Below are 144,179 nucleotides of genomic sequence, written 5' to 3'. Positions count from 1 at the left end.
AAAACATGTTACAACTCCAATTTTCTAGCTTTGCATAGTTTTCCTAAGAAATCATGACTCACTTATTTCTTTCCTTAGAGATGAAGACCCCTGTATCTAGCCGCACAGTGGACCTCTCTTCTATGTCTGAATTTCAACATATAAAACTACCAACTTAACCCCCAACATGATTCTTATGCATTTCCTCTGTCTTAGAAAGGACATCATCTACTAAATTTGTAGGCCAAAAATTTATGGGTTACTTTGATGTTTCTTGTTTTCTTACTTCCACATTCAATCTAGTGCCTCCTAATACCTACCAAATACCTCTTTAATATTTTCTCCTTTTACTAGCACCACTGCCTCAGTACCAGTTACCATGACCTAGGAGAAACCAAAAAACGGCCTTCTGAGTGATTGCTTGCTTTATCTTCAGACCCTCTCCAATTCCTGCGCAGCCTGCAGCCAGAGCTATCTCTCTGAAATGCAAACTATATTGTCGTTCTCCCATTTGACATTCTCCAATGATTTTCAATTATTTTAAAGTTTAAAAAGAAAATATTAAACACAGATTATGAGATCCCGAGTGGTCTGGCCCATCTCTCTCTTTAACCTTCCCTGAGCCCACTCTCATTTCTTTAGCATCAGTCCTTCACATATAACACGCCCCCTCCCTCCTATGAACAGACCTTTGGACTCCTCTTTTCCAATCGGGAAACTCTTCTGTCTACTTACCACTGAATAACCTGGTAATCTTCCTTCCTCAGCTTAGCCATAAAACCTCTGACCATGACCATTTGCCCAGTCTCAAGCACCATGCAACTCTCTTTTATTGCACTAATCATAATTCAAAGTTTAAATTTGTTGAATTAGTGAGCAGTGTCCTTTGCTGAACTGTAAGCTCTTCAAGGGCAGGGATCACATCTTGTTTTGTTCGTCTATGTGTCCAGAACCTAGCATATTCCTCAACATGTACTGTATTATCAGTGGTAATGGGCGTTAGCATGTACTGACATCACAGATCATTATTTTTTGTTTAATAGTTAATATTCAAAAGGAGAAAATCTGTTTTTAACATAATGACACTAAATAGATCTGTCTTAGATACTACTATTGATGACAGAGGGGGTGTCAATCTACTTCTTGCATTCTTAAAAACAGCTGAGCAGATGTTACACATTTGGATTATTTGGCTTATGTTAAGACATGTTAGGCTTGGAATATGTTTTGTCTACCTCAAAATATTGTACATTTTTAGTTTCTCAGACTAAGAAGATCTTTTTCAGAAGTATCAGTCACTGGGCACAATGGATTCATTCCATGGAGTCAGTGCAACATATTGGAATGAACTTGAGATTTAGAACCACACCTATTTGGCTTTGAATTCTGGTTCTGCTATTTCTCAAATGCATAAACTTGGAAACATGACTTCATTTCTCTGAGTATTAGTTACATCATCGGTAAAAGGGGTTTTCTGATATTTATCTCATGGGACCATTGTATGGGTTACTAAAGTGAATATACGTAATTATAATTCTTTCTATTTAATAGGTACTAAATAAAAGGCTTCATTATTCTTGCTCTCGATACTTTCCTCCCAGGTAATCTGCATGTTTAAGAAGACATACAAATTTGATTTTTATCTCTTCTGCATGTTCCATCTGCATGGAGAATGTTCTTTAAAACTGAACTTTAACTTAAAGGGAGCTAGAGAAAAAGGATGGAAGGAGGACTCAATATGTCAATGAATCACCATGGGGCACCCAGGCCTTTTAAACAGACAGAGGGAAAAAAAGGGTAAGGGCCATTAGGCTTTAATATAGTGGTTACTTGATTTCAGGTCATTTTTAGTTTACTTAAGTTATTCATTTAAAAACCCTCTCTTTTGGGAGAAACTGGTTTTGCTTATCTGCTTCTATGAGGGAAGGATGTATTGATGTTTCATGTCGTAAGTGCTTTCAGTGTGCTCTTTTAATATGACTTAGTTTAAAATGAAAAGATAAAGTGGATATTGCAAACCTAGTAATCAAGTTAACTCCGACTTTAGTTCAAAATTACAAATATGGCTAATGACTGCATAAGGGTGCTGTTACATAGTGAAGAGACAGATAAGCTTGAGGCCCCTAATTTTATTAACAAATCATGTGGCTAAAAATACTACTATAATCAATTACTTGGCTACTTTTACCTTCAGAGAAGACTGTGCTTGGACCACCTTAGCAGAAAGATTGTCCGGTTCATTGCTTCTAAAATACTGTATGGGCTGAGTGTGGTGGCTCAGGCCTGTAATCCCAACACTTTGAGAGGCCAAAGTGTGTGGATCACTTGAGGTGAGGAGTTCAAGACCAGTCTGTCCAACATAGTGACACCCTGTCTCTACTAAAAATACAAAAATTAGCTGGGCATGGTGGCATGTGCCTGTAGTCCCAGCTACTTAGGAGGCTGAGGCAGGAAAATCACTTGAACCTGGGAGGCGGAGGTTGCAGTGAGCTGAGATCGTGCCACTATACTCCAGCCTGGGTGACAGAGAAGGACTCCATCTCAAAAATAAAAATAAAATCCTGTATTTCAAAGACAGTTCTGTTGATCCAAGCCTGGTAAGCTTTGCCCTTTTGGTCTTCCTTTTCCTTCAGAGATAGTCATTTTGTCTGGATGCCCACTTTTTAACAGGTAATCTGAAATATTGTAGATGAATGTTTTAGTAAAGAGAGCATAGGAGCATTCACTAACAAATCAAGGGTGTTATAAGAATTAATGGCATAGTACACATCTGCCTTCAGAGGAGAGATAAATATGAAGTCAGTATATGATGAAGGCATTATTTTTTGACCTCTTGTTGCTCATTGAACATTTTTATTTTTGCACAAAATTAAAGAATAGGTGTAATTTCCACATAAAAATAAATACATGTATGCACTGTATAGATGCTTTAATGGGCTATAAAAATCTCTCTTCATAGGCATTAATCTCTACAAATCCTTTCTTGATTAATATGCTACAATAATAATAATTTATATGGCTAACAACTATTTAGTGCTCATCATGTGTTCAATGCTGTGATAATTATTTTATATACCTAATTCTCATAATATTTTGTTGAGGTAGGTATTTATAAGTCATGTTTACTACATGAGGAAAGTAAATCTTGGAGAGGTTAGGTAACCTTCCTATGATCTCTGGAGCCTAGTGTGTGATGGAGGTGTTTTGAGCTCAAGTTGCTCGATTCTAAAGCCTTTGATTTTTGTCATTAGTTAGAAGTCAGCAGATGGAAACTGATGGGAGGTCAGTGCATTTTTTTTTGTAATGTGATTATTTTATATATTTATGTGAGCATTTGATTAACACAAGCAACATGAATTTAGGAAGTTATTTTTACCTCTGTATTCTCTGAAAAAGCTTCTGGGTATGATCCTTTCTGCTAGTGAGGGCAATTGGATGTGAGTAATAGCCTATGAGATTACTCAAGTACTTTGTTGCCATGGAGTTAATAAAAATGCCAAGACTAAGAGAAATTGCCATGTGCAAAAACTGATGCTGCTACATCAATTAAATCATTCATTAATCCAACAAAGCATTAGGAAGCTATTATATGCAGAGTAAGATTTCAGGTTTAAAAAGCACAAAAAATGAACAGCATACACTCTAGGTCCTTCATAAGCACATATTCTAGTGTGTGTGGCAAGATAGGAATTGATAATTAATAAATGAAATAATGACATACATTTAGTAGTAAAGGCATAGAGAATGACTCTTAGCACACATACAAGGAGTGCCCATAAAAGAGAGTGTTTGGCCAGGCGCGGTGGCTCAAGCCTGTAATCCCAGCACTTTGGGAGGCCGAGGTGGGTGGATCACGAGGTCAAGAGATCGAGACCATCCTGGTCAACATGGTGAAACCCCGTCTCTACTAAAAATACAAAAATTTAGCTGGGCATGGTGGTGCGTGCCTGTAATCCCAGTTACTCAGGAGGCTGAGGCAGGAGAATTGCCTGAACTCAGGGGGCGGAGGTTGCGGTGAGCCGAGATCGCGCACTCCAGCCTGGGTAACAAGAACGAAATTCCGTCTCAAAAAAAAAAAAGAGTGTTTAACTGGTTGGTGTTTCAAGGAATCATTCTAGAGAAAGTTAATAGTTTCTCTAGTGTGTGAGATGTAGTTCTTCATATGAATAGGGAGAAGTACAAGTGATTGCCATTCCAGAAAGAGAAAACAATGCAAAAGCAACCAGGACTGTGAGTAGTTTGATGTGTCTGCAATGGAAGCACCATGTGTAGGCAGGTGACAGACAAAGTTGGAAGGGTGAATTGAGAAAAGTGTATGAGAAACGTTAAAGGTTTCTATCTATATTTGATGAAGAACAATTAAGGGATTCTAGGTAGAATAGTGACATCATCAGAGTTATATTTTTAAAAGATCATTCCAGATTGAGCATCACTATACATAGCAAATCTGTGTTTGTAAGGGCTGCAGACCACACAATTCCCTCTAGCCAGTTTAAGGAGAATGACACTTATTGACAAACACAAGGCTTACATAATTTCATTGTACTCATCCTGGAAAACATGTCCGGGAACTATGAAGCCAAAAAAATTCCACTCTGTACATCTTGGACTATTCTAGCAGAAACACCACACCTACTTTAACCTGCTTGGATCACTGATGTCCTGGAATGGGCAGCAAAAGCTCTGCCACATCCATTTAACTAGTCAAAGTTCTCCAGAAAAAATAAAATCATCTATCCATCTGTCTATCCATCCATCCATCCATCCATCCATCCATCCATCCGTCTATCATGTGTCTGTCTGTCTGTCTTCTGTCCATCTATTTCTTTTTTAAGGAGTTGGCTCATGTGATTGTGTAATTGTGGGAGCTGGCAAGTCTGAAATCTGTGGGACAAGTTATCAGGTCATTCGTTATGTTGCATTCTTGACATAGATTTGTTTCTTCTTTGAGAAACCTCAGTCTTTGCCTGTGAGAAACACACTCAAGCGCCCAAACTTGAAGAATGGACACAGAGACATGAACAGTGGAAGGGAGAGTTTCAATGGCGGTCTTGCAAGAGTGTGTGTCTGGTAGGCCGGCACACTTGGAGCAGTTACCACAGGTAATTTATCTCCTAGCAGGCAAGTTCCTCCCCCAGTTCCTCATTGGTCGAGTACTGTGGGGTTACAATCTTCCTGGAGGTTGCCTACGGTTCATTATCCCCCTTATAAGGTTATAGCCCAGTCGCCTTCCCTGCTTAAGTTTCTATTTTGCAATAATGAAACTTTCTTCCCTTTTATGGGCTCACCCCTCCTCTGCATTTTGTTTGCTTATTACGACTTTTTAGGTGCATGAGCTGTGCGGTTTGTCACGTCTGGAGGCTGGCTGCCAGTACTTAGATTTATCATGCCTGGAAATGGACCATTTAAAATGCTTTCTCATATTGCCTTCAAGACTTCCAAATGATTGGACGAAGCTCACCCACATTATGGAGAGTAATCTGCTTTACTCAAAATGTACTGATTGTATATTCTTAACAGTATTTCACAGCACCATCTATACTAATGTTTGACCACACTGGCCAGCATAGCCTAACCAAGCTGACACATAAAATTAACCATGACGGTGGTGCGTGCCTGTAATCCCAGCTACTCAGGAGGCTGAGGCAGGAGAATTGCCTGAACCCAGGAGGCAGAGGTTGTGGTGAGCCGAGATGGCGCCATTGCACTCCAGCCTGGGTAACAAGAGCGAAACTCCGTCTCAAAAAAAAACCAAAAAAACAAAAAAACAAAAAAAAATTAACATGACACCCGCCAAGGAAGAACCAGTTTCTTTCTCCTTCATGTATTATTTTTTCCTCTTGCTTATAATGAACTTAAGTCTTACGTAGATACAGAGCAGAGATCACTTTCTTGCACCCCAAATACAAGTGAGTCTAAGAAACAGAATCTTTAACTTTTCAGCCTTTAGAAAACCAGGAAGACAAACTAGAAGTGAGCTCGAATGGGCATTGAATGAGTCAACTGAATACTCCTTTAACTATCCAACATCCATTCAGACCTTATTCTCATACCTTCAAGCAAGAACAAGTAAAAGTAAAAATAATATAACAGAATTCAATTACCCTTTGCTCAAATGAAAACTCACTTATTCTTCTCTCAAAAGGGAGGTCTGCAATCTCCTCTATTTCTGCATTCTTTTCTGGATAATGTTCATAATGTTCATTTTTATTCTATTACAGACACATATCTTGGTATTTTTTAAGTTGTGGAATAAATTATAAAGTTCCTAGCAAAGACTTCATCCTATATAAATTGGGAGAAGAAAGATACAGGAAAAATAGAAACATTCTCTGTCTCTCCCCGACCTCCAACCCTGTTCTCTCTCTCTCAGAGTAGATATAAGGTAGCTTATATAGCTAATGGCTGAAACTTTGATGAGCCTTTAGTTAATATTAGTAACTAGTGATAAGTTTTTAGTTATTATTTGTAATGTCCTGCACCACTAGCCATTTGTTTTTGTTTTGTGCTGCTCTAACAGAATACCTGAGACTGGCTAGTTTATAAAAGACAGAGACTTATTTCTTACAATTCTGGAGGCTGAGAAGTTAAGGTTGAGGATCCCACCTTTGATGAGGGCTTTCTTGCTGTATCATCCTTTAGAGGAAGGTGGAAGGGCAAAAGGGAGAGAGAGAGAGAGAGAGAGAGAGAGAAAGAGAGAGAGTGAGAGAGAGAGAGTGAGAGAGTGAGTGAGAGAGAGAGTGAGAGAGAGAGTGAGAGAGTGAGTGAGAGAGAGAGAGAGTGAGAGAGAGAGAGAGAGTGAAAGGGAGAGAAACAGAGAGCACAAGTGACCAAGGGGAACAGAACTCACTTTTAAAACAAGCTCACTCTTGAGATAACTAACCCACTCCCACGATAATGGCATTAATCTATTCATGAAAGCAAAGTCCTCATGGCCTAATCATCTCGAAAAGATCTCACCTCTCAACACGGTTGCATTGGGGTTAAGTTTCCAGCACAAGAATTTTGGAAAACATGTTTAAACCATAGCACCGTTCTTAAGTTAGATTACTACTCATAAATCTGTGGCCTTTTCTTCTTTTCTAATATAAGCATTTTAATCTATAACATCTTTTTAATAGTACTTTTTTGGATTATGTAAGTTTTGATATACAACATTTACATTATTGTTTATCTTGTAGTAGTTTCAAATTTCCATGAACATTTCTGACATGTAGGGTATTTAGAAATGATTTTTGAAATTTTTTAAGTATGTGGATTTTCATTTGTCTTTTTGGTATTGATTGATTAATTGCATTGTGTTCAGATAATATGGTTGATACTATATTAGGTTTTTGAAATTTTTTTGCAAACTTTTTATATTACTTGACAAAAATGTATGTTTTCTAGTTCTTACTTGCACGATTCCACACGTTTTTAAAGATTGTGTTTGGTAATTGTGCAATTGAAATGTTCTTCCCTGAGTTGCTGTTTGTTTATCCTGTTGAAAATCGAGAGGAGCATGTTGAAAACTTTCACTATGGCCATGAATCTGCCACATTTTCTTATAGTTGACCCAACTTTTGATTTACATATTTGAAGTCACTCTCCTTTGGATTGTTATATCTTCTTAGTAAATTTAAACTATTATTATTATCCTAGTGATTTTCTGACGTTTTGCCTTCCCATCACCCTTTCTGCATGCTTTTGGTAACAGAATATTTCTTGTGGGAAATTCATTCCATGTGATTCAAGTGGGGCAGCCTAAGTCTCACAATTCTTAGGGCTGGCTTGCATTTTCTGCTTAGATTCTTAAAACATGTTCCTGTACTCTTAAATATACATGTTTGATTTAGTGTATTTATTGATGTATATTTATTTCTACTTTTTCCTTCGTGTGTTCTGAAGTTTGTAGAGTTGAGGCTATGCCATTTTTTCTTACTTATCACACAAATCTTAAGATTTTCCTTCAGCTTTGATATAAAATTAATATTTGTCCTACAATTTTCTGTGCCAATTTAGGACTCATACCTACTTACTTTGGCAGAAACCTTCAAGTTTCCTGCCATTTTTCCCAATGTAGAATGCAGTCCTGAACCTTAGCATCTATGGAGAAAATCAGGACCAAATCTAGATTTATCTTATTTCATCACCTCTTCAAAAAAAAAAAAAAAAAAAAAAAAAACAAAACCTTTCACTTGCCCACAATTCAGTGAAGGGAAAATAAATATTAACAAGGTGACATTAATATATCTTATTCATGGAATTAATGGGGAGAAGGATGGAGCAGGGAGACATCTTATTTGGAGATCTTTGTGTACTGGTATTCCACTTCTCATAACCTGATTTTCACTCACCAGAAGTTAATTTCTGATAAGACTTTCTTAAACTCATTTTTTTCTTTTTAAATTGTCTTTTATCTTGAACTTTCTCCTATTTAATAAAAGTCAATATGATAGACCCTTGTAGATTTTGTGTCTTAATGGAGACATATGTAATAAAATTGTTTATGTTGTTGAGTAAGAAAAAAAAATTATTGGGGGTCTGCCATGGTCATATGTCTGAATTTGACATAAACCTTCTCATCTGCTTTGCTACAAATGGTTGCAAGTGTGGCTTAAATGTTTTTTGTTTTTAGCTGGGCGGGGTGGCTCACGCCTGTAATCCCAGCACTTTGGAAGGGCAAGATGGGCGGATCAACTCAGGTCAGGAGTTCCAGACCAGTCTGGTCAACATGGTGAAACCCTGTCTCTCTAAAAAGACCAAAAATTAGCTGGGCGTGGTGGTGGATGCCTGTAATCCCAGCTACTCAGGAGGCGGAGGCAGGAGAATTGCTTGAACCCAGGAGATGGAGGTAGCAGTGAACCGAGATCGTGCCACACAGCACTCTAGCCTGGGCAACAAGATCTCCAAAAAAAAAAACAACAAAAAACACTGTTTTTAATTTTTTAATTTTTGTAGGGTATACTCTATTTGGTTCCTTTCTTTGTTATTTATATCTTTTTTTTCTTTGAGAGGAGGTAAGGTTAGGAGTTTTTGAGTCATACAGATCTTTCTGGCTGTCCTTTTCAAAGATTTTGGCCTGGGTTTGTACCTGTTTATTCAGAGTTTGGGCTGATACATTAGCTTCCTCTTTGTAGGATTTGTTGTGGCTATCAGTTTCCTAAGTTTTGGGGAGATGGAAAATTTTCTATCCAACCCACGTTCCTTCTTACCCTGATATTGTTCATAGTTTTAAAATATAGGATGTTTTAGATATTTACCTCAATTAAGTACTACTACCAATATGGCGTAACATCAACTAGTCATTTATCTAAAGTATGCAAGATATATTTCCATTTGGTTGTGCAGACAAGGAGATAAGCCTGAAGTAATGATCTGTGGCTTTGTTTCCCAATAGTACTAGGATGCTTCTGGGAACAAATTGCATAGCTGAGTAAAAGGACAATTTATCAACACTCAACGTTAACCTTTGCCTTAAGAGAAACACACATAGATTTATCATTTCATTTTAATGAGCATAAGTAACTGAAAGAAAAAAATAGTTACATGATGTTATGCTAAAATATCAGGAAAAATGTAATCTGAGGATTTTCAGCAATGTCTAGCCAGCATGACTATAGAGATGCTCAAGCGCCCCAGGAAGAGTCAAGTTTTTATCAAATTATGCATAATAAAAATAAGAGGAAGGAAGCATGCAGAAAGTTTTGAGAAGACTCTAACTAGAAAAGCTAGAGCTGATTTTTTCTAGTTGATCGATTCATCATGCATAAATTACAGTTCTGCTTGTGAGTCATAATTTATTTCTCATTCCTGCCCATACATATAGTACACTTCTCTTATTCAAAGCTTTATAAGGTTCCATTCCATTTGATAAAGGAAATGAAAACAAGAACTAAGGTAATTGTGCACTGCATGCCTGTATCAAACATGTCATATACTCCATAAATATATACACTTATTATGTACCCACACAAATTAAAAATTAAAATAAGTAAGTGAAAGGGCAAAAGAAATATAAAATAAATAGATACAAGAAATTTTTTAAGGTCTCAGATCTAAAAATAATTTATTTTTAATATTCTAAAAGTAAAGTCTTAAAAATATAATAAACATGGAAAAATTTAAATGGAAAATTATTTGCAGCAAAGAAAAATGCATGACAATAATTCAGACTATTAAAGTTTGTCCTTTGGTTTCTTATGTTCTGATTTCTACTGATTCTCTGACATTTGCTTTCCCAGTCTCCTCTATCCAATCCTCCCTGTTCTTAGGAAAGGTAGGTTGGTGAGAGAGAAAAAAGAGTGAAAGGATTTTTAATCCTTAATAGTGTCCGGTGAAGTAAATCCCTATATCCTGTATCTGTCTCTAAGAACCCCACAAAGTCATGCCTCATGAGGAACTCACTGCCCCTTCATACTCTGTCCCTCTCCTATATCAGATACCAACATACTGTAAATTCTCCATGCCATCTGGTATTCTGGCCACTTCACACTGTGTGTTATATTTTTGTCTCTCCCATCCTCACTGATTTATTTAAATTATGAAATGTAATACAGTAAACATTAAAGGCAGCACAGAGATAATGAAGCAAGGAACATAATTTCATAAAATATCAATATGCTTTATACCCTTGTGGCTCCCACTCAACAGAAACAGCTCAGACTTCCCAGAGCCTTAATGCTGCAAGCCTTGTTCATCTTCTTATGACTCACAGTTCCACCCCTCCCAAACTCAGCCCTCCAAATCCTCGCACTGTGTGATTTGCAACACGTGGTCTGTCATTAGGTAAATCCCCTTTACCCTTAGCCTCTTTTCAGAACGTTCCCTTCAACTGCATGCTACAGCAGAACCTTCCAGTTTCCTGAGGATACTCTTTCCTTGCAACCTTTTCACCCAGTGTTCTTTTAGGAGATGATGGATCCAGTGCAGCCACAAGAGGGGCACGAGAGACCCAGGAAAATGAGGTTTATTATACTTGCAGATCCTCAGGAGACAACGTGTTTGTACATCAAGAGGTCACAGGAAGGAGCGCCAAGGAAGTGGGCTCAACCAAGCAGGCAGGAACCTGAGAGGCAGTGAGGACCTGTGGGAAAGTGCCTTCAATGGTGTTCAAGCCAGAGGATACAGCAAAAGGCTGGAGAGCATTTCACTGGTGCTTTTGAATGTCAGTCAGTCACAGTCATGGGAGGTCAAGAAGGGAAAACTGTGGCAGGTCTTATCACATTGGTGCACCTGTGCTGGATGCACAGCCTATGTGGTGACGTCAGGGAAACAGGAAAACATAAAATTTCCAATTATACAATACATAAATGACTGTTTTCTCTTATGCTGTCCCATAACTAAAAGCAAGATAGTTGTTGTTTCTTGTCATGACTTGCAGGTCATGATTCCTTTTACCACCTAAAGAATCCCAACTTCCTTAAGCACATATCAATAAACGCCAGAAGCTTCACTTGACCAGATGTCCCTCTCCGGCTTCTGCCCCATACGTTGTTTTCATTCATTGAAAATCTCTTGGAAACTCTTGTTCACATTCTTACTTCTACTACCTTACTTCCTGCTCGGAGGAATCCCTCACAGTGACATGTTCACTATGAAACCAGACTTTCAAAGTCAGCATTTCACTGAAACTGCTCTGTCAAATGGTCCCTGATGACTTGATGTGGCCAAATGAGTAGTCAGGTCTAATTTCTCATTTGTTCTACTTTCTGCTGAATTTAACACAATTAAACATTCCCTCTTTCTTGAAACCTTTTCTTCACTTAGCTTATACAGGACACTTTCCTACTTCTCACTCTATCTCTCTGAATCATCTTTTTCAATCTCTTTTCTAGCTCCTGTTCTCTTCCTGAATTCTAGGTGTTGGAGTCCCCATGGTTTGGAATTTTTCTCTGTCTATATTAATTGCCTAGTTGATCACATCCAGACACCTATCTTTGAACACCTTTTTCCAGCTGGTCCTTTCCTCTGAACTTTTGAATTCATATTTTTAACTGTCTACTCCATGTTAACTCAACATCTCAAAAACAGAACTCTCTTGAGTCTTTCCAAAAGACTTTCCATCTCTGCAATTGTCATGTCTCTTCTTGTATTTTCTTAGGTCTCTTCTACATCTCTTCTGGTCTATCAGCAAGTCCTATTGGCTCTACCTTCAAACTGTATTGTGGATCCTGTCACTTAGCACTACCTCCATGATTACTACATTCCTCAAGCAATTATCATTTCTCTCCTGGACTACTGAAATGAGTTCCTCACTTCTCTCCTTTTGACTTTGTCATTCTGATTTCTTTCTTCCACATAGGAGCCAGAGTGATAGTTCTAAAATGTAAATCAGATGATGTTACTGTGAATCTTCAGTGCTTACAGCACTGGTTCCGGCACATGGTTAGCATTCAGTGTTGGTTGGATGAATTAAACAGGAGTGTTCTTTAAAGAAAGGGGTTAAATATAATAGTTTTCCCCAGTCCTAGTTTCGAGGAATTTAAATTTTAACTGTACATATGTGTTAGCTCCTCGGTAGCCCAGCCTCATTATCAACCACAAATTACTCTCCTAAATTTTGGGAAAGTTATGCATCCTCTATTATTCTCTTTTACTAGCCAACAGCTTACTACCCCCAAATGTGATACTGAGAGTAAACCTGTGGCTTTCCATTGGGAAATCCTGACATTGGGTATTACTGTCCTCCTTGCTCTCTACCATCCAATAAGAGAAGTTATTGACAGGAACTATGACATTAATTTAAGAGGCTTATATCCTTATGATACTTAAAATTGTTTATCAGGAAACAGCATAGTTGAGCTCTACCTCAAAGTGTCAGGTAAGTAGAGGTTATAATCTAAATCTAATAGATAGGGTCAGAGAACATTGATGGAGGGGATTGGTAGACTAGCGGAGAAAACGTGTATTATCTCTCAAATCATGCAATGCATGTAGCATAGCATCAGTCTTAACTCTGACATTCGTTATTCAGAAACGCAGATATTTTAGGAGGTTAGCATTTAGATTGGGTACAGTAGTTTTTAAAAAGTTTTTTCTTAATAACATATATGACAAAATATGAAAATCCAGAAAGGCTATTTTCTTTCTGTCTTTATTCTGGTATAACTAAACATCTTATAATCAATATACCGACTGATTAATTAACAAGAGCTGGATTAAACTCCCAGGACATGAAGCATTTGATTTGCCTTGGGATCCTAATCTATTTAAATGCTGAGTCTCTATGGAGAGACACTATCTTGCTACATTTTGCTCTTGGTAAACTGTTTGGAGTTAGAATAATGAAAGCCCAGAAAGAATAAGTGGCTTTTGGCACAAGCAGCCCTTTGGCAAGATTGCACTGTATACATACCCTTGTCAATCTCAATTAATTAACTAGGAAAAAGAAAGATTTAATAAAAAGCAATTTATATCCAAAAGTCAGCTTTTATATGTAGCCTAAGACAATCCAAATTGGTAGCAACACCAGTACAAGTTACTTTTGACATTTTGTTGTGACCTTGTTGGAACAAATGGAAAAAAAAAATAATAGAAAGCTGCTGCCTTTTCACTAAATCCATTTTAAGATCATGAACTTCAGTACTTAAGAAAAAAGTGAAACACTTTTCACTGTGAAATAATGGGTGCCAAGATTTTATGGCTCCAGGGTCAATATCCTGAAGATATTCAGTCACAAAAAGAGCAGAAAATTTAAAGTCCATAATTATCCCTCTTTCCACTATTTTTGGCTTTGCCCGATGCCAGGAGACCCATGGTTTACAATTGCTTCCATTAAATAGCCTCAGGATATTTCGTTTGGGATGCTAACTTTAAATGTTGCTGAACTTGGCACCTATCTAGTAATATTTAAAAGGTTTTGTTTCAATACCTTCTCCCTTCCTTGAGTCACAGTAAAAGATGACACATTTGCGTATTAGGTGAAGGTGAATGGCAGTTCATGCCAGTTAGGAATTTATTTAGAGAATGTACAGTCTTTCAATATCTAATTATTTTTTTCTTAAGGAGATTCATTTTCCATCTAGTGTCAGAAGTCATGAATACAATCAATTATTGAAAAGGAAAAGCAGCATGTTGCTGAAAAATGAACAGAGAAATAATAAAATATGGAAAGGGCTCTGACAAGGTAAAGGGCTATTTCCAGGGCCTTGACTCAGCTCTGGAAGAGGTTTTTATCAGTAAGTGGGAGATAAGGCCAAAGGCTATTTGCTCACAGTCTGGGAGAGATGGAGAAAGAGGAGACTAGGGCAAGAGAAACAGGACGAGAGATAGTGGACTGGGTTTAGTAAGGCAACTTGTAGATGAATGTTAAGCTATATACCTGTTAGTGCAGAAAGTAAAGCACAGGTCAAAGATTCGGAAACAAACTTACTATTTTGATACAAACAGAAACTTAATGTTGGATTTGTTCTTGACAAGTGCAAGATTGCAGGAAGACAGCTCAAAAACAGACCAAAATATACAATTATATTAAAAGAAGTAAACATGGGGTCCTTTCTTTGAACTCACACCCTGTACATGCCAAAAAAATGATCTCCTAAATTCTGTGCCTCTTATTGAAAAAGGGTTGCATTTGTATTTTGGCTCTGATTCTGCAATGAATCTTTCTTTTAAGTAAAGAAAAGCAAACTAGCTCTCAAAGAGCCTTTTGTTTGTTTCCTGAAGTATGTTAAAGATTCCAGGTAGATGAATGGTTTTTATTTCTTTCAGTGAGTCAGAACACCTCCACCAGTTTTTGCACCTGGGCCTCTGAATCAGGCAACAATCATATGACATTCATCTTTCACATGGAAAATCTCTGATCACGAGACATAATGGGCCTCTGAACATCAACAATTGTTTCATATTTATGCCACTACAGTGATTTACTGATACAAGAAGTTTGAAGTTAGAGTCTTGTTAGCTAGGCATGTGGTACCTAACATATTGTTTATAAATGTAAATGATGATATAATTAGGTCTTTTGTTGGACATATGTCTTGAAAGGCTGAAATTGGAATTAATTTCAGTATTGAAAAGAATCTTTAATTTTTTTCATAGCTTTATCCCAAATAGCTGTTAGCATAGATGTTACGAATTTCATGGAGTCTTCACCATGAATAAGTGATGATCTTCTTCTGGCTTAGAAGAAAGGTATAATTTTCTGGATACATCTATAAGTGGAGGTTTGCTTAAGAGTATGTTGATGTACATTCCAGAAGCTTATGAGTATACTGAGAAAATACACTCACGTTAAGAACATTAGGTCAGAACTGAAGAAACTGAAGCTATACTATATCCACAAGTTGACTAAAAGTTTTAGTCAATCTTTGCTTTGGATACTTTTCTAGTTAGTAATTTTGGTGATAATGACCCCAGGTAGATGGTACCTTCCCTTTCCCCACCTCCAAACTGCAAACGCACCTGTGACCATTGTTAAGTGTGTTATTTTAGGCACATTAAGGTGTCTTGGTTTCCTCACCCCTAAGCAAGGATAATACCACTTATCTCAGAGTGTTGCCATGAGAATTAAAAGAGACAATACAGTAGTCTCCCCATTATGAATGGTTTTGCTTTCCATGGTTTCAGCTGTCTGTGGTCATCTGTGATCCAAAAGTAGGTGAATATAGTACAATAAGATATTGCGGGGTGTGGGGGTGTGGGAGGGGAGACCACATTCACTAACTTTTATTACAGTATTGTTACATAATTGCTCTTTTTTATTAATTAGTTATTGTTCTTAATCTCATTATGCCTGATTTATAAATTAAACTTTATTATGGATATAGAGGAAAAAACAGAGTATATGTAGAATTCAGCACTATCTGTGGTTTCAGACATTCATCGGTGTCTTGCAATGTATCCCCTGAGGATAAAGGGGGACTACCATATACATGTAGCAGGGACTGAAGCTGAGACCCACGTGGGCTTTTGTTTGCTTCACCAGCACTATTTAATCACTCCACCTGAGAGCTTCTTGCATTCGATATAGTCAGCCTACTGAAACAGCTTGAAAATGTCTCAGACTGCTGATAAAGAACTGAAAACTGATCCCTTGGTGTAATTTGTCCTTGGCTATGTGTAGACAATTAATTTACTCATAGAGGATAAAGAATGATATCTAGATAGCTGACCGTGATAACAAGGCCCTTATAGAAGGTCATCATAAATGAAGAAGAAATATGACGGCTCAAGAATCTGCAGGTGGACTGAGCAAGCTCCACCTTGGTTCCTGAGAAAGCCTTAGGAAGTGGGCAGAAAGATGTGGACGCTTAATGTTTTAAAGGTTGTCAGTGTATGAGGGAATGCACCACAGGCAGCTGCAATGAGCTTAGAGGTTCATCTGAGTGATGTGGGAAGAGGGTCTGCAATTCCAAGGGTACATTGGATTCACCAGTGAGCAAATACCAACTTGTGGAAAGTCTCTATCTTCTAGAGGATTCTGGCAGCAGATATGGCTACAGAGAGTGTTGCAAAAGGTTGAAAAGGACAGAAATGAGTGAGACCTGCAAGCATCATTCACCTTCCCTCCTTGAGGACTCTAGAAGGGATGTAAACATAGGGGGTGGCCTTTTATAAAAAACACCAAAAATTGCAAATGTTGGTGAGGATGTGGGGAAAGGAGAGCTCTTATACACTGTTAGTAGGGATGTCAGTACAGCCACTATGGAAAACAGTATGGAACTCCCTCAAAAGATTAAAAATAGAACTACTCTATGGCCCAGCAATTCCACTGCTAGATATATAGCCAAATGAAAAGAAATCAATATCTCAAAGAGATATCACAATATGTTTATTATAGCACTATTCACAATAGACAAGATATGGAATTAACCTAAGTGTCCTTAAACAGATGAGTAGATAAGGAAAATGTGGTATATATACACACTGGAATACTGTTCAGCCTTAAAAGGAATGAAATACTGTCATTTGCAAAAACATGCATGAGCTTGAAGGACATCCTAAGTGAAATACGCCAGGCTCATAAAGACAAATACCTCATGATCCCTTCCATTTATGGAGTCTCAAAAAGTTGATCTCTTGGAATTAGAGACTATCAGAGGCTGGGAAAAGGAGGGGAGTGTTGGTCAAGGGGTACAAAGTTCCAGCTGGATAGGTTGAGTAAGTTCTAGTCTTCGATTGCACAGTAGAGTAACTATGGTTAATAATAATATATGGTATATTTTAAAATAGCTGGAAGAGAGAATTTTGAATGTTCTCACCATGAAGAAATGATACATTTTTAGGTGATGGATATGCTAATTACCCTAATTTGATTTTACACATTGTATATGTATACTGATGTATCACACTGTCTGTAAAAATTATGTACAATTATTATGTTCATTTTATAAAATCAGATTTTTAAAAAAGAATGAGGAGTAGCAGTTGGAAAGTATTATTAATAGACCTAGGGTGAACTACTTAAAATGACTGGGCCCAGAATCTCATGCTAGATCACATTTAGACTAGCTATTCAAGGGCCACTGGGAATTCTAGGTGATAAATGAAAAAAGGAAGTCTTGGAAAAAGTCTAGAATTCTTTTGGTATCATGACCTGGTGTTTTCTTATCAATGTGACCCTATTTGTTTTGTTGTTTTGTTTTGTTTGAGATGAAGTCTCACTCTGTCACCCAGGCTAGAGTGCAGTGGTGTGATTTTGGCTCACTGTAACCTCCATCTCCAGGGTTCAAGTGATTCTCCTGCTTCAGCCTCCCAAGTCGTTGGGACTACAGGTGTATCCCACTACACCTGGCTAATTTTTGTAATTTTAGGAGAGATGGGTTTTCACCATATTGGCCAGGCTGGTCTCAAACTCCTGACCTAAGGTGATCCACCCACTTTGGCCTCCCAAAGTGCTGGGATTACAGATGTGATCCACCATACCTGATATACACATTTGATGCATATAAAACACATAGCAGAGAGTACAGCATACAAGAAGCAGTTAAGAAATGGTTGTTGCTGTTTAATATTGCTGTTGTTGTCAATATCAATCCATTAACCCCACTGAAGCTAGTATCTGCTATTTCTATCAGCATAGTAGAAAATCAATTAAAACATGTTAGATAAATGAAAAAATGCATCTCTCTGAGATCTGTATAGCTTTTCTGCAGAAGTCTGAAGTTATAAATTTATAAAATAGTTCAGAATCAATGAAAGATACAGATATGAATATTTATCATTCTATTTTAGGATTTGTCTGTCCTTAACATTTGCTACCACTATGCTAATGCAACCGTTATTTTTTCTGCTATTATTGCCAATGACATTCTGTTATTTTAACCACCAAAAGTATTGTCCTGGTGCTGCTTCTCTACTGATCATGGGAGCACTTTGCTGAGCTGCTGCAGGGATGTAGATTGAGAAATGGTCCCTCTCCTTATCATTCCTAGGGAATCTGTGCTTCCGGTCTGCTTTGAGTAATTAGAGGTCCTGGTTCTAACCAGGAGCAATAATAAAAGTTCCACCAAACTCAAAGCATTGGCTTACACCAGTTTATTTAGGTTCCCTCATTCTAGTAAACCATCAGGCAAAGAAATTAGATACTCTACAGGAAGGAATAATTGAGCCAAATTATCATTAGGAGATAAGGATGCCGCTACATAATGAAGTTTTATGGAGACTCCTGATGCTTTTATGCATAGTGATAACAGTGAACAGATTATTCTAGAAACTACAGCCCTGACATGGGTTTCATATTTAAGGGCTTAGACACCTCAGTGGTGAAGCAGGTTGACCTTATCTTATGGAGCCAGTGACCTAGACCAAAGGGCTGGCTCAATTTGATTACAAACTAAAATAGGTGGTAGAGGAGAAAGAAAGTATCAGTATGGCCTGAACAAATTGCATCCACGCAACTGGGAATATAGTTTATACCATGAATCTTCCTATCGTCTTTTTTATTTTTTTAAAAAAAGAAATTGTGAATACTTATCAATTTTAAATATCTGTGATAGGACTGAGGTCTGAGTAAACATAATTTGGATCATGAGTTGGGTCACAAGGGAGGAGGGCCTGTAGCAGAGGCTGTCAATTGACCACCAGTATCTCCTTGGCATTAACTCTATCTATACAACTTGATTGCTTCTTACTGCAAATACTTGGCAATTTTCTGTCTGAATACTTTCCCTATTTGTAGGAATGAGCTTGGCTTGTGTTCCTGACTTGCTGGAAATGACTACAAGTTAATTTTCTGAGAGCAACCCTGAACCTATTATGGATGGAAGCGATGAAGTAATAGCATAGTGTCTCATACCTCTGGTGGGATGACTCTGAGGGGCATTCTACATGGTCTCCCAGAGGTCCCAAAAAGAACATTTCAATTTCCCACAATGGCAAACTCTTCATTAATGTACCCTCTATTGGCTTGGTTGTCTTCTCTGTCTTACTTCCCCATTTTCTTACTTGTGCTTCTTGAAATGACATCCCAAATAAGATACTTGCACATACATCTTTGTCTCAAGGAACCCAACCTAAAAGTGGCAAACAAGTCAGAGTCCTGACCTCCCTCTATTTATAGACTAGTAAAAGAGAATGACATTAATCAGATAATTACATTATAATTGTAAAATTGCAACTTTGATGAGTACCAAAGAAGCCATATTGTGTATAAAAGGACTAGAAGGTGATTTGATGTGTGTATGCATGTTGGAGTCAGGGACGGTCTCTCCTTAGGAAGTGATGCTTTAGCTGAGAATTGGAAGACAATGAAGAGAGATAGAGCAGGGCTCTGCACAGAAGAGCAATCTGTGCCAAGAGCATGTGGGAGAAAGCAGTGTGGGATGTAGAGAGACTCAAGAAAAACCATTGAGGCTGAAGTAGAGGATGATGGGAAGTTCAGTGGGAAGCAAGACCAGAAGGTAGGCAGGACTCAGACAGTGCTGGGCTTTCTAATGTCATATTTTTGTGAAGCACTATGGGAAGCCACTGGGAGAGCTTAACCAGGGGTTCATATTATCAGGTTTACATTTTACAAAGGTCACTTTGTATGTGGTATGGAAAGAGGGAGTCAGCTGAAAGATATTTGATCTTAGCTGATATAGGAGTCCAGGTGAAGAATTTTTCTACTGTCATTACATGGACCTGATTGGACCCCAGGATTCCTACCATGGCTCTGTCACTTTCAAAATGATCTTTGGCAAGTGACTTGATTTTCCTGGGCTGCAGTTGCCTTATGGGTAAAATAATTATAACTATATATTGCAATACTGATTAGAATAGTGCCTGACACATAGTAAGCACAATCCATATGTTAGTGGTTATTAACATTATTATTGTCTTCTGACATGACATAGTTGAAAGTGGATTGACTTTAAGGTGGGTTATTGTCCAGGGGCTCTAGTTTTGATTTTGGTGCATGTATCTTCTGCTTTAACAACTAGTGTAGTGGGAAGTGAAGTGGAAGAGGGTCTAGAATCAAATACAGGCATGGGTGCTTACCAGCTGAACAAACTTGAGCAAGTTACATCACTCCTGCTTCCTTCTCTCTACTATGAGGAGGGGCCTAATAATGGTACCTACTTCTTTGGATTATTGTGTGAAACAAATGAACTTACTATCAAATACTGGCAGATAAATGACACATAAGCTTCATATCCATTGCAACTATTGTGGTGAGAATTAGGAATTGTCTCTTCTAGTTGCCATTCTACTAGTTTATTCTTCTTCCAGTGTGATCCTGTTATAATCTTTAAATAAGAATCTAAGATACCATTATGGAATATTTTTTACCTTGTAAAAGCACCCGGACAATAACCCACCTTAAAATCAAGCCCTTAGTACAGACAATCTCACAAAAATATAGATACATTCACCACATTTCATTCATAGTTACATTCATTCACTCTTAAAGGAGGATGCATTCTCCTTTACATTTTACATTTATACCATTTTAATGTCTTTGTATTATGAACATCACACATCTACTGCTATATTATTATTGCAATAAGGTCCTCATCAAAATGACTCCAACCTTGTATCTCTGTGAGTGAAGTAACCACTCTGATCTGAACGATTATCTAAACAAATTTCTAGGAACCTTCCAGGTGTCATACCACATTCCTTTTGGCTTCAATAATTTCATCATAATTATTATAGAAAAACATGTCACATATTATGCTCATAAGCATGAAATCTTGTGTTCTTAACACAATTTTCTCTCAGGGCTGAATTATAATGTTTTATGAAATAGAATAAAAACATGTTTTTTACTTGAAAACTATGTGAAGTAGAAAACAACCATCTATGAATATGAATACATTTTTTTATTGAAGGACATTAAGCACATTAACTTTTTTTGGTAAACATTGTCTATTTATTGAATGTGGCCTTTAAAAATATTTTTAGCATGATATAGAGATATTGAGAAACAATCTCCTTTCTTGGATAGAATTATATTAGTCTTTTCCATTTTATGTTTTTGGCACATTTTTCTGTATATATACTTACACTCTCTTTCTACATAGGTTATTAACTTTCTTTAACTAATGTTTGGGTTTAATTAATTTTATGAGATTTAAATATGTGATATCCGAAGTTGAAGATTGTTTCTTAATTGATTTTTGTGCTGCTAAACAACTGTGCACATTTAATAGTTACAAGATTATCAAATTTAATCCAGATAGCAATATACATTGTTAATACACTCTAACATTATTTCCCTTCATGTTACAAAATATTATTAATATATTTTGGGTAAGAAATTTTCCTATTGTTCTTGATTCAAATTCGTAGCATTAAAGGAAGATTTCTAAAATTAACTCATTCCACGTTTGATGTTTCTATAGTTATAGTTTCTATAAGCTCTTTTGAGTCTATTTTCTAAGGTGCTTTACTGAAAATACCTTGAAAATGGCACTGTTCATTTTCTATTCACATCAGCAGGTGTGCATAGTGATTACTTTAGTTTTCATACCTTGTTTCTGACATGTTACTCAAGTTTTCAATGGCTGAATTACTGTAAAAGGTATAGTAACAACTCTTGAAAACTTTAAATAATCTTTAAGCTTCAATCTGGCAGTAGCAACTTTTGTGCAAGGAACATTTTCAAAGATGAAACATTAAGTTCCATTTCAGATCAGCATTAACAAATGAACATTTGCAATTTTTCTGAGGATTGGAAACACTGACTTGAGTCCCGATTAAGCAAAATGCTATTTCTTCCAAAATAATCACTTACTTTTTATTAATTTACTTGTATTATGAGAAAATTGTACTTAACTATTTTCTTTTTTTTTTTTTTTTGGGGGGGGAGGAAGGCAAGAAGGGAGGGAAGAAGGACGGTAGGGAGGAAGGAAGGGAGGACGCGGGGAGGGAGGGAAGAAGGATGGTAGGGAGGAAGGAAGGGATGAAGGAAGGAAGGAAGGAAGGGAGGGAGCGGGGAGGGAGGGAGGGAGGGAAGGGAAGGAAGGAAATCAAGCAATGAGAGAGACATTGCCGACCTGGATCTAGAGGTTTACAAGTTGATTTCTTTTTTTTTGAGAGAAGGAAAGAAAAAAAAATAAGTAAAGGAGAGGAAGAAAGAGGAAGAGAAAGAGGGAGAGTAAATGGAAATATTGCTTTATTTTGAAAAAAATTGAGTATTAATAATGGCCAATCAATGTTTCATTTAAACTTATGGGTAGGTGTGATGTGGTATTGACAAGAATGTATATTTTGTGTATTTGAAGTGGAGAGCTCTATGAATATTTATTAAGTTTACTTGTTCCGGATCTGAGTTCGAGTCCTTGATATCCTTATTAATTTTCTGTCTCATTGAATCTAAGTCTTGTATCTGGGTGTTAGGATCGTTAGCTCTTGTTGTTGCATTGATCCTTTTACCACTATATCTTTGTTGCTTTAAAATCTATTTTATCTGATACGAGAATTGCAACTCCTGTTTTTTATTTATTTATTATTTATTTTTGCTCTCCATTTGGTTGGTAAATCTTTCTCCATCCCTTTGTTTTGAGTCTTTGTGTATCCTTGCATGTGAAACAGGTCTGGATGTAAAATGCCATTGGGTTTTGGCTGTGTCTTTTGATTGGGGGATTTAGTCAATTTAAATTTAGGGTTGCTGCCATTTGATGTTGACTGGCTGTTTTATCCATTCGTTGGTGTAAATTCTTCTTTATGTTGGTGCTCTTTACTTTTTGGTGTATTTTTAGAAAGGCTAATACAGGTTGTTTCTTTCTGTGTGTAATGCTTCTTTCAGAAGGTCTTGTAAAGCAGGCCTGGTGGTAATAAAATCTCTGAGTTCTTGCTTGTTGATAAAAGATTTTATTTTTCCTTCAGTTGTGAAGCTTAGTTTGGCTGGATATGAAATTCTGGGCTGAATATTCAACATTCTCAAAGAACTATTTTCATATATTAAATTCTGTCAATAAACATTTTTCAATTTTTTTTTGTTTCGAAAATGCCCGCATTATATCTTTGAATTTGCCACCTGTCCTGCAAAGCCTAAAGTACTTGTTTTACGGTCCTCTAGAGAAACAAAGACTGACTTCTGCTTTCAGGAAATGGTCTTCGTTTTAGCAGGAAGAATGGATTGTGGGACGCGAGGTGTCTGGTTAGGGTGCTATTTGCAGAAGTGCAGGTGAGAGCGGATGGAGTCAGGAACTGAGCAGGAGTGTTGAGTGGCCCCTGACTAACAGGAGAGTGCTGAGCCTTTTCTACGCTCCCTTGGCAGGGGTTGGGAAGGGGTGGGAGTTTCTAACGACCACTAACAGAAATTTGGGCTGATAATAGACAAGATATATTGATTGCATTTTTTATGAGAAATAACTTACTTGATTTTCATAGTAACCCTATGGTAGGAGATACTATTATCTCCATTTTGTAGATGAGTTATCTGAGGTACAGAGAAATTTAAAAACAAGCCTAGTGTCACAGGAGCAGTGAACGGAGGCACTGTGGCTTGCATTGAGCAGTGTGGCTCAAGCGCTCAGTCTCTGAGTCATGACTACACTGTCATTTCCATAAAGAAGGGAGGCAGCTATCTCCTATCTTGGATGGATGTCTGCTGAGGTGGTGTGCTTGTGGTTCTGTCCCCATGGCCTACTAGAACAGGAGGAAGGAGCAGGGAAGAGATGACGGGGTGAATACATAGGAGACGTTATGAAAGAAATGTACATTCCCAATGTGTGGTGTGTCATGGGTGTGTGGACCAGGTAGACGGACCCTGTGAAAAGAAGCAAGACTTCATCTGTCTCAAGAGGACCTTATGGCAGAGAGCTGCTTGCTGAGGTAGGAATCCAAAAAGCAAGAGGTGAGAGGAGAGAGAGCTGGGGATTTAAACTGGAAAGTCTCTCTCACATTAGCAAAGGACACTGAAATTTCTTTGATGTTTTCTGAGGAACCCACTAGGCCACCTGCCACATAGAGTAAAATGACAGCCAGGCTGGATGTGGTGGCTCATGCCTGTAATTCCAGCACTTTAGGAGGCTGAGATAGGAGTACCACTTGAGGGCAAAGGTTTGAGACCACCCTGGGCAACACAGTGAGACTCCATTTCTACAAAAGTATTTAAAGATTAGCTAGGCATGGTGGTGTGGTCCTATAATCCCAGCTATTTGGGAGGTAGGAGGCTCAGATGGGAGGATTACCTGAGCCCAGGAGTTTGAGGTTGCAGTGAGCTGTAATCACACCATTGCACTCCAGCCTTGGCAAGAGTGAGAAAAAAAATGACAGCCAAGAGAAGAAAAGGAAAAGACAGCCAGAGAGGTCTTCAGCAGTAAGAGGCATTTGGAAAAACGAGTACCCTTTTCTCTGTTTCCTGCTCTACCCTACCCTACTCCAATGTTGAAGAAGATGTAATGAAAGCCAAATTGTGTGGGTGTGTGAAAGGAGGTGGGGGGTGGTGGCAGACTGGTGGGGTGCGGGAGCAGGGACAGAATGAGGGCAAGAGGAGATGGGAAAGATAAGACCAGCATCCTACTCCAGTTTCTTCACACTGACTCTGAATCTGCTCAAGCTGAGATAAAATTAAAATTTCTTTCCTACAAAGTTTTCATGTACTCAGAGAATATGAACAAATCTGACTGTCCATAATGCCAATAAATAGATCTGATTATACACAGATGCTGCAAAGTATTTCATAAGACAAGTTGGGGCAGTATATGTTTTACAGTAGTATTGACCATACGCCATAGTGTATAGATTCTCTTTGCAAATGAATTTACTGTGATTTTTAAAGAAAACTGGTGTCTGTATTGACTGTCTACAGCATCATTCCCCATCTCCAGCCTCAGTTTCAGTCTGTGCTGAACCCAAGTGATGCAGACAAAGGCAGAAGGAAGTGCAACAGGCCGACCTGTGAGAAACAGCTATTTGTCTTGGAATTTAAAAGATCTTTCTGTATTTGTGTAAAACCCAAATCATGCTGCTGCTGCTGATGTTGACATCATGTAAATTAACTGCCGAAGCAAAATGAGGAGAACTGGAGTTACACTTCTAATATTCAAATAGCCAAAGTGGCTGGGTGCGGTGCTCACACTTGTAATGAGGGTGAGGTAGGAGGATCACTTGAGCCCAGGAGTTTGAGACCATCCTGGGCAACAAAGTGAGATGACAGCTGTATGTACCAGAAAAATACCAAAATTAGCCAGATGTGGTGGCAGGTGGAGACTGAGGAGAGAGGATTGCTTGAAACCCTGAGACCAGGAGGTTAAGCCTGCAGTGAGCCTACTGTTCATTTGGCTGCGCAACGGAGTGAGGCTGTCTCAAAAAAAAAAAAAACAAAAGAAAAAAAAAAAAAAAAGAAATGCCAGATGCAGGTGAGGGAGGAGGATGGAGACAGCAAACCACCATAAGATGTGTGTACCTAGGCAACAGTCCTGCAAGATCTACACACGTACCTCAGAACTTAAAGTACAATAAAAAAAGAAAGGAAAAAAGGGGACAGTTAAATAAGAAAGTCAAATTCCCTCATCCACAAATTTTACCCATTAAAAAATTTTTTTTAATGTTATAAAGGCTGCATTAATTCCGTTATTCAACAAAATTTTACTAATCATCTATTATGTACCAGTCTGTGTTTTAAGCATGGAAGATTCAGCAGTGAAAAAAAAAACATAATTCCTTTTTCTCACATAGCTTAGAATGCATGTGGATGTGGGTTTATTGGAGATGGGAAAATAGAGAAGAGACAGACAATAAAGAGATTATACATATAATTATATAATATGCTAGAAGGTGTTCTTTGTTATGGAGGAAGAAAGAAAGAGGCGATTGGAATTAGGGGATATGTGGAAAAGTGGTTTGCAATTATAAATAGGAGTTTCTGGGTAACATATATGAGATACTTTGCACATGGAAAACGTCATGCAAAAGCTAATTGCTTTTATTGGTTGGGGGAATCACAATATAGGCATCTGTTTTTCAGGGCAGGTACATGCAATTTTGTAATAAAGAATGTGCAAAGTCACAGATTGGCAGAGTATTTTATTTATTAGACCTTATGTACTTATTAAGCTTCTCTGCACCCTGATCCCTAAATGTCTTCTAATATAGCTGTAAAACTACTTCACTGGGAGTGGATGCCCTTATGGTGCTTATGAAAGATTTAAGGAAAGATTTAAAATGAAAGCCTTAGGGCAGGCATACTTATCTCTGTACTGGTTTCCCAATATCAAGTCATCCATTGACCTATCTATCCGTCACCTAGTATTTACCCAGGATGCATGATATCCAGGGCATCTTGAGTAAGTGCTGAAACAGTTAAAAAAGTGCTCATGGTCTAGGGTGAGAATGGAGCTAATAGGGTTATTTAGGAATTATGCTCTGGAGATTTAATTTGGTGCTAACTATACTATTTCAGGATAAAAATCTCATTTGACGTCAAAGCAAAAATGTAAAATGACCCTTTGAAAAGTGGAGTCATATATCTTCATATATATAGCATGCAGATCTTCAGTTTAATGGTAGAGGTGATGAACCAGCATAGACTTCTATAGAAAGTTTCACAGTATGGGAAGCATTGTAAAAATCAAATTGAAATGAAAAGTAAAAGGAATTAGCTGTTGAAATATTCTTTAAATAGTATTAATATTAAAAATTTCAATTATTAATCTAATAAAAGCTGTATTTAAATAGAAACATTTATGTCATTTAGGATAATTTTAAAGATGGCCCTGACAGCCTTGTATTACTGTACCTTTTTCCAATTCCTGTGTTTACAATCTTTGTGATCTCTTTGAGATTGACTACAATTATAGAAATATTAAATAAATAATGTTTATTATAAATATTCAAATAATTCAGATAAAGAATGCTATGGTTTGAATATTTGTTCCTTTGAAATTTAATCCCCAATGTGGCAGTATTCAGAGGCTGGGTCTTTAAGAGGTGTTGGGTCATGAGGGTTTTTCCCTCTTGAATGGATTAATTTATTCATGGATTAATGGTCAATGAATTAATGAATTACTGGGTTATCATGGGAGTGAGACAGGTGGCTTTATAAGACGATGAAGAGAGACCTGATCTAGCATGCTCAGCCCCCTCACTGTTATGTTCTGTGCCACCTTGGGACTCTGCAGAGTCTCGACTAGCAAGAAGGTCCCCAGATGCAGCCCCTCAACCTTGAACTTCTCAGCTTCCATAACTATAAGAAATTATTTTATTTATAAATTACCCAGGTTTTGTCATTCTGTTATAAGCAACAGAAAATGTACTAAGACAAAGTACACGTTCCATTTACCTTATTCCTATTCCCAGCTACCCCCAGGAAACGTCCACCATTATTAGTTTAACATTTTGTATAACATAATTAAATAAGAGTTTATTACATATGAGTATGTACGAATATATAGTTTTATTTTGTGTAACTAGTCTTTAAATTAAATGGGACTATAATGCATTTTTACCTGATAGTACACACCTTGGAGATCTTTCCACATGTGTAAATACCGATATCTTGTTCTTTCCACGAGCAGTCCATTATATGACCTTCCATGATCATTATTTTATTCATGGATATTTTGGTGTTTTCAACTTTTTACTGTAACAGACAATGTCACAGTGAATGCCATGTATGCTTTCTTCTACACACAAATATTTATTTCATGAATATATTGAACTGTACAATTGCTGGGTGATAGAGTAGTCATGTTTTAACTTCTAAGAGCGCCAACAAATTATTCCTTAGAAATAGTGTGCCAGTTTACACCCCTACCAGTAATATACAACAATACCAAACTTCCGAAAATCTCATCGACACATAGCAGTATCAAAGTTTAAAGTGTTTTTTATAATTTCCTATTATTTCTCATTGATTTGTATGAAGTCTGTATCTCTTCTTGGAAGTCATCATCTCCCCATCACAAAGATTGAAAATGTACTCTTCCTAGCTGAAGTTTATCTATTCTGAATGCTGATCATTTGTTGTTATGTAGGTGGACAATACTTTCTCCCAATCTGTAGTTTTCTTTCTGATTTTTAAAGTTCTTAATTTTGGTGTAGTAAAAATTATGACTCTTGAGTATTTTATTTGTGGCTTCTGTGTTTTATATGTTGTTTTAAAAAGTCTCTTTTATCCCAAAGTTGTAAACAAAGTTTCTTTTGATTGTGTGTTTGCAGTTTTGATTTTCACCTTTACATCTTTAATCCATATGGAATTTGTTTCTTTGCATATGGTGTAAATAGAGATTCAAACTAATTGTTTTCTCTCATTTTACTGACTACTCTACACCCTCCCCATTGAGTTGTTCCACTATCCTTATCAATTATTGCATATTTATCCATACATAGGCTCATTTCTGGACTCTATCCTGTCATAATAATCCATTTGTCTCTTTATGCATCGATACTATCATGTTTTAATTCTTACTTCCTTTTGACTTTACATTGCCTGCCACCCTGCATGTTAATATTAGCAAACTAAATATCATGTTTCCAAGAAAGGATCCTGACATAGGGTAGAAGTTAAATTGACATCTATTGAATTTTCTTTTTAACTCTGAGTCACCTGCAGCTGACTGAAAAAATAGTGTATTTAACAAAAAGATAAATTGGACTCTATTTTTTTTCTATTTTCCAGGCTCACATATTCCAAACTTTGGGATTGAAACAAACTCATTTTATTAACTCCCAAAGCCCACCCCACTGCCAAGAGGAGAAGCTAGCATAGCCATCTGAATTCTGCATTTATAAATAGCTCTGTGTGCAAAAAAACGCCGTGGACTGGAGCTTCCAGTAGCTCCTGTCAATCAAGAAAAGAAAGACCAGAAGTAAAGCAGTAAGACAAGGCATTTATTGGGGTCTTAGGAACTGGAATTCAGGAGACACAGGTTCAGCTAGAAGCCAAATTGTGTTCCAAAAGAGGAAGGGGAGTAGTGATTTTTGAGAGGACACTGAGGGTGATTACACAAATTGTTTTAAAATAATTATTATTAGTGAGGCAGCTAGTTTAGTAAGAGTCTATCATTCGTTGGTTGTTGCTGCTTGAGAGCTGCACGGCTGGCAACATTCAGCTATTTTCTAGGACGTTGTGGTTGTGGTGGTTTGACCCAGTTTACTTGTGGCTTCTTGACTTACAATGGCTTCTTGACTCCATTTTAGAGCTCTGAACCGAAGGAATGCCATTTTGTTGATCACATATTACACCCCTATGGTTGAGGGTTTAAGGAAACTGCAGTCCTTTTTTTAGATTGTTGCCACGTATCTTTAAAGAAAACAACATTATTTTGACATGTTAACTGAGAAAAACTGAGAAAGATCATTCCATAAGCATTGCTTTCAAAATATTTTATTGATGACCTAAAAATTTTAAAGCAAATAGCAACAAAACAGTAGAATACACACCATGAAATAATGTAAATTAAAATAATTTAAAACTTTTGCTTTCTGTTAATAGGGCTGATGATATTAATAAGAATATTGTAAAAAGAAGCCCCCAAAATGGTAGAAAATAAAATAAAGTTAACAAGGGTGGCAAAAATAAAATAACCGCAAAGCATAACAGAAGACTGTTACGCTGTTAGGCAATTAATTCATTTCTCATTGCGAGGAGATAAGTAACTTAATTTTGCTCTTAACATTAATTATAATCCCTTTTCACAGTCATTTGGATTTATGTCAGAAAAAAGGGCAATATACTTTTACGTGTTTCTAAAAAATACATTATGTGGTTTCTGGTTCAGCATATTAATAGCTTAGAAGTCGCCACTCCATTCTAACAAGGAAAAAGCTGAACGAACTGAAAAAGCAACAACTCTTCTTAAACTGGTAAAAGAAGCGAGGTCACAGGGCCAACTCCTATCTCCAAAATTGGAGAAATCAACAGACTAATACAGAGAATCTCATTTTCACAGAACAGAAATCCAGGAGCTGAAACCTCTGTGGGAACTAGTACCAGGATAGGAAAACCTGAACTGTGGTTGATAGATTTCTGGAGGCTTAGTGTGGAGAAGTCAGATATAAAACCTCCAGGAGGACCCAGTTATTGGGAGTCTCCACACTTTTGCAAGTTTTATCTCCAAGAGCTTGACCTGGTTCTTAATGTTCACAGTGAATAGATAAGAAACATCCCCTCCTGCTTCAGGCAGAGGGCAGGGAAAGGAACCCTTTTGAAAGCCAGAGCACTGTGTATTTAGCAAGGCTGGCCACCTGGAGCAACTATTTAATCAGAGCCTCACCTGCTGGTCTTTATCAGAACCGAACTGACCTGGGAGAAAGGAGATATCCTACTCCAGCTGGTTCTAGTCTTCCAAAGGAGAAACGAAATGCCCAACTCTAGTCCAATTTAGCCTTCCTGTTCCACCAAAGGCAGGGGGTGCTTATGGGATATGGGGAACCGAGAAGCCCTTGTGAAGTTCCTAGTCCAGTGGCACATTCTCAGCCCTCCTCAGAAGGCAGAGCCCTCACCAGTGCTGTCAGTGCCTTTATAAAAGGGGCTCAGGGGAGTGCTTTTGTCTTTCTACTACGAGACGATACAGTGAAAAGACTGCCGTGGGTGTGCCAGGAAGCAGGCCCCCACCAGACACCAAATCTGCCAGGGTCTTGATCTTTGACTTCTCAGCTTACATGACTGTGAAAAATAAACAGATTGTCTATAAGCCACCCAGTCTATGGTATTTTGTTATAGCAGCCCAAACAGACTAGGAGAACTGGAGAAAACACAAATACCAGCCACACACATAGTGCAAGTCCTTTATTATAAATCATGAATTTATATAAACCATAAATATGGTTTATTAGTTAATTAAAATTTAATTTGTTTCAGTTCCTCTTATTCTGGTTACCTTTAAATGAGCTGATTATGGTCTTTTTGAACTTTCAAAGAGGTGAGCCCTTCTTCAAGTGCATTGCTCCTTCATGAAGCCTTCACTGAGTGGTAAACCATCTAATTTCTCACGTTAAAACATGAATTTTTCCCCTGTAAACCTGAACTGAAATGTTCTTTGTTTATTCATGTATTGAACATCTTTTAGAAAATACTGTTGTAGGCATTGAATATACAGCAATGAACAAAATTAACAAAGTCTTTGCATTCATAAATCTTATGTGCTATTGCGATGCTAATAATATATATTCTTAGATGTAAGAGTCCTTGAAAAACTTTTAGTTCAATTTCCTTATTGTAATAATCAGAAAGTGAACTCTTTTAAAGATGAGATCCCCTGCCCTAGGCCAGATAGTTAATGGTAAAGCTAGGGTTTAAAGCTGTTTTCTCATTGGTTGTCAAGAAAAGGGGAAGGTGATAACAAAGCCAAATTTGTGTTTCCATTGACTGCTGTGTAGTATTGGTAGAGAGGAATGAGGGCAAAATACACTTGTGAAGATTACCAAGGGGGATGACAGACCAGGATGGAAATATTTATTCACATAATTTCCTCATTACTCTGTTTTCAGTAAAACATTGCCAGAACATCTAGAAGACAAACTAGGAGGCTATATTTTAAACCACATAGACATAATATACAATCAAATAATGAAGAGAAACCAAAGTGGAAAAAAAAGCATTAGCCAGGTAAGTGGAGATATTTAGTCAATTATAAAAATTTTGTTTAGTGTTGCTATTGGTGTTGTTGCTTAAATAACAAAACAACAATTTAGCATGGGAAAGGAAGTGTTTAAAATATAGACTCAACTAATACAATTATTTTGGCATTAGGGCAATTATCTCATAACTGTTTGACTTAAGAAACAATTCAATAAATCATGTATTTACAGGGCTGTAAACCTAACTCAACATTTTCTGTGTGTTTCCCCACCGTCCCTGGCAAAGTAGCAAAAAGTATGGTTTTGAAGCCTAGGTCCTGGATGTACATGCTGCTTCTACCTATTACTTATGAGTGACTTTGGCCAAGACACCAGCCTTTCCAAGCCTCTGTCTTCTCTTCCTTAAAATGTGGTGAAAAATTTCTTTCCTCACAGATCTGCTGAGAGGATAAAATAGATCTTTGCATAAAACACACTGTAAGTTAGGGGAAGTATATATTAAACTGGTCAAACAAATCCTAGGCATTCATCATACACAAGGCCCTATAAAGTCTATGAAGAAATTCACTTAGTTCAAAACATTCTCTGACCTATAGTAGCATTTCACCTGCTTCTTTTTTTAAAATATACTTTTATTGCACTTTAGATTCTAGGGTACATGTACAGATCATGCAGAATTGTTATATAGGTACATACATGGCAATGTGGTTTAGTGCCTCATCCCCCTGTTACCTATATCTGGCATTTCTCCCCATGTTAACCTTCCCCAACCTACCTACTCCCCACCATTCCTCCCCTAGGCCCCCCGAACAGACCCCAGTATGTGATGCTACCCTCCATGGGTCCATGTGTTTTCTTTGTTCAACACCTACCTATGAGTGAGAACATGCGGTATTTGATTTTCCGTACTTGTGTCAGTTTGCTGAGAATAATGGTTTCCAGATTCATCCATGTCCCTACAAAGGACAGGAACTCATCATTTTTTATGGCTGCATAACATTCCATGGTGTATATGTGCCATATTTTCCTTTTCCAGTCTATCATCGATGGGCATTTGGGTTGGTTCCAGGTCTTTGCTATTGTAAACAGTGCCATGATGAACATACATGTGCATGTGTCTTTATAATACAACAATTTATAATCCTTTGGAAATATACCCAGTAATGGGATTGCTGGGTCAAATGGAATTTCTGTTTCTAGGTCTTTGAGGAATTGCCACACTGCCTTCCACAATGATTGAACTAATTTACACTCCCAACAGTGTAAAAGTGTTCCCATTTCTCCACATCCTCTCCAGCATCTGTTGTCTCCAGATTTTTTAATGATCACCATTCTAACTGGAGTGAGATGGTATCTCAATGGGGTTTTGATTTGCATTTCTCTAATGACCAGTGATGATCAGCATTTTTTCATGTTTATAGGCCTCTTAAATGTCTTCTTTTGAAAACTGTCTGTTCCTGTCCTTTGCCCACTTTTTAATGGGTTTGTTTGTTTTTTTCTTATAAATCTGTTTTAGTTCTTTGTAGTTTATGGATGTTAGCCCTGTATCAGAAGAGTAGATTGCAAAAATTTTTTCCCATTATGTTGGCTGTCGGTTGACTCTAATGTTTGTTTCTTTTGCTCTAAAGAAGCTCTGGAGTTTAATTAAATCCCATTTGTCTATTTTGGCTTTTGTTCCTAATGCTTTTGGTGTTTTAGTCATGAAGTTCTTGCCTATGACTATGTCCTGAATGGTTTCGTCTGCTTTTCTTCTAGGGTTTTTATGCTGTCAGGTCTTATGTTTAAGTCTTTAAGCCATCTGGAGTTAAATTTAGTGTAAGGTGTCAGATAGGGGTCCAGTTTCCGTTTTCTGCACATGGCTAGCCAGTTATCCCATTCATTAAACAGGGAATCCTTTCCCCATTGCTTGTTTTTGTCAGGTTTGTGAAAGATCAGAGGTTTGTACATGTATGGCATTGCCTCCAAGGCCTCTGTTCTGTTCCATTGGTCTATATCTCTGTTTTGGTACCGGTACCAAGCTGTTTTGATTACTGTAGCCTTGTAGTATAGTTTGAAGTCAGGTAGCATGATGCCTCCAGCTTCGTTTTTTTGTTTAGATTTATCTTGGCTATGCCAGCTCTCTTTTGGTTCCATATGAAGTTTAATACTTTCTTCTCAGCACCACATCACATCTACTCTAAAATTGATGCCATATTTGGAAGTAAATCATTCCTCAGCAAATGCAAAAGAATGGAAATCATAACAAACAGTCTTTCAGACCACAATGCCTCAAATTAAAATTCAGGATTAAGAGACTAACTCAGAACTACATAGCTTCGTGGAAACTGAACAACTGACTCTTGAATGTTGACTGGATAAACAATGAAATGAAGGCAGACAAAAAGATGTTCTTCGAAATCAATGAGAATGAATATGCAATGTATCTGAGTCTCTGGGACATATTTAAAGCAGTGTCCAGAGGAAAATTTATAGCAATAAATGTCCATGTGAGAAGCAAGGAAAGAGCTAAAATTGACACCCTATCATCAAAATTGAAAGAGCTAGAGGAGCAAGATAAAAAAAACTCAGAAGCTAGCAGAAGACAAGAAATAACTAAGATCAGAGCAGAACTGAAGGAGATAGAGACACAAAAAAAATCCTTCAAACAAATCAATAAATCCAGGAGCCAGTTTTTTGAAAAGATCAACAAAATAGGCCACTAACCAGATTAATAAAAAAGAAAAGAGCAAAGAATCAAATAGACAAAATGAAAAAGGATAAAGGGGATAACACCACCGACTCCACAGAAGTGCAAACTACAATCAGAGATTACTACAAACAACTCTATGCACATAAATCAGTAAACCAAGAAGAAATGGATAATTCCTAGACACGTGTACCTCCCAAACCTAAACCAGGAAGAAGTGGAAGCCCTGAATAGACCAATAACAAGGGCTGAAGTTGAGGCAGCAATTAATAGCCTCCCATACAAAAAAAGCCAAGATCCAGATGGGTTCACAGCTGAATTCTACCGGACATACAAAGTGGAGCTGGTACCTCTCCTTCTGAAACTATTGCAAACAATCCAAAAAGAGGAAATCCTTCCCAAATCATTTTATGAGGAATCCTTCATTTATCATTTATGGGAATCCTTCTCAACATCATCCTGATATCAAAACTCTGCAGAGACTCAACAAAAAAAGAAAACTTTAGGCCAATATCCATGATGAACATAGATGCAAAATCTTCATGTTCTTCTTAGTGGACTCCTATCAGACATCTCCCTCTTATTATATTAGAACTAAGCAACCTCTGGTTAAACTTGTGAGGTCAGAGAAGTTTGTATTTATTCTTGCCCAAACCCTTTTCCAATTCATTTTTCCTTTTTCAGATTCTATACAAGGAACATTAAGACATAGGACTTCCTGCTTAAGGTAATTACAAGGATGTCATGAGAAATACGTAATAAAAAGTGCTTCAGATATACAAAGAGGTATTATTATTCTTTATTTCAGTTTCTATCATTTGTGCAGATGAAAGTTAAACACCTACATTCGATAAATGCTGCACAGTAATTTTAGATTGTCTCCCACCTCCTACCGACAGAAGGCTGGAAACCAATTTGCCTTATTTTGTTTGCCTGCTAATGAACCTCTTATCCAGTAGGCTTTCCATATTTTCTTTGGTTTATAATGTGAAGTGTTTTTAGATTCTCCTGTGGTTTTTACAAATTATTATTATTACTGGAGCTTTCTGATGCAGGCAGTTTCTGATTTTCCCTTACATATAATTCATCTCAGTACTACCAGAGCTTAAATGATATACAGATTCAGATTAAACAGAACTACAAATTAAGTAAGGTCAGATACAATTTTACATTATACATTTACAGAGAAAGTTTCCATTTAATTTCTGCTTCTTTTGTACAGTCTGAAAATAGTTTAAACCCTGAAAACTCTTCTTGACACCTGAATGGTTCACCAATTTCAAATTTCAGTTCTCTATACCACGTGATAAGTCAGGTAATAATAATTTAAAAAATAAATAGAAATGATTGTGTTATGCCACTCTACTCCCTTTTCTGTTATACCAATTTATACTAATTCTTCAAACACGCACCAATTGAATGCTCAGAATGCTCCAAAAGATATAAGTTTTAAAGGTTGGATGCCTGGGTAGGGAATTATGCCTCATACTTTGTATTAAGCATATTATATATGCCTAGTAGTCACCCAGTGAATTCTTGTTGATTTTAAGTGAACAGAAAAAAAATGGGAAAGGCTTTAGTAATTGGGGATGGGTGAGCATACCAGAAATAAAAGTAATGAGCATATCTGAAAGTAAATCTTTAAAAACCAGAGATGTATGAGCCATGTGAAGAGGCTCAAAATACAACGTTGAATGAGTCAAAGTTCAGACTATTTAATCAATGCTGTATTCCTTGGGGAAATTGGATCTGAGAGTTTTGCTCAGCAAAGCTATTTGAGTTCATGGATTGGCAGAAGCAGAATCTAGCATTCTCAAGCAGCGTTAGATGGACTTTCTTCTAAAGAAGGCTGAGATAATCTTCAGAGAAGGGTACAGTGAGAGAATCCTAACAACAAGGACATTCATTGGGCGAGTGAGAAGGAAGTCTGAATATTGTTACAGGGATAAGTAATACATAGCAGGAGGAAACATGATGGTGAATTGTATGCGTCAGAGGGAAGGGCAGAGGTTAGTCTTGTAGCCTCTCTTCTGTACTTCCTATTTGGACATCTGAAAGGTCAGAGGCATCTGTGTTGTAGAACGGATTCTAATGGTCAAGATGGAGGAAGCCATGCTGTAGGGGCATAGTGCCAGAGAAGGACATAGATAACTGAGGCTGGAACTGGAATACAAATTTTGGAACTAAATGTCAGCCTTAGGAGAGGCACAAATAGTTTAAGGCATGTAAAATTATTTAAGAAAGATGTTGTATGCTTTCCAAAACTGTTAAGTCTTTCCAGAGGTAAATCATTTAACATTATATAAGACCCCACATGACATATATTATTAAAGACAGTCTCTATGATAAAAATAATATACTTTTGTTCCAAAGTAGTTACTATTATTTTCATCGAAAATAGAATATTTCTATATTCTAAAACTCATAGAGAGGAAGTATTGGACCACATATAAAGAAGAGTATTTCTGCATTTAAAAGAAGTATAAGCAATTCAGAGTTACAGAAAGGCTGTTACATATAACAGCCAGTGGCAGGTCACAGCCAATTAGAAAGTGAGTTGGAGAGCAAGCAAATGGGAGGTGTTTGATCTAAAACTTCACAGTATTGCAAATATGGCATCAGAGATACAATTATATATTGGGACACTAGGGAAATAATGTAATTTACTCTACTGACATTTTGTGATTTCTAGCTTCTAGAACTAGATATTAAGGATTGTTTTTCAGTATCAGAGCCCATTCTTTTAGTCACTGTTTTTCTGATAATTCATTTAGATGAATATCATGTATATAAGCTCTGCTGTAGATATATAGCCCTTGTCTGAACAGATCAAGAAAGGGAAGGTACTGCTGATATTTCATTTTTGATACAAATTTTCCAATAATAATAGCACTTACATATCTTTAAAAGCATTGCTTATTGCAAGCATAAAAAATGTAATTGGGTTTCTTTAGCACCAGAAATATGAATTTAACTTATAACTTATGGTTATAAGTTTCTGAACATCAGAAATAATAGTTGATACTATAATGTAATACAATTATATTTTTGTTATAATGGAAGACATTTTGATTACTACAAGATACAATTACTTAAGTTATTAGGCATCTAATAAGGTCAACTCATGCTTTTAAATACAAAGCAGCTTAAATGTCTAGCAGGCATTAAATGTCTGACATGCATTTCATTACATGGTCTCCCCCAAAATGAATGCACAAATTCACTCTTAATGGAACATTGTACCAACTAGAATAAAACCAAGTTACTTTCTTGCATCCTCTATATGCTATTACCATTGTTCTGAAGACTCCTCAGAAAGAATAATATAAATCTGAACTGTTATGAGTCATTTGTATTTGTCTATGCTAACACACTGTAAGGAATACATAACTTACATTTTCTATATTAAAACCCATATCTAATCCAATTTATCAATTTGTATCATGAATTTAGCCAGAAGGTATAATTCTAATGATAGTGAAACAATCAAATTTTGTGAGAAGATAAAAACTTGATTAAATATTTAGATGATTTTAGTGTTTTGTTTCAAATATTTTCTTCTAGAAAAAATATACATTTTTTAGCATAGACATTTTTGATCTTTTTGTTTTCTTATGTGAGACACCCACAGTTAGCCCTCTGATTATGATTAAAGTGAAAAAACCCCACTCTTTCTTCTGTTAAATGTACAATCATCTATGTGAAAAGCATTTAGAAAAAAGACCAAATGAGGCATCAAAATACAATCAAAGCAGAGTAAAATTTCATAACCTTCAATTAAACTATGGGCTTTTTCACTGACAAAAAATTAACTAGGACAGTAAAGATTGATTGATTGATTTAACAACCCTGAATGAATTTCCTGTGTGGGTCTGGGGATCCCCAAACGAACAAGGTGGACATAGACTGAAGGGAGCTCACAATACAGTGGTGATTACATCATGCAAAAATTTATAACAGTTATTAGTTTTAGAAAAAGTTGTGATTGAAAAATGCTAAGGGCAGCAAAAGAGAAAGGTCAGGTTACCCACAAAGGGAAGTCCATCGACTCACAGTGGATCTCTCCGCAGAAACCCTACAAGCCAGAATACAGTGGAGGCCAACATTCAACATCCTTAAAGAAAAGAACTTTCAACCTAGAATTTCATATCCAGCCAAATTAAGCTTCATAAGTGAAGGAGAAAGAAAATTCTTTATAGACAAGCAATTGCTGAGAGATTTTTGTCACCGCCAGGCCTGCCTTACAAGAGCTCCTGAAAGAAGCACTAAACAAGGAAAGGAATAACCAGTACCAGCTACTTCAAGAACGTATCAAATGGTAAAGACTATTGACATAATGAAGAAAATGTGTCAACTAACAGGCAAAACATTCAGTTAGCATCAAAATGGCAGGATCAAATTCACACATAACAATATTAACCTTAAATGTAAATAGACTAAATGCCCCAATCAAAAGATGCAGACTGGCAAATTGGATAAAAGTCAAAACCGTGTGCTGTATTCAGGAAACACATCTCAGTGCAAGGAAACACATAGGTTAAAAATAAAGGGTTGTGGGAAGATTTATCAAGGAAATGGACAGCAAAAATAAAAGCAGGAGTTGCAATCCTAGTCTCATAAAATGGACATTAAACCAACAAAGATCAAAAGAGACAAAGAAGGGCATTACATAATGGTAAAAGGATCAATGCATCAAGAAGAACTAATGAACCTAAATATATACACACCCAATATGGGAGCACGCGGGTACATAAAGCAAGTTCTTAATGACTTACAAAGAGCCTTAGACTCACACAGAAAAAAGTGGGGACTTTAACACTCCACTCTCAATATTAGACAGATCAACAAGACAGAAAATCAACAAGGAAATCCAAGACTTGAATGCAGATCTGGACCAAGTGGACCTAATAGACATCTACAGAAATCTCCACCCCAAATCTGCAGAATATACATTCTTCTCAGCACTGCATGGCACCTACTCTAAAATTGACCACACAATGGGAAGTAAATCACTTCTCAGCAAATGCAAAAGAATGGAAATCATAACAAAGAGTCTCTCAGACCACAGTGTAATCATATAAAAACTCAGGATTAAGGAACTAACTCAGAACTGCACATGGAAACTGAACAACTAGCTCCTGAATGTCGACCAGATAAAAAAATGAAATGAAGGCAGACATAAAGATGTTTTTTGAAACCAATGAGAATGAAGACACAACATACCAGAATCTCTGGGACACATTTAAAGCAGTGTCTAGAGGAAAATTTAAAGCAATAAATGCCCACATAAGAAGCAAGGAAAGATCTAAAATGAACACCCTATCATCAAAATTGAAAGAGCTAGAGGAGCAAGATAAAAAAACTCAAAAGCTAGCAAAAGACAAGAAATAACTGAGATCAGAGCAGAACTGAAGGAGATAGAGACAAAAAAATCCTTCAAAAAATCAGCAAATCCAGGAGCTGGTTTTTTGAAAAGATCAACAAAATAGACAGACTGCTAGCCAGATTAATAAAAAAGAAAAGGGAGAAGAATCAAACAGATGGAATAAAAAAGATAAAGGGGATATCACCACTGATTCCACAGAAATACAAACTATAATCAGAGATTACTACAAACAACTTTATGCACATAACCCAGTAAACCTGGAAGAAATGGATAAATTCCTGGACACTTACACCCTCCCAAGCCTAAACCAGGAAGCAGTGGAAACCCTGAATAGACCAATAACAAGGGTTGAAGTTGAGGCAGCAATTAATAGCCTACCAACCAAAAAAGTCCACATCCAGATGATTTTACAGCTGAATTCTACCAGATGTACAAAGAGGAGCTGGTACCATTCCTTCCAAGACTATTCCAAACAATCCCAAAAGAGGGAATCCTTCCCAAATCATTTTATGAGACCAACATCATCCTGATACCAAAATCCAGCAGAGACGCAACAACAAAAGAAAACTTCAGGCCAGTACCCATGATGAACACAGATGCAAAAATCTTCAATAAAATATTGGCAAGCTGATTGCAACAGCACATCAAAAAGCTTATCCATCACAATCAAGTAGGCTTCATTCTGGGAATGTAAGCCTGTTTTAACATACACAAGTCTATAAATATAATCCACCACATAAACAGAACCAAAGACAAAAACCACATGTTTATCTCAATAGATGCAGAGAAGGCCTTTGACAAAATTCAACAGCCCTTTGTGCTAAAAATTCTCAATAAACTAGGTATCAAAGGAACACTTCTCAAAATAATAAAAGCTATTTATGACAAACCTACAGCCAATATTATACTGAATGGACAAAAACTGGAAGCATCCCTTTTAAATCCAGCAAGGACAAGGATGCCCTCTCTCACTACTCCTATTCAATGTAGTATTGGAACTTCTAGCCAGAGTGATTAGGCAAGAAAAAAAAAGGGTGTTTAATTACAAAAAGAGGAAGTCAAATTGTCTCTATTTGCAGATGACATGATTGTATATTTAGAAGACCCTATCATCTCAGCCCCAAATTTCCTTAAACTGATAAGCAACTTCAGCAAAATCTCAGGATACAAAATCAATGTGCGGAAATCACAAGTATTTCTATACACCAATAACAGACTAATAGAGAGCCAAATCATGAGCCAACTCCCATTCACAATTGCTACAAAGAGAATAAAAAACCTAGGAATACAACTAACAAAGGATGTAAAGAATGTCTTCAAGGAGAACTACAAACCACTGCTCAACAAAATAAGAGAGGACACAAACAGATGGAAAAACATTCCATGCTCATGGTTAGGAAGAATCAATATCATGAAAATGGCCATACTGCCCAAAGCAATTTATAGATTAAATGGGATTCCCATCAAGCTACCAATGAACTTCTTCACAGAACTGGAAAAAACCACCTTAAACTTCATATGGAACCAAAAGAGAGCCTGCATAGCCAAGACAATCCTAAGCAAAAAGAACAAAGCCAGAGGCATCATGCTACCTGATTTCAAACTATACTACAAAGCTACAGGAATCACAACAGCATAGTACTGTTACCAAAACAGAGATATAGACCAATGGAGCAGAACAGAGGCATTGGAGGCAATGCCACACATCTACAACCATCTGATCTTTGACAAACCTCACAAAAGCAAGCAATGCGGAAAGGATTCCCTGTTTAATAAATGATGTTGGGAAAACTGGCTAGCCATGTTCAGAAAACAGAAACTGGACCCCTTCCTGACACCTTACATTAAAATTAACTCCAGATGGATTAAAAACTTAAACATAAGACTTAACACCATAAAGACCCTAGAAGAAAAAACTAGGAAAAACCACTCAGGACATACGCATAGGCAAGGACTTCATGACTAAAACACCAAAAGCATTGGCAACTAAAGCCAAAATAGACAAATGGGATCTAATTAAACTCAAGAGCTTCTGCACAGGAAAAGAAACAACTCATTAGAGTGAACCAACAACCAACATAATGGGAAAAATTTTTGCAATCTACCCATCTCACAAAGGGCTAATATCTACAATCTACAAAGAACTAAAACAGATTTATAAGAAACAAACAAACCTATCCAAAAGTGGGAGAAGGATATGAACAGACACTTTTCAAAAGAAGACATATATGAGGCCAACAAACATATGAAAAAATGCTCATCATCACTGATTATTAGAGAAATGCAAATCAAAACCACATTGAGATACCACTTCACACCAGTTAGAATGGTGATCATTAAAAAATCTGGAGACAACAGATTCTGGAGAGGATGTGGAGAAATAGGAAGAGTTTTACACTGTTGGTGGAAGTGTAAACTAGTTCAACCATTAGGGAAGACAGTGTGGAGCTTCTCAAGGACCTAGAAATAGAAATTCCATTTGACCCAGCAATCCCATTACTGGGTATATATCCAAAGGATCATAAATCATTCTACTATAAGGACACATGCACACGTATGTTCACTGTGGCACTGTTTACAACAGCAAATACCTGGAACCAACCCAAATGCCCATTGATGATAGACTGGACAAGGAAAATGTGGCATATATACACAATGGAATACTATGCAGCCATAAGAAACGATGAGTTTGTGTCCTTTGTAGGGACATGGATGAATCTGGAAACCATCATTCTCAGCAAACTGACACAAGAATAGAAAATCAAACACCACATGTTCTCACTCATAGGCAGGTGTTGAACAATGAGAACATACAGACACAGGGAGGGGAGCATCACACACTGGGGTCTGTTGGGGGTGCCAAGGGAGGGACAGCAAGGGAGTGTGGAGGTTGGGGAGAAATAACATGGGGAGAAATGCCAGATGTACGTGATGTGGGGATGAAGGCAGCAAACCACATTGCCGTGTTGCATGTTTGTACCTATGCAACAATCCTTCATGAGCTGCCTATGTACCCCAGAGCCTAAAGTACAGTTAAAAAAAATAGAAGAAAAAAGTTGGGATTAATCGTTTTTATAAAATAAAAGAGTAATAATATGTTAATTATTTTTTAGAATTATTATCAGCTCTCTCTCTGGCTATTCATGTATTAATTGGGGAAGATATATACAAACTCATATATATGGATATGTGTTATTTTTCTTTGGCATTTTGGCATATACTTAGATTATTTTCAAAAAAGAACAAATAACCTGATGATCTATAAGGAAAGCTTTATAATGTATACAGATAGCAAATGGGAACATGCTTTAGTACTTTAAAAAATATATAAAGAAACTAAAAACTCAATAGAATTAGTAAGAGAATGCAATTAAATGACAAAATGTAAGGTAAACGTGCCTGGATTAGTTATTAATGGCAACAAGTAATTAGAAAGGATAACTGGAAAAATATTTCAGGCACAATGGCACAAAACCGCACAACTTTTAGAATTTTTTTAAGGCAGACACTAAAATATCACAACTTTACTGTCAAACATAAAACTGAGCAGATCAAGTGGAGACACATCCCATGTTTCTGCATGGAAGACTAAACATTATATAGATTTAAATTGTGAACTAAATAATAAACTAAATGCAAACAATACTGGGAATTTTATGGAACTTCTAGCCGTTTCCAATGTTCATAAAGAGTAAATAAACACTTTGCTAGCACACTTCTGATACTTACTACTATACAGTTGATCCTTGAGCAACACGAGCTTGAACTGTATGGATCCACCTATCCACTTATATGTGAATTTTTCTTCCACTTCTGCCACCCCTGCGTCAGCAAGAGTAACCCTTCTTCCTCAGCCTGCTCAACATGAAGATGACAAGAATGGAAATGTTTATGTCAATTCACTTCCACTTAATAAATAGTAAGTATATTTTCTCTTCCTTGTGATATTCTTAATAGTATTTTCTTTTCTCTAGCACATTTTATTGTAAGAATAGAGTACGTAATACATATAACCTAGAAAATATGTGCTAATCAACTGTTTATCTTGGGGGTAAGGATTCTGGTCAACAGTAAACTGTTAGTACTTACATTTTCCAGGAGTCAAAAGTTACATGCAGATTTTCAATTATGCAGGATTAAAAACATGATATACTTTAAGACTATTTAAGAATGAAAAATAATTTTAAAAGAAAAAGAAATACAAAGGAATGTGTTTGAAATCTTGCAGTAGAAAAGTCTCCCTAAGTGAAGCATAGATTCAGAAGCCACAGGGGAAAGCCTGCCATATTTGACTACATAAACTGAAATGTCAGTATAGCAAATAAAACCATAATACAATAAAAGTAAAAAAATAAAGAACACATTGGAAGATAATATATACTCTCTATATAACAAAGACCAATATGCATTCATAAGAGTTTCTACAAAGTCACATTGAAGAGTAATACAAGATGATGATGAAAGAAATGCAGACTTTGTGTGTAGTTAATAAATGTTATTTTAAAAGATAGCATGCATTTTTAAATGGAGGCCAAACGTAAAATTGTGTCCCAACTGTAAATTTTTCTTTTAAAATGCTTGAGTATTCCTTTCTTTTCACCATACGCTTGCCAGCATGCATCTACATGAATTTTCAATTTGACTCTTCTATTTTTACACTTTGACAGGTACAAGATATCTGTTTCCATAAACCTTGATTCACATGTTATTTTTCTAGCAATTTTCCTTCTTATTGCAGAAGGGTTCTCAAAAATTGAACTCTGATAAGCCTGTTATTATAAAGTATCTATTTATAGGTAGGCAACTGGCAGAGTTACCATAGAAACCAAAACAGTAATCAATTCAGAAACCATAAAAGCGTAAGTAAAGATGTATTATGAATAGAAAGCAATAAAACACACAATCCCTCATAATTATTTAAGAAATACATAATAGAATCTTTTCAAGGGATAATAACAGAAGGAAAAGCAGTTTACTATTATGGTTTATCCACTAATGTAAATTTGTGCAACTGTAATGAAGCTAGGCATGCTCTCATTTTAAGATGCTGTCATGAAATTGGTTATTTTAAGAAAGCTGGGTAAATATAAAACTCCAGTACACTTTAAGAGCCTATGTGTTAAGCAATTATCCTCTCTCTAAACCCCCAGTATTAGGCCTATCTCAAATGCAATGCCAGATCATTGTGATTTGGCTATCTCAACCCACATCTACCCCTTCTATAACCACAGCTACACAAACATGGGAGTTGAATCTAGTAGGTGAAATTGAGGAACAGGTCAAGAATCTTAATAGATGACCATTAAAATGATAAAATCTTTTGACAAATAGTTGTCTGGATATTTTTAGCTGGCATGTTTGGTGCAGTAATGCAATCATTCCCAAGCTCATGATTGTGACTATCTGGTAAAATTGCAGAAGGAATTATAGCTAATCCTGGTGGGAATAGGATTTAGTTTTTCCTTTTAAAAACATGCTTTAATTTTTTAAAGGCAGGACAAGAGGAAGCAAATGTTCTGTTGATAAGTGATTTTATAAATGGATTTTTCTCTTTTGTAGGTATTCACTGCTATGAAATGGAACTGCATGAAGAATGTCAGAGTCAATATCCTTTATTTAGTAAATTAATGTTGAGTTACACCTTAAAGTCTAAGACGTCTTGTAATTTGACCTCACATAAACCAATATGAGCAACTGGATATTTTTCCACTCAAGCAACAAAGGAAGTTTATAATATACGAGGGAGTACAAGGTAATTTATGTTTCTATGAATATTATCTTGCTAAATTAAAAGCTTCTCAAAATTTGGCTTCCAAAAAACACCGATTGTTTTCCCATATGTCTACTAAAGGAAAAGGAAAAGGATTAGTTTAAGAAATTCGCCCCAAAAATGAAGACTATAACTTACTATAGGCTTGTTCAGTTGCAGAAAGCAACACATTTCATTCCCAAAGGGAAATAGCTCAGGTAGTTTTCATTACACCTAGGGAGGTGTAGACTATACTACCCTGACTCAAAGAGATTTATACAACTGCAGGGGGATTACGTAGTAAATCACTAACCTCAAAAATAATTCCCTTAATGAAGATTGACCTTGACCTTATTATTTGATTTTGAGAATGTTAAAGGCCTTTTATTTATCCGAACCCCCAAATTGTACATATTAAGTATGAGAACTAACAAAACAGTACAAGTGATTTTAACTAATTGTAATTAGAAAAAGAACAGTAGTTGGCAATTTTAGGAATAAAAAATCCTGACAAGGAAAATACTTTGCTGATGACTTTTATGAGTCAAATAAAAAACAAGGGGAAATATTTCTTCTGCTTCTATTTAAAATTTTAATTTTATATATAGCAATTTCTATGTGTACGGCTCAGTAAATTTTCACCAAGTGAACCCACTTGCATTAGTCTGTTCTCATGCTGCTATGAAGAAATACCCAAGACTGAGTAACTTATAAAGGAAAGAGGTGTAGTTGATTCACAGTTCTGCATGGCTGGAGAGGCCTCAGGAAATTTACAATCATGGCGGAAGGTACCTTTTCACAGGGGAGCAGGAGAGAGAATGAGTGAAGCAGGGCAAATGCCAGATGCTTCTCCAATCATCAAACCTCATGAGAACTCACTCGCTATCACGAGAACAGCATGGGGGAAACTGCCCCAGAATTCACTTATCTCCCACTGGGTCCATCCCAGGACATATGGGAATTACGGGAACTACAATTCAAGATGATATTTGGATGGGGACACAGCCAAACAATATCACCTCTCATGTAAATAACACCTAAGCTGAGGAATAGGACATTGCCAACCTCCCAATGCCACCCTCAAGTTCCTTACCAGTCACTACTCAAGCTTCCTAAAGTTAAAGATTATTCCAACTTCTACCATTGTGGAATAGCTTTGCCTATTTTTGAAATTTGTCTGAATAGAAGTATTTTGTATGTACTATTTTATGGATGCTGCTCCTCTTACTCATTACCTTTGTGGTATTCGACCACCTTTTGCATCTATTTATGGTTTGATTGTGTGAATGCTTCAGTTCATTTATCGGTTCTGTTGACAGACATTTATGTACTTTTCATTTTGGCTCTTACAAACAGCACTGCTCTGAACATTGCTGTCCATGGTTTTTGATCAATATGTAAGTATTTCTATAGAGTAGATAATAAGGAAGTGAGTTGCTGATGCATGAGGAATGCACACGCTCGGCTTTAGCAGATACTGCCAAACAGTTCTCCAAAGTGGTTATATACCAATTTAAACTCCCATCGACAGGATGAGAGGTGTAGCTGTTTCACATGCTTGCAACATTTAGCAATTTTTGTTCTTTTCATTAGTTATTCGTATGAGTGCGTAGTAAATTCTCATTGTGGTTTTAATTAGCACCTTCCTAACATGTAATGAAATCGAAGACTTCTTCGTATGTTTATTAGTCACGTGGATCTTTTCGTTGTGAAGAGCATCCCCCAAACAGTGATTGCTTCCTAAGGGAAAACTGTAATCTGGTCTACATTTTAATCATTCTGCATTTTAATAAATACTCCTGGTGATGATTCATGTCAACATATGACAACCATTGCACCAGGCTCTATTCACCAAGACAGGGATTATGTTTGAGTTATTACTATATTTCTAGTGTTTAGCACAGTGCCTTGTTCTAGATCATTGGCTTTGCATTTTTTCTTTTTAAATATGGACATTTAAATCTATAAATTTCCTTCTAAATATAGCATTAGCATTTCTTTACCTGCATCCAGTTAGTTTTGGTATGTTGTATCTGTATTATCATTTAATAAGAAATATTTTCTAATTTCTTTTATGATTTCCTTTTTATTCCAAAGTTATTTAGGAGGAAGCTGATTAAATACCAATTATTTGGGGATGTTTTATATATCTTATTGATTTTTTAAAAATCCAGCTATGGTATAAAAACATGTGAATCCAATCCTTTTAAAGTTACCAAGACTTGTTTTATGGTCCATCTTGGTAAGTGTTTCATTGTGCACATAAAAGGGATACATATTCTGCAGTTGTATGTATAAATAAATAAATAAATGGCTGGGCACGGTGGTTCATGCCTGTAATCCCAGCACTTTGAGAATCCAAGGTGGATGGATCACGAGATCAGGAGTTCGAGACCAGCCTGGTCGACATGGTGAAACCCCATCTCTACTAAAAACACAAAAAATTAGCCAGGCATGGTGTTGAGCATGTGTAATCCCAGCTACTTTGGAGGGTGAGACAGGAGAATCGCTTGAATTCGGGAGGTGGAGGTTGTACTGAGCCAAGATTGCACCATTGCACTTGGGCCTGGGTGACAGAGAGAGACTTCATCTCGGAAAAAAAAAAAAATGTAATGTTTAGAATGTAATTTAAATTGATATATTGAGGTTTTGGAGCTAAATACCCTTTAGTACTTTTTTCTTGTGCTAGTCAAATTCTCCTAGGTGAGTTTTTCATCTTTGACTTGGAGATTATTCATCTAGTTGATGTAATTCTGAGAGCCCAATGGGACAAGAAGTTGAGTTTTCAGAGTTCACTTTATGCTGAATTCTGAAAGTTAAGTTAAAAATCACACTTAACTCTGTGATTTTAATAAGGATTTCTGTTTAAGGATGTGGTTTCACCCCCATCTCTACTATGAAGAGTTTCACTCCTTTACTTTGAGTTCTGGGATACATGTGCAGGATGTGCAGGTTTGTTACACAGATACAATGTGTGTCATGGTGCTTGCTGCACCTATCAGCAGATCACCTAGGTATTAAACCAGGCATGCATAAGCTATTTTTCCTAATGCTCTCCCTCCTCCCACTCCACCTCCTGACAGGCCCCAGTGTGTGATGTTCCCCTCCCTGTGTCCAAGTGTTCTCATTGTTCAGCTCCCACTTATAAGTGAGAACATACAGTGTTTCGTTTTCTGTTCCTGCATTAGTTTGCTGAGGCTATGTCCCTGCTTCATTCATGTCCTTGCAAAAGACATGATTTCATTCCTTTTTATGGCTGTGTAGTATTCCATGGTATATATGTAGCATATTTTCTTTATCCAGTCTGTCATTAATTAGGTCAAGTTTTGGCAGTGTTATTCAAAACTTCTGTGTGCTTACTGATCTTTTTCCATTAATCAGTTACAAAGAGAAGGGTGTTAAAATCTCCACCTTTGAATGTGGATTCGTTAATTTTTGCTTTATATATTTTAAAGTTCTGTTAATAGGTGAATGCATGCTTGGGACTCTCACGTTTTCTTGATTTACTGACTCCCAGTCTGGTTAATCTGGGTGGACTGATATCAGTCCTTTTAGTATTTGTCTCCTGTGCTAGTCAAATTCTCCTAGGTGAGTTTTTCAACCTTCGACTTGGAGATTATTTGTCTACCTGATGTAATTCTGAGATCCCAATGTGGTGAGAAGTTAGGTTTCAGAATTCTCTTTATGCTGATAGACTTTCACTTAACTTTGAGATTTTAAAAAGGATTTCTGTTCCTATCTGTGATGAGTGCTTCCCAGGGACAGAACTCTTATCTTCTCAAATAAGCCTCTGTCTTACAGTCTCAGGGACAAACCTGAAGTCTTCTCCAGAGGTGGGAAAGGAACAGTGAGATGGTCGCGTGGTAGGTCTCTCTGATTCTTAAACAATCTTTTTGTTTTAAACTCTACCTTTGTCTCTATTTTTAAAGGTACTCAGTGTTGCAAATTCAGGATTGTGGGAAGAGGTGATAAAGAAAAAATTAGATTGCTTCTAAGTTTTCAAAATTTTGTTGCAGAGTTAAGGATTGTATGTAACGGGGATAGTGGCTCGAATTATGGAAAATAGGAGATTATTGAGGTTTATAGTTGAGTTGCTGCTGAAATTCTAACATCATAAATTAATTCTTCCTTTGAGTATTCATTTATGCACTTATTGTTAAAAATTATTTCCTCTATTTCCAAAGGATTTAAATCAGCAAATTAATTTTTTTAATTTAAATATCTCTTTTAAAGTAGATCACCCTGGCAAGTGTAACACATTGACCTAGCATCAGTCATTTACATCATGTTGTAAAAAAAATTTAATCAGACCTTTCTAACAAACAAATGAGAAACCTACCCACTAAGGCTTGGGAGTGTGGGTAAGGAAATGCAAAAAAGCCAGGGTGGTTCTGTTTATGAGCTTTGTAAGGCTTGGGAGTGTGGGGAATAGAGTGCTATGAGGTCATGGGGAAAGAAGAGAATGGACAAGATGTAGAGTTTTGTGAGAAGTTGGACATAAAAAGGAAAGAATTCAAAGATAATGCTAAAGTTTCTAGAACTTATTTGTTGTTAATAGTGTAATACCTAAACTCCTCTTTGAAAGCTATATGCAAAGGTTTTGAAGTTTACATGAGAATTACAGATTTTCTAAAATGGAAATTTTTCTCTGGGCTCTTAAAATACAGTACAGAATAATCTTGCTTTCTTATGTTGTTTATAGGAAGTTATTTGTAAGCTACCAGTGTTTTTCTAAATTAGATTATTTCATAGCAATTCATCTCATAAATTTAGAAATGTTTTATGTTACTTATTGCTTATTATTATTTTTGACTCTTTAGGCTCTCTCCCAAGTAGCTAACATGTTTTACTGTTAGATGTACTACAAAGTAAATAATTAAGAAAAAGTAACTACTTTGCATGGCCTTAATTTTCTCCTAGAGTATTTATGTTTTATGCTGGCCATTTTGCTTATACTCAAATAGTGCCAATCCAAATAAAATTTAATTAATTTTCTGATTTAAAATATTTTTATTTTCAGAGGTCAGGTAGATTATATTTCTGTACTTTGAAAAAATTTGTGTCTACTACCCATGGAAGGTTTTTAGAGGTGACTTTTGAAAATGCAATTAAATTGGGTGCATATGTTGCTCATAATGCTGGTGGTGTGAGTTCAGCTTACCTGGAGGTAGTCTTCTAGCCTCACAGGGTTTTCTGATGTTACATTTGTTCCTATGGAAACTGGCCTCTCTTGCATTCTCTCTCTCTCTTTTTATCACTTTAAAAACAAGTTACAGAAGCAATGGCCAGGAGGAAACATAAAATATTCATACAGCCGCGACTTAGGAGCTTCAGCTAACATACTTACAGGTGTATATTTTCCCTTAAAGGTTATGCACACACATGCACAACCCCCCACAACATGTATTTATATATTTCTAGCAACCCAGACCACAAAGCTGAAAGAATTCTCTCTGAGTTGGCAATGAAACAGTTCAGTGATGGTGCTGTAAGATCTGTCAAGGCGTGTGTGGAAGTGGACCCACACAGCATTAACAGAACCGAAAGACAATGGTGACTTCTTGGGTACATTGCAGTTCTGGGCCAGGATGAATACAGACATTCCATCCATGCTCCTGGTGTCCATTGATTAACAAAGATGGAAACTGATTAAAATCTCATAAAATGGATTAAAATCTCAGTTCTCAATCTTTCAGCTCATCAGTTTGCTCATCCGTAAGTTGGGAAAAATAGTACAATTTTTGTGAGATTACTCTAAGGACCCAAGTACCCTACTACTGCAGTTGACAGGTACATGCTGAGGTGATGCTAGAGTTCTGCACAGGGATGAAGAAGATAATATCTAGTTTCCAGCTTGTCACAGCACTGAGCACAGCTTGCAACAGCAAAAACAACAACACTTGTAATGCTCTTCAAACACCTAGCCCTTTGTGCGTCCTGAGCCCCATTGTTCTAAAGGAAGCAGAGGAAGGGAGCCACTCTAGTTCCATATCAAGGTGGAAGCAGCAACTGTAGGGGACCGGGAAAGCACCTCCTCCCAGGTGCAGAAATGGAGTCTACACTACGTTCTTCCCTAAGTGTTGATTTATATGGTGACTAAAATTAGTTTAAATAAGCCAAGCTGCTTTATGTTTGGGTCTTACATTTCATAAAATCCACCTCTAAATGCTATTTTCTTCATGTTATCATGTAAATGCAGATATTTAATATTTGAGCAGTCTATTATTTTAATAAATATTGAGTAACATTAATTGCAATTTAAATTGCTATACTGAAGTATTGGAACTAAACATTACATTCTAATTTTAGTACACAAATAGAGCTGCCATTTCCTGGTGGCGGCCTACTGATTTATAGGTGGAAATACTTGAGCATTGCCAATCCACAGATACACTGGCACCATTCACTGAAATAATTGACTCGAATATATCACATCTCATTTATTACACCTTCAGCTATGTATAATGGGGAAGTTAAATGATGAATTTTAAGCAAAGCCTAAATTTATTTACTAGTTTACAGTTATGCTATTTATTAACCTTTTACAATTAAAAAAAAAAACTGTAGGCCGGGAGCGGTGGCTCACGCCTGTGGTCCCAGCACTTTGGGAGGCCGAGGCGGGTGAATCACGAGGTCAAGAGATCGAGACCATCCTGGTCAACATGGTGAAACCCCGTCTCTACTAAAAATACAAAAAAAATTAGCTGGGCATAGTGGCGCGTGCCTGTAATCCCAGCTACTCGGGAGGCTGAGGCAGAAGAATTGCCTGAACCCAGGAGGCAGAGGTAGCGGTGAGCCAAGATCGCGCCATTGCACTCCTGCCTGGGTAACAAGAGCGAAACTCCGTCTCAAAAAAAAAAAAAAGGAAAAAAAAAAACTGTAGATATACCACCAATCCGATTCTCAAATATCTTTGTGAGCTCATGTTTTTGGACTGCCATTTTTAAAATTTTATTTACAGAGGCAGAAATGGAAGTTCAGAGGGATCAAAGGATAATTGCCAAAGATTACACTGCAGGCAAGTGGCAGACCTGGGACTTGAATCCAAATCTTATGACTATATCTCAAGCCTGTATTCACTCTAAAAGATTGCTTCTAAACTGGAATTATCATCTGATTTTAAAATATAGCTACAAACATGTATACAACATCTTTCACAAATTTCAGGCCGTAAGTTTGGCAAATTCAATATATATACAGTTAGAGAAGACTAATTTCTTGAAAGATCACTTTGCTTATCTATCACATAGTGAAAGTATCACAAATGTGCCAAGGTGCTTTTTAAAATAACCACAGCAAGGGCTTATTAAGCTTAATATTAACAAGACAATCTGTTGTGCTTCCTCTATGGATTATGTGTGTCTTTGTTGAATACATTTAACTGCAAGACCTAAGTGTCCTCAGATCCAGAACCATGTACTTAATTTTTCATGGGGTCTCAAGTAATTCCAGGTGACTAGAACATGAGTATCTTGGTCCTGCTTGGTCCCTGCTAGAGGGAAAATGTCTTGTTTACTGCTGGCTACAAATTGTCTTGAGCTGCATTCCCCAGCTGTAATCACCATCTGGGCCCACTGTTTCACCTCACAGGACTTGGGGGCAGGGGAATTTGTGCTACTGTTTGATGCTCCTGATTTTTGCTGTCGTGTGAGTAATAAATTGTTCTCTGATCTTGTCAGTGCGTCAGAGTGTCTTGTCTACTCTTGGGATAGGTGCAGTTGTCACAAGTCAATTTGTTTAGTCTTCTCTTTTGGAGTCCTGCTACTCTGCTATTCTCCTTGAGAATGAGGGTTCTTCCCTGACACTTTCCTTTATTCCCAGCAATTATCTAGTCACATGGTATTTTGGGTCTTACTTTACAAATCAGGAAATTGAGAGCCTTAATACAAAGTGGAAAGTGATGGAACTGAAATGCAAATGTGGTTCATCTCTCTTAATCATTACTCTTGAAAGAACACAAAATAGCAAACCTTAAGCTGGGTCCTGACTTTCTTGAATAAATTCCAAGAATCACCACATCTCATGGGTGTGAGATGCCATTTTATTTGTTTTGAAAGTTGCTACCATTGATCAAATCTGAACTCCGGAATTATTGCAATTATTGTATTTTCTTCTGATAGGATTAGAATATATGATTCATTTGTGCCGCATGCTAGCAGCAATACTGGATTTCCTTCAGTGTAGTGGAAAGACTGTGAAGCTAGAATAGAAAGTATGGAAAGCAGTCAGGTCTGTGGCTTCTAGAGGATAAGGATGAAGGATCTTATCCTATCTAGAGGATAGGATTGACAAGACTAATGCCACAAGGAGTTCCTGGAGATTCCATTCAGCTCTAATTCAAGAGCTGGAACCCAGGTACTTGCTATCTAATTGGGGGCATAGGCTGTAGAAAGAGGTAGAAAGTTCAAAAATAGAGCAGACACGGTGGGGCTATCAGGAAAATATGGGCTTATTTCAACAACCGCAGCATCCAGGTCCTGAGGAATGGAGTTTACGGAAAGCAGGGTCTTATCCAGCTGCATGAATTTGGAGCATGCCTTTAATTCCACTAGTGGCTTAGACTAAAAGGGGGCAACATTACCGAAAAGATCACATAAGACAGGCCAAGACTTCAGATAAAAGAGTTTTATTGAGGGAAGTAAAGGGAGAAGAGATCCTGAGGGCAGGGGGAATTGTGGGAATATCACTTATGCTAGCCCCTGGGTTTATCTCAGTGGAATGACATTCCACCTGCCACTGATACATGGATGGGGGCTCTTGATATGTCATGTTGTGAAGTTACTTTCTCAGTAGTTCATTACCTGCTGATTGCTAGGTTTTCATTAGAAGTCTCTGGAATAGAGGCTAGTCCGGTCACCGAGACTAACTTTCATAGATATTTAAAGAAAAACATCTTTTAAAAATTCTCATGTCACGATTAATCTTAATAATGAAAGACTCCCAGGACTGTGCATGATTATATGCACTCAACATCAATTTGAAGTGAGAAAATAGCTTGACCTCTACAATGCTTTACCATTTTGATTTGTTTAGCAGAAAATGATTTGCTGAGCTAGTGGAGCACTTCTTTCTCTCTCATAGACATTATTTAGTATTTAGACTCAGCAGGGTGGAGAAACTTGACTAGAACATTTGGCCTGGACAAGGAAACTGACTGCATAAACAATTTCTATTTATAAATAAGTGTAAATTAAGACCTTCTCTTCACTTAGTTGTATATCCTTCAGCTTAAGTCTTAAAATTTAGGTATTCAAAATTTGATGATGGAGGAGAGGTATATAGTGAGAGTTCTTAACTGGATTAACCTTTTTTTTTTTTTTTTTGAGACAGGATCTTGCTCTGTCATTCATGCTGGAGTGCAGTGGCACAATCTCAGCTCACTGCAACCACTGCTTCCTGGGCTCCAGTGATCCTCTCACCTCAGCCTCTTGAGCAGATGAGACTATAGGTGTGTACTGCTACATCTGGCTTTCATTTTTTTGATTTTTAGTACTGACAGGGTCTTGCTATGTTGGCCAGCCTGGTCTTGAATTCCTGGCTTCAAGTGATCTCCTGCCTTGACCTCTCAAAATGCTGGGATTACAGGCATGAGCTACTATGCCCAGACTCTATCAACTTTTAAATAACATATAAACAAAAATTTATATATGTTTTTCATATAAATGTATAGTTTCAGCATTTTTTGAAGTATTAATTACAACTTGTACAAAAATAAAAATCTTAACATTGATGATGCTGAGGTAAATGTTTGCTGAAACTCGTTGAAAGCATTGCCTGCATTTGCTGTCTCCAGTTCCAATCCTATTTGTTCCTGAACCCATTCCAATCAGGTCTTCTCCTGCAAGTCCCCTAATACTTTCCTCATCATAGTTGTCAGTGAACAACTATTTGTACTTGTTGTACAAATTTATGTTAAGGTAATGATTGGTGCTCATGTTTATGTATATTATTATGTAAATTTTATTCACTGTGGGGCCAAGCATGTACAAATCTACTTTTACATTTTTTTCTGTCCAAAAGTTTTAATATTGCCTTTTTAATTTTCTTAATTTTTTAAAGGTCTAATTGGTGATTTTTCTAAAATGTTCTGAGATCTGTCAAGTTTCTAGCAATAGTTCTTCGAGATGCTGAAACACTTCCGAGGCACTCAGCTGAATTCTGTTTCTAATGTCATCTCTCCTACCATCCTCCAGCCTCCTCCAATCTGGACTAGTTGATTTTGTGCCTGGTTACAACTAGACTCCTGAGACTGTCCTTCAGTATCTCTGTGTGTTAGAATTGTGTTTTTAGATCCTATATCTTCTTTCTCATTTACTCTCTGATTTGTTAAAGCATACTTGCCAGCACTTCCTAAGCATTATGAAATAAGAAACCTTTTTTTGCACTCAAAAGCAGAGAATAGTATTTAGCACATAGTAGATATTCTAAATATTTTAGTTTTTATTTATTTTTAATAGACAAAAATAATTGTATATATTTATGGGGTACAGTGTGATGTTTGATATGTGTAAACATTGTTGAATAATTAAAGTGTGAATTATAATTTAAAAATAATAAAATTAAATAATTAAATAATTGCATAATTGATAATTATGCAATTAATTATCCTCACTATTTTTTTGTGATGAGAACATTTGAAACCTACTTTTAGCAATTTTGAGATATAAAATGCATTATAATTAACTGTGGTCACCATGCTGTGCAGTAGATGGCTAACACTAATTTCTCTTGTCTAACTGCTATTTTCTATCTTTTGCCTAACACGTCTTGTTTTACCCCCGCCTCTGGTGCCATTCTGCTTCTACGAGTTTGACTTCTTTAGGTTCCACATAGAAATGAGAAGATGCAGAATGTGTCTTCTTGAGCCTGCCTTATTTCACTTAACTATGTATTCTGTGTTCATGCAGGTTGTTACAAATGACAGAATTTCCTTCTTTTTTAAAGCTATACGGTATTCCATCATGTGTATGTACATTTTATTTATCCGTTGATTCACTGACAGACACTTAGGTTGTTTTTATATCTTGACTATTGTGAATAATGACACAATGAAAATGGGAATGTAGATATTTTTTCAACATACAAATTTCAATTGCTTTGGATGTACACCTGTAAGTGGGATTGCAATTCTAGTGTTAGTTTTCTGAAGAATTTCTATACTGTTTTCCATAACGGGTATACTACTTTACATTACCACAATCAGTGTGCTTTGGTTTCTTTTTCTTGCCAAGATTTATTATCTTTTCACTTTTTGATAATAGCCATTCTAAGAGGTGTGAGGTGACAGCTCATTGTGGTTTTAACTTGCATTTTCCTGATGATTAGTGACACGGAGCATTTTTTCATATATCAGTTGGCCATTCATATGTCTACTTTTGAGAACTGTCTGTTCATGCCCTTTGTCCCTTTTATTTTTGCTTTGAGACAGAGTCTCCCTCTATTACCCAGGCTGGATAGAGTGTGGTGGTGTGATCTCGGCTTACTGCAACCTCCATCTCCTGGGTTCAAGCGATTCTTCTGCTTTAGCTTTCCCATTAGCTGGGACTACAGGTGTACGCCTGGCTAATTTTTGTATTTTTAGTATAGACGGGGTTTCGTCATGTTGGCCAGGCTGGTCTTGAACTCCTGACCTCAGATGATCCCCCTGCCTCAGCCTCCCAAAGTGCTGGGATTATAGATGTGAACCACTGTGCCCGGCCCTTTGTCCATTTTTTAATCAGTTTTTTTTTCTTGCTATTCAGTTGAGCTCCTTATGTATTTTGGATATTTGCCCCTTACCAGATATATGATTTGCAGATATTTATTTTTCTATTCCATGGGTTGTCTCTTCACTCTGTTAATTATTTTCTTTGCTGTGTAAAAGATTTTTAAAATGAAATCCCATTTGTCTATTTTTGCTTTTTATTTTGCCTGTACTTTTAAGGTTATAGCCAATAAATCATTGCACAGATAAATGTCATAAAGAATTTTCCCTTGTTTTATCAGAGTAGTTTTACAATTTAAGGTCTTAGGTTTAAATATTTAAAATATTTCAAGTAGATTTTTGTATATGGTACAAGATGAGGATCTAATTTCACTTTTATATACGTGGATGTCCAGTTTTTTTCAACACCATTTGTTTTGAAAAGACTATCCTTTCGCCATTGTGTGTTTGTGACGCCTTTGTGGAAAATTAATTGACCATAAGTACGTGGGTTTATATCTGGGTTTTCCTTCTATTCAATTGAGTAATGTGTTTGGATATAGAAAACCCTAAAGATTCCATCAAAAAAACTTAGAATTAATAAATGGAGTCAATAAAATTGCAGAATATGAAATCAACATACAAAAATCAGTAGGATTTGTATACACTAACAATTATTGAAAGCAGAAATCAAGATAGCAATCTCAGTTACAATAGCATTTAATGAAAGGAGTAAATTTAACTGAAAAAGTACAAGATCTGAATACTGAAAACTATAAAACATCAATGAAAGAAATTGAAACTGACACAAATAAATAGAAAGATATCTCATTCTCATAGATTGGAAGAATTTAGTTAAAATGTCCAATACCACCCAAAGTTATTTACATATTAAATGCAATAACCATCAAAATTTCAATGTCATTTTCCACAGAAATAGAGAAACAATTCTAGAATTTGTATAGAACCTCCATAGACCCCAACAGACAAAGCAGTCTTGAGAAAAATGAACAAAGCTGAAGGCATCACATGACCTGATTTTGAAATATACTACAAAGCTATACTAATCAAAACAGCATGATACTAGCAAAAAACAGATATATATTATTCATTAAATATTTTAAACGAATGAATTAATAAATGAGGACACTAAAGAATGTGTAAGGAATAAATTTTCTGAGACTACATTTTCTAGTTTCTTACTTTTACTATTACCTTTACATTATGGTTTGGTGAGGTATATGATCCTAGGTTGAAAATAATTTTCTTTCTTAATTTTAAACATGAATTTTGCTCAACGGTTTTCTCACATCTGGTATTAATAAGGGAAAAGACTGATGTTATTTTGTTTCTGTTTCTTTTCCCCTTGTTCTCTCAAGAAACATTTAAATTATTTCTTTCTGTTAAATGTCATGATGATATCTTGGTGTGGTTATTTTTATTATCTTTTTGTGTATTTCATGGGCTTTTTCAAGTTATAACATTAGGTCCTTCAGTTCTGAAAAGAAATCCTTGTATTATTCAATATTTTTCCTTTTATATTGGACCAGGATTACTATTCTCATTTTCTTTTTCCTCCTTTCTTCTTTCCCTCCCTCTCTCCCTCCCTCCCTTCCTCCCTCCATCCCTCCTTTCCTTTCCTTTTCTTTTAGCTCTATTGCTCATTTGTTTTTTTCCCCTAATTTCCAGGAGATTTACTCACATTTGCCTTTTAAATATTTGATAAAATTTTTATTTTTGTCATATTTTTAATTTCAAGAATTCTCATTCTCAGGTTAGCTTATTTTCATGCATCCTATTCCTATTTCATAGATGTGATATCTTCTGTTATCCCTGAGGAATTTAATTATACTTTTCTCACAAAGAGTTTATTCTATCCGAATTTTTTTCTGAATATAATTTTATAGTTTGTTTTGTTTTGGTCTCTGTCTTTCACATGGAACTTTTTAACAAACATATAATGCTAAATTTGGCCATCCATTCGTATTTATTGCAAAACACTAAAGCGTTGGTTGGAAATTGTGTGGATGAGCATTGTTTTTGATTAGTAGTATACTTCAGAAAGATCAAGGTGTAAGTCAATCATTTGAGTAAGGATTTTCAGATGTCAGCATGTGGGAATATTTTCCATGTAACTGTTCATTTCTTTCATTTCTTTAGAGAAGAATCACCCAGTTTGAAGCTTGCGTGGGAAGGTGGGAGTTGTAGCAGCTAATTGCAGTATTCTACCAAAAATGATGAATGAGGAGCCTGAGGGTCTTATAGGTCAGACTTTACATGCCCCCTTTTTTTTTGAGACTTACACATCCAATTTACCCCCCCCCACCATTGTAGTTTGTATTTGTGTGATTTATCCAAAATATAATCCCCCAATCTTTTCTATGGAAGGGATTAACTGATGATTGTACATAGAGAAAAGGTATAGGGAGGACAAGTGATCTATGTACATGCTTTCTACAAGGCCACTTGTTTTTATTTGTGCAATCTACCCCTATGGACTAAAGAACCAAAAGTCTTTGAGAGCTAAGCCTTAGGAATTTTGTCTTTTTAGGCTTATCCCTCAGCAGGTACATAAATTGTAAATCTTGTTTTTTTTTTCTTATTTTAAATTCACTAATATAGCTACCACTCTACTATCTACTCTTTTAAAAAATGATTTCAAAAGATTCATCTGCTATTACATTTTCTTCTATTTTCCTTGTCTTTGTAGGTAATTATTTTTTATTTTTATTTTTTTGCTTTTGTACATTTGCTTTGCTAGAGTTTTGGGGGGAGAGAAGTTAAATGCATGTAGTCTATGTTTAACTGGATGTTTTCCTTTCCTATTCAAATAAAGTAGGTGAAACAAGGAGTAATCAATATGTGTAGGACACCTGTCCTATATTGAGGGGTTAAAATGTGTTGTAGAATCAGAAACTTGGTGCTGTCACTATGTACATGTGATTCACAGGTACAACTATAGCCAGATAGCTGTTTCTATGGTGAAGGTACTGCTAGCCACCATAAAGTAGGGTCTGCTTTGGGGATTTGGATATCAGAATAGCACTGACAGATATTTGGAATTTAGGCAAAAAGATTGGCAGAAATGTTCTCTTCTTCTAGACTTTTTTCCAAAAAATCATGGAGAAATATTTGCTGTGATTTGTGAAGCAGTGAGAGACCAAAGAGGGGGAAGAATGATCAAATGCCAAAAAAGAAAAAACCCAAACCACCTCTCAAAAAAAAAAACAAGGAAACTTAATTTTTTTAGCATGTTTTTGACACATTTTGAAATGCCTTTAGAATGGAAAGTGGCATTAGCGTTCCTACAGTGGGTATTCTAGGGAAAAGAACACTAATCCATTACACAGTTTTGGTGCAAATGTTAGAGTAGTTAGGAGGGACACTATTACATAGGCCTAAAAGAAAAGTGGTGTTTTGAGACTATAAAAAGACAAAAATTACAAGAAGAACTTATGGTAAATATGTTGCTTGCTTTAAATGATTGATTTTGATTAACAGGTCAAATGTACTGTTGCTTATGTTTTAGAAATGTTATAGTTATTGCTAGCATACTGGCAGGCAGTGAAATTTGCCAGTAAGGGAGGCTAAATATTTCATAATTGCATAGTTCAGAATTGGGAAAAGGCTGCCTCATTTAACCCATTGGCTTCATTAATAATCTTGTATTCTAATATGTGAAAATTCTTTATTGGTTTAGAAATTTTAAATTATTATATGTAATGCTTTTTATTTAATTATAATTAAATTTACATTTTTATAAAGAAAATATTTAGATCCTCTTTTTGTTGTATTATATGTGCATGTTTTTATTTGTTATATTATGCATGCATGTTTTGGTTAGTTGTATATGCATTTTTGTATTAATGTGTGTGTGTGCATTTCATGCATTCTGAAATTGTTGCCTGTACTGTTTAAATATGATGCTGATGTTGTATTTAATGGTGAGTTTTAATTTTAGCTGAGATTTCAGGAATTAATTAACACATTATCAGATAATTAGAAAAAAATTTAAAAATAGATCTGTACCATGCTAAGTATAATCTAGCAACATATATATGTTTAAAAAATCCTGGTTTCTTTTTAAGACAAGAGGGTAGTGAAGATGTGTCTACACAATCTCTAGACAAAGAGCTGTCTCAAAAAGAAGAGCTCAGATTTAATCATGAGGTATTGCCAAAAAGGAACCAGCTTGGAACCTATGTAAAGGTTCTTGGGGTGGGAGGGGAGGAGAAAAATCCAGAAGGAAAGAAACATGGTAAACCAAAGACAAATGAAGACTAAACCAAGGACAACTGTGTCAAGAATAAAATGAAGCTAATAAACACTTGTCCTTGAAAACCAAGAAATAAAAAAGAAGCCTGAGAAGTCTGTCTGAGAAGAGACACAAGAAATCTCAAGAAAGAGACATAAGAGAAGAGGATGAAAACTGAGGTAGTGATGCTTATAAAGGACAAATGTAATACCTCAACAGAAATCCATTCACATTAGAGAAAAGAGGGTGCGATGATAGTCAATATTTACCCCAGTGGAAGAGTAAAGAAACTTATCTGCAATTCATTCTGATAGGGAAATCTCAAATCGTCCAAATTTAAATTTCTTTGACTTGGATAAACAAAGGACCCCAAAGACTTTTCCCAGAACCTCTACTCCCATGGCATTATTCTAACACTTAGGTAGAGCCTTAGAAAAGATAGATGGCATGGGTTGAAAATAGTTGTCAGTAGGAGATGAGTCAGAGAAAGAATGAAGTTTGGGAATAAAAATCAGAAAGTGTATTTTAAAAATGTTAAATATGACATAGTTATACATATTCAAGTAAAGACATCAATGAAGTAGGAAATTATATATTTGAGTCTAAAATTCTAGGGAGAAGTGAAGGGAGGGCTGGAGATGAAGCCACAGAACACTTCAAAATAAAAAAAATAAGAAAGAACATTTATGTACTTCTTGCTAAATGTCACACAGTATTTTAAATATTTGTAACTAAATTTATTCATTTAAAACCCGTAACAACCCTAAATTATTATACTTATTGTACAGATAAGGAAACTGAGGCACACAGTAGGTGGTGCTGTAATTTGAATACTTGTCAATCTACCTCAAAGACTCTTTCACTGCTCTAGAATTCTGAAAAACATTGTGATATTTGAGTGGCACGTTGAATGGCAAGAAGAGAGCAGTGGCTATGCCAGGTACAAAGAAATCACTATAGGTCTGGTTTATCGTTTGACTTTGAATTAAGAAATAAAAGCCTTGCTTGCTTGACTCTAAAAAGGATTTTCTGGTGTTTTGTTTTTGTTTTTTAAATGTCGGAACAAGTAGGTATATACTTCATTGTCATTTGTCTCCACAAAGATTACTGTGGAGGTGGGAACATCTGAACAAACATCTGTTGCTGAATCATATGTATTATGAGAAGACAGCTTGTTCCAAGAAATCTGGCTTATACTATGTCAACACTTTTTAAACATGCTTCAAGTAAGAAAAAAGAGAAAAACAAAAATAGTGAAAGCTTGGCTTTAGAGTCTCAGAGTGCATTGAGAAACTGGGACTTCAGGGCACAATCAAATGGACAACCATTTCTTTCTCTTCCGAATCCCCTCAGATTTTCCTCTGTGTCTCATTTACTTGTTTTATTTATTTTTATCCACAAGAGATAGAACACACTGTACTCATTCAATTGTTCTAAATCTATTAAACACCTGTTGTGTTAGAACTGCTTATAAAGAGTTTACAGTTTAGTGTGTAGTAAATATTCAATGCCTAATTTATCAAATTGATTAATCATACAAACTGTATGATTAAGTAATACATTGGTCATACAGATCAAGGATCTTTAAGTAGTTTCAAACAGGAGAGACAAGGTTAGCCCTTTTTAAAAATGTATGGGCTGGATAAAGAAAGTGCGGCACATATACACCATGGAATACTACGCAGCCACAAAAAGGATGAGTTCATGTCCTTTGGAGGGACATGGATGAAGTTGGAAACCATCATTTTCAGCAAACCAACACAAGAACAGAAAACCAACACTGCATGTTCTCACTCGTAAGTGGGTCTTGAACAATAGAACATATAGACACAGGGAGGAGAACATCAAACACTGGGGCCTATCGGGGGGTGGGGGGACTAGGGGAGGGATAGTGGGGTGGAGGGATTGGGAAGGGCTAACATTAGGAGAAATACCTAATGTAGATGATAGGGGGATGGATGCAGCAAACCACCATAGCATGTATATACCTATGTAACAAACCTGTAAGTTCTGCACATATAGCACAGGACTTAAAGTATAAAAAAAAAAAGTACTAATTCTAGTAATGTCAGAAGACTAATTATTTAATTCATTTAAAAGTATTTAACAAGTGTCCAACCTATGTGGTGGAATAATGTGCTAATCTTGAGGGATGAAAAAGTTAACAGAATACAGCTGTTCCCTGCTCTCAGTGCCTCCCTGACACCTGCCAGTTGCATGACCGAGTAAACACCTTCAGGTTCCTTCCAGCTCTAAAACTGTAAAGAGGAAGATTGAGATTTAACCTTGATGAACGAAGGGAATTTTTTTTAAATTGAATTTTTTTTAAAGTGAATACTTTTGAGAAAGGGAGCTAAAAATAACTCTGTGTCCATCTATCTATCTATCTATCTATCTATCTATCTATCTATCTACCTACCTACCTACCTACCTATCATTGGTCTATATGTCTATCAAACAGATTTTCCTAGAGAAGTAGTAGACTATAAGAATTTGTAGGTCAAATTGTGAAGAGTTTTGGAGCTGGTATGACAGAGACTGATCATTAGCCTCCAGGAATTATTCTCATCCTCTTCTACCTGCTTACAAAAGGTACACACACAATTTTAGCTGGGCCCAGGGACTCCCAGCCAGAGACTACATGCTTCAGCCTCTCTTGCAACAAGGTGATTTATTATGTTAGTGCAAAAGTAATCGTGGTTTTTGCCATTACTTTCAATGGCAAAAACCACGATTACTTTTGCACCAACCTAATAGTTAGGGCCTATTGTCTGATCATAAATAATAGATGCCAGTTATGTCATCTTCTTAAAGGTAAAGCTTCTTATCCTTGACTTCCTCCCTCCTACTCCTACTTCTGGTGGGAAATTGTGACAATTAGAACAACCTTGAAAGCCATGTATTAAAGATGGAAATCCACTTCTCCAAATACAGATTGCTTGTATCTATACTGTTTATTACATGAGATAAAGTCACACATTGTGTAACTGTTTAGTGCCGGTTTTTTCATTCCATATAATTCCCTGAAGATTCAATCAAGTTGTTGGGGGTCTCAATAATTCATTTCTTTTCATTGTTGAATAATATTCTGTGATATGATTATATATCAATTTGTTTAATCATTCACCCACTGAAGGACACCTGAGTTATTCCTAGTTTTTGGCTATTAGTAATAAAGAAGCCATGAACATATATGTACCATATGTGGGCAGATAAGTTTTCATTTCTGAGGGATAAATGTCCAAGAGCGCAGTTGCTGGGTTGTATGGTTAAGTGTATGTTTAGTTTTTAAAATAAATTATCAATCTGTTTTTCAGAGTGGTTGTACCTTTTACATCCCCCCCAGCAATATATGAGTGATTCAGTTTCTCCACATTATTACTAGCGTTTTCCGTTTTGTTATTACTATTTTAATGTTAATCACTCTGATACATGACTAGTGATAATTCATTGTGATTGTGATTAGCATTTTCCAAATGACTAATGATGCAGAATGTCTATTCATGTGTTTATTTGCCAGCTGTACCTGCTTTTTGGTGAAACTTCTGAACATATACTTGCCCAATTTTATTTTACCTTTTTACTGTTTACTCTTTTTTTTACTGTTGAGTTTTGAGAATTCTTTTTATATTCTAGATTTGACATTAAAAGCATGGCTCATAAAGGGAAAAGTTTAAACTGGATCTAGTTTGGACCAATTGGGTGGATTATAGATGGTGCATCTATATCATCTTTTTAAAGACAAAGAGGCGTATCCTTGACTTCCTCTCTCTCACTCTTATAAGGAAGTATCCAGGTATAAATACTCTGAAGTGATTAATAGTAAATGAGAGTTTATGCAAATGCAATTTTCATATTTTACCATCTTGAAACTCATTCATCTAATTGTCAGTTGTACCATTTTGAAAATGTCACTTTAGAATTTAGATACATTTTTCTCATAGGCAATGACTGAGAACCTTAAGGTAGGGGAGTAAAAGAGAGAAAATGGGCACTCAAGTTTGTAAAGCAGAATTGGTGGCAGAACCATAGTTTCACTTGTCATTAACTGTGGTGCACAAATACAGAAAATTAGGTACTTTCTTTGGCTAACAATTGTTTGGACAGTGAAATAAAAGCCACTTTTATATCAAATGGTTCATCTAAGTAGTCTTTCAATTTGAAAGCATGGTCACTAGGTATCTTCTATAAATAGATCTTACCTGCAATCTGTATACTATTACTGAAATACATGCTTTCTTCAAATTGGAGCATTTGGTCTTAGAGCATTTTACAATCTTTTTACAGAATACAGGCAGAAACATATTTAAGCAGAGGAAATGAAATATCCAGTCACAAAAGGCCATTGCCTATTTTCCAAGTCATAGTTGTTGTTCTTTAGATTAAATCAATTCAATTCCTTTTGATGTTTTCAATTATATTATTTTAATTAAACTACTCTCTGAATCATGCACATATTTACATCTTCCTTTTGACCTGTAATATGAAATTATCCATAGACATCAAGTAAAGACTTGACCTATGAAAAACAGAAATGACAGGAACCTTAATGATCACTTCCTAGGTATATTAAACCAAGAATCTAGTCACCCATTGCCTCATGAGAAAGGTACTAGGACCAAGGGTACATGTATTCAGGTCACCTGTTTTGATATGTTATGTGCTGAAATGGTGGCTGTAGACTTTCAGCAACCCCAGTTGACTTGCTTCTATTAATCTGGAGGTCAAAGATGACAGTACTAATTAGTTATTTTAGATCATCAAGTTATTGCCTTTCTTGTAAGTTTTTGCTCATTTGGTAAAATACATAACGATGATCCATAGAAACTGCGAAAGGACTTTTTTGAGGACATCCTTTAGCAAGGGAAATATGGCTGAATGTCCCCATTTTAGAAATGAAAAAATCAAGACCTAGAGAAGTTTAATTTCAAGACCCAGAGAAGCTGTATTTCATCCACTATATAAGATACACAGTGTTTTTTTTTTAACGTTATCTTCTCTAAAATTAGGTTGCTTCCGACAAGCAGTAGTGCCTTCCGCTGGCTGTTGGCCAGGTAGCAACTGTGATGTCATTGCCTGGTAGGTATGAGCTTGTTTGGACAGCTACATGGACTTGGTGGCATTCTGGACATTTGTAACTTCACATTTCATTCAACGAACTGCTTCAGGACCATGTGAGTAAGTCATAAGTTCCTGTTGTGATCTAAAAACTTGTGCTAATACCTTCTAGCGAGATGTACGAATCAGCGGCAGCAGAATTCATATAATGAGTCTTAATGGCTTGAAGAATATCCTGGAGTTAATGGTGAAGCATTCTCTTGAGAAAAGCTGCAACACCAATAGCTATGATGGCACAAAGTGTGCCACTGTTTGGGAAAATAAGTACATCAACTACTCTTAGTCAAGTCCTTCATATTTTCTTTTTCATATACTGTAAGATTGATATGTAAAAACATGTTTAAAGTATAAAAGAGCTCCTTTAATAAGCATAAAATAAAATTTTAAACAATAAGAAAGCATGTCATAGATTGACAAACTTTTAGTAGCAATCTTCTCCTGAACAATTATGAACTTAATCAATTCTGATTTACTATTTCCTCAGTTATTTTCCTGTAAACCAAACTATTGTCTATTCAGCCTCTGAAGTAAAAACCAAAATATTCCAATTTTGATGAAGAAATCTAATCTTTATTTCTATGATTTTAGCACAATATACTCACACAATAGCTTTATCTGTACTTAACAAAATACATTTATAGCACTTTACAAACTTTATCAGTTTGGAAAACATTGCATAACATTTTATTAAACACAATACTTAATATATACTATATATATTCATAATTTTATTTACTTTAAAAAGATAATTAACTCTCTTTATTCAATACTTGGTTTTCTCAGTAAAGCACAGCCTAACAAAGGAAGAAGTGCTCCCATTAGCAAATACGAGAAATAGAACACTAAGAAGAGATACGACCTGTTAGTCTGATTTATTTTAAATTAAGGTACCAGTGGAATGTAAACAAATTTTTTTGTAATTTTTTTTTTACAAAAGACATGTTATCAAATATACATGCAGAGGTCTGAGTTCTAGTGTCTATCATTATATGTTCTTAACAATGTGTTACAATTTGTAAGTCATTAAAAACTGTAGCCTTTGGCACTTTGAGTAGAAAAAGAATATATCAATATTTATGTAAAGAAAAAAAAACTTCAATGACTAGAGAAGTACTTTAAAATCTTTAGTTAAGAAATAGATTAGGAAATATCACACTGCACCTGAAATGCTGCAGCAGGGTTTTTTTTGTCTGTTTTTGTTCTTCAGAGTACTAGAACCAGCCCACCTTTCCCTCTAGAAACTGGCAAAAGCCAGTAGGAGTGTCATGATGGTGGTGGTGGTGAGAAGTGGGGAAGGCAACATTTTATTCCCACTCCCCTCTCTGAGAAGGAAATTGCCAGAAGGGATATGGTTGAGTCCATGTTTTATTGCCAGAGTTTTCAATTCTGCTGGTTTCAGCTAAATTCCTAATGCCTTAGGTTGTTTTTTCTAGAAAGCTCTGCCCTTTTCATGTAGAAATTGATAATGATGTGATATTATTCATCTGTAAACAACTCCTTCTGTTCTTATTGGAAAGTGCGCTAAGATGAGATCAACCATCTCTGTTGTTTCCTTTCATTCCCTTGGCAATCATCAAGTATATATCAGAATTCTTAAGAAATGGTGCAAAAAGGTTTAATACTGAGTTCCAAGAACTGAATATGTCTTCATACTTTAAGTTGGAAAACACGCTAAAATATTTTGTCTTTATCTTCTTATCAATGGTATTGGTTTCTTTTGATTTAGGCTCAAGGCTTGATTCAGGATAGGTAGCAAAAATGGTTGTTTGCCTGTTAAACTAAAGCTGCGGCTATTCAGATATTTTGAAGAAAGTCATTCTTAATTTATACCGTGAGATACTTTGACTTACCAATATGCATTTTTTTTCCAGATTCTTCCTCTTGGTGTCCAATTAACAAAAATGTTTTAGAGACAAAAGTCAAACTTAACCAGTGTGGCTTTAGTTTACTGGTCATCAGGATATCAAAAAAAAAAAAAAAGTTAATAATGTAAAGCCAAATGGGACTTTTAGGTTACTTGTTAACATGGCAACCTACGCCAGCTGGTTGTAGACATCTAAGGGCAAACTTGACCAACATTTCTGGCAATATAACCCAAAATGTCAAGTTTTGGCTCAGATTTCTTGTTTGCAAATTCACAGCAGTATATTTTGCTCAAGGAATGTCAATTGTCATTTTTGCTTTTAAAATAGAAGAACGTATCTATAACATCAAAAAAACTTAGTAAGTATAGGAGAAGTCATAGAAAGCAAAATATGATCACAACAATTTCAAAGATGCTCTAAAATAATATATTTATAAAATTATGCAAATTTACTCACCAAAATAAACATTTATTAGCAGTACCTATACTTAAATTAAAAAGTAAGCAGCAGAAAAACTATGCAGAAAAGTACTAGCTATCCCTTTCACTGAAAATATTCCTACACAATTTTTGATGTTGAAGAAAGCATAATTTTGAAGAAATGCACAAAAACCTTTTCAGTTTTTGACTGCGACAGAGCCACTACAGAGAAGCTGCGGGGTGTCCTATTCTAACACAAAGCAGCCAGCATCGTCTTAATAAAGTAGCATTTCTTTAACAAGGAATTGCACACCACTATTTCACAGCTAAATAGAGTTTGAGAGTTTACATGGTATATGTACTGTAATACTCAGCACCACCTGTATTGAGCTGTAGGTGCAGATTCTGCAAAATGAATATATAATACTGCATGGCCTCTGCTGTAGGGAAAACATGTGTGTTCTGGATTCCCACAGCTCACTATAAAGAAAAAATCCCCAAAGTTGGCACATTCAGGATGTAAAATAGTATACATTTGAAGAAAACCACTTTCTTTTGATACTGCCCTCTGCAAAACTTTTTGAGCTTTACGACGGGTCTTAAGAAAACGCTTCACATCATCACTCTAGTTAGGTTCTTGCATTGTGCTTTTCCCTCTCCTTGATGTGAAATCTACAAGTTTGAGTATAGCAGTTCTAAGAAGTTACAGAGTTCTGGGTTGATGGTAGTAGACAGTCTAGTTTGGTGAGACTTCCCAATTCACTGGAACAGAGCACAGGTAGAATCAACATATGGTCTTTTGGGAGTAGCCCAAATGATGGAATGGAAATCACTCAATCCTTGTAAGCCCGTGTGGGGGAGGTTCCTTTGTAGAAGATATTTCTAGTGTTTTCGGGGCTGTTGCTTCTTTCAGGGATTAGAATGATGTTGCCCTTTCTCCGCAGGGTGGAGTCGCGGGAAGAAGAAATGGACAGCGTCTCTGAGCCGATTTCGCTGCCCTCTACGGGGGTGACGCGGATGGTGGTGATTCCGTGGTGGTGATGCTCATTGCTATCAATGTTGCTTCTCTTGCGATCTCCAGAACCAAAGCTGTCTTTCAGAGACTCACAGCTCTCTGAGTCCCTGTTGAGATCGTTGAGCTCATAAGTTTGGCGAAGGCTGCCCTTTTCAGGGGCTTTCCACTTCCAGGAGCCACTGCCTTCACCTTCCGTGGACGGGATCTGTATGATGGGCCTGTTGTTCTCTGGGTGAGCCTCAACTCTCACTATCCCACTGGGCTCATGGTCTGTCAAGGTTTTATAGCGGATGGAGCCAGTACAGGAGACCGTGCTGCCTTCAGTGTTCTTGGGGCTGCTTTGGAGGACGCCCTGCTGCTTGGACATGGCTATGACTTGCATGATTCGGGGCTGGCTATTGCTTCTGTTACAGGCCACAGTCTTCTCAGCAGCTTTTAACCACTTGGCCCGAGCAGAGCTGCTTTTGGGGGAGGTGCTGATGTTTTCCTGAGTCTCCTCAGGGATGTGCACCAACTGTGAGGACCCAGGGCGGGACTGAATGGACACTCTTGGCCCTCCAGGCATGCTGTTGTTACATCCGGGGACGGCGCCAGGCTGGACCTTGAGGTACTGATTGCCAGGACCATGGTGGTCTCCATTCACCCCTACCCTCGATGGCTCTGAGCTTGACCTCATCTCTATGGATCTGGGTGGCGACTGTCCAGGCTCAGGCTCTATAACTTGCAAGGACAACTTCCGACTTTCATTCTTATTCTTCCACTGGGTGAGGAGCTGCTTTGATCGAGCGGAATCCATAGAGGCGTGAATGCTCGCATTTCTTCTGACGGGGTCTTCTACAGATGGGGTGTTGGCTCGAGGCAAGGTATTGCTGAAAGTGACCATGTTCTCCTTCCCCATGGGGCTCCGTGGAGTAATGATTTCTACATCAGCATTTGCCCTTTTGAGATTTGTCAATGAGCTAGCATCTCTGTGGTTTCGGTTGAGGATGCCTTCTGTGTGAGCAATTCCATCACTGCTGCTACCATTTTTAGCAGATAAAACTCGGTTGGGATCTTGATTGAGGTCTGTCAGAGATCTGAGGGCTTCTCTGTGATGAAACATACTCTCATCACTAGGCAGGAAATTCCCCACAGCATACAACCCCTAGTGTTTGAGAGAAAACAATAAATATCACGCACTAGAAGACAGTCGCTAGGGGTTTTTAAGAGTATCCACTGAAGTACATATACAGATATATGCTTCCTATACACCACTGAGTAATACAAATAACAAAACATGAAAACTACATTATTGCAGGGAAATAGTTTGTAAGTTCTATCGTAAATCACTTCATGAATTGCTCGGCAGTGTGACCTCATTCTTTTCTCCACCTTACTGGGTGTTTTTGTCAATCCTATCCTGTGTATATTTTCAGAAGAAAAAGCAGACGAGAGAGAAATAAGGACTTCTTTTTTTCCTGCTTTTCAAAGCAGTTCATTTTTCTGGATTTAGGAACTTCTGGTTGAGTGACATCTCCAATGGCTTAAATGATTTATTTTACCTTCCATTTTCAATCATAGGAGAAAAGCAGAAGAGGTGTACAAAATATACAACAATACATCATTCGTGAAAGATGATATCAGGTTTTGAAATAAGGCCATAGACAGATATTGTTACGACTCACACTGAGTACTGCCCTGTGTGTTCATCATTGCACAGGGTGCTCTCGGAAGAGAGGGCAGAAATCATCACCAGACTGAAGCACCTAGATTCTTTCCTGATTTAAACTTGACCATATATTGGAAATACTGTTTGATCCATTTAGTGTCATTGCACTAAATTTGAGCCAGATTTTATTTAATTTTGTCTTCATATGCAGTGTATCATTTTTTTTTGTTGTTATAGATTTGGAAAGCAAAAATTTAGAAAAAGGCTGAAGTTCAGACTCATTACTTAGTACATAGAAGATCTAATCCCTGCTGGACTTTCAGTTTTGAGATAAAATCAAGCAGCAGACACCTATTTGTGTGCTAATTTCAAAAGGAGGTAGCCACTGTCTACTTTTCAAGTCAAAACAAAAAAAATTTATGGATTTTCTGGAATGCTTAACAATGAACAAAGTGTTGACTTAGAACTAAAACTTTTTCAATTTTAGGGCAAGAGTACAGACAGAAATGAAATAAAGTCAAGCTCCTCCCTCTTCAAGTATTTGAACTCCTGGTTGAAATCTTCTTCTAAATAATACCTGTCTATGCCCTCACCAGAATGAGCAATCCTACCTTATATTCTATTAATAATTATACCTAAATTTATAAGTTGGGTCAAATCCTCCACTAAACTATAAACTCTTCATTAAAGTACAGCCATGTGTCACTTAATGACAGAGATATATTCTAAGAAATGCATTGACAGGTGATTTTGTCGTTGTGTAAACATCATAAAATTCACTTACACAAATCTAGATTGTATAGCCTACCACACACCCAGGCCATATGTATAGCCTATTGCTCTTAAGCTACAAAATCCTGTAGCACGTTAATATACTGAGTGCTCTAGGGAATTGTAACACGATGGTAAGCACTTGCATATCTCAACATAGAAAACGTATAGAAAAAGTTCAGTACTATAATCTTATGGAATCATCATGGTATTGTATGTGTGGTCCATGGTTGACCAAAGCATCATTATGTGACACATGACTGTAGTTGTTTAATTCTTGGTATGACATGGGACAGAGAGTTAATATCTTTATTTTGTAGGTGAAAAACAGGCCTTTGAGAGACTGTGTAACTTGGCTAAGTGCAGGAAAATTGAGATTCATAACCAAATCCTTTGGGCTATAAATCCCATGCTAATTCCAGGATATCATGAAATGACACAGATGTGGAAACAATTCATAAATTAGAGAGTGGCATTTCTAGTTTTCTTTTATTTCTTCTGCAGTGCACTTTGCCAACTAACACTCCCATGGGCAACCCAGACTTATGCACAATTCCTGGCACACCAACTTCAATTTGATCCCTTTTTCCTGCACTGAAGAATGCACATAAGAATAACTTTTAAAGTGACAATCTTGACTGTGCCAGTTTATTAAAAAATAAAAACCTTATAAAATCATAGCACACTTCAGTACTTTAACTGTATTTTGCTAATCATTTTCTTGTAATATCTTTCCAGGGGCACTAAGACCACATGATTGAGAACTGTAGCTACATATAATTAATTTTTATTTCTGTCCGCTCTTCTCAATTTCTTTCATTGTTGCCTTTTCCTTGCATGTCACTTGTTTATTAATATTCCCTAGCTCCCTATTATTTTTATGACCTGGCAATTTTATATACCCCAAGTAACTGCAATGGTATTTCCATTAAATAATGTCCTTCTCTAGTACTGATTGCTCTTTTGCACTCCGGAAGCAACTTCTCAACTGCTTATTGATTCAGTTGATCCCCTTCACTCCCTTTACCCCCATCAATCTGCTCCATCTTCCAATAACCAACCTGGCCATTATGTCTCATTCCTCCTGCTCGCAATCTTCCACTTCCACTTGCTCTTTCAGATGCCTGTCTCTTTGCATGTGTAGTTTCTTCTTGAATGGCCTCCCTCCTTTCCTTACCCCATGAAATTCTCATTAAAAACAACAACAACAACAACAACACACACTTCACTTCTGTGAACTCTTTTCTAACTTCCTTAGGCAGTTCGCTATTCCCAAAACACTTTGTTCGTACCCTGTTATATCATTTAGCATGTTGTAACCATTTATATTTATGTTAGTCTTAACATTGTGAACTTCTAAAGAATACATCTCATTTCTCAGTGTTTTAATGTTCAGCATAATCCCTGGCACAGATTAGATATTGAATAAATGTAAAATGAATGGATGCATGCATGACAAAATGAAATGGACAATCTCAGTTCCCTTATGCTGAGGATATTTCCCTTAGAGGGAGATCAGGCTTGGAGAAAGAGCAGTGTTAAAGAAGTCAGTGTTAGTTGGATCACAGGTACATTCAGGTGCTAAACTGGTGGTGTTGGGCAAGTTATATAACATTTAACTAAATTTTTGCTTTCACTAACCTTACTTTCAGCAATAATCACTTTTTTCATCTGTAATATTATAATTATACTATTAACAATAGTCCCCTCCCATCTCCGGTTTGGTTGGCATAAGGATAAAATTAAAAAATATTTCTGAAATTATGATTTCTGGCTTATAGTAAGAGTTCAATAATTGATTTTATTGAAAGTGGGATATGTGTTTTGGCATAGAATGGAGATGCAGCCAGAGATTTTCTCATGAACATAAAATATATTGCAAGTAAGCTACTATGGTGCAAAATATTCGATGCATGTTTTCCATTTTAAGCTTTGGTTTATGAAATAATAATAAATTATTTACCAAGTACAGCGCAATTCCTCCTCCTATTAAAAAGCCACAATAGACATCAACTGGGTGGTTTTTATATTGAGTTATCCGTGTTAGCCCGCAGATTATTCCACAGATGATAAATGTGAAGACCAAGAGAGGTTTCAGAAGCTTAGAGGAATCCGTTAATGTGGAATTGAAGTACATCTTAAAAATGGAAGAAGTGGGTTAAGTATGTTAGAAAGGCCATTCTATTAGTAAATTATAATCAAATACAAAGTTAAAAGTCTGATACAATGACATCTATTTTACTGTTTCATCCCCCCTTCTTATGGCTATGTTCTATACCCCCCAAGAAGGGAAATACATGATGAAATTTATCAAATAAATAACAGATCTGTCATTTAATTACATGGAAGTTGGAAAAACGCTGAGGCAGTAGTTAAACCACTTAACTGCTTAGCTTAATTGTCACATAATTTCAGTTCATTCTTCTCAGGAAAGACTTCATGACTATTGTATAAATTAGATGCAATGACTATTTATTGTACATCATTTCCAAATTTACAATGACCTAAAATTTATTGTTACAGAAATACTAAAGCAGTGCGCGCAGGGAGAGAGAGAGAGAGAGAGTTTTGGTGTGTGCGTGCATGTTCTATGTATTTGTGGGTACTTATTATGATTCTTTCAGGTTTAGTAACATTCCTGTAATTCAGAATTATAATGTTCCATGAATTATAATGTTAAAGGGATACCAGAATAAATAAACACTATTATAACTGTGTAGAAAGATCCTTTTACTGTGCTATTTTTATAGTGTTTGATTTCTGCTTTGGATGCCATTGTATTGAGAGACAGCAGTGCTAAATTTACCATTCTGTTATTACATGGCTGTATTATTTAGTCACCTGGAGATAACATTCATTCCTCAGATTTTCTGTAGAACACAGCTTAACAAAAAAGAATCAGTTACTTACCGAAACGTACACAGCTGCAAAGGCAGCAAGGGTTGCATGTTGAGAAGGGAAGGACTTTCTGCCAAAAGAAGATGGTCAAATTATGTCTTGTAGTTCAGATACACTGTTAGCAATCATCTCAAAGGCACTGAGTGGTTAAAATGTTCAAGTTAAAAGTCACAAGGCAATAAGCAATAATTTTACTTTCTGTTCAGCTTTCTAGTGAAAGACCTGAGTGATAAAATAAATGCTGCTAATCACCATTAATATTAACAAATAGTAGTGAGGAACTTTCAAGTAAAAAGAACTGCTGGCTTGGCAAGGGAACACTTCATTACATCACTAGAATGATGGTTAAAAGTAGAAATGCATTAGAAAACATAATTGTTCTTTGTTGTAAGAATTACACCAGTTCAAAGTAAGGGTTCATAAAACCTAGGGTTTCAAGGCTTTAAACTTTTTCTATGCTCCTAAATACATTGTTTTATGTACATAACAATTTTTAAAAATGAAGTTATTTTCTCCTGTCATTGCATCTAGATGTGTTTTGTTAATAGCCTAGAAAGCGTAAGAAAAGTCTAACTTTAGCAAAATATTTCTCTACAAAATTAACAAAATGTTTCTCTATACATTTAACATTTTATAATAATTTCATCTCAAGAATCATAGATCATATTATTAGTTAAACAGTTTAAAGAGCAGGGAAGGATAGCAGAAGAGACACTGAAAAGGGTAGGCAGAGAAGAGAGATTTGTTTCAATGAATTAAAAAATTAGAAAAGATAAAGTTTACTTAAGTTAGTGCCTTCCTAATTATTTGGTACTATGATAAAGAAGATCCCCATTTAATACAGATAAATTAATGTAATAGGACTGAGAAAAATATAGACAATATAGGTCTTGGCTGTAGGTTCAAAATTAATGAATGATGCATGAGAAACTTAATGTGTATGATCACATAATATCAGGCTTTATTTCTTCAGGTGTACCAAATAACTTATTCTTGATTCCTTAATCAATATTTGGGTATTCATTGAATTGGAAATGCAATTGTTACAATAATTGATTGGCCCTTATCCCTCTGTAATTTATTTCTTTTGAGCCTCTAAACTACTGTCTCTTGTCAGGTAAGTTTATTTTTGCTTTATTTATAAAAATGTAATGCATTGGTAATTTCTTGAGTTTCCTTTATATTCTGACAGATAAGCCCAGAAGCTATGCATACCTGAGGTCATTCAAAGAAAACACATGCAATCCTAGATGTTACCCCTTCTCAAACTTTACAAAAAGAAAAATTCACATTTTTATAGAATGTATAATGGAGATATAACTTTCATATATGTTTACTCTTCCATTTAAACCAGTACAAGACTTACTGACTGTCAGCCATGACTGACTATGAATATTCTGAAATATTTATATTATTAGTAATCTAAAACCACAATGAATATAGGATCGATCGCAGAACATGCTGGAATTTGATGATATAATGACTAATAGGAAGAATGTGAGGCTGAAATTTTGAGACATAGAGAAGAATTTGGAATAAGCCCCCAATGGGATTCTATGGCTTCTTCACTGAAGAGATCATTGAATTGAAAAGAAAAATCATTATGACCGAAAAGGTGTGCTTAAAATGATACTTTAGGCAGCAATCGAATAATGAAAACAATGATGCAGAGTGTTTTTAGATCTCAGTTTCTAACCTGCCGCTGTTGATAACTGTGAGGTCAGATCCTGAGCAAATATCTTCCACAATGTAGGAATTTTCTTTGCAAGATACATTCAGAGAGGTATAGTTTGGTTTGCACACGGTCAGAAAGTAAGGTGCCTGATATCCTGTGGACAGTTGTATAATATCTGTAATGAGAGCTGTAGAGCATAGTCCAAATATATGAACACCTATAAGCAAAATGAAAGAAACTGTTAACCAAGTTTGTGGTTGTGTCTGCATCAAACATATTCATTAAACATTGATGAATTAAGATCTTTAAATCTATTGTGTTCATTTTCTCTAAGTTAATTTCAAGAAGATAGTATAGAAAATTCTCAACGTCTAAGCAGATAATTAAGGCCAAAATAAAGGCAATGAGTATCTCCAAAGTTGTAACTTTAGGTACTTTTGGTAATTTGGTTTTAAAGGACCAATTCTTACCATTAACTGCAAGTCACTTGTTAGACACTTGGAGCATGCTAAGGTATGATCTGAGAGGGATTAAATGTGAATTTAATTTGCTTAGCATGTTTAAGTTCCCAGGGTTGTTTCTCCCTGATGGTCTCTAACTCTAGCCACATTCGTCACATTCTACAGAATCCATTCTAATTCTCTTCAAGCTGTGATCTTACTAGGAATGCTAATTAGAAAGAGAAGAGATCAGGCAGGACCTGTCCTGGAAACAACAATCGTATCCTAGGTACCCGAATGTGGGGAGCCTACCTGAGTGTATGGAATTTGGACATGATGTTCTTATATTTCTTGGTCCAATTTTTTTTTTCTCTCTCTCCTAGGACCAGTCTTAAACCATAAAATAACAAATCCTTGCACTTGTACATGCAAATGCCATGCCTGCTTAAAGTTGCTTGCCTGGCCTTGTCTGTGGGAGTCCAGCTTTCTGCTCACAGGCACATGATCTGGAACCCGCTCACTCTAGTTTTTCTTGCCACCCTAGATTCATTCTGACTTGACAGCTTGCATTCTGATTCATGAGTCGCTCATGGAAATCGTTGAGAGGACCAGGGTGATTCTTCAGTCACCGCCTCCAGACCAAGAGTGCTGGCTTGCACATTGCCCTGTTTTGCATTTTTCTTCACTGCTTATTGTCACCTCACTATACTCCTCCATCGCTTCTCCACCCACACACCTGGGATTCATGACACAGAAACTTTATTTCTACATTCGAATTCCTAGAAGCATGCAAAGACTTACTTCTTCCCTTGGATAATGAGACTTTCTAGACCTATTGCTGATGCAGGTTCTAGAACATTGTTCTCTACCGTAGAACAGATCATCCTTCCAGTCGAAAGAGGGTATGTGGCCCATTGTCCACAGTATTTTGTTTTAGGGAATATTTTCTCTGAGATCAGCTGGAGATGATCTCATGTCCTGGAGTTTATTTCCTTGTCTGAGTTTGTGATGCTGTTAAACGGTCTGTTGTTTTCTTATCATCTCAATGTGATGGTAAGAAAATGCTTAGTGGAGCACAGTGTGAGGCATGAGTTAGACCTGATTTTTCCTCTTGCCGGAAAGAAAGTTGTGTATAATTCTGTACTAGGGATTAAGTGAAGCCATTACTTATTTTGAACTTTTATGTTACAGGTAAAAATAACGTTATGTTGACGTATTGGGAATAAGTAGAAAACATTCAGGCTGGTGCAATGTATTGTGGGTGACTATTCAACTATGTTAATAAAAATAAAAGACCTCTGACTGGAACAACATTAAGATGGTCCCATGCTAAGTAGAAGGGATGAAGGTTTAGAAACTGGTTTGATTCAAATGCTGTTTAGCCAGGTCTATAGATTTTCTATAGGTCTCCTGAAAGATGAAAGGCAACGTTAGAGGCTATAACAGGAAAAATGGCCATGATGCAGTACTCAATGGTGACATTTCAAAGTGTAGTAACTTCTGGATGAAAACACTCCAGGACAATTGAAATGGAACCACTAAAGTGGCTGAAGTAATTTCTGAAGAGTTATCTATTCATTCTGGCCTGCTGACGTTTGTCCTCCATTTTGAAAACCTGAACACAGAGCCAGCGAAACCATTTTAAAATAAATTCATGCTTCAACCAGAGCTAAGGCAAAAATACATTGAAATGCATGGCATATTAGCTCTCAAAACAAGGGCTCTGGCTGTAAATAACACATTTCAGATACAAAGTCCAAATTTTGGTGTTTTAACAGTTTCTTGTAAACTGTAAAACTCATCATGTACTGAAATTATACATCTAAATTATACTGTAAGAGACTTACTATCTAAAATTAAATATAACATTTCTACTTGGAAAAAACATTTTCTTTCTTTGTGATTCCCCATACCCACCAACGAATCTGACAGCTCGTCTGAGAAAGGAGTTGAAGTTGCAGCCTCCAGCATTAATGTTGGGCTCCAATCCAACCCCGTTTCTTCTTTTGGAGAGGCAACAGTAGAGAATTCCTTCTCCTAACATAATCTGCAAAGATAGAAGGGTATTCAGGAAAAAGCATGTTGGAATACCTATCAAGCCAACAGGTATAAAGGAATTATATATCACTTTTTAACATATCCATTCAATCAAGTAAAATATAAATTTTCTTAAAAGCTTTAGAGGCACAGCAATTTCTTCTGAGAATTTGATCAAGCAGTGAGAAGTAAATAATCAGGCTTCTCTAATGAGATTCAGTATGGTCTTCTTGACTCTTATGTACTGGACCATTTTACCAGCAGATTGGGTCCATAAGCCAACTTGGGATTGAGCAGAAGGATCAATCCAAGGAAAGTGTGTGAGGGCATAAAAGTGCTATCTATAGCATAGCTGTCCCATAAATATTTCTGCAATGATGGAACTATCCTTTGCACTGTCCAATACGGTAGCCACTGCCCATATGTGGCTATTCATCACTTGAAATATAGCCACCGCAAATGAATACCTGAATTTTTAATCTTACTCCATTGTATTAATTATTTTTTAATTAAATAAATGTAAAACGAAGTGGCCACAGGTGGCTAGTGGCTGTCTTATCAGAGAATGCAGATTACAAGAGAATCTAGGTCAGCAGGGTAGTATTTCCCAGGTATAGACATTTAGACAACGTGTTCACAGTGGATAGAGAATCATACAGTAGTATGAGGAGGACTCTCTTAAGGAACAGGGCACTTTGCTGCAGGATTTTAGGACCTGTGAGATCAATAAAGGAACTCAATATGATTTAGGCAAGATTTCCTTCAGTAAGTTTTCTTTGAAACCTCTTGCTGTACCCTAAATTGAATCACACCTCCACGTATGTGGCAACCTTAGCATCTTGTCCTTTTCTCTAGCATAGCGTTATGAAATCATTCACTTGGCTCTCTCACTAGACTAGGGCCCTCCGAGGGAAGAACTGTTTCTTATTTACTTTTCACCTTCACTGTCTAGCACAGTGCCTGCCAACAGTGAGATTTACATTTTTGGCCTTTACTGTGGGACTCACATTTGCTAACCACCTTAGGCATTTGGGTTGTCAATTATTCTGTACAACAGAAGCAAGATTTAAAGTTGTCAATTTTATTAATGAACATTTTTTCAAAGATTTAAGATAATTGTACCTAAAAGATTGTTGTGAAATTAGATACTGGTTTGCTATAGATGTGTGGGGCTGAGGAAAGTAGGATGAATGAGATACTGACAGTCTCTCAAATACAAGTAATCATGTCACTGTAAATACTATAACCTTGGTTAGGGCTGAGACGGGTTTTCCAGGGGAAACCTCTCAGTTCTCATTACTAGCTTAACATTTATTTTATGAAGTGTTCAAAATTATACTTATTTTTTTTTAAAGAAACTAATGACAGTAAGCCTATGGCCTTCTGCTTTGAATGTTTAAATTGCTATGTTTAGTTCTTTGGGGAATATGGTACATGTTTAAAGATAAAGAATCTTAATTTGTGTAAAAAATTTAAAGAACAATTATCATAGTAGAACTCTACCCATAACCATATGTGTAAAAATCATATGGCGTAATAAACTCTTTTAAGATCAGTCGTTATAGATACAATCAAAAGGAATTCATTTCAAATAATTGGATGTTGAGTTAACCATTTATATGTTTTGAAAAAATAATCCTACATTAGCACTTCAAGTTAGACATGGACATTCGATAGGTTCTATACTCTGTGTAGACAGATGCAACATCATACAACACTTACACAGAATAATATAACTGTACCTCGAAGTTAGCATTTCAAGAAAATTAACCATTTATCCCTGAAATGTATTGTGATCCAGCTAAAAGCAATTAATTTCATCTTCACTTCCTCAATAAAAATTATGTGAATAACTTTTTCTCTTTATAATTATATGTGTAATGATTCACAACTTGTCCATGAGTGTTGAACTATGTAAGAATTAATCTGTATAGAAAAGTGTGTCTTGGCATAAAATACAACAGTCATTATCTCAGATGACCTTGAGATTTCAGGAGGTTTTTTTTTGTATTTTTTTTTTTTTTAGTCGGAGTCTTGCTTTGTCACCCAGGCTAGAGTGCAATGGCATGATCTGAGCTCACTGCAACCTCTGTCTCCCAGGTTGAAGCCATTCTCCTGCCTCAGCCTCCAAAGTAGCTGGGACTATAAGCATGCACCACCACGCCGGTTAATTTTTGTATTTTTAATAGAGTCAGGGTTTCATCTTGTTGTCTAGGCTGGTCTTGAACTCCTGACCTCAAATGATTCACCTGCCTTGGCCTCCCAAAGTGCTGTGATTACAGGCATGAGCTACCACACCCGGTCAAGAGTTTCATTTTAGTTGTTTGAATATGTTCAAAACTCATATATAAAGAAAGTGCATCAACACTTACTTGGCTAGATCATGTAATATGGATAGAGATTTCTTGTCAGTATTCTGACATCACCCAACTGTTCCTCTCATTAAACAGCATATTTTCTCCTCACAGTCACTTCTGTCACTTAACCTCAGCTAATGTCATTTATGAGTTTTCAAAATAATTCAATTTGGCTTAAAGATAGGTCTCCTCAGGGTATGGGGAGATGTTTCCCAGTGTATTTCCAAATGCCCAGCTTATTTCCCCTTTTTGAATGGCACCTGTTGTACTGCAGTACGGTGTCAGATAAGAAAATTATTTGTTGCTGTTGCATTTGTAAACAGAAAACGGTTTATAACAAGTATCTTTTCACAAACTCTGTTTTGTGCTGTACCCAACCCTAAAAAACAACACTGCAATTTGCTGTTGTTTTTGTGTCAAATATCATGGACAGGTTTTGGGAGGATATATTATAATTACTTCAGGGGAAATTTTGAGAGGAAATATATTTCTCATACTCTGAGGACCCTGTCCCTGAAATAGTTATCATAGAAAGAACTCCCAATCCAAAAAGTCTTTCTTATAAAATAACACAACAATTATTATAGTATTCATCATAGTATCTTCAAATTTTCAATGAATGAATGTTTTTTGGAAGCCCCAACATGTCTAATATTTTGCATATTGATTGTGTAGTCTCTTAAAGCTAAGGCTATTCTTCAGAAGTTACAATTAAATTCTGATAGAATTTTTTTCTATAAAATTAGTTGTATTAATTCTTTAACGATATGTAATAAAAGTATTTTCAGGGAAGAAAAAGTGCACTTTTTTTTTCTGTTCACACAGAGTTTATAAAGATTTATGCTAAACCCAAATAGTCTTACATGTTTTCTCTGAGAAATAATCTCCAAGAACCTAAAACAGAATGCTTGTTTTATCACTGTAAGGTAAATGCAAATTGAACATTAAGGAAGAAATTTTTCAATTTAAGGTCAATGTCAGGAAAATTAAAATATATATTTCACATAAATAAAATAGATTTTTCCACTTTTATGTATAGCATCACGGAGACAAGTTATTTTTAAACATCTCTCAAAGCATTAAAAATCTGGGAAGCAAATACTGAATGATTCATATTTAAATTACTGCATAAAAGTTAGCCGATCTTCTAATTCCTGCGAAGGACCTTTTGGAGAATCTTGCTGAAGTGAGGCCTTTTGCTTTGCTTTACCTTCCCTCCCCTCCACGTGGTGGGTGGCAGCTCTCCTCACAAAGTCCTCAGACACCCATTCCCAAACCGAGGGTTCTGCTTGCCTCCCTACCCCTTCTCACTACCCCATTTTTGGAACAGGCTTATGCCACCACAAAGATAGAAAAGAAAATGGCATCTTTGAGTGTCATAAATTAGAGTTCGTTATTTTCACTTTCGGGAAGAGAGGGGAAAGGAGTTAGCACAGCTGCATCTGTAGGAAGATTAGAGATAGAATTAAGGTTCTAGAACAAGAGAACTGCAGACACTATAGGATCACTGTTGAGAAAAGGTATGTTTTGGGAGAAGCCCTTCAAAACCAAGAAAAAAAATGAAATTAGAGTGAAATCTAGAAGTATAGTATATGTTTGGAGAGAAAGTTGTGACAAAGTGTTTGATGTCAGCAAAGTCAAATCTGTCTCACCATCCAGCTGGTCACCTAAAACTGATGAGACCAGCGTGTTAGGAAACAATGGCTGTCATCTTGGAATATCCTGAAGCGATATAGGGAAACCGGGGATCCTGAAGTGTATAGTCCCCGAGTTTGCCTTTCCTTCCATGTAGAAGCATGCAGCGGCTATGGAGGCTCTGTGGAGACCCAGGAACGGAGTGGCACCTTTGTGGAAGGAGTTGGCACTGGAGTCCCCAGGTCGGCCTGGCGGAAGGGAGCCATGGTGGAGTTTCCCTTTTATTTCTCAGGTCTCAAGAAAGAAAGCTTTAATGCCAGATCCCTCAGAAAGCACCCCAAACTTGCATATTGAGAATTTATCATTGGATGTGAAGGAGTCAACACAAGCAGACACACAGCTATTACTCCAAGGTTATTGTCCCCAGGACATGTACGGTGTCAGCAAAGGAAGCAACATGAAATAAATAGTGCCGGCAGGGAGTGTCACAACTAAATTAGCTTTCCTAGCAACTTAATAAAATGCTCCAGGGGAAATACCCTACTTCTTTCTCTTGCCTGGTTGCTCTAGTCAGAATATCTAGATATATACAAGGCAAATTGTTTAAGTTATTAAATATCAATACAGTCTTTATAACAGAGGCATGATCACTTTATATAGTATTTTATGTAATTGATTTCAAATTCAAATATATCTATCATAAACGTTTTGAGCACTTTACCCCGAGTTAGGATAAGTGTTTTCTGGTGTGACAGTATGATAGATTTAAAGAATTTATATATACATAAACTTTATATTATAAACTCTATCTATCTATCTATCATCTATCTATCTATCTATCTATCTATCTATCTATCATCTATCTATCTATCCATCCTTTTAAATTCAGGGGTACATGTGCAGGATGTGCAGGTTTGTTATATAGGTATACGTGTGTCATGGGGTTTGTTGTACTGATTATTTCATCACCCAGTTATAACCCCTAGTATTCATTAGTTACTTTTTCTGATCCTTTTCCTCCCTCCAATCTCCCAGTCTCTGCTCTCAGGTAGGCCCCAGTATGTATTTTTCCCCTGTATGTGTCTTTATGTTCTCATTATTAAGCTTCCACTTATAAATGAGAACACGTAGTATCTGGCTTTCTGTTCCTTTGTTAGTTTGCTAAGGATAATGGCCACCAGCTCCATCCATGTTCCTGCAAAAGACGTGATTTCATTCTTTTTTATGGCTGCACAGTATTCCATGGTGTATATGTACCACATTTTCTTTATCCAGCCTATCACTGATGGGTGTTTAGGTTGATTCCATCTTTGCTATTGTGAATAGTGCTGCAATGAAGATACATGTGCATGTGTCTTTATAATAGAATGATTTCTATTCTTTTGAGTATATACCCAGTAATGGGATTGCTGGGTTGAATGGTAGCTCTGACTTTAGGTCTTTGAGGAATTGCCACACTGCCTTCTACAATGGTTGAACGCACCAACAGTATATAAGCATTACTTTTTCTCCACAACCTCACCACCATCTGATGTTTTTTGACTTTTTAGTAACAGCCATTTTGACAGATATGACATAGTATGTCATCATCCTTTTGATTTGCATTTCTCTAATGATCAGTGATGCTGAGCTTTTTTCCCCATATGTTTGTTGGCTGCATGTATGTCTTCTTTTGAGAAGTGTCTGTTCATGTCCTTTGCCCACTTTTTAACTGAATTTTTTGTAAGTTTATTCAAATTTCTTACAAATGCTAGGTATTAGTACTTTGTTAGATGCATAATTTGCAAAAATTTTCTCCCATTTTGTATGTTGTCTGCTTGTTGATAGTTTCTTTTGATGTGCAGAAGCTTTTTAGTTTAATTAGATCACATTTTTCAATTTTTGTTTTTGTTGCAATTGCTTTTGGTGTCTTCATCATGAAATCTTTGCTCATGCCTATGTCCTGAATGGTATTGCCTAGGTTGTCTTCCAGGGTTTTTACAGTGTTAGGTTTTACACATAAGTCTTTAATTCATCTTGAGTTGATTTTTGTATAGGGTGTAAGCAAGGGGTTCAGTTTCAATTTTCTACAAATAGCTAGCCAGTTATCTCAGTGTCATTCATTGAATAGGGAATCCTTTCTCTATTGCTTGTTTTTGTCAGGACTGTCAAAGATCAGATAGTTGTAGGTGTGCAGTCTTATTTCTGGGTTCCCTATTCTGCTCCGTTGATCTGTATGTCTGTTCTTGTACCAGTATTATGCTGTTTTGGTTACTGTAGCCCTGTAATATAGTTTGAACTTGGGTAACGTGATGCCTCCCAGCTTTGTTCTTTTTGCTTAGAATTGCCTTGGCACTTTGGGCTCTTTTTTGGTTCCATATGAATTTTAAAATAGTGTTTTCTAGTTCTATGAAGAATGTCATTGGTAATTCAATGGGAATAGCATTGAATCTATAAATTGCTTTGGGCAGTATAGCCATTTTCATGATATTGATTCTTTCTATCCACGAGCATGGAATGTTTTTCCTTTTGTTTGTGTCATCTTTGACTTATTTAAGCAGTGATTTGTAGCTCTTTTTGTAGAGATCGTTCACTTCCCCTGTTAGCTGTGTTCTTAAGTTTTCATTCTTTTTGTGGCAGTTATGAATGGGAATTCTTTTGCAGCCTGGCTCTCAGCTTGACTGTTGTTGGGGTATAGGATTGTTAGTGATTTTTGCACAATAATTTTATATCCTGAGACTTTGACAAGTTGCTTATCAGCTTAAGAAGCTTTTGGACTGAGACAATGGGGTTTTCTAGACATAGGATCATGTCTTCTGGTGAGTAGTCAGGAATAGTCTTACTTCTTCTCTTCCTTTTTGAATGTCTTTTATTTCTTTCTCTTGCCTGGTTGCTCTAGCCAGAATTTCTAATATTTGGTTCAATAGGGATGGTGAGAGAGGGTACTTTTGTCTTGTGCTGGTTTTCAATGGGGAATGTTTCAAGCTTTGCCCATTCAGTATGATGTTTAGGTTTGTCATACATGGTTGTTAATATTGTGAGGTATGTTGCCTCAATACCTAGTTTATTGAGAGCTTTTAACATAAAGGGATGTTGACCTTTATAAAAAGCCTTTTCTGCATCTATTGAGATAATCATGTACCTTTTGTCTTTAGTTCTGTTTTTCTGCCCTGGTAAAATGACTGCATAGTACGGTTTTTTTTTGTTAAAACTTTAGCAAATGACAAGAAAATGCTATTATTCTGAGAAATATTGCACTTCAAGAATGTTTAATTAGTCTCAGAGCCTCAGCTTCTTCCAAGTACATCATTAATAGTTTTAATAATCTAACAGTCACTATAGAATGACTGATTAACTTATAAAGTGTTTTAAAACCTTTTAAATATTAAAAAGTTCTATGAAAATTGTTTCCATTTTATCTCCTGAAAATATGTATTTATAGTGTAAACAGCATGTTATGATTATTTAATATTAGGGAATTAAAAGAATCCATGGCTACATAAAATTATAGAGTTCAGAAGATCTATGTAGAGAATCTTCTTACATTGCTGCTGTACTAAACCTGAATAAGCCACTTCATTGGAATGTCTGGTAAGAATTGCATTCAAATAAAGCTTTTAAGTTAACAGCCATTTTCTTTGGCATTCATGAACATGCTAAAAGCAAAACAAGATTTTTTCACCATAGAAGTAAATATCATTTCCCTTGAAACATGTTTCTTATTCCCTTAGATAGTCTTTTTGGGGCAAAAGTAGTGGTGAAAACGGTTGGCCAGTCTTGTTTATTAATAGATTTATCTAAAAGTGTGTTGTTCATAATGTATATTAACACATTAAAAACAACTGTGTTTTGAATTCAGTTCCAGTACATTAGAGCATTTCTTTATGTACATATTTTATTTATGTAATTATTTATTTTAGATTTTTTATTGATACATGATAGATGTACAACTTTTCAGGGTATAGCTGATAATTTGATACATTCATATAATATGTAAATATTAAATCAGAGTAATTAGGATACTCATCCTATAATTTATTTTTTTTTTACACTACAAACATTAAATTAGTCCCTTCTAGCTATTTTGAATTTATGGACATATTATCAATGCAAATACCTCCTCTGACTATAAAAGATTTTATTCTTTGAGCATGCCTGTATGTATGTGTATGTGTGCATGCATGGCTGGAATGAGTTTTGATATCTTTACTTTCTAATTATTTATGCTCAGTACTCATAATCAATAAATAGTGATAACCTAGTTAAAAATGAATCTCTTAGTGATAGCAAATGCACTTTTGAAAGAAAGTCTGTTGGCTATGTAATTCTTCCTCCCCAGTTTTTCAGGCTTCAGATACCAAATAAACACATGTAAAGTAAGTTAATTAGGTAGTGTATCAGAAATGTCATATTAGCCATTCAAAGAGGAATATGCAGTTACAAAACTTTTCATAATGATTTATACAAATAAACACCAGGAATCAATCATTTTTCAAATCCTATGATGTTTAACTTTTAATACCAACAATGTTATTTTGTTAACTTCCACATGATGCTGTCAAAATATCTCAAAGACATGATTCTGATTCAAGATTTAGAGTTCACCTTTTGCTTGCTTTGAACCCATTTATTATACAAATGCAGTCATTTTTGGTTTCCCAGGCCTGTTAAACACAATTTGGGGGATAGTTCTTACCGTAATTGCAGGTCCAGCAAAAGCCAAGCTAAGCAACATGAGGAATGGAATTGCCTCCTGGGTTGGTTCAATGTATGGCATGCTAAGACTCCGGTCATAGCAGCTAAATCCAGAGTGTACAGGTTTGAAGACATCCGTGAGTTCAAGGAAATAGAGGCTAACCACCGATGATGCCAATATAGGCAACTAAGAATGAAGGACAAAGAAGATCAATTTATTCTACCTGATATACAGGCCATACCTAGAAAACAAGTGGCTTTCTCTACTTCTCTCACTATTCCTCTCTGATTCCAGAGTTAAGAATTATTCATAAGTACTATTGCTTCTACCTTCAACATGGATTCCAATTCACCCTCCTTAGTCATAGCCTGTTATGAGTCTATGTCAACCCCAACCTTGTCACTGGTGCTACACATCCACTCCTACCCTCCCACTGTACCCATCCATTTTCTCACAGCATTCCAAGGGGACTTGTAAAAGTATTTCAGATTAGATGGGTCAACATCACTGATAATCAGAAAAATGCAAATAAAAACCACAATGAGATACCACTTCATGCCAGTCAGAATGGTTATTGTTTAAAAAGCAAGGAAACAGTAGATGCTAGTGAGGCTGTGGAGAAATAGGAACACTTTTACACTGCTGTTGGGAATGCAAATTAATTCAACCATTGTGGAAGACAGTGTGGCGATTCCTCAAGGATCTAGAACCAGAAATACCATTTGATTCAGCAATTGCATTACTGGATATATACCCAAAGGAATAGAAATCATTCTACTATAAAGACACATGCACGTGTATGCTTATTGCAGCACTATTTACAATAGCAAAGACATGGAACTAACCCAAATGCCCATCAATGAGAGACTGGATGAAAAATGTGGTACATATACACCAGGGAATACTATGCAGGCATAAAAAGGAATGAGATCACATCCTTTAAAGGGGTATGGATGAAGCTGGAAGCCATCATCCTCAGCAAACTAAAACAGGAACAGAAAAGCAAACACCACATGTTCTCATTCATAACTGGGAGTTCAACATTAAGAACAGAGAGAAGAACAGCACACACCAGGGCCTGTTGCAGGGTGGGGGTTGAGGGGAGGGAACTTAGAGTACAGGTCAATAGATGCAGCAAACCCCCATGGCACATGTATACTTATGTAACAAACCTGCATGTTCTGTACATGTATCCTGCTTTTATTTTAGAAGAAATAAAGAAAATAAAAACAAACAACAACCACCACCAAAAATATTTCAGATCGCATCAATCCCTATCTGAATCACTGTAGTGGTCCCTACACAACTTGAATAAAATCCGAATGCCATCCCATGCAATGCAAGTTTCTTCATGCCTTGGCTTTTGATTCTTCTTGTACCACATTTTCACTACACCTTAGCCCTCTGCCCACTACAGTCCAACTGGTTTCTATTCTTTTCCTGGGACAGTCAAATTCATTTCTGCCCAGGGTCCTTTGCGCTTGCTATTTCTTCTTCCTTTTGTGCTCTTTTTCTGGCTTTTTACATACTGGATTCTTTTTATCATTTAACGATGCCTTCCTGCACTCTCTACTCAAGGTAGCTCTTGATCCATCCATCACTCTCTGCTTTTATTATCTTGCTTGGTATTTTTTCAAGGCATTTATCATTAACTGAAATTATCTTGCCAATTTAATACTTATTTATTTTTCGTCTCTCCCAGTCTCCCACTGAAATAAGTGCTCTACGAAGTGAGCATCTGCCAGTTTTATTTATAAGTCCTGGCACTTGGTAGGCAGGGAATACATCATTTAATAATTTAAGGAAGCAATCAATACTTGTTGATAACTAACTAAATGAATAAATGAGTAAACCTTAATTTATTACAATAACTAGACTAGAGTTACCAGATTTAGCTAATAAAAATACAGGTTACCCAGTGAAATCAGAATTTCAGATAGCAATGAATAATTTTTAGTGTAAGTATACCCCATGCAATATTTGAGAGATACTTACATTAAAAGTTATTCATTGTTTTTCTGAAAATCCTAACTTCACTAGGTGTCATCTCTTCAGTCTCCTTAAACTAGGTACAGTGTACTTTCTAGGCTTTGTGTGCCCTTTTTGGGTTCAATTATTTACTCATTCAACCTATATGATGTGCCAGGCACTATGTAGGTTCTAAATACAATATATTGAACAAGAGATAGACTCGGCCATCAAGGACTGTAAGCTTAGTGAGAGACCTGTTTAATACTTAAATGTATTTATTTGGATGCAAGTGGAAATTTCAATAATGTGCTAAAGAGAAAATATCACAAATGCTTAACCTAATGCCAGACATGCCGGACTCTGAAAATGCGGACATAGAGGACTTATATGGCACTCAGAGAATGTCTTAGTTTAAGGCTTTGTTCCTTTGGAGGATATAATATTTATTTAAGCAAACAGCAAATGTTTTTGATAAAGACAATGTTAACTACCCGTGATTTCTGATTGTTTGGTTTTAAAAAATAATTATTTATTTATTTTTAGATGATAACATTAGGCCTTCTATTCCCAGGAGTCCTTTTTTGTAATGAGGAAATAATACAGTTTATTGGAAAAAAATAGAAATATGTAGTGATTAATTTGGCATTATCTTTCTGTTTTTTGGATGAATGATTTGTAGAGAACGAAAAGTATATCAAAAACATGTACTTTTTTCTTATCAACTGTTATTTGGTCACTTCAAATATCTGACCATTCCTCCTCACCACCTCCCTCTCCTATGCTGCAAGGAACAGTAGCTTTCAGTCTTGACCAATAAATAAGCACTTCATGGTGCATGCACATTATTGAAATTTCCACTTAAATCCGTATAAATATATTTAAGTATCAATTTAACAAAAACTTCACATAGTGCTTATTATGTGCCAAATTTCTGTTTTATGAATTTTAGTTAATTTGACTCATACATTTTAAATTCATTTAACTTAAAACTTTCTTTTGTGACATAAGACAGTTGCTACCAATATCCTCATTTTGCAGGTGCATAAGCAGTTACTGATAGTAAGTGACAGATGTGGGTTTTGAATCTATGAATTCTAGTTCCAAAGTCAACACTATCTGGAATAAACAGTTTATAAATGTTATTAAGTATTGTTATTGTTATAACTAATAACAATAATATATTCATCAAACGTCACTTTTCTCATGAAGCTTTACTTGATAATACCTTTTAAAAGTAATTTCCTCAGTCTTAATTCCCTAGTACTTCTTTTCAGGAAATGTTTACCCACTGCTCTTTTTTATCGCCTATAAATTAGGTCTAGTCTTTTGCGTTGCTTCACAAACTAAAGTCTCCTTAAGGCAGGAGCCTAATTGTACTGATTTCTATGTTGCCACTAATATACATTATTGTGACTTCCAAATATATATGCACATATCTCTATACATACATATATGCTACATTAACACATGAATTAAAGTAATTTGTCACTAATATTATGCATTAGTCCTTTCAGCCAATAGCCTTTCTGAAACCGACAAGTTTTCCAATTATATCATTTTCCGTACATGTATTAGTATCTTCTATATTTCTATAGAAGCATGTTTTAAGACCTTCATTTGTTTTCAAAATAAGAATCATTTTTTCTTTTTAATGTTTATTTCTTTCTCTTTTAGAAAAAGCATCTTTTACTCTGTTCCTTGCATCATTTTGTTTTTAATAAAGAGTTATTTGTATAAAATCTTCATTACATTCATTATATTTTGAAAATAAGTAACTTTATGCATGGTATTCCCATATTTTACTACCCAGTGTAATGAATTAAATGACAATGCTTATTTCTAACATAACTGTCTTCAGAATTTTTTTTTATCTTTTGAAATGCTCAACAACAGATTCTTTTTCAGTGTAAGAAATTTAACAGACGGTATGTGCCAATTTGGGCATACATATAGACTTGATATGCACATAATAAAATCACACAGACTTGTTTTGATTGCATTGAAAATGGGATTTTGAAAATGAGATTTAAAAAGATTTTTTAAAAGTCTATATAACCAAGCACTACAAATTTTATTCTCTAGTCATGATATAGCCCCCAAAAAAGTGTAACCAAGCTATTTTTATGCAGCAATAGAGAGGAGGGAAATTACCTGAGGATTAGGAAAGCAGTTTTCAAAAAGAAAAGATTGATTCTTATAATTAGCATCTGCTAAGGAACTTGTGAGTGAAAATAATAGAGCAATTTTTAAGAAGAAAAATTGTAACTGTTTTAGAGAATAGGGCAAACAAAAGAAAAATGTTTCAAAAGACCACATTTGCTAGATAATACTGATTTTTCTAATGCTAACTTTAAAAAGACAAATTTAGATTATATATCTATTTTAGTGAAACATGTTATGAAATCTATCATGACATTTTATCTAGATCAGATAGTTTACCTGCTTTTAGCATGATTATAATAAGGACCAGCTTTACTTTTCATTGGGGAGAGTTCACTTTGCAGGTATCCTAGGGCAATACAGATCAGTTCCATTCTTTGCCTTCCTCATAGCTATCATGAATTCAGAGTCCTATAAGATCCTCTTGAACTGATTGAAACCATAGTCACAAAGGGCCGATTAATATATATGCTATTGGTGGCTCATTCATTTATTCATCAACAAATATCTTTGAGAGCCTGTCAGACCCAGGCCTTGTTCTAGGTCCTGGGAATACATTTGTGATAAAACAAAATCTTTGTTCCCATGAATATTTCATTCTAGTTGAGGAAGGCAGGTAAAAAATATATATCAGATATATATTATATCTTGTATTATATCAGATATATGTTATATCATGTTTATACTGAAATAAATAATATATATAAGATATAATATATATCAGAAAGAACACATGCTATAAACAAGAGGGCTGTGTAACTAAGTGCCTGAATTCCTATTTTAGATCAAGGAAGACCTATCTAAGTAGGTGTCATTTAAGCAGAGACTTGAAAGGGCAAGAAAGAACTAACCATAGAAAACCAGGTGAAAAGCATAATTAAATGGAGGAATGATACGAACTGAAGTCAGAGAGGTAGATTTGGGACCAAACTGCAGAGACTGAAGTAAGTACAGGAGGAAGTTAGAATTTTATTTAAAGTAGGATCAGAAACCCTCTGGAGAGTTCAAGCAGAGGTGTAATATTATTTGAAATGTCTTTTACAAAGATCACTGGTTGTTGGATTGAGAATGGTCACAGTGAGCCAAAAGTAGGAATAGGGTAAAAATTTAGAAAGCTGTTCAAAACTAACAAATATTTATTGAATACCTAGTAGGCACCAGGTACTTCTCTAAGTGTAAGGAATGTAGCAGTAAACCAAGCAGAGAAAACTCACAGAGCTTACATTCCAGTGGATGCATGGCAAAAGCAGAAATCCAGAAAGATGAGGCAGCATGTTCTAGAGTTCAGTACTGGAGATACAAATAAATTGGTAGATTGATGATATAGCTTTGGTGATAGATATGACAGAACTTGTTTATTGCTTGATAAATGAAGGAGATAAAACAATAAAGGTTGATCTCAAAGATGGGGTTTGAGCAATTAGGCCAGTGGAGTCATTCCGGGGGATAGGGAGAAGTTCGGATGGGGAGAATAGCAGATTCTGTTTTGAAAATATTAAAACTGATATGTCTCTTAGTTATTAAAAAGATGTTGCATTGGAGCTCACAGGAGAGGCCAAGGCTGGAGGCATAAAGCTGCAAAAACTATTGGTGCAAAATCCTCACTTTTGGAGAATAACACTAGCATAAGAGATTTGAAAGTCAAATTATTTTAGTTTTGATATAAGTAATGTCACAAGATCAAAGAAAATAATTGTGTATATTCATAGCCAATCATATGCAAGAGCTAGTCTAAGAGAAAAAGGAAGATTTTAATATTAATAACACATTTAAAATGAGAGGCTTGGAAATACTCCCAAATCATATAAAATATAAAATTTGAAGCATTAATACAATACATTGAAATTCAATTCAAACTGGGAAAAACACTATCAGATCAAGGCAATTATGTTAAAGCCTGTAGCCATGAAGAGGATTGTCACAGGTCAACACACACGTGGTGAGGGACTTTAGTGGTATTCTGTGGTATTTTTGCCTTGTAACTAATACAGATTAGTATTTTCTTCAAATATTGATAATAATATTAACATAATACTAGGCTTTATGACATATAAAATTATCTTCACTCTAAGTATAGCATATTCAGATTGACTGCAAAGAACTTCAAAACTATAGATTATGAAAACATACTAACATTTGAAGTGTCATCAAGGGAAAGAATTGGTCAGAATGAGTCTATAACATTACTCAACGTCTAGAAATCTAAGCTAGTTTTTACACATAAAACAGATGTGGCTTCTATGACACGAATAGATACAAATTGAAACAGGGCAGTGTGATTGAGGGAAGCCAGTGCTGGCCCTAGAACCAGAGAATCCATTTTCTCCTCTCATTTATTCTTCCAGCTTTTGGGATTTGGGAAAGTCACTTAACCTTTCTGGGCTTCATTTGTTATCAGTGAAATGAAAGGCTTTTTACATCGCCATCTAATACTGAAATGCTCCATGTCCTGTCATGAATTAAGAATTGTTTCTCTCATTTCTTTCACACTGTCACTGCCTTATATAAAACATGAGGGCTTTAAAATAAATCTGTATTCTCTTCATAATTGGTTTCATCCTCCACAATGCTTCCAAACCAATTTTCTTGGAATTCACACCTCATCACACATTTAATGGTGCCCCACTAATAACAAAATTAAGTGCAATTTTTTTAGAATGATATTTATGACTTTTTATAACATGGCCTTGATCTGCCTTTCTTGGTTAATTTTGCTTTCCACCTACTCTCTACTCTCCCAAACCAGAAAGACAGTCCATGTTCCCATTATATTTATATTTCAAAAAGACACTTTCTAGTCTCTGCTTCACATTACAGTCCCACATTTATTTCTCATAAAAATTGTACTTATCTTTTCAGGTTGAGACCATATAATTTTTTTCTCCCTGAAACCTTCCCCATGTGCTCCACTCAGAATTGAAGACTCCATCTCACATACTTTATATATAACTTTATTGAAGGACCTGTTAGTCTGGCTTTGATTATATTTATTTGTATATTACCAGCCCCTACCCTAAGATCAAGTACTCAAAAGCGAAACCTTTGCAATTCACCCAGTGCTTTGAATGTTTTAGGTGTCCAGTAAATGTTCGCTGAATTTAATTGAAAGAAATTAGGAAATTATCATTAAGGGAACAAAACACATAGACAATTTCTGAGAAATACACAACATGTGTTGAGGATTTAGGTGCCAGATACTAGTTAAGTTTAAAAGATTGCTACGATCAATCTATACTGTATAAAGTGTCTATCAGTATCTCCAAATTACAAATGGGAAAACTGAGGCAGAAATAGGTTACATAATTGGTGCAACAGCCATAAAACCCCCAAGTGGGAACACCCAGATTCCTACCCATGTGTCTATGTTGGGAAACATGCTCAAAATTCTTTGCTCATGGAACTCAACTGGCTTTCCTCCTTCGTACTGCTAAGATAGCTGCAATTCCCATGTGGAGAGAGGGTGCAGTTTGAAAAAGGCCACTCTGTGTCTCTTAACTCTTACTACTTTTAAACACGTTCTCTGCTCACTTATTCCTTATCACTCAAACATGAAAATTGCTTTGTTTCAATCTGAGAGCTGTCTTTTCTAGAACTCCGCTCAGTTTCAGTAGAATTTATTAGGTATGTACTCAGACCTAAAAAGCAAAGGACATCTACTGAGTTTTTATTTAGACGTTTCCTCCTAATTATCTGATTTAATTCTTATAACCTCCTTGGGATTGTCAAGATAAATTTAAGAAAAGGACCATGCCCCAGATAAGTAAAATAGCCTGCCTAGCTTCTAAGGCCAGTAATTGAAACCTGGTCTGTTAAATTCCTGGAAGCATGCACCACCAGGTACCCTGCTGCCATTCTACCACATGTCACCATCTGGCATTAGTCTAGTGCTTTTCAGGAAAGGATAGCCCCAGGCTTCAAGGAGATTGTCAGTTTAAAGGACACAAGGCGAGAGATGGCCATGTGTCAAGGGGTTTCAACGGCAACAACAGCGAAGGGGTGGCAGGCACTTTCAAATCACAGTCTCACTGATGTGGTGCCCTCAGGTCTTGAAGGTTCTTCCTTGTGCAGTTTCTTTGAAGTCATTTGTATTATTTTGGTTTTGGGAATATCTTAAGAGCGATTAATTATATTTTGGATATGATCTGCTTGTATTTTCACTTTTGTCTTCCCTAGTGAATGATTTTGATGTAAAGTATCAGAAATTACACACACTTAAGGTTCCAGATGTTTTCCTGCTTTTAGTGCTTCCTTTGGATCACTTTCTCTGACTATACAGCAATATCCTGATAAATGCCTGGATCATAGCAATTTTAATATTGGATGGCGGTTGTTCCTCTCCTATTCAACAAGAGGATCCTTGAGAGCAGACAAATTGTATTATTAATCTCTTTATCCCTTTATTGTACACTGAGAACACCTAGTCAGGACATAGTAGATATCCTCAGTGCACAATGAACTAATACATAAGTGAATGATTTGAAGAGAGTCGCCAAATTTTGAGACATTCTTGCAGTATGGTTAAGAAAATATCCCCCATTTAAAAGATCTTCATTTACTTCTACCACAAGAAAATGCTTTCTATTTTGAATTTATAGATTTCTAATAATTTTTAGGATTAAAAATATAAGAAACTTAAATTGGATCCTCCATAGAAATGACAATTAATAGAGAACAGCTACCTTTTCTAATATATGTTATCAGATTGAATGGGAAAAATCTGTTCTATGTTTTTATGCCTGAATATGAAACTACACCTTTACAGCTCTTAAAGGACCAGTTACAATCACTCAATGATCTCACAGTAAAGTCAAAAATAATGATAAACGGTTGTTTTATTACCTGAATATTGATCTAGCATTAGGCTTGGGTAGTAGGTTTTGTAATCACCAGCCTTAACTTCAGGTAGTGAAGATTTGTTCTTACATAATTAGACACTGAAATATGTGCATTGTCTTGGTAAGCATTTTATTCTTTAAACCAAATTAGAGACTAAGACCTGAGGCTGAGGATCTGTATTTCAATTGTTAAAAGTAATTGCTTTTAAATTCTTTCTCCCAGCTATAATTTCTCTTCCCTTGTAACATACAATGGACGTTACAAATTTGGGTAATAATAGTAATTTAATGCTACTAATATTTGACAGGTACCATTTAAAGTACTTTATGTGTTCAAATGTGAGTGAAGGGGAGGAAGGCAGCAAAACACACTGCCATGTATGTACCTATGCAAATGTCTTGCATGTTCTGCACTTGTACCCCAAAACCTAAAATGAAATAAAATAAAATAAAATAAACAAATTAATGTGATCTTCACAACACCTTTTTTTTTTTTTTTTTGAGACGGAGTTTCGCTCTTGTCACCCAGGCTGGAGTGCAATGGCACCATCTTGGCTCACCGCAACCTCCGCCTCCTGGGTTCAAGCAATTCTCCTGCCTCAGCCTCCTGAGTAGCTGGGATTACAGGCACACGCCACCATGCCCAGCTCATTTTTTGTATTTTTAGTAGAGACGGGGTTTCACCATGTTGACCAGGATGGTCTCAATCTCTTGACCTCGTGATCCACCGGCCTCAGCCTCCCAAAGTGCTGGGATTACAGGCTTGAGCTACCGCGCCCAACCCACAACACCTTTTGATGCAGGTACTATTATTACCGCCATCTTACAGATGAGAAACCGAGATTATGTGATTTGTACAAGGTTATCATGTAAGATTCCATGATTTGTATAAGGTTATACAGCTTTTCGCTCGATTACACACTCATGAAATCTGGCTTTCAAGTTCATGTTTGTGATTATTGTACAGACTACCTCTTCCCCGAAGCTTCTGTTATGGACCTATGGCTTTCCAAAGATACTGAGAAAAAACAAAAATAAAGAAATGAGAATATCTCTTTTTATATATTGTTAACACTACTCTACAATGTCTATAGTGTGTGATATGGTACATATTCTTGACATCCTCTAAAAAGGTAAGATCTTAATATACTTAGATTAAATAGTGTTTTCACTCTTAGTGAGATTGTTTTATCCGTCCAGAGAAAGTATATAGATGCTCACATTATCTGACAAAGGAAAGACATAGTGCAAACAAAACAAGAGTTTAGGGGAAAGGCCATTGTAATAATGTCAGGCAAACGTGGCGTAACTAAAACTTCTCCATGAGCGATCTTCAAAAGTCATGAGCATGTATATTATGAAAAGACTGTGCATAGGTTTCAATTTTTTGCACCAAAATCAGTTCATACTCACTCATAACATGTCTGAAAATATCTAGTTTGAAGCACCAAGAAGGATAAGATATCAGTTTAAAAAGATCCCCTATCAGAGCAACATGAATTCTGCTAAAATTGAAGCAAGAACAGTCATCAAATTTATGATGAAGCTTTGGTAGAAGAAAGGCATTGATTCTTTACAAGGTTTATAAATACAAGAAATCAGTGGAAAAAGATGATGTTGATGATGAATTTCACAACATCAGATCATCCACATCAATTTGCAAGAAAAGCATTTGTCTTGTCCGTACACTAATTGAAGAGGACTGACTATTAAGAGCACAAACAATATCCAACAATATAGACCTCTCACTTGGTTCAGCTTATACAGTTCTGACTGAAATGTTAAAGTTCAGCAAACTTTCCGCTCAATGGGTACCAAAGCAAATGTGGCTAGTAGATTGGCTGCAGACAACAGCAGAGCTTTCAATGAAATTTTTTAAACAAGTAGGATCAAAGTACTGAAGCATTTCTTCAAAGAACCATAACAAGTGATGAAACAGGATTTTACTAGTATGATCCTGAAAACAGAGCACAACCAAAGCAATGGCTTCCAAGATGGGAAAGTGGTCCTGCCCAAGCAAAAGTGGACTGGTTAGGAGCAAAAGTTATGGCAACATCGTTTTGGGATGCTCAAGGCATTTTGCTTGTTCCCTTTCTGGAGGGTCAAAGAATAGTAACATCTGTTTATTATGAGTATTTTGAGAAAGTTAGCCAAAGCTTTAGCAGAAAAATGTCCAGGAAAGCTTTGCTAGAGAGTTCTTCTCCACCAATGCTCATCCCTCTCATCAAACAAGGGCAATTTTTTGAGAGTGTCAGTGGGAAATCATTAGGCATCCACTTCACAGTCCTAATTTGGCTTATTCTGACTGTTTTCTAATCTTAAGAAATCTTTCAAAGGCACCTGTTTTTCTTCAGTTGTTAATGGAAAAAAGACTGCAATGACGTGGTCAAATTCGCAGGACCATCAGTTCTTCAGGAATGGACTAAATGGCTTTTATCATTGCTTATAAAAGATTATTAAATTTGATAGAGCTTATGTTGAGAAATAAAGTTTATATTTTTTATTTTTATCTTTTAATTCCATTTTATCTATGAACTTTTAGATGTCCCCTTGTATTTCAGTTATAGCTGAGTTATCAAATTTCTGATTTTGAGATCTAAATTGACATGTAATCTTAACGTTATATACAAAGGAATGATTGAATTAAAGACCATCAGCGTTTCTAAATTAATTATGTTTTTACAATGTTTATCAAAATAAGGTATCAATTTTATTATTATACCATTTTACTTAAACAGGAAAGTTTGTATTTTCTGTCATAATTATTCCATTTATTTAACAAATCTTTTTTAGTATTTCCCATGTAACTGATACATTTTATTTGACCTATTAATTATTCAGAAAAGGAATTTCTCATCTAAATTCAGAGATTAGAATGCTATAGCATATCACAAGCTTCTCTCTCCCTCTAGGCTTCTCCCCTATGTACTAGCTGCACACACAGTTAGGAGCCCTTCTTCAAAATTAAAACTTTCCAGTGCTGCTGAGGTCTTAATTATGCAAGTTTTATTTCTGAAAAGGCTTGGTGCACATAAAAGAGATATTGAAGCTGAGCTACTAATGTGGGATATTAATAACTTCTATTTTATTTTCTAACATCTTAATGATGAGATTAAATTAATTAAAGTAAGTGGGATTGCATTATATGTTTCACTGGAAAATGCATCCAAAAGTCAGATGAACAGTATATATAAATCAAATGCAATGTAACATGGCATACAAGTGCATCTGCCAAAGAAACCTGCTTTATTACTAAATACTTAAATAAATAAATCTAACTGCTGTTAGGTGCTTGACCAACACAATCACCTGGGAAGGTAAGTGATTTGAACCAAGAGTAAATAGAGAGTGTGAGAGGAAGCTAATTCGCCCTGCCTCACTGCCCAAGCTCAGTCTCCATATTAAAGAGCTTCTGTCTAGATTGCAAATTGCTGTCCTCTCTGTGATTTTCTAACATGGCCTGGAAAGAATGTAGAACTGAGGATAGATCACTAAGGACCTTGTGATTCCTGGGGTCAAATTATATTAGATACTTCATCCCATCTCCCTACTATGCTGCCTCTATCTCTGCAATCTTAGGAAGGTGAAGGGTAGTGATGGAGGAAGAAACAGGGCCTGTTGAGTTTGGTGGGGTGGAGACTTTGGAATGAACAGTTCTTAAAGTTTTTTGTAGCTCCGTAGGGCAGGCATTTTCTAGGATGCGCTGCACTTGGCCCTTCTTAGTCATATTGGAACGTACATCTGAGCACTGAAGTCTTAGCAATCTCTTCTCCTATTTCTGAACAGGACTGAAAGGACCAGTAGCCTTCAAGGTTAGCCAGAGAATAATGTGGCCAAGGTCAAGGCCAAAGCTGAGGTTCTGTCCAGGCTCTATCTCCCTATATTCATTAATTAAACTGCTAGATTTCTTGACTAACACAACAACTAATGCATCACAGATTTATTGATATTGAGAGACTATCTGCTCTTAGCTATTTTCATTGTTCCACAGGCTGGAGTTTAAAAATAAATAAAAAGAATTTTTTCTTAATTATGTCCTGCTCCAACCATCTAAAAATTACTAGAACCAATATTATCTATAAAATAACTACTAGTCTGAGACTTAAATATTGAAAAACATACTACCATCAAATAATTTTTCTCCACATACATCAAATTCAACTCGAAGCTGAATTTGAAACCAAATTCAATTTGGTTTCTAACCAAATGAGGTCTTAAAGCAGACAAGTTTTCAAAAGTTCATCTCTCTCTAGTATATTGTTTACAACAGATTGCTGACCATCCTTTTTATAAGCTTTTGCCATGAATAAGATATTACTTATGTCTAAATCTTCACAGTTGGATGTTCTCCATGTTTTAATCACTCAAATCTCAGTTGCTACAATACAAGCATTTTCAGATCATTACCCAAGGGATAAGTAACCTGTTAATTCTTCAGGGTATATCCAACTGCCTTGAAAAGATGCTAGTGAATCATACAGTAGCCTAAGTGAGATGACTCATTCCCAAAGACTAAATATAATTTATTCATCGTTTTTAGAAAGCATAATATTCTTTATTTCACAGATGGTTAGGTTGAGGCACGAGAAGATATTTAATTTGCATTGGACAGACATTGCTGCTGACAAGTTTATATATAATACTGTAGAACTCTGGAAAGATGAGAATTGCAGTGGCTCACAGAGAACCATGGAGTAGGGACTTTCAGGAGAGTGTTACCTGGGTGCTGTGTATAGAAGATGCTCAGTAAATGAGAATCCCCTCCACTGACTGGGTCAAGGTAAGGGTACTGAAAAAAAGTGGTCTCTATTTTGTGAGTTTGTGCATATGTCCCTCTATCTACAAAAATGAGCAGGAATTCCAGTAACGATTTGTTGTTAATATATTTATACATTATAATAAACTGCTCTACCATTGTGCATACACTATATAAAACATACATGAATGAGTGATACCAACAAAAAACAATCAGGAGAACCGGCTCCTTTCCAGGGAATCATGCCACATCTAAAGCCACCAACAAAGTTTACTTTAGACAAGATGGGAGAGGGAGTGTTGGTAAATGGAAAAGAGAAAATTCATTTACCAGGCTTGACTTTGCTTTAGAATTCTTGGCCATATTTTATAATTTGTTTATGATTAAAGGGTCATAATTACTCTCACCTGACCATAATAATTTCATCATTTTCAAACGAGGAAAATTAGGCTTAGAGGAAATAAGTTACTTGCCCAAGATTACAAAGCTAATTGGTAGATCGAGTTAAAAAAAACCATATTATTTTACCAAAGTAAAAAATATATATCTAATAGTTTGGCTGGTATTTGTGCCTTATGTAAGTAGAATAACTTTCTATGAAAACTAAAATTGCAAGTTCTTTGCTTCGGTGATGCTTTTCTTTGAAATCTCAAATCTCAAACAATCCATACATAGGTCCTAGATCATAAAATAAATGTAAGTAAAATTAAGAGATGAGGACTCATATAGACCTAAGAGATTAATTTAATATTCAACTTTTCAATAATTCTTGAGGCAGAGCAATGTCTTGCATGAAAAATTTACATTAAGGTATGAGGGAGAATTCAAAGCTATTCCATGAATGATGACATAAATTATATTTTTACTCCTTCCCATGTTTATACTTTCGTTTACTGTGTGTTACAGACGTCATGCCAAGGGAATTAATTGTAAAATTACAGGTGGGCACTTAGGCAATGAGAAAAAAATAATTTCCAATTTTCTGATCTTTGGCTATTAAACAATTTGGAAAAGTGGAAGATCCATTCATAACAGCTTTGACTTGTTTAATGCTAGGTGATCATGAAATGTGTTTGGAAGTTAACACAAACAGCTAGCACAATTTGTTCACATGTAGAATTCGAATGACCTGTATTTTAAATGTCATAATCCAGAGGGAAACTTTCTAATATAAGGAATTCTAGAAATAGTAGTAATTAGGAAAGAGCACTAGGACAGGAGTCAGGAGACCTAGGTTCTATTCCTGATCTGATATTAACCAATGTGTCCTTAGGTAACTCGGGCACACTTGGTGTGTCTACAGGTTAACTCAGTTAACCTTTTCAAGGAAAAATGTTCTTATATGATAGAAGAAGGCCAGGCACAGTGGCTCACGCCTGTAATCCCAGCACTTTAGGAGGCCGAGGCGGGTGGATCATGAGGCCAAGAGATCGAGACCATCCTGGCCAACATGGTGAAACCCCGTCTCTAATAAAAATACAAAAATTAGCTGGGTGTGGTGGCATGAGCTTGTAGTCCCACCTACTCGGGAGGCTGAGGCAGGAGAATTGCTTGAACCTTGGAGGCGGAGTTTGCAGTGAGCTGAGATGGCGCCACTGCACTCCAGCCTGGCTCCTGGCAATAGATCGGGACTCTGTCTCAAAAAAAAAAAAAAAAAAAAAAAAAAGAAGAAGAAGAAACAGTGAGGCCATATGTTCTTAAATTCCATAATTTTATTAGACTTATCTCTGTAATAAGACTTTTAAACTCTATAAGACATTTCCCTACCTTTTAAATAAAAAGGTTGCTTGAGAAATATCCTATGCCATATACATATGTGAGAGAAAATGTGTTTGCTGCAATATTTTTAATACATTTCCAACACAAACAGCAATAATAGTGTCTCAAGTAATCTTTATTTAACAAGTCAGCTTAGACAATCAAAATATTTAGAGGGGTCTCCATGGTTTGCTCACAGATTGGATCTCCATGGTTTGCTCACAGATTGGATCTCCATTACACACACATGCACTTCATGCCTACCTTCAATTTTCTAATGCTTTTTCTTCTCATCCTGCTTGGTCTCACCTCTCTGTTTTTACTATCTTGTTCTCTTTCTTTTTATCATTTTAATAGACCTACATATTCTATGCTCCTAAAAGTCTATTTATGCTCCAAGTCTTCCCTCTCACCCCCACCCACTGATCCTTATTCATGTCCATCAAAGACACAGAGGGCATTTATGCTTGCTCAAAGGAAGCTTCTTTTTAGGGGCCACTGGGCCTTCAAGACATGTCAGAAATTAAACTGGTTACTGTTAATTGGGAAATAGCACTAACACAGTGAAGTTTAGTAGCTGAATGTAAAGAAAAACTCAATTCCACAACTATGATAGAGCCGCAACCAGACATGTTTCAAATACATGCATCCAGAAACCATCAAGCCAACCAATTCACAGCAGAGGCTGGGCTCTCCATTCTACCTCAGCACTAGTTTAGCATTGTTGTTGGAAGCACGTGTGAGACAGTGTGGTGTAGTCATAATGCCAGAGCAAGATGGACAAGCTCTGAAATCCTGACTCCTTCACTTAATTGCTATGTGTCCCTGGTAAGGACGGTAGCTTTCTGAGCTGAATCAAAAGCTGAATCAATTTCTGAATCAAAAAATAAAGATAACAATGCCTTCTCAGTAGGATAGTTCTCAGGACTAAAAATAATGTATCTAGAGGGTCTGCCATATAAAGAAGACTTGAAATGGACTATTCTTTGTTATTACTGTGATTATTATCATTATTATTATTAAAAATATACTTGAAATTTTCAAGCCAAGTATTTTTTATTTCCTGATAGAGAAAAGTAGAATGAATCATATTCTGAGTAACTTTCCCATAAAGAAAAAGTAAGATCGTGGTGGTGTTTAGGGATAGAAAAGAATTCCCTAATGTTCAACACTTAGATGTGCAGAAATGTCCTCATTTAACTCTATCTCTAAAACTTAGGAATCTAATCTCTATTTACTTTATTTTGCATCCAACTTTATGCATTGTGACTTTGAAAGAGGAAAGACTTGCCAACTCATCTCATTTGGCAGGGTTTGAAGCACTTCTTTGAGCAGCCCATGCTTCTATACAATCTAGAGAAGAGGAAAAAATCTACAGCTACTATTTTGGTATATGCAATGCAGAAACGTGATTTTATATTTCATACTGATGCTAAAATTTATGTAAAAGGGAATAAACTAGCAATACTTCTCCGCAAGAAAATCAAATGAGTTATGTAATTTTTACATAGATCATGAGATAGAATAGAAATCTTTGTGAATTAATGTTTGCTACAATTAAGAATCTGTGGATACTTTCCAATGGGCAGAAAATAAAAATTGTGTTAAGGTTTTGTCAAGACACCACAATTTCAAAATGTGTTTAGACGAAACTAATGAGGTGACTTGGCTCAAAGGCTTGTTGAACTTCTCCAGGTAGGATGGAAACAGAGTAGCAGCAATGGCTTCTACTCCTGAACACAGTGTTTGATTACTGACTCTATAGTAATTAAGCTCCATTAGCAAAATCCTGCAACATACCTAGTGCTGAGTACGCATTCAAAGTAATCAAAACTTTCTGAATAAGCTGGGCACAGTGGCTCACATCTGTAATCCCAGCACTTTGGGAGGCTGAGGTGGGAGGATTGCTTGATCCCAGAAATTCAAAACCAGCCTGGGCAACATGTCTCTACCAAAAAATATAAATACTAGCTGGGTGTGGTGGTGCCTGCCTGTACTCAAGAGGCTGAAGTGGGAGGATTGCTTGAATCTGGGAGGCAGAGGTTGCAGTGAGCTGAGATCATGCGGCTGCACTCCAGCCTGGGTGACAGAGTGAGACCCTGCCTCAAAATAAATAAAATAAAATGAAAGCTTTCTGAGTAATCTGACTTTTTTGAGTTTAAAATATTCTGAATTGGAATGCTTCAGATACTGTAATTTTATGCTGAGTGGAAAGAGAGATGGCATTCTCACTCCATAGGTATTTGTACATACCTATGTGCAACTGTGTGCATTCATGTGTCTGTGTGTGTTTTCTTGTATGAATAACAGGTAATTTCAAACTCTTTTCTGTATCTGTAACCTTGTAAACAAATATTTACATATAGGTCAAACATAAGTCTTCTACCTTCATAAAGTTAGCATCAGTGTGTTATAAAAATGTTATGTCATGTAGCAGAATGTTTACGTAAAAAGAATCTCTTTCCCATTTAAGAATTTATTTCTTTTTAGCTGTAAAAAGGTATTTGTCACTTTTTTTACACTACATAGTGAATTGATCTTTGAGCAGGATGACTAATGAGGACAAAATTGTGAGCCTGAGCCCCAGAGAGACCATGTGATCCTTTGCGTGCAGTAGCACCCAGACAACTGGCCTTATCACATATACTATTGGGCTATTAAGTATGAAAACTCTTTTGCTAATTCTAGGTAAACTGCTGGCTGCAACTGCCACTGTAAGTGATACAGCCATCACTTGCAGAGTACTTAGAAACTTCAAGAGTATGACAAACCTTTCCTTTAGTAGAACATTCCTTTTTACCTGCTTTTCTGTTCAACCTAATAGGGTGTGGGTATGCTTGTCTGTGAGATCTTCCTACTGCTTGACCTTTGTTTTCCCAGGCTGAACAGTATAAAACTAAGTTATGAAACTTGCTCATAAAATGAGGTGCTAAACTAAAAATCACGATGTTTTTCCAATGCCGTCCAATATTACTGTCAACCATAAACCACTTTATTAGCAAATAGCAGCGTAAACCAAAGAAGTAAGAAAAAATAATTCTATCTCTTAAATTAATGTGTGCTTTAACATCAGGTATGGTGGTGAACAAGGACAAGATTACTTGGTTTTAGTGGCTGAACACCTCAGCCTAATGCCTACAAGGATATAATTAGAGATAACTTGACACTCAGCAAATGGACTGCCAACATCTTTACTTCTTCCTTGCTTCTATCCAGGGTCCTTGTTGAGGGGCACTAGTCACTAGCTGATGAGCTAATGTGGCGACTATGCACTGTCGACCAACTCTTTGTGCTTGGCGGCTCCCACTGGAGGAGGAATTGAGCTGAGGAAGCTTATGTGTTGCCAGAGAAAACTGTATCACCTTTGACAGCATGCCCTTCCTTATTACATCTTCCTGTTTTCAGCAGTGAGAAACCATACAGAGTAACTTTGCCTATATAAGGGTTCTTTCAACAAGTTGAGAGTGATTGTTATTGCAGTGGTAAAGAGCATGAGTTCTGAGTTAATATCCAGCCCTGCCTCTAACTTTGCTCTATAAAATTGGGCAAGTTGTCTAACTTTTATGAATTTCAGTTTCTTCTTCAAAACATACATGATGATGGCCTCTTTCTTAAAGAGAAACTTTGGAGATTGAATGACATGATGCACGTAAAACATTTGACTCTATTGTTAGTACATATTAAGTATTTTATAAATGTTTGTCTTTATTATTGTACAAACTGTAAATAGCACTTCACTCTCCCCATTTATATCAATTAATACAGGTTCATTTCAAGAAGCCTCTGGAGCCCAAACTATTTCTAGAAATTGGGGAGAAGATGACTTCTTCTCAACTATGAGAACTCTCAAGCTAGACCTTGTCAGTACTTGATTCCTTAAATCCAAACTATAAGTAAAATAATCCATTTCAGGTCAAGAACAGTTATAAAGGAAAGGAACTAACATATCTTGATTGCCTGCCATATTGCAAGCCTGATCCTTAACCTCATAATATATTTGATATTCTAAGACATATAAATATTTCTATTATGTATGAATGCATGTGTATTTATATTTATATTATGCAATTTCCATTATATGTGAAGAAACAAAGGATGAGAGAAGTAACTTGGCTAGAACATTTCATGTAGTATCTGGTAAAGGCAGTGTTTGAACCAAATCAATCTGTCTGCAAGGCCCAGGTTTTCCCTAGAGCCTGCTGCCATTTTCCTGATGTAACTCAGTCTATCTTGATTTCAGCCCCTCTGGCTCAAGCGAATTTCTCTTCCCTCATTTTCCCAATTAAAGTTTCTTTATATCTCATATCTCTCATGAATTTGTAATTTTAAATTCCTAAATTCTTTGAAAAGGGCTAAGTGTTCCACCCGCCTCGGCCTCCCAAAGTGCTGGGATTACCAGGTCAACATGGTGAAACCCCGTCTCTACTGAAGATACAAAAAAATTAGCTGGGCATGGTGGTGCGTGCCTGTAATCCCAGCTACTCAGGAGGCTGAGGCAGGAGAATTGCTTGAACCCGGGAGGCAGAGGTTGTGGTGAGCCGAGATCGCGCCATTGCACTCCAGTCTGGGTAACAACAGCGAAACTCGTCTCAAAAAAAAAAAGAAGAAAAGAAAAAGGCAAAGTGTAAGTCGCTCATAGTTACTGACTTGAGACCCAGAAACTGTTTTCTCCTGAGATCTGTTTTGTTAGCCTCTTCTTGCTACTTAAATTATAGTTCAAGTAACAGAGAAGGCTAAAAATATGTGCTTTAGGCTAATATATGATGGAAAGAGATTCACTCATGCTTCACTTTTCCATCTTAACTTCGGAGGTCTTGGGAAACTATGCTGTAAAGCAAAGTGTCATTACTCTAGAGCATTTTACTAACATGCGAATTCAAGCTATGTTTATTCATCCTACAAAGGAGATGTAAATTTAGTGCATTGTCACCAGCTTCAAAATGAGTCATTTCAAAGGAGCGTGGTAGTGCAACTGGTCAAACCTTTAAATAATTGGTATACTAATGCATTCTCCCATTTTCTGGAAGCTCTTTAGTGGTTCATCATGCATTTAGTTTTCAGGAAGATAATTTGCAATCCAATTGTGTGGATCTGCCTTTGAAGTCTGTTATCCCCAAGTCACAGTGCCATCAATGCTCATTTAAACTCCATGAATTGTCTTTAAGTAATTGTTCTATAGCTTGCTCAGCTGAAAAATTTCATAGAGGGTATTGGAATGGGCCAAAGTAAAAGCAATGAATCTGGGCTATTTCCATTCATGGGAAAGAAGTGACAAATGTCTATTCCTAAACACACAATTCCAATGCACTATGAGGCACTTTTACTTTTAAAATTCTTGATTAAGGGACATGTACTCCTGTTAAAGATGCCTCAGAAGTGTGCATGTACATTCTGTAAACGCACATCCTCGATTCTCTAGTTCGCATCCTCTTTCATGAGGACATTTTCCTTGAAGCCATATAGCTGCTACCTACATGTATTCAGCTTCCTGCTGACCTCAGGTGTGCTCCTTCCTGGAGAGCAAACTCAGCCATTAACTGATTTCTCCTAGACAAATGTCATTGACTCAGACACAAATGAAAGCACTATAGCACAAAACTAGCAATGCGACAAGTGGTCTGATATATTGAACTTGAAGGCAGGTATCTCATCTTTTCATTCCTTCACCCTTTTCATCATGGAATCTTCTGCTGTCTACATTTTATACTAGAGAAATCTCTTTATTATCATTTAACAAAAATTACCTAAGCCATGGTCTCAAAAATCTCTTGTGAAAAGGACAATAAATGAATCAATTAATTATTTAAATACATAGGTCCTTTTAAATTTGTCTCTTTTCAATGGGTCGTGAATGAAGGGGTCACCCATCATTTCTCTAAAACTTATGCAAGTCACATATATCTTTTTTAAAATTGAAATTATTTGAAAAATTATGACACCTATACAAAACTTCTAAATACATTGTTAGCTATACGAAGAGTCTGACAATGTCTCTTTTCCCAAGTTCAAGGCAATGACTATTCCTCAATACAGATAAGCTTTGCAATCATTGAATTCAGAATCTACTGTTTGTACTTGGAAGGGCTAAACCTCCATATTTGGCTGAAAAGATGGCCAGAGAAGGATATTTATAATTCAGCAACAGTCTTATAATTCTCTATGCAACCCAGGCTCTAACTACACAGAATATAGTTTTATGCCTAAAACCATCTAATTTCCCTAAACCTATGCAATTTTTCCCCTTTCTATCTGTAAGTTAATAAACCTCTTGCTTAAAAATGTCTTCCTAATGCAGTGGAGCACAGTACATGGAATCACTGGATCTGTCAATCTTTATAACCCTCCTATAAATTGTTTCTCCCTCAAATACTGCATTTTGGTAAGTTAGAGGTTCATTGTGAATACACCTGCATTTAATTGCTTATCTGTCATCCTGCTCAGCACAGTAAATACACAGATACAAATCATGTAAAATCAGATGATGTCATGGATTTAAAATATTATATATAGATATGTACACACACACATATATAATATGTATTATTTTTACTGTGGAAAGAGGCCAGTAAATTGATGATTAATGTTTAGAGATGCAGATTCAATTTTAGAAGCATATGTGAACACCATAATAGGAGAGGGATTTGGCGGTGCCTGGGTAATAAAAGCAATTTGTGCTATGTAAACACCGTCAACCCTCATATGCCCTAGGCACAGCTGTGAGCACACAGAGTTCCCGACACGTACTCGGCAGGTTGAAGACACAAATCCCGAAATATGGGCATCATGGCCCCTCTGGGGCACTGGCGGACGTTGTGCACACAGACACACAGGAGGGCCAGGGGACTAAAACCACACTCACTCACACAGGTATCCCTTCCCTGCAGGCCGCCCAGCAGCGACACCTCTAGTGGTAATCGCCCCGGGCTGAAAGGTATGCACAGGCACCTTGGGGGAGCTCCTGTGAAATCTGGGGGAAGAGGGAGGGTCGGGCATTTGGGGACAGCGGCGCGCGCCCTGGCACGATCTCTGCGCCTCCAACGCTGTCCGAGACCTGAATTCGCTCAGGAGATGCCCAGAGGATCTGCATTATGCCAAGGCGCTGGGCCAACTCACCTCAACGAAATAGAAGCAGGGCAGGAGGGTGACGCTGTCCTTGATCACTTTGCCCTTTGGCCTCTCCTTCGCCGACATCCCTGCCGCCTGCCCGGGTCTGCGTCCTCCCCCGGGCGAGGTGTGCGCAGCGCAGCCGAGGCGAGCTGCCTCCTCCAGCCCCAAGCTCCCGGCACCGCTGATGTCACATTCCCCGCGGCCACCGCTGGAGCCAGCGCGCTGCACGCAGCGCCCCCGCCTTCTCCCCGCCCCTTTTTGCAGTAGCCCAGCGATTCCCTGAGCCGGCTAGTCTGGCTCCTGCTCCCCGTTTTCCTGGCGAGAGGCGACGTCCAGCTCCCTCCTCCAAGCTGTTGCTGCAATGGCTTCCCCTCACTGTCACCCTCCCTGTCACCCTCCCTCAGCTCTCTACCGCCCTTGCAAGGCTCCAGGGCTGTCGGAGCTTGACGTCAAGAATCCAAAAAGGGGGACGCACTCCTGGTTTCTGCTGTAGCCAGGCTGAGGAGCTAAACCACCTACTCCCCTCCTGGGAAGCCTCCTGGGTCACTCTAGGAATGCTATTCAAGAATGCTGAGGATCAGAAGCCCTGCTCCAGCGCACTGACCCGTAGTGAGAAAACCAACCCCTACCTGCACGAAATGAAATCTTGGATCCCATACTGAAAAGTAGGCCGCGGTAGGCACTCACTGAGAGCTGATTGCTACCCAGAAATGACAGCTCCTACAGGGGAGTCCTGCCTGGGAGACTCCTTGGCTCCCTTCAACACCAAAGCACCCACTAACAAACGCTACTGGTTGTGTGGGAATGATGTGGGTTCCTTGCATCCAGAGAGGCAGATGTGTGAATGCACAGGTAATCGGCATTCTCATTGAGCCCAAAGGCTAGGGCATGTTATAATCTCACTGTCACAACCCCAGAACAATGTCAGTATTACAGTCATAACAGTAAAAAGAAGTATGTCTTCAGATATTAATAATCTAAAGTCCTTCCCCTTGTCGGCAGTATAAGTGGCTGTTTTCAATTTTGTGATTATTTTGGCAACCAGAAGTATCAAGTTGATAAACAAGAGAGAAACACCCAGCAAACACAAGACATGGTATTATACGAATTGTGATCACATGTCCCAGGCCATTTCCAGTATCATCAAGTCTCCATTTCAAGCATGTGATGGCCAATTCCAAACTCATTTTTCCATTTCCCTTTTTCAGTTGCTCCTCCTTTAGCTCTTTGGCAATATGGGACCATCCTATCTAATAACGTACACACTTCACTGCCACCACCACCTCTTGCCCCCACTTTCCTCTGCCAGGTATGGGTTCCAAAGTCTAGCAGTGTAATTTCTTGTCTCCCCCTCCCAATTTGCCATACTCACCTGATAAAAATCCCAGCTTAGTTGAACCAAATTCTCTGCCCTTACCAGAGCAACCGAAAGTAACTGGAGAAAAACATGCGACCACATGAAATTCTGTCTCACATCTGGCTCATGATCACAAACTCCAAATAGGTCCTGGAGTTGCCCCCAGAATTCTAGAATTTTTTCCTGTCCAGCCAGTTTCCCATTCAGAGCTTCTCACTTCTCAAATCTCCTCATTCTCAGTTCATAACATTAACTCTTATTTCACTTAGAAAATAGAAGTGATCAGAAGAGAACTACATCTTCTTCCCAAACTGACTACATGCCCCCATCCCCTACCACACACAGGATCACCATCTCTTGCCTAGACTGGCATAACCAAACAGCTTCCTAACTGTTCTACCAGCTTTTGCCCTTGCTGTTTTCACAACCTAGAAACCATTCCCTACACAACAGCCAGAACGATCCTTAAAAAAGTAAACTCAGTTGTGTCATTCCCCTATGCAAACCCTCCAAAACTCTCTTCCACTTCAACAGAAAGTCCAAGCTTCCTGTATCTTCTTTAAAGCCCTACCTGGCAACCCGCCTGGTTCTGGGACCTCATTCACATCACTTTGCACCTCAATGGTCTGGCCATTCCAGTCTAGCCTCTCACTGTCTCAGGAGCTTTGCACTTACTCTTCCTTTTTCCAAGAACTCTATTCCGCCAGAATTGCATGGCTTAACCCGTCACTCAATTCATATCTCTGCTTAAATTATACTCCCCAGGGAAGTTGTGTTTGACACACCAGGTAGCATCACAATCTCAGACCTCTGTTACTTTTTCTTTTATGCTACTTTATTTTCCTTCATAGAACTTATCACCATTTGATAGTATATCAAGTGTTTCTTTGTCCTTTCTCTCTTGTCTGCCTCACCCACTACTAAACTCCATAAGGTCAAGGACTTTTCATTATATTTTCTGGTAACTAGAAGTGTGCCTGGCAAAGAGTAGGCTGTCAGTATATATTGAAGAAATAAATAAAATAATAAAATTAAGTGATGCACGTATAATCATACAGCATAGTTTCTTTCACATAGTATATGTCCAATAAGTGCTGGCTTATTCTGTTTAATGATTACATGAACCAGTAATTATACTTTTCATTACTACCAACATTACTTTGTGTTGTGGGGAGGGACCAGAGGCCTTTCTTTTTACAACCTTCTTGATACCTCGACAACATTTATAATCTTTAGTGAGGTAAAAAATAAGCTAGAACGTTATTAACTTAGGAGATATGCTATCCAAGGAGAACACATGGACACAGGGAGGGAAACACATGGGGCCTGTAGAAGGGTGGGGGGCTAGGACAGCGATAGCAGGGAGGAGGGGATAGGGGAGGGATAGCATTAGGAGAAATATCTAATGTAAAGATGATGGGGTGATGGATGCAGCAAACCATCATGGCATATGTGTACCTATGTAACGAATCTGCATGTTCTATACATGTACCTCAGAACCTAAAGTATGATAATAATAATAAAAGAGGTATGTTATCATCCTGGAAACTCAGTATTTTTATTTAAGAAGAGGTGAAATATAAGGCTAAACCTATACTTGCCTAATTTTAATAGCAAAAAACCTCAAAGTGTGTGATAAAACATCAGAGATATATGCTGATCATACCTCAACAATTGAAGAAATTGTCGAAACATCAGAAAGGTACCCTTTTTTTCCTCCCTAGGATCAGGAAATGTTTCAGAATTCAAAGTCAATTCTTACTGTAAATCTTTTACCTTTTGTTAGGCCAAGTTCTCCTTCCTTCTCTCTCTGTCCTTTTGAATTTTGTTTTTCTAATGTATAGCATTTCGTAAAACAGTCAAGCTCAAGATTCCCTTAAATATTAAACACAATAATAATGTCTTACATTGGGGTAACAGTTTGATATATATTACCTGCTTTAACTTCTGATGCTCAAAACAATGCAGTGAAGTGAACAGGGCAAATGATTTCCCTTTTTTGTAAAAAAAAAAAAATCAGTAGACAGGACTCAGAGACAGAATAAATAAATAGAAAAGTTTGAACCAAAACAGAATGAAATTTGGAGTCAGAAGACATGAATTTGAGCTCAAATTTGTAATGCTTGAATTCTGCTCATAAGCAAGTCATTTAGTATCTCTAAGCTTTAGTTTTCTATTGTGCAAAATAAGAAGAGAGCTGGTACTGACAACACTGCCTGGTAGCTTAATTGTGACAATAAGCATGAAAGCACTTGGTGAATTGTAAAGCTAGTTCATCCATTCATTTGTCCATCCATTCATCCTACAAGTATTTATTGATCTCCAGCTATGTGAGAGGCATATTTCTCAGAAGACACCCACTAGAGGAAAGATATATATGGTTGCTGCCTTCATAAAATCCACAGGCTAATACAGGTAAAAAGAAGAGAGACACAGACAATAAATTAGTCATAGTAATAGAAAATTCCTCCATGATGCTCAGTATGGAATAGGCACTGTTAACAATACTTTGCATCTTACCTCGTGTAACTCTCACAAGATCTTTATGAAATGGGCATCGCTATTATCACATTTTATAGTTTAAAAAAACAGACTCAAAGAGGTAAACTATGATTGTATGATAAGACCACAGATACATATAATTAATGGGGCTGATATTCTTGAACTCAGTAGGTTTCTCCAAGCTATGTGATCTTAAGGGCTACACATACTGCCTCTCTTTACAAACATGTAATTATGTCTTGTGATATAGACTATTAAAGCAACAATTAGGGAACAGTTATAATCACTATGAGAAACTTCTTAAGAATGGTGGTCAAGGAAGTCCATGAGAGGAGTTGACATTCAAGCCACTTACAGCCCTGAGGCTACTAGAGAACATTCCAAAACTAAAAAATATGTTTCATTCCATCTTTCCCATGTATATTCACATTGGAGCCAAGTGCAAAACTTTTATATTGAACGTTGCTTCATGTATGCTAGTTGCAGTTCTACAGTATAATAGTGACATTAAAAACAATGTAATGTGCCTCACAGAACTTGAGCATTTTCAGTGGAAATCCTGTTTCAGTGCATTCAAATGAAAAATGGCACCCACTGAAAAAGCAGCACTCTGACATTTCACAAGACAGAGTATCTCATAGCACAAATAACCTGGAAAAAATATGCCTGAAAATGCATTTGACATTATTATTAAAACTGTCAGACTTCTCGGATAAGAAAGAAGTCGTTTTTCTGTATATTGGTTTTGTGTGCCCGTAGTCGAATGCAGACTGCTTTTCTGTTTCCTGGAAACTGTTTGCCCTTTGGGTATTTGTATGACATTTATCTTTAAGGTCATAAAATGTATTTAAATTAGCTATGTATTTCTCAGATATCAGCCCACTCCACCACATTTTGAGGGGACAACAAAAGATTTTACTGTATTTTTCTAAATGAAAGAGACTTAACATAACTTAATAGGCAGATATATGAAGTAGGACAAGTATTGAAATGAGAAGTTTCCGAAGGATGGAAAAGGGATGTTTTAGCTCCAGCCTCATCACTGACTAATTCCGTGGCTGTGGATAAGAGCATTTTAACTCAGGGACTCCATTTCCACATCTAAAAATGAATGGGTTAGTTGAGTGAGACGGACATCTGTTGTTTGTGTTTGTTCATGATCCATTATTCCTTCTTTTTGTGATGGTTCTTGAATTTTCATGAGAAACTGTCCCACTTCCACAGTCAAAACTGGGACTGCAAATGAAGGTATTTAGTCATCCTGAGGCCAGGTGGAATAATGACCTAAATGGGAACAACTGGATCCTATTCCCCAAAAGTCTGAATCTTGAGGAAAGTGATACAGAGTCAGAAAATTTTCGGTGTTGATGCATGGTGGCAGAAAAGAGAATGCTAATGAATGCCGGCCTTCTGGTTCTCTGAACTATACTTGTTACCTTTCTCTTAGGAAGTCTGGCTTTTTTCCTTCCTTTTGTTTCTTTGTACATCTCCATTGTCTTTCCAAATACATCTTTCCTCTCCTCTTTCCTGTCTGTCTCATTAGTTTAGCCAAACCCCATTTTCTGTGCCCACAACCAATCAAAAAAGTCACATATCTGTGATAAGAAGACATTCACATACCAAAGGTATGCGACTTTTTTGTTTTTTAATCTAACACCAAGTTTACCTAACAGCAGTTCTTCTGGTAAGAGATTTTTTTTTTTTTTTGGAGATGGAGTCTCACTCTGTCGCCCAGGCTGGAGTGCAGTGGCACAATCTCAGTTCACTGCAACCTCCACCTCCTGGGTTCAAGTGAGAATTCTGCCTCAGCTTCCTGAGTAGCTGGGACTACAGGTACATGCCACCATGCCAGGCTAATTTTTATATTTTTAGTAGAGATGGGGTTTCACCGCATTGGCCAGGCTGGTCTTGAACTCCTGACTTTCAAGTGATCCCCTTGCCTCGGCCTCCTAAAGTGCTGGGATTACCGGCATGAGCCACCATGCTTGGCCCTGGCAAGAGATTTTTAAAAGATTGTTTTATTTTATTTTATTTTTCTATCAATGACTTTTGTCCACTATGGTCCTTTGTGAGGCATGGTAGAAGCTGATTTACATGAATCTATGGAGCTTCATCCCACAGGACCATATCTTTGCCCTGGGAATCAGTGGCTACCCCAAGAAAACCTATAGCAGTGATACAGGCAACAAAATAAAAAGTTTATTGCAGAGTTATGTTATGTCTGTGCATTGTCATACTAGTGTGTTGTGAATGGATTTCAACTGTCTCACAAGATATTGATTCCCTCAGGGCCTTAGCAGGGTCTGTGCAAAGTAATCCAGGTTCAAGTTGGAGCACTGTATGACAGCAAGCTCAGAAGACTATAAACCAGGAGAAAAGAGAAACAACTTCAGAATTTGCTGCTCCACCCCAGTGTACTAAGTATAGCCTAGAGGGAGCCCCACTACCTAGAAACCCACTGGAGAGCCAGCGGCAGAGCATGTTATTGCCCAGGGAGCACTGGGCACACCCCTGGGTGTGGTCTGTTAAAGATGTTTGGAATGTGGAGAGATCCAGCAGTTCTCCTCATGGGCACAACTGAGGGAAATGATTGACATTTCTGTCTTCTATCTGTAAATTCTATCCATGGGCACTTATATGTCTTGTATATGGCTTCCCAGCTACCTACATAGCAATGGTCCTAAAAATGAATGATCATTCTGCAAATAGAGCATCATTTTTCTTTTGTAACATGTGACAAAAATATTTAATTGGATTTAGAAACATCTAAGTTATCATAAGAAATTTAGACATTACTTTTGTCGATGAAGGCAGAGCTTTTGATTCTTCACATGTAATTTCAAGGGTTGTTATATTTTTAATGACTGTGAAGCAATGATGTCAGATTTTTATCTCCTACTTGTGCAGACGAAGTTTCTCTTCAATGGTTACTATCAAGAATTTAAAGAGGTCAAAAGTGAAAATTCTGATGAGAAAATGTACGTAGCCATTCTCTTTACAAGTGAGCTTAGGTTTCTCATTTAAAAGTTTCTTATTTAAAAATTGAATGAAATTTATTTGGAAGTTTTCAATTTAATGTATTTCTCCAAAACTTGGTTTTACTTCATGTTTCCATGCTATAAAAATGTGCTTTTTTCCCCACCAAGTTCTGCACAGCTGCCCTCAATCCCCTTTTAAAACATTTACCCTGTTGTATAGTATTAATACACTAGTGTATGTGTGAAAGGGCTGAGAAATACATGCATATAAACTGGCTATTCCTTTTTCTTCAGTGTCACACTGCAACTGGTTCTCTACTCTCTTCCTGGAAAGTGACAAGCAGCAACTAATTAAAGTGTAAGATGATCCAACCCACTCAACCTAAAAATCTTGTCATCGTCTTTGATTTATTCATGCCTTGTGTCCCTTATATTTCATCTCCAAATTCTTTTGAATTTCCCATGAACATTCACCCTTTCATATTTTTCTCTTCTCTATTTGCATTAGTATCAATTAATGCCCGGTTTCTTACAAAAGTCTGCTATAGCCTCCAGGTTCTTCCATCATACAACACCCCTCTGGGTAAGTCCTGCCCCACTAGACACTTGTTTGGTGTCCTCTCCTCTGATGAGCTTGTTCGAGCTGCGCTTGCACCATCTTCGTTCTGTTTCTGTGCCTTCTCTCATGCTGTTCTACTCTCCCGGAATGCATTCATATATCACACTTCTGAATGTTGCCCTCGCTGCTGTAGATCTCAATGGCATTTCTCTGAGTACCGGTAGACCTTATTTTGACTTCACAATCTAGCACATGACTATAAACCATTTTATTCTATTTGATGTATTCTTATATTGTACTTCCAGTTGTAGGAGTGAATTGGAGAAATAACACATTTTATTTCTCTTCTCTCCATTTCCTCTTTTCCAGTTTGCTCTTGCCATTTTGAGTTTGAGACCAGCCTGGCCAACACAGTGAAACCCTGTCTCTACTAAAAATGCAAAAATTAGCCAAGTATGGTGGCATGCGCCTGTCCCAGCTACTCGAGAGGCTGAGGCATGAGAATCACTTGAACCTGGGAGGTAGTGGTTGCAGTGAGCTGAGTTCCTGCTACTGCACTCCAACCTGGGTAACATAGTAAGACTCCATCTAAAAACAATAAAATAAAAATACATAAAAATTACATACTTTAAATAATTTTTAACCCTTTAGTTACTCCTTTGATATAGATTTGTTCATTGACATTTGAAAAATAGCTTTATTTATGCTGGACTCCATTTTTATGTACAAAAGCAATGCAAATTTGATTTGTTTCTTTCTTTTCCTTTTTTTAAATGAGGTCTCTCTCTGTCAACCAGGCTGGAGTGCGGTGATGTGGTCATGACTCATTGCAGCTTCAAACTCCTAGGTTCAAATGATCCTCCCGCCTTAGCCTCCTGAGCAGGTGGGACTACAGGTGTGTGCCTCCATGCCTGGCTATTTTTCTTTTCTTTGCTGAAATCTCACTATGGTCCTGGGGACACCCGAACATTTTCCGATAGACTTCACCACACTAATAATGGAGTGAGCACCAAATTGAAGTGAAGCCTATCATTTATGCTACCCTATATCCTCTGACCATGGAGATTTGTACAGAGATGGTCATGAAATCAATAGGATCCTATCTGTGTACCCTCCCAGGAGTTTTCTAACTAGATTCGGAAGGGAAGAGTGTCCCTCCCTTTTTGGTGGCAAAGCTGTACAGATGTAAGTCCCAAAGCTGCCTATGGTCATGTTTCCTTAAGCAAATGAAGAAAGTCTTACACTTGTAAAACAGAATAAATCTGGCATTAATAGCGAAAAGATGAGATACAGAAATTCTTGAGAGTTTTTAGTCCCTGAGTTCAATTACGCAGAAGAACTCCAACACAACCTTCTGTTCCACCTTTGAGGTTCAGTATATGAGTCAGTAATCACTGCCTCCCCCAACTATTTTTGCCTAAGTTACTTGTTTGTGAGTTTCTTTCACTTATAAACAGAAACCTCTGTGCAATATACACTTTATAAAGTGCAGAAAATATAGAATGATACTAATGATGTAAGCGTTTTTCTGTGGGAGTAAAGTGTTACCAATCAGTATCTGATTTCAAGCTATAATTAATCCTACTATGTCATCATCCTGAAATGCATCACAATAGACTACAAATCAAGCCATAACACAAGTTACTCACCACTGCATAATTTGCTGCCACCCACAACTTGCAGGGAGAGGTGATGACAAGGATGCCCATCAATCCCTCTTATGTAGTGATTCTGGAGTTTCTCTACTTGCAGACACGTCTTGCCTATGAGTGCAGCTCATTGGGGTTAACGGAAGCTGGCAAGTTTTGACTGGTGAATTGTGCAAGTTGTGTGAAAAGCCAGCAGACGCGAGGTGTTACCAGAATAAAGATAAGTAGAACGTTGGCAAGTTAAAAGAATCAATATACGAAGTGTTTGTTTAATTTGCATTTTTAAAAATTTAGCTTCTATTCAATTTAGAATGTCTAGCCCTTACAGAATGGACTTCTTGTATCTCAGAAAAATGAGCTCACACCTGAATAAAAATTTCTTTTGAACAAAACTAAATTTTATTTTTATGAAGACAAATTGCAATTTCATTCTACAGGGAAAAAAAAGAAGTCATCTTGGAGCAGATCTTTACTTTAAAAAGAGTTGATGTAGGCAAATGTAAATGGAATAGGACCTAACATCCCTAAGGAAGGCTTCAAAGGCCAAGGAAATCACAAAAGTTGTTTGCTCTGGTATTTTGACAAATGAATCTGTTTTATGTAATTTAAAAAACTAGAATCTTTATGTAAGAAAGTGAAACCAGCCCAATTGTCCCATATAATTTATATTTATAGTTTTTTCAATAAACATAGAAATTGAAACTCCTAGTCTTAAGTTTTTTTTTTTAATTTAAAAAACCTTTTATTTTAAGTTTAGGATTACATGTGAAAGCTTGTTACATAGGTAAACTCAGGTCACAAGGGTTTGTTGTACAGATTCTTTCACCATCTAGGAATTAAGCCCAGTGCCTAATAGTTATCTTTTCTGCTCCTCTTCCTCCTCCCACCCTTCACCCTCAAGTAGACCCCAGTATCTATTGTTTCTTCCTTGTTTTCATAACTTCTCATCGTTTAGCTCCCACTTTCAAGTGGCAACATGAGGTATTTGATTTTCCGTTTCTGCATTAGTTTGCTGAGGATAATAGTCTCCATCTCTATCCATTTTCCTGCAAAAGACATGATTTTGTTCTTTTTATGGTTGTATAGTATTCCATGGTGCATATGTACCACATTTTTAAAAATCCCTTCTGTCATTGATGGGCATTTAGGTTGATTCCATGTCTTTGCTATTGTGAATCGTGCTGTAATAACATTCACGTGCATGTGTCTTTATAGTAGAATGATTTTTTCCTTTGGGTATATATCTAGTAATGGGATTGCTGGGTTGAATGATAGTTCTGTTTTTAGCTCTTCGAAAAATCACAGTCATGCTTTCCCAGGGTTGAGCTAATTTACACTCCTACCAACTGTGCGTAAGTATTCCGTTTTCTCCACAGCCTCACCAGTATCTGTTATTTTTGACTTTTCTTAAAAAAATTTATTATTTTAAATTTAAAACAATATATTAATATATAAGATAATATTAGTACAATATATTTTATTATATTAATATTATATACTTGCTATTTATTTTTAAATAACCATTCTGTCTGATAGGAGATGGTATCTTACTGTGAACCCTTCAGTCTTAAGAATATATTTTTCATATCTAGATAGATAGATAGATAAAGATGATAACAATAGAGATGACAATTTCCTGCATTTCTTTCTCAGGAAATCAACTATCAGAACTCCCAAGTAGTATCAAGGAACTGAAACGTACTAGATCATCGCATCTGGACCAGGAGACACCATTCCTATTATTCGTCATGATTGCCTAACTAACCACCTGCTACCTATTGACCAACTCTTACCTACCCCTCTCTAATTCTTGTTTTCCTGCAGTTTAGCTACATTCCTGCCCCACTATATAAGCCCCTTATTTTCATCAATTGGGAAGATGGATTTGAGACTCATCTCCCATTTTCTCAGCTGTAGCACCTTGTATGGTGTTGTGCTTTGAGGGATCATGAATGAGCATGAGACTGTGAAATGATAGACCTCTAACTTGGCAGTCCCAATGTGGGGCACTGCTGGAGTCTGTGCCAGGCTCCAAGTGAGGGAGAGAACGTCAGCATCCTCGAGGTAATCTGCACTGGACCATGGAGGACCAGGATGCAGCAGCAAATAGAGCAAAAATGCCCCAGGAAAAATGAGGCTTTTCAACTCTCTTTTTTCTAACATTGGAAGACAATTGAGCTCTTTGATGAACTAGTTAGCCCTTGGGGGTTTTGAAGCCTCTAGAGCAGGGGCTAGTGAACACTGGCTTACAGCCTGAATCCAGCTTGTGTGTTACTGGAACACAAACACACGCATTCCTTTCTGTATTATCTGTGTCTGCTTTGACCCTACAATGGCAGAGCCAAGTAGCTGTGACAGAGATTATGTAGCTTGCGAAACCTAAGATATTTACTCTCAGGTCCTTTACGAAAAAGTAAATCCTGATCCCTGATATTCAACAACTTCCACATATTCCATCCCTTCATCTATCCTAATTCTCACTGATTCTACATTTTAGTCTCTGAGTTCGGTTTGAACACATGTGGTTGATCTTATTGTTTCTAGTACGGACCATGACTTTTTCCTCACATATCATTTCTCACTAATTTCCCTCATGGCTGAGTTCTTAAACAACATTCTACCCAACTGCAATATATAGTGCTTGACTCTTTAATGTCACATTCTATGGACATGAATTTCCTAGTGCAGTAAATTTCTGACATGACTTCAGGCACGCAGGAATAACAAAGACACAAAGTGAGTTTAAAATTTATTTTTATAAAAAAGTTGACAGAAATGAAATATGTTTCCTAATATGCCATAAAAAACAGTGAAGTAATATTTTAATATGATATTTAAATTTCAGGCATCTACTTGGCTCTGCAAATATTATTCAGGACAAAATTTAAACCTTGAAATGTCATAAAATGGCAAAAGCCACATTATAAAATATATTTAATTTATTCAATCTGTGCTGAGTCTTTTGTAAGTTATTTAAAATGGCATGCAAATCAGAGTAAATTGAACAGTATTTCAGGAAAAGCAGATTTCTAGATGTAATCAACATGTCATTTGAATAACAGTCTTAATGTTATTTCAACACTGAAACCAAATGTTATATTGATTAGAAAGGAATATGACTAGATTTAATGGAAATAATGTTGTTTTCTATTGTTGACCAGCCACTCATTACCATCATAGCACAATAATAATTTCAAAAGAATGCAACTATACTTTTATACAACACAACTCTATATACTTTTGAAATTATTATTGTGTTATGATGGTAATGAAGGAACACTACACAACTACAACCATCTGATCTTTGACAAACCTGACAAAAACAAGCAATGGAGAAAGGATTCCCTGTTTAATAAATGGTGTTGGGAAAACTGGCTAGGCATGGGCAGAAAGCTGAAACTGGACCTCTTCCTTACATCTTACACAAAAATTAACTCTAGATGGATTAAAGATTTAAACATGAAGCCTAACATCATAAAAACCCTAGAAGAAAACCTAGGCAATACAATCCAGTACACAGGCCTGGGCAATGATTTCATAACTAAAACACCAAAAGCAATGGAAACAAAAGCCAAAATAGACAATTGAGATCTAATTAAACTTAAGAGCTTCTGCACAGCAAAAGCGACTATCGACAGAGTGAGCTGGCAACCAACAGAATGGGAAAAAGTTTTTGTAATCTACCGATCAGACAAAGGGCTAATATCCAGAATTTACAGCAAACTTAAACAATTTACAAAAAAACAATAACCCTATCAAAAAGTGGGCAAAGATACTTTTCAAAAGAAGACATTTATGCAGCCAACAAACATATGAAAAAAAGCTCATCATTACGGGTCTTTAGAGAAATGCAAATCAAAACCACATTGAGATACCACCTCATGCCAGATAGAATGGTGATCCTTAAAAAGTCAGGAGACAACAGATGCTGGAGAAGATGTGGAGAAATAGGAATGCTTTTACGCTGTTTTTGGGAGTGTAAATTAATTCAATCATTGTGGAATAGAGTATGGCAATTCCTCAAGGATCTAGAAATAAAAATTCCATTTGACCCAGCAATCCCATTACTGGGTATATACCCAAAGGATTATAAATCATTATATTATAAAGACACATGCACATGTATGTTTATTGCAGCACTGTTTACAATAGCAAAGACTTGGAACCAACCCAAATGTCCAACAATGATAGACTGGATAAAGAAAATGTGGCACATATACACCATGGAATACTATGCAGCCATAAAAAAAGATGACTTCATGTCCTTTGCAGGGACATGGATGAATCTGGAGAACATAATTCTCAGCAAACTGACACAAGAACAGAAAGCCAAACACTCCATGTTCTCAGTCATAAGTGGGTGTTGAACAATGAGAACACATGGACATAGGGAGGGTAACATCCACACTGGGGCCTGGGGGGTGGGGGACTAGGGTAGGAATAGCAGGGGTGGGTGAATTGGGGAGGAATAGCATTAGGAAAAATACCTAATGTAGATGACGGGGTGATGGATGCAGCAAACCACTACCATGGCACATGTATACCTGTGTAACAAACCTGTATGATCTGCACATGTTCCCCAGAACTTAAAGTATAATAAAAAAGTATATATAATGATGTACATATACATGTATATACACACATACATGGATGCACATGCACATATAAGAGAGAGATAGCTATATTTTCATGTATATTTATCAATCAAATTTAAACTAAACTAAAACTTTGATAATTAAACAAATATTTATTGAGGGAGTATTCTATACAAGGTATTTCATCAGGCATTAGAGTTACAGAGATAAATGAGCACAGTTCCTGTTCCCAACAAGTTCATACTATACTAATGGGAGTTATTTTAAATCAAATACTTAGAAAACAGACTTCAAGAGTTTTTCTCATATACTGTTAAAATGATATTTTAAAATGTTTTTGATCATTCTATATCAGTATCTCAAATTTTAACATGTTTAAATTACTGTTAATGATATAATTTTGGAAAATATTAATATTACATATATTAATATCTAAGTGTTATATCACTTTTTAAAATGTATGCAATAGAATCAAAATAACATTATTATTTAGAACATACATTCATACATTAACAATATTTAAAAAAGAGATGTTTCTAGTAATGGTGACTTAGGTAATTCAGACTGAAATTCTTAATAAGAACAAATAAAAAAAGCTAGACAAACCAAAAGAGAGCCCGCATAGCCAAGACAATTTTAAGTAAAAAGTACAAAGCTGGAGGCATGACACTCCCTGACTTCAAGCTATACTACAAGGCTACAGTAACCAAAACAGCATGGTACTGGTACCAAAACAGAGATATAGACCAATCGAACAGAACAGAGGCCTCAGAGGCAATGCCACACATTTACAACCATCTGAGCTTTGACAAACCTGGCAAAAACAAGCAATGAGGAAAGGATTCCCTGTTTAATAAATGGTGTTGGGAAAACATGTACAGAAAGCAGAAATTGGAACCCTTCCTGACACCTTACACTAAAATTAAGTCCAGATGGATTAAAGACTTAAACATAAGACCTAACAGCATAAAAACCCTAGAAGAAAACCTAGGCAATACCATTCAGGACATAGGCATAGGCAAGGACTTCATGACTAAAACACCAAAAGCATTGGCAACAAAAGCCAGGGTAGACAAATGGGATCTAATTAAACTCCAGAGCTTCTGTATAGCAAAATAAACAATCATTAGAGTGAACTGGAAACCAACAGAATGGGAAAAAATTTTTGCAATCTACCCATCTGATAAAGGGCTAATATCCAGAATCTACAGAGAACTCAAACAGATTTACAGGAAAAAAAAAAACAAACCCATTCAAAAGTCAGCAAAGGACATGAACAGCCACTTTACAAAAGAAGACATTTAAGAGGCCAACAAACATATGAAAAAATGCTCATCATTACTGGCCATTAGAGAAATGCAAATCAAAACCACATTGAGATACCATCTCACACCAGTTAGAATGGCGATCATTAAAAAATCTGGAGACAACAGATGCTGGAGAGGATGTGGAGAAATAAGAACACTTTTACACTGTTGGTGGAGTGTAAATTAGTTCAACCATTATAGAAGACAGTGTGGCAATTTCTCAAAGATCTAGAAATAGAAATGCCATTTGATCCTGCAATCCCATTACTGGGTATATACCTAAAGGATTATAAATCATTATATTATAAAGTGCATGCACATGTATGTTCATAGCAGCACTGTTTACGGTAGCAAAGACCTGGAACCAACCCAAATGTCCATTGACGATAGACTGGACAAGGAAAATATGGCACATATACACCATGGAATACTATGCAGCCACAAAACACGATGAGTTTATGTCCTTTGTAGGGACATGAATGAATCTGGAAACCATCAATTTCAGCAAACTGCCACAAGAACAGAAAAACAAACACTGCATGTTCTCCCTCATAGGCGGGTGTATCCTACTGTGGTCCCAGCTCATTGTGGGGTAAGCCCCACTTGCAGCCTGCTCTGAGCTTCTGTCACTGTTGCTCTGCCAGCAACCAAGATATAGGTTCTGAATTTCCAGTATTAACAAATGCCCTAAGACCAAAAGTAGCTTCTGTGCTCAAGTGTCTCTCCAGGTTCTTGTTTTCTTTTCAGTTTTGACCTAGTAATTTATCCTTACTCTCTATTAGCTCTTGAGTGTTTTTAAAAGGGGATAGGGGACATATGTAGTGAAAAAGCAAGGATTGTCTCTGGCTGCAAGTAATAGAACACACACACACACACACACACACACACACACACAAGTGGCTTCAGCGAGTAAAATGTTTGCTATTTTTCACACGACAGTACCGGAAGCTGGAAGTCCAGGGTATGTACAGAAATTCCATGAATCCCTCCTGAACCCAGGTTTCCTTTACTGCTTCACTCCTGCATTCTTGCCTTGAGTTTATTCAGTCACAAGTTGATTTCTCCTAGGAGGAGGGGAAAAAGCCAACTGCATCAGAAATGGGGTAATGTAATTTTCAAGCTGGGCACATTGCCTTACCCAACAAAAATCACAATTCTGACATTCAGGTGAGCAATTAGCAGTTTTTGCCTAGTGTCTGTGCAGGTAATACGTGAACTCTAAAGAAACAAGTAAATATAAGGCAATGCTTTTATATCTGCTAAACATGTTTTATTTGAAAAAGTTTTAGATATATTAACTTTCAAGAGCATCTGAAAGTTGGAAGAAAATTTAAATTTCACCTAATTCAATCTAGAAAGTGGATGCAGAACGTTTTTCTTTAACATCGCTAACAGATGTTTACTAGCTTCTTCCGGACAATTTCTGATTTCAGGTTGAATAAGTTATCTGGTTAATAGATTATAACAGAGCTTAGCATATTTTCTGGAAAACATACAGATGAGAACAGAAAAATAAGTGATAAAACAATAAAGACATACAACACTGAACATTATAACTGTTAATCGTTTTATAGAACTAGAGTAGATTTTCTATTAATAGGGAAATACAGTTGAAACCGTACTCATGCTTTGTTTCAAGAAGCTAAGCAATTCTTCCCATCTGAGAAAAGGTAGAAAAATCTAAATTCTTCTTCGATCTAATGGCTCCTGGCTGGAGTAATGATTTTGTACAAACCAGAAAAACAAGGGGCTTTTTTCCCCCTCTGGAATTGCTACTTTGAGGGATTATTCCAGCGTTCCTACATTCAGTCAGAGACTACAACTTTCAAAAACAAATAGGGAGAGACTTGCAATATTGCACTGAATTCAGATAACTTAATTACGCAAAGTAAAATACAGTAAGCAGGAGCAGAGGAAGTCTGAAGATCTAAAGAACATGCCAAGGACTGAAGTTTTTCCTGGATTCCAATACAATACTGTGGGAGAGAATCAGACAGGAGGAATTAAAAAGGACTTGCTTCAGTATAGCAGAACTGCACAAAGTACATGCTTTGTACACAACAAAGATGGTGAGGTAGTCATGCATGTATAGTAGGCACCCACTCATTCATTCATTTAGCAAATATTTACTAAACACCTACTACATGAGACAATAGGCATGGCACATACAGTAGTAAATAAAAAAAGACTAAGTCCTTGGCTTTCAAAGAGCTTACATTCTAACAGAGGGAAACAGACAAATATAAAAATAAAGATTTGTCAAGTAGTGAAGGTGATGGAGTAAAAACTAAAGAAAGGAAATCATATGAAAAAATTCTCGACATAACTGATTATCAGGGAAATGCAAATTAAAACCACAATGAGATTTCACCTTAATCCTACAAGAATGGCCATAATAAAAAATAAATTTTAATAGGTGATGACATGTATGTGGTACAAAGGGAACACTTTTACACTGCTGGTAGAAGTGTCAACCAGTTCAGCCACTATGGAAAACAGTATGAAGATTCCTTAAAGAGCTACAACTAGAACTACTATTTGATCCATCAATCTTACTACTGGGTATCTACCCGAAGGAAAGAATTCTTTATATGACAAAGATACACACACACACACACACACACACACACGCACACACGTTTATAGTAGCACAATTCACAATTGCAAAAACACAAAACCAACCTAAATGCCCATCAACCAATGAGTGGATAAAGAAAATGTGGTATACATATACCATGGAATACTACTCAGCCATAACATGGAATGAAATAATGACTTTTGCAGCAACTTGGATGGAGCTGGAAGTCATTGTGCTAAGTGAAATAATTCAGATATGAAAAACCAAATATTGTATGTTCTCATTTATAAGTGGGAGCTAAGCTATGAGGTTGCAAAAGCGGAAAAAATGATATAATGGACTTTGGGGATTTGGGGGAAAAGATAGGAGGCAGATAAGGGATAAAAGACTACGTATTGGATACAGTGTACACTGCGTGGGTGATGGGTGCATCAAAAATCTCAGAAATCACCACTGAAGAACTTATCTATCTGACCAACAACCACCTGCACCTCCAAAACTATTGAAATAAAAAACAGGAAAAAAAGAAAGAATGTCCAAGATAAGGCACCAGCATATTTGGTGTCACTAGACAGCTAGATCTTGGTCTTTCCAGACTCTAGAAATTTAAGAAATAAATGTATGTTGTTTATAAACCACTCAGTGTGTAGAATTTTGTTGTAACAGTCCAAATAAACTAAGGCATATAGTTCACTTTTCTGTAACTTGAGATAATAATATCTTTATTTTATAAGTTACAAACCTAAGCTTTTGCAAATAAAAGCATGAGCAACTAATAGAGCTAGAAAGTGCTGGATTCAAAAACCACCATTTGTAGGTCTTTGTAAACTTCCAGAGACCACGATATTTTCCTTTTTGGGGGGCTGCCATGCTGCGTAATTGCAAAGGATACTATTCATAGAGTATTCTATATCTTGGCGAAGAATTGTACAGTCAGGCTACCTTCTGGCCATTGTATCGTTATCCAAAGACACCATTCAAAAAAGAAAAAGCAATACACAATCTGGCCTACAGTTTCAGTTTATCACTTTCACATCTCTTCCCAGAGTACTTTGTATCTATTTTCATATTCTATTCTAACATCTATTTCATTGTGGTACAGTTGTTTGTATGCATACTAATACTGCTCATTATGTTGTAGGATACTTGAAGACATACAGAGAATATCAGTCATCTTTGCTTCTCAGTCTTACATAAATATTAAGTCAGTGAACCAATACATTTTAAAAATTAGAATTTTGAGCTTCTATTTCTTTTTTTGTCTATGCCTTTTCTCTCATATTTCTAAGACATGTGAGAGAATACAATTTAGCATCAATTGCCAAAACAGCTTCAAACAGTTTTATCCTCTTATTTAGGGCATGCTTGTGAATGGTCTTTCATGCAGTTGAAGTAGTCATTCTTTTAAGAGAAGCTGGTATTGTAATCATAATCATACATCTGGACAGACACAGATAGTCCATTATCTTTTTAAAGCCAACTAAAGAGCTTTTCAAGCTGTTTGTTAGAACCAGTGAAGGCAAAGTATTTGAACTTCGCTTAGGCAACAGGGATTGTGTGATGAAGAAAATGCATCAACATATTTAATGATTCTCTACACATCTTAAATTCTCTATTCATAAAACACATGTGTATTTTGCAAGTGTCTGATGCATGAAATTTTACAAATCTAAGAAAACACTCCAAACATTTTGCTATATAGTGATGATTATTTACATTTTAGTGCATAGTACATATACTCTTTAAATTTTGTTGGACATTTGAGTTGTTACCATATTTTTTGTTCTCATTAAAAAATCCACAATTCTGATTATTTCTTTAGGATTAATTCCTAAAAGTGGAGAGGGGTTTGATTAATTAATTAGTACATTCAAATTCTAATACATGGTGCTGGGAAAGTTTAAGTGACTTAGCTAATTTGTAGCAGGTATTCCATGACTACCTTGATGGAAGAGCTACATACATTTAGCCTTTCCTTTTCTCTGTGCCAGCTACTCTGTGATTCTGCTAAAAATAATGACATTAATCCTCCCTTGGGGCCAGCTGTGGTGGCATTCCCTTCATTCTGTTTTCACTGTCAATACAATCACCTAAGTTTTAAGATTTCCAGGCATTAGAAATACTATTGTTTGTTCTTCATATCCTATCTTTTCAACACTGATATATTTTTTACTTGGATTATGCAATCTCAATGGAACTCTGCCAAAAAGAGGAATTAAATATGTGTCCTCAGCCTATAATGTTGATTCTGCAACACAGAGCAGGGATAGGGGAATGAGAAATTCTGTTGACCTGCTCTGCTTGGGGACATGCTATTGCCCTCAACTGAGAGATGGAGGGAGAGAGAGCACATAGTTCTTGGCCTCAGCTGCCTGGAATGGAGCGTTCACGATGTGGAGCTTGGAAGGAAAGGGAGGGCACCTGCCATGGCTCAAATGCTGCAGATTCATGCTGTTCTTCAGATACTTAAGTATATTTTCTTGATGATTGAATATGTTTCCATTTGCTGTATGCCATAAGGACAATTTCCAGAGACTGTTAAGTGATTTTTAAAATATAGTTTTTCCCAGCTTTGGTTGTGTTACTGGGAAAAGGATCTGCTGAGCTCCTCACATTGCCATTCTGGAAGCAGTTCTCAATCATCGTTGTTCTTGTTTTTTTTTTAACCCTCTTAGTTTTAGGGTAGTTCTTATGCAGCAAAGGGTATCCGAGACATCTGTTATTATTATTATCATGATTATTACTCCTATAACCATTTATTTTATTGACTATATCTTCTCTGCCTATGAGTACTCAGTACAGTAGGGGTTTATATGGTGATAGTAAAAGACACTACTTGTATAACTACATATTGAACAATTCAGTTGGTGATTCAGAAGTCACTCATGAAATACTGGGAGAAGGGAGGCAGAATTAACCAATCCTGATTAAACACATCTTACGGGTCAGGAGTTTGGATACACTGCTTTTTTATTTTCTCCAAAACACCGAAGTAAAAGCAACATTCTCATGTTACATTTAAAGAAAATTAAACACAGAGAAGTTAAATTATTTTCCCATGCTGGCTCTGTGGTAAGTTAGAGTTGAGATTCTAATTAACACTGATTCAAGTCTTTGATTTTCTTACAGATTAGTGATCAACTAACAAACAGAAGACTATATGAAAATATATAATGGAATAGTCTAAAATGTAAATATAAATTTTATAGAAGTTTAAGTAAGAAGAATCTGTTTGAAGCTAAAATCTTATGCAGACGTAATAAAGGAAATAGAAATTGAATTGGACTCAATACTAATTGAAAGAGAATATGCTGGTGGAGAGGTTTATTCCTGAAAGGTAACACGTGAAAAGTAAAGGCCTGGTGGCAGAAATCCATTTGTTTTTGGGGGATAATAGGGTATGTGTGGCCAGAATTAAAATGCACCTATGGTAGGTGTTTGATAAATATCTGGGAGTTTACAAAATGGTACTTGAACAGTAGGTAGAATAGATTCAATGGGTCCATCAATACAGGGTTCCTTGATTGTCTTAGGAATGTGAACTTTATCTAAAAATTGATCGCATGATCAAGACCAGAAAGGCAGGAAAAAAGAAAGGAAAATAGATGGTAAAAAAAGCAAGATTAGTTGTGATTGTTCACTTACTTACTCATATTTGTATTGTCTGACTAGAATATGTTCCTGTTGATTTCTGGGGTAAAAATATAGAATTAGAGTAAACCATTTATTCCTCTGAAAGAGACAGGTTAGAAGGTTATAGAAATTTAAACTCTTTGTCTGAACGGAAGCAGAGATGAGAACATGGCCTTTACACAGTGAAGGGCATTTTAATATGACATAAATCAGTTGGCTTACTTGCTACCTTAAGCCTATTTTAATAAATAGCTTTTTGTTACTGTCTTGACTTAATCAGCCACCAGAAAGATTTATCCATCTCAGACTCTTACAAGTTGACAATTGTTTGGCCCTCATCCTAGGTTCAATGTCAAGTCCATAAATTTCCAGTGGGCTCTGGAGAATAAGTTAATGGAAGCCTAGTCTACTCTTGAGAAGCTAGTGGGGCATGGGGGTTGGGGGAACTAAATGACCAGATAAACTGATTGCCTTTTACTTGCAGGGAAAGGATTTGCTGAAATTAAGTACATATCTTGAGTTAGGACGAGGTGAGCTGGGAAACCAAAACCATAGGTCAGAGAAGGAAGTCTAAAGTGTTCAATGAAAGTTATGTTAGAACCAGGAAATAAGAAGCCCAGCTATAAATAAGTGGAATACCTAAAGTTTGGTCCTAGGAAAATACAGGAGTCAAGTGGCAGTGGCCAAGGTTGACTTTTGAGTATTTTCTATTAATTGATATGTGGGAGGGACAACACATGCAAAAGCTAGTAGCAAGAAAGAGGACTTTAATAGTGAAAAGTAAGCAACATTTTTTTTATAAGAAAATCACTTTTTATAGAGGAATAAAAAATTAAAGTTCATAGGGCAGGAATACTTCTAGTAATAAGAAATATGTTACTTTTTGAAGAAATCTATTCATTGTTGGACATGTCGAATTTTAAAAACTATCTTCCTTGTATTTCACGGAACTTCTTGCCATCACTAAATGGTGCCTTTTAAATGATAGATATATAAAAGTGCCTTTTAAATGATAGTTATTCAATATTTGATGACATCTAGAGTGGTTCAACTTTAATCTCTCGTAAATGCTAAATCTCTTCATCCCATCAAGTGTTTATTATGTAATGTCAACTCTTTCTCTGGAATCTTTTGAAATGTCAGTATTTTTTTTAAATGGTCACTTTACACTACAGCTTACAACAATGCTTTTGCACTTTGGTCTGAATATCACATCACACACACCAATCAGTATAGTACATGGTTAAGCCAGTAGAGATTAGATTCAGAACCTGAAAGACAGCTCAGGCACATATTAGAGGCATGTCCTTATAAAAGGAAATTAACCTTTCTAAGCCACTCTTCCTAATCTGCAAACTATTGATATCTTTGTGCAGTTATAAGAATTGAATTCCCTAGTATTTTCATCTAAATAAGTGCTATTGTTAATTATCCAATGTATTTTTGTCAATTTAACACTGTTATCTTGTGTTGGCTTTATGTCTACTTGAAGCCCAAAATTTTTCATGTGAATTGTTCTTTGCTCACATCTTGCACTTTTGCTATTAATGGCTAAAAACAGGAATTTACAAGTTTCCCAAATCTATTTTGTTTTTGACAGTTAAGCTCACATTTACAGTGTATGGAAAACTTTATGAATATTGATCCATCATCTTCTAAATTGTCTACCTCTAAAACCATTATGAAATATTCAGGTTTTTTCTTTCAGTGCACATTTATGGAGTTCCTTCCATTTGTTGAAATGGGCAAGAGAGACAGCAGAATCAAAACACATACAATTTGATGAACGTTATAAATGAGCTGTGGATTCAACATATTTAATTAAGATCTTTATTCTGAACCTAGACCTGTGTTAAATGTATAAAAGCATTATCTCATTTAATATTCTCCCCACCCTATGAGGTAGATGTTATTATTAGCCCTATTTAAAAAAAAAAAACTTAGCCTATATGCCTGAACTCTAAAACGTTCTTACTCATGAAATCCTAAAAAGATAAAGTTCATTGCTGCTGTTCTGTGAAAGAAGGATGATATTTGTAGCATGTACTGGGAGTACCAACTTCATTTCTGGCTTAAACTTTTCTTTGTTTTCTTTTTCTAAATGCTGTTTTCATGTTTTAGTATAAATATCATTACAAGCTTTGCTAAATTTCTTTTTGGAACAGAAGTAAAAATAAATAATCATAGTGCCTGATAAAAATCGTTTCTTTATTTTCAAGCCAAGGCAAAGAAGAGAAACTAATAGACATGACTGACTTTAGGTGACATAAATCTATTTTCTTGGGTATCATTATTTAATGAAATACCTATTCACATAATACTCGTTCTTATTCTCCATCATAACATCACTGAAGAGCATCCAGTGCTTTTCTGAAATCTAGAAACATGTTAATTTCTCCAGCCTTCTCCTCATCTACAACTGAAATCATCTCTTAGAGAAGAAAATAAAGATTAGTAGTGCTGGATTGCTTTTTAATAATTCCACAATGAAAACAAGCTATTATTCTTTGCATTTCTAAGACACACAAACCATCTGTTTATGTTTTAGAGTTTCTTTCTGAAGCATCCATTTGTAAAATGATATTCTTATTTTCAGAATATACGGTATTTTGTGCTGTTTTGAATACAATGAACTAGATTTCTTTGCTGGTGAACTTTCCTTGAGGACACCCCCAACAAAACAAAGGAAAAAAAAAAAACACTTTGGGAAGCTCCACTCTCTCAAGGCCTATTAGGGCACCACTTCTGAAATTATTCTAAGATGCTTAGGAATAGAGAGCTTTAAGGAATTACAGTAATAGTTTACAAAATGGTACCTCGGTGATTCAGGAGAGTTTAATGTGCAGGCAGGGAAGAATTTATCTACCAGCTCACTATCAATGAGTCAAGCTTCATGATTTCTAGACGAGGCTTTGCCATGAACTGATTGTGTGAGTGTGGCAAATCATCAACCTTGCCAGGTCTCAGTTTCTCCATCTAAAAAGTAGAAGAGTTGGGTTGCATTACCTCCAAGAGTTGCTGCCTGCTCCACAAAATCATAATTAACAGGAAGAGACTCAACCTTAATATGTAGCAAAATCAAAGCATTACACGGCAGTGCTGTGAATATGTATATATACATACATAATAAATATACCACAATAAAGTAAGTACCATAGCTAGAGGCATAATTTAATTTATTATTGGAGACAGACCCTCTGAAAGATATTCTTCTTTCACCATATATTACACATCATTGTTCCTCTATAAGTCTGTTCTCTACTTCTTGGTTATTTCAAATTCTTTTTATTAAAATCTTACCTTTTGACTGCAATAGTAATACAAATATCCCTAGAAAGCACTTGCATAGACTCTTTAAAAGAAGGAAAGTTGCTTTTAAAAATTACAGATTAATTTATTATATGATTTATTGATCAAAGATTTGAGAGTGGCAAGGTCAGAAGAGAGTTGAGACTCACAAGACAGATGTAATGTAAATTAAAAAGTCTAACGGTTAATAAGAAATAGTTAAATTTTAACCTAGGAAGTAACTTGAGTTTCCTAGGTTCTGAGGACCTCAGATTAAAGTCTCAAAAAGATGGTCCATCTTAAATTTTAGTGACATAACAGTTTTTCTGAGACTGCAACCAGAAAGTTGCTTGTGTTACAGCTTAAATCAGTCCTTAAATCTCTATTCACAAGGCTCCATCATTGGCCTTCCATGACCATGTGTGTAATGCATTGGTTTCTAGAGCTGCTGTAATACAACTGTCTTTCTTTAGATGGCTTCCCATCTAGGGAAATACCAGCTCCACCAGAAAATTGGAAATTCTGGAAGTACTCTTAGCACCGTTTTGTGCCCTACATGTTGCCAGAGGTATTTTGCAGAAAAAAAATGGATTTAATATTTTTCTATCATTTCCATCACTGGGTTAGGGCTTCTGAGAATGCACCAACCAGAGACTACTACAAAACCCCTCTTCCTCAAGCAAGTACACCAAAGGTTGAGCCAATAAGGGCTTTGCCGGGATTGGCTTATATTTTGTGAAAACGTTTAGATGATAATTCCAGTGCACAAAAGTGTTTATACTATGCATCATGAAAAGCATCAGCAATCAGTCAGTATTTACCATAGGAACACAGTAATGGCTCCACTCTTTAAATTGTTACTTGCATTTTAGATTACTACCATCATCATTTTTGTTGTTTTTAATATTTAAGGGAAAGACGCTAAAAGTATTTTATATCAACCATAGATGAGAATTTAACATTGAAGTTAGAATTATACACTTCCCTGGAAAAAGAAGGTAAATACTGAATTCTTTTCAAACCTAGCTTCAAAGAACAATATATCCTTTGCAAAAGAATTAAATAAAAAGTAATTTCTTACTCTTTCATTTAGGATTTTGTACTTAAAATGTAAGAAAAGGTGCTATGCAAGGAGAGTCGAATTTTAAAAAAACAGCTGCAGAAAAATACAACTTTGGATGAAATCTATGCTGCAGTGTGAGCATTTACACCAACGCCATTCACCAGTAAGTTTCAACAGGTGCATATGCAACAGAATTCTACTAATCTGTCCAGTTTCCATGCAGAGCTGAAGTTTTGCAAAGTAATGACAATATTGTCATGCTTTTAATAGTAGAAAATACAAGAAGAAGAGTACAAGTTAATCAAAACTAGCGACCTGAGAATCCTGATTCAATGTCAGTAGCTTAGCTTTCATAGTAATAAAAGTTACCAACCATTATATTTGCTGGCAGGGAGTTAATTCCATAATGGCATTGGCTATGATACAGTTTAAGGGAAATTGTGGAGTAGAATCTGTCAGCACAAATCTTGAGTAGGAGTAAATGTTTTGTAGCACACTGTGCGCTTCCATGTCCATCTGGTGTTCTGAAATAAGAAAAGCCAGGGAGGTCTACAACATGTGCCTGATGGTACATTTGAGAAAGAAAAATTCAGAAAGTGATACATAATCATATTTTTGTTTTATTACAATACCTATTAGCAAAGGACACTCTACTTAGTAGACAGGCTTTAACTTCATTTTGCCTAAAATAAATTTTAGAGAAACTCCACCTCACAGTGAAGTCAAGCATGTTGTTTCCATACTTTTAAATTTTTTAATAATAAAAAATTACAAATGAAATTATGACTCTAAAAGTGTCAGAGGTCCAGTTTCCACACCAAAATAGAGATATATGTTTCTCCAATGCATAGTTTGAAACTTGCATTGTTTAATTTTATCAAATTATAAATGTATGTAACATTTTGGTATAAAATCCTCAATGCAACAACAGAAACAACTTGAAAACACAGAAAATCATAGAGGAAAAACACCTTTACTCCTATTGTCAAAAGACGATCACTTTAAACATTTTGATAAGAGCCCTTCCAGTAGCACATATATTTACACATTCCAATTATGTATACATTTCCCTCCAAAATATTGCTTGCATATTACTTTGTTGCCTATCCTATTCATTTATAATAGTAATAGCATAGACATTTCTACAGAACTGTAAATCTTCAGCTACAGTTTTTGTATCACTTATGTTTAGAAATTGACTTTCTGACCAGATTCTAACTTGATGTTCCTCTTGTTTTTTTTTGAAAAATAATCTGCTTCTTTGCTGGATGAAACCCTACTGCTTGCTCATTGTGGTTAGAATAAAGAGATAAAACTTCAGGGACACCTACTACATGGCACTCGATGCACCCAGAGAGCCTTCTTCCTCGTTGTGTACCCAGGGCTAACCAATGAGCAGCATGGGACAAAACCTTCATCAGGTGCTATTTCCTGGGACAGGATCCAGAACGCTTGAGATGCACCCAGCATCAGAGAAGTACATTTTATATTTCACCTGAAATAGTGGGCTGGAGCTCTGTTCATGTGAGGGTTATTAGTGATCAAGCAACAGTAGCCAGAAATGAATGGTAAAAGGCCAGCTGATAGAGCAGGATTTTGCTTGGAAAAAGATGATGTTTTAATTTCCTAAACATCTCTTCTATATTCTGAATGTCTCCCACAAATTCATTGTTGAAGTCGTAACCATAAAGGTTAGCATTAGAAAATAGGAAGTGATTAGGTCACGAAGTCAGAACCCTTACGGATGGGATAGTACTCTTATAAAAGAGGCCCTGGAGAGACTCTTGCCCTTTTCATCATGTGAGGACACGGTGCGAAGGCACTGTTTATAAACCAGGAAACAGGCCCTCACCAGAAGATGAATCTGCCAGCACCTTGATCTGGAACTTCTGAGCTTCAGCACTGTGAGAAATAAATTTCTATTGTTTATAAGCTACCAAGTATATGATATTTTGTTATAACGGCCTGAACGGACTAAGATAACTGACTACTAGAAATGGCTATCATTCAAAAATGCTGTTGCCGATCAAGTTAGCAGCACCCACATTTTCTGTTTCAAAGCTTTTGCCCCTATTTTGATGTCTATTATCTCCATCGTCCAGGTCCAAATTCCAGATGTGGTTGAGCTGCCCTAGAATCTCCAGCCACTAGACACAACCGTTTGCTATCTTGACTCCTACGAAAGTATTGTCAGAATACATACGCTGTCTTTCCCAAGCACATTTTAATTCTCAGCTTAATCATTATCTCTACAAAATCTTTTCATTTCTCCACTTCATTCTGTCCCCTGAGTATTTTTATTCCTAGTGTCACGTACAGTGCCTGGCTCACAATAGCATATCAGGAAGTATTGTGGAACTAATGCCTAAATGAATCAAAGAGTGATCTTAAAAAAAAAACCACAAGCGGCTGGGTGCGGCGGCTCACGCCTGTAATCCCAGCACTTGGGAGGCCGAGGCGGGTAAATTACCAGGTCAAGAGATTGAGACCATCCTGGTCAATATGGTGACCGTCTCTACTAAAAATACAAAAAATTAGCTGGGCATGGTGGTGCGTGCCTGTAATCCCAGCTACTCAGGAGGCTGAGGCAGGAGAATTGCCTGAACCCGGGAGGTGGAGGTTGCGGTGAGCCGAGATCGCGCCATTGCGCTCCAGCCTGGGTAACAAGAGCGAAACTCTGTCTCAAAAAAAAAAACAAAAAAACAAAAACAACAAAAAAAAAACCAACCACAAGCATGTATTTCTAGTATCCTGGTGGAAGGCTTCTTGGTTCAAACCTTCCTAAAATCTCTCAAATCTAATGCAGAGTTGTGTGGCTTTTTATAAAATCAGACCTGAGTGGGCAACACAGGGCTTTGCAATATCCCAAGGTTGACACCAGACCTCCGTTTAGTAGCTGGAGCAGCTTTATTGCTGCTGACGGCTTAAGAAAATCAATTTTATTCTGATACTTTCTAAACTCAGGAATTAAATAAAGCCTAAAGCCATTGTATTGGTGTTGTCTGTCCCATTCTTTTCTAGGTAATATAAAGCTCCTGTTTGTTTACCAGACAGGCTTTCTCAAAGGCTAAAGAACATAGAAACAGCTCCAGGTTTTCAATGTCTACAAAGCAATGTGAGGGAACGCTAGAGACAACAGTAATACACACTGCCTCCTCTGATTAACACTTTCCCCAAATTCTAGCTCCAATGACTTTAGAAATATGCATTTCATTTGATGGGTACAATGTGCCCAAAGCAGCCCACACCCTATCATTTACTACCCATTGGTTGTATTATGCCTGGTATCTTACTTGTACTTGGAGAGTGGCTCAGCTTTTCTACTGATAGGAACCAACTAAGTGGCCAGGACTGTATCTTACTCAGTATTATTTCACCTGCTCCTAGAAGAGTACCTAGTATTTAAGGTGACTTAAATAATTTCCTTTCCTAAATGCTTTGCAGTCTATCTGCTACTTCCTACATAGACGCTACAACTCTAGGACACATTTATTCTTTAAAAACAATAGTTGTTTTTCCTTTGTTAGGTTATTTCTCATTGGAAGAAGAAATTATTCCTGATGTTACAGTAACTGATTTTCTCTTTAAATAGTTGTTATTCTGTTTTAAGGAAATAGTCACTATGATGTTTTAATAAAAAGTACATATTCTATGGTTTTTTGTAAGAGTGACATCACTATGAATATAGATTAACCTAATTTTTTTACAAGAAAAATTTAGTCATGCTTTATCTCTTCTTTCCCAACCCATCCACCCATCTGTGAAAGTTTTTTAAGATACCAGGGCCTCAGCCGAAGACAAGAGAAGCCAGAAAGGTTAGTGGCTGGAAGGGTCACACAGTAAGTAGAGAAAGCCTAGAAAGCTAAGACAGCAGAAAGTGTTCTGTAAGGTTGGAGAATACATCCTAAGTAAAAAATTAAAAGAGAGATAAATTTCTTGTTCAATTCAACTCAACTCGGCTCTATTGTCAGAGAAAAGAATGTATGAGAAGAAGAAAAAGTTACCAGAATACCCATGTTAATCTGGATTAATTTAGTTCCTTCAGTAATCATTACCCATTTCTTAAATAAGACCTTCACATTTTGGGTATCAGAGATATAAATGTATAAGGAAGCAAAACAGATTGAATCCCTGGGTGGGGAAACATGACTTTTACTTAATCTCAGATCTTGTTATTGAAAACAGTAGTTTTGAGTTATATAGATATTCTTTAACTCAAAAGTTTTCAGCAAATAATATGGGTAAGATCCTAGGAAATGTCTCAAAAATGATCAGAGCATATGAATATTCTTTATCTGATGACAATATTCATTTGCCATTAGCATTCATGTGAGTTAATTATACCTATTAATACAAAAATATCCCATTATTTTTTATCTTGGCTTAGTGAAAAAATGTTTTTGCCCTCCTAGATTTCACATCTGTTCTTACATTGGAGAAGAAAATGGTATTTTTTATATTCTCAGGAGTCCAAAGTGGCTCCAGCTGGATGTCGTGGCACTTGCGAAGGTGAGGTCATGAGTTCAAGGCTCACACTGATTGGAAAAAAAAATATATATATATTCTCAATATGCTTCTATTTTACTTGAGGAACTATACAATTCAAAACTAATACTGAAAAAAATTTTAAGTGTAAAGGACTACAGGGGCATTTTCTAATTTCAAGGCAATATCCAAATGATATAATAACAAGTAGCGTTCTGTGTAAATTTTTATGTCACAGAATCTATTCAAGTTAATTAGAGAAGATTTTATATAAAACTTGGATGGTTTTCATAACAAACCATGTATTTTGAATAACATAATTTTGAGAAAATTCTTTTTTATTGACAGTACTGGTTCCTCAAAAGTTTCCTTAGAGGAAAGATTTCTGATAAATACATAGAAAAACTGGACTTTAAAAAAATCCAACAAGTGGGATATTATCTCTTTAATGTAGCCGTTGTCTTTACAGTTTTTTAAATGTCTTTATAGTATTTTTAACCTAATGTAAGTTATGTGAAGATATTTTCTTCACAGTTAATAATATGTACTTATAGCTTCCTATTTTGCTTAGACAACAAATTAGAAATTAATATTGATTCTATAAAGTTACATTTACTATGAGGAGATACAAATGAACAGAGTATTTTGAAATGATTTAAAAATTCAGAAACTTGTGGCCAGGAACAAGTCAATGGTAGATAAAATCTCTCTTTTTAATTGATTTCAGATGCTGGCAATACATAAATATGAACCAAGCCAAAACCATTATAATTTTGAACCCCAGATGGAAGTTGTTTATGAACAACTAGGGAACATCCAGTTTATTTATAGTACAGAAATCATTAACACTCGAAAAACAAAAAAAGCAATTACTGTATCTCCAACCGTGTAATGACCATGTTAGACAGAAGACTCACAAATTTAACTTCATCGTTTTTAAATCAAAAGCTGGACTGTGGAGATCATGACTACATTTGGAAAATCAGAGAAAAATAACACTTTCAAAATTATAACACAGAAAATACAATCAAGCTGCTGCCATTATTCCCCAGATCAATAAAGTTCCAGTATGGAGAAGACACAAAAGAAAAAAGTAATCAGAGAAATATGAAAATAAAATTAATTAGATGACAACAATTAGATGGTGAAACATTCTTCCCTGTTTCATTCACTCTCTCGCTTTTCTGTTGGATATCTTCCTATATTCTTTCTTATTCAGTTTCCCTTTTTTTCAGAGTCACAGCTTTTCATCTCTTTTAAATATTTATTATTTTCTTTTACATTCTTTCCAATTATCATGTGATGTTCCAAGAAAATGTCCTTCTTTCCTTTCCTTACGATTTGTTTCTTTTCTATTTTCCTTTGTCTCTGCAGAAGAAAGAAGAGTAGCATTGGAAGGACTCTCTAACGATACAGTTTTCCACTCAGAAGAAGGAAGTACTTTCAGAAATCTGAGCATTATCTGAAATGGACACAAACAATTTCTCTGGGAGTGACCCCCTTGCTTCAGGAGATGTGCAGAAGAAGAGGGAAATTTAATTATCAGAAAAGTTGGGGGAAAAGCTTACATTAAATAAAAGATCAAATTAAATGACCTCTAAATTTCATTTCAGTGCTAAAATAATATGCTTCTATAACTGTCTCTTGACCAAAGCAGCTGGAGAAACTCCCCATGATGCTGTATCATTCAGCACTATTTACAGAGATAAGTGATCATTCATATCTGTTTTCCCCTCTGACTAGGAAACTAAAAAGACTAAACAAGTATTTGATAATGCTTTTTCTCTGTTCTGCTTTTCTATTTGCATGTTATCCTCCATTTTTTTCTTTGTTCCCTTGCTTAGTTCTCTTTTACTTGCCATATACCCATCTCCTCTCTTTCCCTCTTTCTTCATCTCATTCTCTTCTCTTTTCCATCATTTCCTTTATTCCTCATTCTATTATTTCCCTCTTCCTTTTTCTACTCCTGTTCTTTCTTGAAGGCTTGCTTTAGGCATTGCCATTCAGTCCCAGAGCTCAGAGCAATTAGTCATTAGAGAAGGAAAGGAGATACTCTCTGGCCTCTTTCTGAAAAGATTACTTCTCATCCTTCCCCTCCCTTGACACTCCCTCCTCCTATGCCTCTTTTCCCCTTTAAATATTGATGGCATCACACTAGCCACCTCCTAAGGTAACTGTGGCTGGCACTCTGCAGAGGCAAGGGGAGCTGCAGGTTCTGTGGCAGGTAGGTGACTTGTACATATTTTCCTTTCAGTACTTGCTCTTCGGTAGTCTCTGGACTTCAAGCTTGCCAAGGACAGAAAAACCCAGGTACCTGTCAATAGGTTTACTACCGAGGGAGAAGCTCCATTTCCCATGCAAGCTATAAACTTTTCTGATAGTTATCAGGAAGTGCCCAGGCTACTCTCCCAGCAGGAGGAAAGGTCGGCTTCTGTTCATCAGAGGAACAACTGCTCAGTCAAGATTCTAGGTATTGATGTCTTCTTGGTGCTTCTGAGTTGAAGATATAAAACCCATTAGATATGGGGCCCTCTGCTTCCAAATATTGCTCATTCACAAGGCATCCTGCTGCACTATATCTGTGCCTACCTCTCTTGTTGGTTTGAGGGTGCCCAGAATAAGGGCAGTGTATTTTCTGAATTTCAGTACAGCAGCAGCAGGTCCTGCAGAATTATAAAACAGCTGAGTGCTTAAATGTGTATCACTTAATTATGTGTCACATGTAATTTCAGAACAGTTCTATTTATAGTGAGACTTTATTTTTAAAATGCTTATATTTCAAAGTAGGAGGCGATACAAATCATTTTAGACCCTGTAATGAGCTTTAACATGAGACTCAACGAAGCTATAAAATTGGGCAGCATTTCAAATAGGTCACATTTAGATCAAGATGGCAAGGAATACATTAATGACATAAAACCAACCCCAGGGCTGAAAATGTGAGACTTTTCCTGGTGACTGTGTGTGTGTGTGTGTGTGTCTGCATTTTGCTGTGTGTGTCAGTTTGCGTGTGTGCTCGTGTTTTGCAGAGGCGATTATTGCTCGGTAGTAAAGATAGAGATGAAGTCAAAGGAAATTCAGGACATCTAACAGAAACTCGGAGTTCATGTAAATATCAAGCAAGGTCAGACTGCCTCTGATGCATATTCAAGATGAATGATAAATGAGGAAGACATAGGTGAGACGTAAGTATGTGACAAGGGGCAGGAGGAGCAGAGCTCGGAGGGCTGAAATAAAGGAAGGCCTTGTCTGGGTTATGTCATAAACTAGCAGCCAGGGGAGAGGGGGATCCTGTGCCTTCTCCTCCACTAAGGCCAAAATAGATGTTTATGTCTGTCAATTTGTGTGTGAGAGTGTGTGTGTGTGTGTGTGTGTGTGTGTGTGTCCATGTGTTGAGGAGAGGGGAAATAGGTAGCTTATTAGAAGGTC

At 36.5% G+C, this 144,179-nt stretch overlaps 1 protein-coding gene across 1 annotated transcript; it reads right to left on the bottom strand.

The window, feature by feature from the left end:
• Positions 1 to 67,282: 67,282 nt before the first annotated feature.
• On the bottom strand, positions 67,283 to 110,942 carry PLPPR4 (phospholipid phosphatase related 4). Its single transcript, XM_002751100.7, has 7 exons — positions 110,763 to 110,942; positions 88,170 to 88,355; positions 79,383 to 79,512; positions 77,047 to 77,242; positions 75,363 to 75,420; positions 74,416 to 74,589; positions 67,283 to 71,177 (listed from the first exon to the last, which is right to left on the bottom strand). Exons 1-7 carry the CDS (start codon positions 110,838 to 110,840, stop codon positions 69,852 to 69,854), a joined length of 2,148 nt encoding a protein of 715 aa, XP_002751146.5. The 5' UTR covers positions 110,841 to 110,942; the 3' UTR covers positions 67,283 to 69,851.
• Positions 110,943 to 144,179: the final 33,237 nt, after the last annotated feature.

Source organism: Callithrix jacchus, chromosome 7 (genome assembly GCF_049354715.1).
Source record: "Callithrix jacchus isolate 240 chromosome 7, calJac240_pri, whole genome shotgun sequence".
Taxonomy (NCBI): Eukaryota; Metazoa; Chordata; class Mammalia; order Primates; family Cebidae; genus Callithrix; species Callithrix jacchus.
The sequence above is the reverse complement of the archived record's forward strand: the minus strand, read 5'-3'. Positions and strand labels throughout refer to the sequence as shown.

What these genes read in the sequence shown, in the direction of transcription:
- PLPPR4 (XM_002751100.7), bottom strand. Translation starts at nt 110,840, where the DNA reads ATGTCGGCGAAGGAGAGGCCAAAGGGCAAAGTGATCAAGGACAGCGTC. An exon ending in CCTGCTTCTATTTCGTTGAG is followed by an intron (nt 88,356 to 110,762) that starts GTGAGTTGGCCC and finishes CTTCATTCTTAG; the next exon opens with TTGCCTATATTGGCATCATC. An exon ending in TTGCAGCTGTGTACGTTTCG is followed by an intron (nt 74,590 to 75,362) that starts GTAAGTAACTGA and finishes TCCATTTTTAAG; the next exon opens with ATGTACTTCAATTCCACATT.